This window comes from Saimiri boliviensis, chromosome 1 (assembly GCF_048565385.1).
Source record: "Saimiri boliviensis isolate mSaiBol1 chromosome 1, mSaiBol1.pri, whole genome shotgun sequence".
In the NCBI taxonomy this organism is placed as follows: Eukaryota; Metazoa; Chordata; class Mammalia; order Primates; family Cebidae; genus Saimiri; species Saimiri boliviensis.
Window position 1 is genome coordinate 123,648,374 of NC_133449.1, and position 121,896 is coordinate 123,770,269.

General features: G+C 42.5%; 1 protein-coding gene and 1 long non-coding RNA gene across 2 annotated transcripts; both read left to right on the top strand.

Annotated features, from left to right (window-relative positions):
- The first annotated feature begins 30,000 nt into the window (after window positions 1–30,000).
- Window positions 30,001–35,665, top strand: LOC141581673 (uncharacterized). The gene is made up of 3 exons (XR_012514457.1): window positions 30,001–30,158; window positions 31,018–31,171; window positions 35,517–35,665. It is a non-coding gene; the product is annotated as an uncharacterized LOC141581673 (long non-coding RNA).
- A 12,836-nt stretch (window positions 35,666–48,501) lies between these two features.
- N4BP1 (NEDD4 binding protein 1) lies at window positions 48,502–121,169 on the top strand. Its single transcript, XM_010347825.3, has 7 exons — window positions 48,502–48,948; window positions 97,672–99,362; window positions 106,384–106,514; window positions 108,113–108,209; window positions 111,872–111,979; window positions 113,766–113,873; window positions 116,888–121,169. Exons 1-7 carry the CDS (start codon window positions 48,751–48,753, stop codon window positions 117,243–117,245), a joined length of 2,691 nt encoding a protein of 896 aa, XP_010346127.2. The 5' UTR covers window positions 48,502–48,750; the 3' UTR covers window positions 117,246–121,169.
- Window positions 121,170–121,896: the final 727 nt, after the last annotated feature.

The following is a 121,896-nucleotide window of genomic DNA, read 5'->3' on the forward strand; positions in this document are numbered from 1 at the left end:
CGAGCTGGAAACCTCTGGCGCTTTTTGGCCGGGGAATCTCCTGGTCTGTGGGTGGTTAAAAACTGCGGGAGAGGCTGCAGTATCTGAACCGGAGTGCGAGAGAGGATGGAAAAGCCCCGATGGCCTCCATTGGGAAGGGAGGGGCGTCCTCTGGGGATTGTACTACCCAGGTGAGGTAGCGCCTCACCCTGCCTTGGCTTGCCCTTCCTGGGCTACACACACTGTGCCACCAGTCCCACTGAGGTGCACCTGGTACCTCGTTTAGAAATGCAGAGATAACTCACTCTCTGCGCAGTTCTCACTGGGAACTGCGCTCCAGAGCTGCTCCTATTTAACTATCTTGCTCCGCCTCCCCTCCCACCTCATTTTTTAATTTTTTGTAGAGAGGAGGTCTCATTATATTGCCCAGGCTGGTCTCGAACCTCTGGGCTCAAGCAATAATCTTTCTTTTCTTTTCTTTTCTTTTTTCTTTTCCTTTCTTTCTCTTTTCTTTCTTTCCCTCCTTCCCTCCCTCCCTTTTTTTCTTTCCTTCCTTTCTTCCTCCTTTCTATCTTTCTTTCTCTTCTTTTTTTTTTTTTTAAATATGGGGTTTCACCTAGATGGGCAGGCTGATTTTGAACTCCTGACTTCAGGTGATCCACCCACCTTAGCCACCGAAAGTGCTAGGATTACAGGCATGAGCCACCACACCCGGCCTATTTTCTTTTTTAACTGGGTCTCACTGTTGCCCAGGCTGGAATGCAGTGGTGCAATCTTGGCTCACTACAACTTCTGCCTCCCAGGCTCAGGTGATCCTTCCACCTCAGCCTGCCAAGTAGCCAGCTGGGCTAACAGGCTGGTGTCACCACACATGGCTAATTCTTCTGTGTTTTTTTGTAGAGAGAGGGTTTGGTTATGTTGCCCAGGCTGGTCTCAAACTCCTGGGCTCACGATCTGCCCACCTTGGCCTCCCAAAGTGCCAGGATTATAGGTGTGAGCTGCGTGTCTGGATATCCTTTTACTTTCAACCTGCCTGTATTGTTATACTTAGAGTGAATTTATAGCTGGGCACAGTGGCTCACAGTTGTAATCCCAGAGTTCAAGACCAGCCTGGCAACATGGTGAAACCCCATCTCTACTAAAAATACAAAAATTAGGTGGGTGTGGTGGTGCATGCCTATAATCCCAGCTACTTGGGAGGCTGAGGTAGGAGAATCGCTTGAACCCAAGAGGCGAAAGTTGCAGTGAGCTTGGATTACACCACTGCACTCTAGCCTGGGGGATAGAGTGAGACTCTGCCTCCAAAAAAAAAAAAAAAAAAAAACAAAAATAAATAAATAAATAAAGTGAATTTCTTACAGGTAAAAAATAAATAAATAAATAAGCAAAAGCATCCCAGCAGCCATACTCTGACAGCTGTGCACGATGCAATCCTTGAGGACTTGGTTTTCCTAAGTGAAATTGTGGGCAAGAGAATCCATGTGAATCTGGATGGCAGCCGGCTCATAAAGGTTCATTTGGACAAAGTACAGCAGAACAATGTGGAACACAAGGTTGAAACTTTTTCTGATGTCTATAAGAAGCTCATGGGCAAGGATGTTAATTTTGAATTACCAGAGTTCCAATTGTAAGCAAAATGACTAAATAAAATACATATTCACTGTAAAAAAAAAAAAAGATATTTTAAAAATAATATTCTAGTTTGAGGAAGTTGACACTTAGAGTATTGTCTGTTCTCTGGACAAAATATCAAGAAATTTTGTGGATCAGCTTTTATCCAAGGGAGAATGGTTAATTTTCTGTCTCCTACATAAATTAAGAAAATGTGTGAGTCCTTAAGGTTAAGCCCCAAGTTTGAACATTCATGTGATCAAACTTGACTTTCTACCATCTCCAAGAGACTTTGCATATAGATAACATGATTTCATCACATGGACAAAGCAACCATCCAATTTAGAAAGCAGAAGTGTAACAGAATGAGATTGGAGGTGTGAAGGAGTTGAAACCAGAGATATTTGCACCAAAGTTGTCCATATTTATTAGGCCTTGGCCAACTCATTGAAACATTGTCAACCTCACAAATCTAAATTGCTATGAAATACTGTCTTGAATAAATTATCCCAGTGCCCTGAAAAATAAAATAAAGACACATGCACATGTATGTTCATTGCAGCACTGTTTATAATAACAAAGACTTGGAACCAACCCAAATGCCCATCAATGATAGACTGGATAAAGAAAATGTGGCACATATACATCGTGGAATACTATGCAGCCATAAAAAAAGGATGAGTTCATGTCCTTTGCAGGGACATGGATGAAGCTGGAAACTATCATTCTCAGCAAACTGACACAGGAACAGAAAACCAAGCACCACATGTTCTCACACATAAGTGAGTGTTGAACAATGAGAACACAAGGACACAGGGAGAGGAATATCACACACCGGGGCCTGTCAGGGGGTTGGGGGAGAAGGATAGCAGGGGGTGGGAGGATTGGGGAGGGATAATATTAAGAGAAATACCTAATGCAGATGACGGGGGGATGGATGCAGCAAACCACCATGGCATGTGTATACCTATGTAACAATCCCACACGACCTACACATGTACCCCAGAACTTAAAGCATAATGGCAAAAGACAAAAAAGGATCCGGTGTCACAGAAAACCACCTCCATCTGGAAGTGTGTGAAAGAAGGCTTGGGACATTCGAGCTGGGACCTGAATGCCAAGTTTTTGTTAAAAGCTGAGAAAAGAGCCAGGCGTGGTGGCTCACACCTGTAATCCCAGCACACTGGGAGGCCGAGGTGGGTGTATCACCTGAGGTCAGAAGTTCAATACCAGTCTGGGCAACATGGTGAAATCTGGTTTCTACTAAAAATACAAAAAAATTAGCCAGGCATGGTGACACTTGCCTGTAATCCCAGCTACTCAGGAGGCTGAGACAGGAGAATTGTTTGAACCTGGGAGGTGGAGGTTGGAGGGAGCCGAGATTGTGCCACCGCACTCCAGCCTAGGCGAAAAGAGCGAGATTCCATCTCAAAAAATATATCTGTATCTATATATAGATATAGATATAGATATAGATATAAAGATTTTCCAAGCATCACTCAACAGGATCATGCTCACTCCCTCCATTTCCTTAGTAGTCATATGAACTTTAATCAAATTCTCTTTCTCTTGAAAATTCTCTTCCCCAGACTGTTCCAGCCTATTGTCTCATTTGAGGACCCAGCTGTGTGACCTAGACAAATCCCCTAATGTCCATGAGCCTCAGTTTACTCCTTGCCAAAAGCCTATTTCATGGGGTTCAGGAAGACACTTTGCACACTTCCAAGGACCTTATAATTCTGTATTGTTATTAAAGTGTTCAGCAAGTTCATACCTTAAGGAACATCAGTGATTTTCTTCGGGCCTCCATCCAAGGAAGTAGGGAAAGAGGCTTACCTTATAGCATGCACCATATAAATTAGCTGCAAAGAAAGACAAATATTTAACAAATTTAAATAATCAAATAATTTTATAAAAGATTGTAAAATCTTATAATCTGGAGTTTCATTAAAAATAGAGACACTCCTGGGACATTAGTGGCAAGGGGCAAGAGGAAAGAGGAGCTGGCATCTTGTGCTCCCCCAAAAACACAGTTGGATGCAAAGCCTCAATGTCTGAACCTGAAATTGGCATCAAGGGAGGACAGCTAGGTGGGCTGCTCTCTGAAATGGAAAAAGCATTCACTGTGGAAGAATGGGGAGTCCTCTGCCCCACTCTCCCCACTACGTAAAAAAGCAAGAATTAATTAAGATGGAAACTTCTTGGCCACAGACTATAATCACCCTAGGACACCTGGATGAGATGACCCTGCAGAGAGCCCCATGACATCATTACATCTGCAGAGCCCCATCACAGATTCCTGAGAGTCAGGGTAGTTCAATCGAGGGCATTAACTGGGGACCTTCCCAGTGGCCTGATGTAAGCCAGTCATTCAGGGGATAAACTTCTTTATCTGGGGCTCTTTACTTACCCCAGGCCCTACTGGACCAAGATTCTCTTTCAATAACCAGTTCTGTTGTTCAAGGATAAAGAGGAAATGCCCCATGGACAGAAGAAACTAAATCCCTGCAGAATTCAATTGGCTGCTGCATCCATTTAGAAGATTAAAAATATACTGAGCACATACTGTTTCCCTCTTAGGAGGAGCAAGATACTAACTAGATTACTCTAGGGATGTTCCTTAAGTCTCAGGACAAATTAAAGTCCAGACACACATTATTTGTGTGAATTGAAGAGATCTTATGTCTAGAGCCTCAAACTGGCAAACGAACCAAAAAGGGAAATTTAAAAAAGAGAAAGGAGAAAAAAAAAATGTGGAGGGGGGGGGGAAGGCAAAGCATTCAGAGCCCAAAGTGGTATCATGGCAAGACAAGGGGCCTTTTGAGTCTCTGAGACCTGAGTTTGAATTTTAGTTCTACTCCCTTGTTAGTTTTGTCATCTTATCTTTCTTTCTCTCTTTGGCTCAATCTCTTTATCGGTAATATCTAGCGATACCTACTTTTCAGTAACATTGTGAAGACTAAGATCACAGAAGAGATGATGCTATTTGTCGGTTGAGTAGGCTTTCAACAAATAGTTTCAGTTACTATCATTTCACCAGAAATGGCTCTTTATGTTCGAGTTAAAATGCATTGGATAATTGTTTTGTAATACAAGCAGCAGCAAAATTATAATCAAAAGAGCAACACAGCATGTGCCATGTAGAATTCTGTGCTACTGTTTGGTTTAGAAGTCAACATTTTCAACTTTATTTTATGCCCAATGCAGAAATGCCTCAAGTTTATTTACCAACTAGACATTAATGTGTGTTCTAAGGGAAATTACCCTCACCAGGATCTGACTCTGGCTATAAAATGTAAAATAACAAATCACTTAGTGAAAGAAAAAAAAAAATTTGCTTTTAAATAAAGATGAGGAGGATAGTGGAGTTCATAAAATAAGTCAGTCATATCTGTGCTTTGCTCTCTTCAACACATCACTAAAATCAAGGGTCCTCCTGTCTCCATTTATCTTAAACTGAACTGAGGTTCCCAGCTCGTGGAAATGAGACCACAAATGATCAATTACATCTTAGTGCACGAAGTCAAAGGGTAAATGTATTATTGCTCACCACAGGCCGACCCTAACCTCAGGATTAACGCCATAAACAAAAAAAAAAAAAAAAAAAAGGGAAAACATAGTTAAGCCTGTGAAGACACTGGCTTCAGTCTCCAAAAAATTACAAAAGGGAAATAATGACACCTACCGTTAGAAACAAGAACAGACAAGGAACTTGGAGAGGGCCGTGTGTAAGGAGGCGTGGTTTATTCTAGGAGCTGCAGGGACCCGGCTCCCACAAGTGGTGTGTTTTCCTGTTGAGACCTGACTGGGCACGAGGGCCTGGCTTCTTCTTGAGGGATCTCTGCAGGAAACAAACAATTTATAAGCTCTCCATTTAAAATATTTTTAATTTTTTAATTAAGAAGCTTGGGCTTGCTTTGGTGACTATAACTTTTTTGCATTATATTTTATGCTTGAAATGGCCACACAATTTCTGATAAAGACTTGTTAATGATGATCTCCCCAAATTCCCAGTGGTCACCACTCATGGGAAAGCTTGTATGCACAGGTAATCATGAAATATTTTTAGTATTTTAACAATTCCAAAATTGTTGAAATTATGCTTAAAAGAAATAATAGCTCTTTGGCACGTGGAAATTTCTTGTAATAAGGTAAATGTTTTTTAGATTCAATCCAACCTTTTCATATTGAGTATTTTTAAATAATAATGAAACGATAATCTGCAAAATATATGAACTGTTGGAGGTGCCATCCTGCAGCAAGCTTAGACACGGCAGAGAGAGCTCGTCAGCCACAAGCGGACAGACAGCCAGGAACTGTGATATTTCTATTTCAGCGCTTCCGCCTGGAGCTGTGCTTCACACTATCCATGCTGAACCTCCTCATCGCCACCCCACTCTTACAATGACCACCTACCTCTTCCCTGCCCAGCCTCCAAGCCCTCCATTGCCCGCCCTACCCTGATCTCATCATCCATTCCTTTCCAGGCTTCACCCTGGCCAACCGACTTGGACTTTCTCTATGGCTCTTTTGTGCCCCAGGACCTTCACACAAGCTGTCCATTCCCTCTGCTTGGGACATTCCTCCCCTGTCTTCACCTGGCTAACCCCTATTCAGGTGTGTGTTTCTCAGGATGCCTTCTCTGACCCCTTAATCACAACAAAGTCTCCCCATGCTCACAATTTTGTATTTCAGGTTCCTCATGCGTAAAAACGGAAATAAAAATAGGTTTGTTTTGAGTAATAAATGAGATATAACACATTGAAGCACCTAGAACAGTGCCTGGCTTGCAATGAGGGTTGAATAAATCATCGTTGTGTTTTCCACTTTTCTTCTGTGGCCTGTATCGCAACTATAAATAGATACCGACTGGCTTGTATTTGTTCTCCACTAGGGTGTAAACTCTGTAATCTAAAGAACATATCTTTTTCTTTTTCCACCACTATCTATCAAGGCCTGGCATAGTCCCTGGTGTCAATATATATTTAAGGGTTTTGTTGTTGTTGTTATTTTATCTGTATGTTTTCATCTTCCTTTCAATTTTTATTTCAGGTTCAAGGGGCACATGCGAAAATTTGTTGCATGGGTAAATTGCATGTCACAGGGACAGATTGGTGTACAGATTATTTCATCACCAGGGAATGAACGTAGTACCAAATAGGTAGTTTTGTTGTTGTTGTTGTTGTTGTTGTTGTTGTTTTGTTTTTGTTTTTCAGACAGTGTTTCACTCTCATCCAGGCTGGAATGCCGTGGTGCGATTTCAGTTCACTGCAACCTCCACCTCCCAGGTTCAAGAGATTCTCCTGCCTCAGCCTCCCATGTAGCTGAGATTACAGGCATGCACCACCGTGCCCGGCTAACTTTTGTATTTTAAGTAGAAACAAGGTTTCACCATGTTGGCAAGGCTGGCCTTGAACTCCTGACCTCAAGTGATCCGCTTGCCATGGCCTCCCAAAGTGCTGAGATTGCAGGCATGAGTCACCACGCATAGCCCAAATAGGTGCTTGTTAAATCCTCACCCTCCACCTTCAAATAGACTCTGGTGTCTATGTGGTTGGTCATGGAAATTCTACACAGCAGAGAAACCATATCAAGTAATTGGAGGGTGGATCTGAAAAAGCTTAAAATGCTGATGTAAAAATACATCAGCCCCACTTCCTTTTGCTGTCCCCACCTCCCTAGACCCTCCCTGCCACACTTCCTTCCCCCCCCCCGCCCCCGCTTTTATCCCTTGCTGTCCCTGAATCTGTTTCTCTGGCATTCCATGTTCTCTGCACCATTCCCATAGCAGCTGGTTCACAGTAAGTGCTCAATAAACTTTACTGAATAAATGCTGGGACAACTGAAGAGCTGGATGAACAGAGGGAGGATGGATACAAAAGAGAATGAGAGGAGGATGGGGTACACACTCCCCCACTTAGCATGAAGGAAATTTCCTCTTGTGATTTCAAAAAGCCACTCCCCCAAAATCTCTAACCTGATGCTCCCCTAACCCAGTGAAAACAGAAGTGGTCCCTCTCCTTGAAGTTAATTTAAAACCTAAACATGAATCCAGTCTGATGGGCCCTTGACACTTAAGGCTCCCATCTGGGCGGCCTCTCCATTACTCCTAATGGCCAGCTTTGAAATGGAATTACTTCATTCTTCAAAGTAAAGTGCAGGGAGTTTTTCCCTCTCTGAACAGCAAGCACATACTGCAAAGGCATTCTGCTTCTATAAATATACTTTTCTAAATGTTAAAGGGTTAGAGCAATTTCCAAAGGTCTCTGCCTTGAAGGAGCCCTCCGATGATATTTAATTGAACTACTTTCGCATTGAGAAGTGAGGAAACTAAAATGTAAGAAGTGGAAATGCTTCTTGGTTTTATGTCAAAACATAGGCTTCTAGAAAAAATAATGGGAAAAAAATTTTCTGTTATTAAACTCAGGAAATGAATATAAACAGCTCAACCAAAGAGAGCAAAGTACCGGATTTTTGTAGGACAGTTGGAGGAAAAGCCATCTTCTTTAAAACTCTCATTTTAAACCCTTCACAACTGTTGAAGGCATTTTTATTGATAAAAATCACTAAAAATCTCTCCCCTTCCTTTGGCAGTCAAAATTGAGCATTCAATATAAACATGTCTGCTGCAAGTTTAAATATTAACTTCTTTCATCACATCCCCATGGTGTTTCCAGAGCAAATCCCTTTGAACAGAAGAAACTAAATTTTGTAAAAGTTGAAAAAAGAAAGAGACAGCTCACCTGAGTGAAGCAAACTCTCTGAAACCACGCAAATGATCTACTTGCCATTTCATATTTGTGAAAACATTTGAATGGAAATTGGCATATTTCAGCCTAAGTCACATTAAGGAGCCAACAATTAAATCTTTGTTCCAGCTCAATGTATTTATAATGTTGCTATAATTCTGAATTTGATGTGATGTTCTCTGATGGGAAAAAGGACTGGGAACTGCTGAATCAGCATTCACAGAATGCCAGAAAGAGAAGGTGAATGAGTATGATTACTGCACAGTTGCAACTGCTGAGCCCTGCAGAACCCCTGTGGACACCACGTGTTTAGACTACAATGTGAATGGCGCTATGATGGCAGAGTTGCATATTTGCAACTGTTTAAAATATTTACTATCTGTCTTTTTATAGAAAAAGTTTGCTATGCCAGGTATGGTGGCTTACACTTGAAACCCAAGCACTTTGGGAGGCCAAGGCAGGAGGATCACTAGAGCCCAGGAGTTCAAGACCAGCCTGGGCAACATAGCAAGACTCTATCTCTACAAAAAATTTAAAGATTAGCTGGGCATCGTGGGGTGCACACCTGTACTCCCAGCTACTTGGGAGACTGAGCTGAGAGGATCTCCTGAGTACAGGAGGCTGAGGCTGCAGTGAGCCATGATTGCACCACAGCACTCTAGCCTGGGTGACATAGTGAGACCCTGCCTCAAACAGGAAAGAAAAAAGAAAAGAAAAGAAATGAGAGGGGAGGAGAGAAGAGAGGAGAGGAGGAGAGGGGAGGGGAGGGGAGGGGAGGGGAGGGGAGAGTAGGGGAGGGGAGAGGAGAACGGGGAGGGAGGGAAACATTTACCGACCTCTGAATTATAAGGACACTGCTCAACAGGGCAAAGCTTGAGGAGAGGGGTCATGTCTTCTCTTATCCTTTTTCCAGGACTCTGTTTCCAGATCTGTAAATTAAAGCTAAAATTGTCTACTCTTTATGTCTTAGAGTGCTATGTGGGACATATTGGTTGAAGATTTTTAATGATTTTTTGTATTTTTTCAGTAAGAAACATACTGTGTAATTGAGAAAATGGAAAATGTGTTTCCGTTCTTTCCTTGATGCTCTCTATGCTATGAACTAAGAGTAAGTAATTCACTGAACAAAACAGTTCTGCAGTGAACAGCCTGTGCATCTGTAATTTGCACACTTTGCAGCTGTACTGCTGCCTTTTGTTAGGCTACCTAGCATGAAACGATTTCTCCAATTGAGTGGAACCCAAACCACAGGGAGGCTGGACCCAAAAATCTCACGATCGTAGCCAAAGGGGATGTGTATTTCCCCTTTTCCACTCCTTGCATCGGGTCCATGCTCAAAGTAAGCCAAACCAGTGTGCCTGCCCTGAACCCTAAATCTAAAGGGAGTGACACATAAATCCAGGCACAATGGAGACTATCAAAGCCAGCAGTAGTGGAGATGACAGTCCAGCCGTGGTGACGGAGAACGGGATTGCCATTATCACTGCTTGAGGGTGCCTGGGTGTAGCTAGCAGCCCACACTCGACTCACCAAACTCATACACCTAGTGGGTGGTGGTAAAGCGGGCACTTTTTTCTAATTCACATAAGTGAATAGCGGCAGTTCTGAGCTGAGGTTCAGGTAGAAGCACCTGCAGCAGCATCTATTCCAGGGTGTCTCCCTCGCACACTGCTCTCCAACCTTCCTGCTGGTTCTGTGAACTCTCCATCACCCTTCCAGTGCATCACTTTCCTGAAGTTTGCAAGAGTCAGTTTCTGTTGTTTGCACACCTATAAGAGCCCTGACTACACACCCTTACTTGCCAGCCAATCCCACCTTGTTTGGTCACCTAAGGGCCCCTGGCAAAGGCCAGACTTAATGGGGTGTGCAGAAGTAGAAGAGAAAGAATGTGTTAAATGAGACTATTGCTCCACTACCTGGATAATAGAAATCAGTCTCCACATATTAAATTTTTTAAAGACAGGCATTAGCTACCATCTATCCCAAACCCTTCATTTGCGGATGAAACTCAGAGGAAGCAGGTGAATTGTTCAAGGTCACCCAGCTACTTAACAGCAGCTTCTGTAAGACCCGCTGTCTCAGCTTCTCAATTGCATTATTTATGTGGGCACCATGATGATGTGGCTGGAGTTAAACAAAAGAGAGTCATCAATTCAGGTCACCAAGCTGTGCCTAAATGCTCACAGGATGCTTTGCTAAAGTCAATTTTGCCCTCAAACTTTAATCCTGGCCCAGAAGCATAACCCTGATTTACAAAATCTTAAAAACAAAATTGTGAGACAGTTTGAACATAAAAAAAAAAAATTCAGATTTGCAGGATGGAGATGCCTCCTCTTGTGGTTACTGGAGTGAAGCACTGAGGCTTCTGAAGTTGGACCTGGGACGTGCGTGGGTGACAAGCCACGGTGAACCACCACTAGGAGAGCCTTACGTGTCCATCTCTCCTAGAGTGAAATGGAGATTTTGTCTTGCAAATGCTGCAGATGATGCAGAAGTGGAGCCATGCTGGAGAACAGAAGTGCCTAATCCAAGTAATGTTTTGTTTCAGTAAATCACTTAATCTTTGTTCATAGCATAGAGAGCATCACTGCAAAAATGAAAACATATTTTTCACTTTCTCAATTGTATGATATGTTTCTTGGTGAAAAAAATACAAAAAATCATTTAAAAAAATGTTCAATCAATATGTCACACACAGCACTTTAAGACATAAAGAGTAGAAAATTTTAGCTCCAATTTATAGATCTAGAAATAAAGCAATAGAAACCACAGCCCCTCTCTTCAGGCTTTGTTCCATAGACCACAATGTGCTTATAATCCAAAGGTCAGCAAACGTCTTCTATACAGAGACAGATGGTAAATATTTCAGGCAGTTGCAATTACTCAACTCTGTCTTGGTGGCAGTATGTAAACAAATAGGAGTAGAAGTGTTCCAATAAAACTTTATTGAAAAAAACAGATGGTGGACCAAATTTAGCCCATGGGCCACAGATAGCCCAGCCGTCTATAGTCGATCGGAGTGCACAGTCTTAATCCTCTAACATCCACACATTCTATCATCACAGACTCTAAACTGCGTCTTGAACACCTTTCAATTGGTAATATCATATCTCAGATCCAGAGGTGGTAATTACTGCCGTAAGAGGCAACACCTCAGTTTTTCATAAACTGTTACAGAAGAGTAAACCTTTCCAACACATCCAAGATAATCTTTACTTACAAGGAGGACAAAACCTCCCTCACTGCCCCCCTGGGTTCCACTGTGCAACACGTTTCACATTGCAATTCAGTCCTCAAAATTAATATGCAAGCTTTCATCGTCTTTGCAAGCATTTTTGCCTCAAAAGCCAAGCAGTAGTCTCACAGTGACAACATGAGAATAACTTGTCATTCTGGTAATGGTCTAACTGCATATAAGTGTCTGTCATAATGAAAATTAGTCTCTTCCGTTTCAATTTATTTTGTCAACAATCCAAATGAAGCCTGAATATATCTTTCAACACCATGGCACGCAGACCAAATACGGAAGAGAACTTTAAAATGAACCTCATCATCATATGACTAAATATTTACATTAAAAAAGATTCTCTCTTCTGGAAGACATCCCAGCTCTACTGTTCTCCCCTGCCAGTACACCTGCAGCTTTTTGTAACTAATTAAGGAACTCCAGAAAACACATTCAAAAGGGCCTCCGAAAACAGACGCACTCTCCATTAATTAAACAAGCCAGAGCAATCACCCAGGCTTGTAATTGGAAAATGTGCTTCTTTCCTGCATTTTAAGGCAATCACATTTATTTGCAAATGTTTTTGATGGTTTCTCAAAAGAGAAAGCCGGCTAGCAGCAGGCTCTGGCTCTCTCTAGCAGGCAAGGCAGATGTTTGGGAAAGGTTGGAGGTATGAGGCAGAGTCACCCAGGTTCTCTAATTAGTACCTCTCCCTCCAGAAGACTGTGCTAATGAGATAAGGAAGTTTAAGTGCTAAAAAAAGAAAGCAAGCCTGCTAAGGCTACTTAAAGGTACAAAGACGGTCCCATGCTGTATACTCTTTAGGGCTCTAATTGGGGTATGTATTGATCTAAGTATGTGCAGAGTTAGCCCCCTCTTAGCTAAACTTACACGGTCTACAGTGCCACCACTGGAAGCAGGCGGAAGGCGGAGAAGGCCATTGGTGGGAAGAGTAAGAAAACACAATAGCCTGGAGTCTGTCATATTCTCCTGTCCTCCGGTTCGAAGCAATGTTTTAGGGAAACCCCAATCTTAAGTGAAATTCTCTTATGGTAGGATTATCTAGTACATCAGCATCCTAATTAGGGATTTCAGATGCCATGCCTCCAGCGGCCACTAGTAAGGTTATTAAACAACTGCTTCTCAGCAACACACCTACGTGTCTATACCCCTGTGATGTGGAGCTAAGACTCTGCAAATGAATTCCTTCTTTGCCAAATGACTTCCCGTTAGGGGCTGCTGATGTGGAGGGCACTTGACGGAGATTGGAAAGCTGGAGGCAGGGAAAAAAACTTGCTCTTTCTGTTTTGCTGTTGGCATCCCTCCAGATGGCCCTCACTGCAGCAGCAAGACATATAACAGCACCAGCTGGCAGCATACCCTTTTCAGACTTCTCAGTCCCACTTCCACAGGGCACCTCCTCCAAGAATCTAGGTTCCAAAAACTCCATCTTCATAACTTTGTTTCTCAAGCACTGTCTTAATCTAATCAGGCTGCTGTAACACAATATCTTAGACTGGGTAATTTAGAAATAATACAAATTTATATATTACAACTCTGAAGGCTGGGAAGTCCAAGATCAAGGTGCCAGCTGATTTGCTGTCTGGTGAGGGCTAACTCTTTGCTTCCAAGATGGGTCTTGTTGCTGTATCTTCTGGAGGGGACAAACACTGTGCCTTCACATGGCAGAAGGGACAGAAAGGCAAAAAAAGGGATGAACTCTCTCCCTCAAGCCCTTTTATAAAGGCGCTAATCCCATCCATAAGGGTGAAACCCTCATGACCTAATCATCCCCTAATGGCCCCACCTCAATATCATCACCATGGGTGTTAAATTCCAACATATGAATTTTGGAAGGACACATACATTCAAACCATAGGAGGCACTAAGGGTACTGTATCTTCCTGCAGATACTGCATTTTGATATCTCTGTGGTCCCTTTTTGCTTTTAGGTCCCTTTGAAATAGATCATTTAATTTAGAGAAAACTAGTACAACCTTTTTTCCCTCACTTGACTCTGACTGGTCCAATATTTAATGTCAGGAGTGATCCCAGAAACTGATCCTCAGATGGGATTCTGGGATGGATTTTGTCATTACCTTGGCCTTGAATGCAGTGATGGAGTGTCTGAGAAATGGAATGTTAATAATAGCAACCCATAGTAGTCAGTGGCATCATAATTAATCAAATTATCACCCACAATTGATCATGATAGATTGCCTACTGAAGCAATTGCCTTTGGAACCAAGTGGCTGCTGCACTTGACTATTAAAAGTTTGACAATGACTTCAAGGACTATATAGTGGGACAGCTATATCTATTTGCAGTGAAGAGATTAAGAAAATGACAAATTCAAAGCTTACTGCTCACCTTAAGTCACGGTCAGAGAACCAGAGAGGTTTAATTATTTCTTATAACTGCAGATTCTATCTCAACAAAAATCTAATGCAAAACCTAATTGTGAGTTACTGAATCACAATTTAAAATTGAATTGTCAGATCACTAAGTCTTGTATTTTAAGACATTGATTAGGAAAACATGGGACCCTGGATATAAAATAAGGATATGTGGGCGAGGCGCAGTGGTTCATGCCTGTAATCCCAGAACTTTGGGAGACCAAAGCTGGTGGATCAGGAGGTCAGGATTTTGAGATCAGCCTGGCCAACATAGTGAAACCCCATCTCTACTAAAAATACAAAAATGAGCTGGGCACGTTGGTGGATGCCTATAATCCCAGCTACTTGGGAGGCTGGGCAGGAGAATCGCTTGAATCTGGGAAGCAGAGGTTGCAGTAAGCCAAGATCATGCCACTGCACTCCAGCCTGGGCAACAGAGAAAGACTCAGTCTCAAAAAAAAATAATAAATAAAAATTAGGATATGTGGGTGGACTCAGATGAAGCTAAAAACCCTAAACCCCTGTCTTTCTGAGTTTCTTTTTCATAGAAAGGAGAAGCACTTCCTCCTGTGTCTAGGAAACTAATCTTCCTTTGCTTGAGGATCTTGTAACATTTCACCTGGCATCATGCAAGGATGTCTATTTTCCTCAAGACCCACCCAGTATTAGCTGTCTATTGTCACACAATTAATTCCTGTAAAACTTAGTGGCCTAAAGCAACAATAAACTTTTATTATCTCTCAGTTTCTATGAGTCTGGAATTCAGGCACAGCTTAACTGAGAAATTCTGGATCGGGGTCTCTCATGAGCTTGCAGTCAGGGTGTCAGCTGGGGATAAACCAACTATCATATGTCATATATACATGAATGATCAGGGAAGAGGCACTCAGCCACCAAGTCACCCTCTATGTGCTGAGCACCATTCTGAGAGTTCAGACACAGCAGGGAGTTCAACAAATACCCTTATCTCCCGGAGATTCCACTCATAAGCGTAGTTATGTGAAGCAAACCACAAACATAAAGGGAATTCTGGAAGCCCACCATGAAATCTGCCCTACTATCCTGCAACCTCAGCACTTCAGGGAATGTATATGATTATTATTACAACATACAGGCATACCCTGGGAGATTGTGAGCTTGGTTCCAGACTGGTGCACTAAAACAAATGTCACAATAAAGTGAGTCACACAAATTTTTTTGTTTCCCAGTGCATAGAGAAGTTATTTTTACTCTACGCCATAGTTCAGTAAGAGTACAATGCCATTATGTCTTTAAAATCAAAGTATATACGTTAATTTTAAAAATATGTATGGCTAAAAAAATGCAAATGATCACGTGAGCTTTCGGTAAGTCATAATCTTTTTTTTTTTTTTTTAGATGGTGTTTTGCTCTTGTTGCCCAGGCTAGAGAGCAATGGCGTGATCTCGGCTCACTGCAATCTCCATCTTCCCTGTTCAAGCGATTCTCCTGCCTCAGCTGCCCAAGTTGCTGAGATTACAGGTGTCTGCCACCATGCCTGGCTAATTTTTTGTCTTTTTAGTAGAGACAGGTTTCACCATATTGGTCAGGCTAGTTTCGAACTCCTGACTTCAGATGATCTTTCCTTTTTCTCATCTGCCCACCTCAGTTTTCCAAAGTGCTGGGATTAGAGGTGTGAGCCACCGTGCCTGGCAAAGTCATAATCTTTTGCTGGTAGAGAGTCTTCTCTCAATATTGATGGCTGCTGATTGATCAGGGCGGTGGTTGCTGAAGGGTGGGGTGGCCATGGCAGTTTCTTAAAATAAGTCAGTGAAGTTTGCCTCATTGATTAACTCTTCCTTTCATGAAATATTTCTCTGTACTATATGCTGTTGTTCAGTAGTATTTTACCCACAGTAGAACTTCTTTAAAAGTTGTATTCACGGCCGGGCGCGGTGGCTCACGCCTGTAATCCCAGCACTTTGGGAGGCCAAGGCGGGTGGATCACGAGGTCAAGAGATCGAGACCATCCTGGTCAACATGGTGAAACCCCGTCTCTACTAAAAATACTAAAAATTAGCTGGGCATGGTGGCGTGCCTGTAATCCCAGCTACTCAGGAGGCTGAGGCAGGAGAATTGCCTGAACCCGGGAGGCGGAGGTTGCGGTGAGCCGAGATCGCGCCATTGCACTCCAGCCTGGGTAACAAGAGCGAAACTCCGTCTCAAAAAAAAAAAAAAAAAAAGTTGTATTCAGTCCTGTCAAATCCTGTCACGACATTATCAACTAAATTTATGTAATATTCTAAACACTGTTGTCATTTCAACAATGTTCACAGCATTATTACGAAGAGTAGTTTCTATTTCAAGAAATCAGTTTCTTTGCTAATCTATAAGAAGCAACTCCTCATCCATTCAAGTTTTATGATATTGGAGCAGTTCAATCACATCTTCAGGTTTCAGTTCTAATTCCAATTATCCTGCTATTTGCACCACATCTGCAATGACTTCCTGCACCAAAATCTTGAGCCCTTCAAAGTCATCCATGTAGATTGAAATCACCTTCTTCCAAACTTCTGTTAATGTTAATATGTAAATCACAAATGTTCTTAAGGACATCTAGGATGGTGAATCTTTTCCAGATTTTCAATTCACTTTGCCCAGAAAAAAGCGCAAAAAGGAATGAACAAAATCTTCAAGAAATGTGGGACTATGTGAAAAGACCTAATCTACGTCTGATAGGTGTACCTGAATGTGATGAAGAGAATGAATCCAAGCTGGAAAATACTCTTCAGGATATTATCCAGGAAAACTTCCCCAACCTAGCAAGGCAGACCAATATTCAAATCCAGGAAATACAGAGAACACCACAAAGATATTCCTCAAGAAGAGCAACCCCAAGGCACATAATCGTCAGATTCACCAGGGTTGAAATGAAAGAGAAAACGCTAAGGGCAGCCAGAGAGAAAGGTCGGGTTACCCACAAAGGGAAGCCCATTAGACTCACAGCAGATCTCTCAGCAGAAACCCTACAAGCCAGAAGAGATTGGGGGCCAATATTCAACATCCTTAAAGAAAAGAACTTTCAACCCAGAATCTCCTATCCAGCCAAACTAAGCTTCATAAGTGAAGGAAAAATAAAATCCTTTGTGAACAAGCAAGCACTCAGAGATTTCATCACCACCAAACCTGCTCTACAAGAACTCCTGAAAGAGGCTCTACACATATAAAGGAACAAGCAGTACCAGCCACTCCAAAAACACACCAAATGGTAAAAGAGCATCAACACAATCAAGAATCTGCATCAACTAACCAACAAAACAGCCAGGTAGCATCAAAATGACAGTATCAAATTCACACATAACAATACTATCCCTAAATGTCAATGGACTAAATACCCCAATCAAAAGACACAGACTGGCAAATTGGATAAAAAGCCAAAACCCATCAGTGTGCTGTATCCAGGAAACCCATCTTACATGCAAGGATACACAAAGGCTCAAAATAAAGGGATGGAGGAAGATCTACCAAGCAAATGGAGAGCAAAAAAAGGCAGGAGTTGCAATTCTCATCTCTGATAAAATAGACTCTAAAGCAACAAAGATCAAAAGAGACAAAGAAGGACATTACATAATGGTAAAAGGATCACTGCAACAAGAAGAGTTAACGATCCTAAATATATACGCACCCAATACAGGAGCACCCAGATACATAAGGCAAGTTCTTAAGGACTTACAAAGAGACTTAGACTCCCACACAATAATAGTGGGAGACTTTAACACCCCATTGTCAATATTAGACAGATCAACCAGACAGAAAATCAACAAGGATATCCAGGACCTGAATACAGACCTGGAACAAGCAAACCTAATAGACATTTACAGAACTCTCCCCCACAAATCCACAGAATATACATTCTTCTCAGCACCACATCACACCTACTCTAAAATTGACCACATAATTGGCAATAAATCACTCCTCAGCAAATGCAAAAGAACAGAAATCATAACAAACAGTCTCTCAGACCACAGTGCAATCGAGTTAGAACTCAGAATGCAGAAACTAACTCAGAACCGCACAGCTTCATGGAAACTGAACAACTTGCTCTTGAATGTTGACTGGATAAACAATGAAATGAAGGCAGAAATAAAGATGTTCTTCAAAACCAATGAGAACGAAGACACAACATACCAGAATCTCTGGGACACATTTAAAGCAGTCTCTAGAGGAAAATATATAGCAATGAGTGCCCACATGAGAAGAAAGGAGAGATCGAAAATTGACACCCTATCATCAAAATTGAAAGAGCTAGAGGAGCAAGATCAAAAAAACTCAAAACCTAGCAGAAGACAGGAAATAACTAAGATCAGAGCAGAACTGAAGGAAATAGAGACACAAAAAACTCTTCAAAAAATCAATAAATCCAGGAGCTGGTTTTTTGAAAAGATCAACAAAATAGACAGACCACTAGCCAGATTAATAAAAAAGAAAAGAGAGAATAACCAAATTGATGCAATAAAAAACGATAAAGGGGATATCATCACAGATTCCACAGAAATCCAAACCATCATCAGAGATTATTACAAACAACTCTATGCACATAAACTAGTAAACCTGGAAGAAATGGATAAATTCCTGGACACCTGCATCCTCCCAAGCCTAAACCTGGAAGAAGCCGAAACCCTGAATAGACCAATAACATGGTCTGAAGTCGAGGCTGCAATAAAGAGCCTACCACCCAAAAAAAGCCCAGGTCCAGATGGGTTCACAGCTGAATTCTACCAGACATACAAAGAGGAGCTGATACCATTCCTTCTGAAACTATTCCAGACAATCCAAAAAGAGGGAATCCTTCCCAAATCATTTTACGAGACAAACATCATCCTGATACCAAAACCCGGCAGAGACTCAACAAGAAAAGAAAATCTCAGGCCAATATCCATGATGAACATAGATGCAAAAATCTTCAGTAAAATACTGGCAAACCGATTGCAACAGCATATCAAAAAGCTCATCCACCATGATCAAGTAGGATTCATCCCGGGGATGCAAGGCTGGTTCAACATACGCAAGTCCATAAACGTAATTCACCACATAAACAGAACCAAAGACAAAAACCACATGATTATCTCAATTGATGCAGAGAAGGCTTTCGACAAAATTCAACAACCCTTTATGCTAAAAACCCTCAATAAACTAGGTATTGACGGAACGTATCTCAAAACAATAAAAGCTATTTATGACAAACCAACAGCCAATATCATACTGAATGGGCAAAAACTGGAAGCATTCCCTTTGAAATCTGGCACTAGACAAGGATGGCCTCTCTCACCACTCCTATTCAATATAGTACTGGAAGTTCTAGCCAGAGCAATCAGGCAAGAAAAAGAAATAAAGGGTATCCAAATTGGAAAGGAGGAAATCAAATTGTCTCTATTTGCAGATGACATGATTGTATATCTGGAAGACCCCATCATCTCAGCCCAAAGTCTCCTGAAACTGATAAACAACTTCAGCAAAGTCTCAGGATACAAAATCAACGTGCAAAAATCACAAGCATTCCTATACACCAGTAATAGACTTCAAGAGAGCCAAATCAAGAACGAACTGCCATTCACAATTGCTACAAAGAGAATAAAGTACCTAGGAATACAACTAACAAGGAATGTAAAGGACCTCTTCAAGGAGAACTACAAGCCATTGCTCAATGAAATAAGAGAGGATACAAACAGATGGAGAAACATTCCATGTTCATGGTTAGGAAGAATCAACATCGTGAAAATGGCCATACTGCCCAAAGTAATTTACAGATCCAACGCTATTCCCATCAAGCTACCAATGACCTTCTTCACAGAACTGGAAAAAAACACCTTAAACTTCATATGGAACCAAAAGAGAGCCCGCATAGCCAAGTCAATTCTAAGCAAAAAGAACAAAGCGGGAGGCATCACACTACCGGACTTCAAACTATACTACAAGGCTACAGTAATCAAAACAGCATGGTACTGGTACCAAAACAGAGATATAGACCAATGGAACAGAACAGAGGCCTCAGAGGAAATACAACATACCCACAACCATCTGATCTTCGACAAACCTGACAAAAACAAGCAATGGGGAAAGGACTCCCTGTTTAATAAATGGTATTGGGAAAACTGGCTAGCCATGTGCAGAAAGCAGAAACAGGACCCCTTCCAGACACCTTACACCAAAATTAACTCCAGATGGATTAAAGACTTAAACATCAGACCTAATACCATAAAAACCTTAGAAGAAAATCTAGGCAAAACCATTCAGGACATAGGTGTAGGAAAGGACTTCATGACCAAAACGCCAAAAGCAATGGCAACAAAAGCCAAAATAGACAAATGGGACCTAATCAAACTCCACAGCTTCTGCACGGCAAAAGAAACAGTCAGTAGAGTGAATCGGCAACCAACAGAATGGGAAAAAATTTTTGCAGCCTACCCATCTGACAAGGGGCTGATAGCCAGGATTTACAAATAACTAAAGCAGATATACAAGAAAAAAACAAACAAGCCCATTCAAAAATGGGCGAATGATATGAACAGATACTTTACAAAAGAAGACATACAGGAGGCCAACAAACACATGAAAAAATGCTCATCATCACTGGTCATCAGAGAAATGCAAATCAAAACCACATTGAGATACCATCTCACACCAGTAAGAATGGTGATCATTAAAAAATCGGGAAACAACAGATGCTGGAGAAGATGTGGAGAAATAGGAACACTTTTACATTGTTGGTGGGAATGTAAATTAATTCAACCATTGTGGAAGACAGTGTGGCAATTCCTCAAGGACCTAAAAATAGAAATCCCATTTGACCCAGCAATCCCATTACTGGGTATATATCCAAAGGATTATAAATCATTCTACTACAGGACACATGCACACAAATGTTCATTGCAGCACTGTTTACAACAGCAAAGACCTGGAACCAACCCAAATGCCCAACGATGATAGACTGGATAGGGAAAATGTGGTACATATATAACATGGAATATTACGCAGCCATCAAAAACGATGAGTTCACGTCCTTTGTAGGGACATGGATGAACCTGGAAACCATCATTCTCAGCAAACTGACAGAAGAGCAGAAAATCAAACACCGTATATTCTCACTCATAGGCGGGTGTTGAACAATGAGAACACATGGACACAGGGAGGGGAGCACTACACACTGGGGTCCGTTGGGGGAAAATGGGGGAGGGGCGGGGGGGTGGGGAGGTGGGAAGAGATAGTATGGGGAGAAATGACAGATACAGGTGAGGGGACGGAAGGCAGCAAACCACACTGCCATGTGTGTACCCATGCAACAGTCTTGCATGTTCATCACATGTACCCCAAAACCTAAAATGCAAATATATATATATATATATACACACTTCTGCTTTTGAATAAAAAAAAAAGAAAGAAAAGAAAGAAGTACTTCGGATGGGTTAATTTATAAAGTGGTTTAGTTGGCTCACAATTCCACATGGCTGGAGAGGCCTCAGGAAACTTACAATTATGTCAAGAGGGGAAGCAAACATGTCCTTCTTCACAGGGCAGCAGAGGAGAGAAGTACAGAGTGAAGGGGGGAAAGCCCCTTATAAAATCATCAGATCTCCTGAGAACTCACTCACTATCAGGAGAACAACATGGGGGTAACCACCCTCATGATTCAATCCTCACCAGGTGGGGATTATGGGAACCATAATTCAAGATGAGATTTGAGTGGGGGGACACAACCAAGCCATATCACCACACAATGGAGAAAGGGCAGCCTTTTCAACAAATGGTATTGGAAAGACTAGACATACATATGCAAAGGAATGAGTTTGGACCCTTACCTAAAACCACATGCAAAAATTAACTTAAAATGAATCAAAGACCTAAATGTAAACCTTAAGACTAGAAAACCAGAAGAAAACACAGAGAGAAAACTCTTTGACTGGATTTGTCAATAATTTCTTGGATGTGAGACCAAAGCACAGGCCACAAAGGAAAAAAATAGATAAACTAGACCTCATCAAAAGTAAAAACTTTTGTGTATAAAAAACACTGTCAACAGTGTGAAAACGCAACCCATAAAATGAGATAAAACATTTGCAAATTATGTATTTATCTGGGGTTAATGTCTAGAACATATAAATAACTCGGTATTATGTATATATAAATGTATATATTTTAATTTTCTACATATTATATAATGTTTTGACATCTTTAAAAATTACCTTTCTAGCTGAAGGGAGACTTTCTAACTAGTCAATTCTTGGAGATAGCAATCATCCCAGACGCACAAACTAACCATTCTAGAGCCATGCCTCCTCTGTCAGCCTTGTACATCCCAAAGGCAATATTCCTCTGACTTAATCATCCCAGGACCAGGTGCCAGACAAACATGACCACTCCTAGAATCCAAAGCCCACAGAAAGTGTTCAAATTAGCCATTCCTAAATTGTTCACACTGCCCTGCTTTGCCTTTCCCATGTGAACCCCAACAAAGGCTCTGGCCTTACGCTTTTCCCTTGGTCTGTCTTCTGCCTTCTGATCACCCTGGTATCTTTCCCATGTGGCCCTGCATGGCATACTATGCCAATCCTCCTGTCTTTAGGAGTTCTAAATACAACAATCTTTGATTTATCCTGAGCCTCTCCTGTCTTCTCTTGTGGCCCCACCGTACTGACTATATCATAAAAGAACACGAAAAAAATTCCTGTAACTCCACAACCAAAAAAAAAAAAACTTGATTAAAAAGCATGCAAAGATGCAAGCCTTCAAAGCTCAACCAGGCCTGCATGAGTATGCACAGAAAATTGCAAAGCGGTTCCACTCTTCTCACCTTGGGGTTCATTCCCATTCCCATTATGTTCCCTGTCAGCAGGAAGAAGCCAGAGGAATTCACATAGCTTCATTGCCCCAGATTAGGAGCACCAGGTGCACATTCCCCACTCTTCACCGATCCCCTGTGAGCCAAGCTTCTGCAGCACAGCACCTAGACCAGAGCCTTGGCTGACATGCACCCTTCTCTGGGGGCCAGTAGGCACTGCACCTCTCCAGCATTAGGGCTCCATCTTCATTATGCCAAGCTCACTCATATGGCTTAACACCACAACCTCAGTTGCACGGAAATTTGGCCCAAGACTGGCTGTGACTCTGGTCCTGTGCAGCAGGGAACGCCACTTCCAAACCATACTTTCAGCCAGAGGAACAGACTGCCAGTCCTGCCCAGGGCAAGCCTGCATCTGAGCCAGCCAACCTGTCACACACCCTCCCAGAAGCAGAAGAGGCCCCTAGATCTCTGAGCAGTTTACATGCCCCCAGGCCAGTGAAATGGTTATACATCCATGCTCAGGACATGAAAAACAGCTCTACAGCACCCTTAAACCCCACAGATATGCCCCTGGCCTGTCCAATGGTCCTGTGCCCTTATAATGGCCTGAGAAACAGTCCTACAGGCCACCTATGGTGGGCACACCCCCAGGCCTACCAAATAGCCAAGAACCCACAACCCAGACCTGAGAAATAGCCCCATGGACCATAACCCAGCAGACATGCCCTCAGGCCAATTAAGAAATCCCATGCGCATATCCCAAGCCTACTAAACAGCCCCATGAGCCACCCTCCACAGAAATGCTCCCAGCCAAGCGGCTGTGTGCCTATGTCCTGGACCTGAGAAATAGTCCCATGGGCCTCCCTCAGCAGACATGAACCTAGGCCAGCCAAGCAGCCATGTACCTACATTCCATCCCTGAGAAACAGCCCTACAGGCCACTCCAGCAGGCATATCCCCAGGTCGACTGAGCAACTGCATGCCTATATTCCTGGCCAGAATAACAGCCCCATGGCCCCAGTCCCAGGAAGCCAGATTCCAAGTTGGCCAGCCCACCATGTGCATGCAACCCCAACCTGAGAAACCCCTGTGAGCCCACCCCTGGAAAAGTCACACTACTATCACCACAAACTCTCAATATAGGCCACTGAGAAACTCCAAATGCCACTAGTGTGACTTACAGCTGAGGAAACTACACAAAGACTACACTACTGCATCCAACTAGAATAAAGACCAATGCACTCCACCAAACTGACACCTCAAGACCCATTTGTACAAATAAGTATTTCCCTACAAAACCTACTCCATAAAATTGGAAGAGGTGGCTTTTTTAACAGATGCATAAAAATCAACATAGGGACATGTCAAACATAAAAAAGCAAGAAAATATGGCACCTCAAAAAGAAAACAATAACTCTCCAGTAACAGAATGCAATTACAAAAAATAAAAAAATACATAAAATACCAGAAAAAGAATTCAAAATGATAATCCTAAGAAAATCCAGTGAGATACAAAAGAATACAGATAGACAATTCAATGAAATCTGAAAAACAATTCATGATTTTAATGAGAAATTCAACAGAGAGAGATACCATAAAAAATAACCAAACAAATCCCAGAGCTGAAGAATTCAATGCATGAAATAAAAAATACAATTGAGAGCTTAAACAGCACACCGGAACAAGCAGAAGGAGGAATTTATAAACTTGAAGACAGATATTTTGACATAACATAAAGAGACCAAAAAAAAAAAAAAAAAAAAAAAAAAAAAAAAAACAAAGAAACAAAAATTTTGAAGAATGAGGAAAGCCTGCAAGATTTAAAAGACATCATTAAGTGAATGCATATTAGTATTAATATTATGGACATTCCAGAAGAAAAGGGGAAAAGTGAGGAAAACATATTTAATGAAATAATAGGGCCAGGTGTGGTGGCTCACACCTGTAATCCCAACACTTTGAGAGGTCAAGGCAGGTGGATTTATTGAGACCAGGAGTTTAAAACTAGCCTGGGCAACATGACAAAATTCTGTCTCTACAAAAAATGCAAAAATTAGCCAGAAGTGGAGGCACATACCTGTAATCCCATCTACTTGGGGGGCTGAAGTGGCAGGATCATTTGAGCCCAGGAGGCAGAGGTTGCAGTAAGCCAAGATCGTGCACCTATACTCCAGCCTGGGTGACAGAGCAAGAATCCATCTAGAAAGAAAGAAGATGGGAAGCATGGAAAGATGGGGAAGGAAAAGAAGGGAAGAAGGGAAGGGAAGGGAAGGGAAGGGAAGGGGAGGGGAGGGGAGGGGAGGGGAGGGGAGGGGAAGGGAAAGGGAAAGGGAAAGGGAAAGGGAAAGGGAAAGGGAAAGGGAAAGGGAAAGGGAAAGGGAAAGGGAAAGGGAAAAGGGGAGGGAGGAAGGAAGAAAGAAAGGAAAAAAGAGAAAGAAAGAATAGGAAATAATAGTAGAAAACGTCCCAGGTCTTGGGAGGGAGATGGATATCCAGGTCCGAAAAGCTAAAAGAATCCCAAATATATTCAACTAAAACAAGCCCTTTCTGAGGCACATTATAGTCAAACTGTCAAAAAATCAAAGAAAGAATTCTAAAAGCAGCAAGAGAAAAGTCAAGTCATATATAAGGGAATCCTAATTAGACTAACAGTGTAAATTTCTCAGCTGAAACCTTACAAGCCAGGAGAAAAATGGGATGATATATTCAAAGTACTAAAGCAAAAATATCTGAAATCCAAGAACATTATACACAGTAAAGCTTTCTTTCAAAAAATAAGAAATAAAATATTTGACAGACAAGCAAAAAGTAAGGGAATTCATCACCAATAGACTGACCTTGGTGGGGGGGGGAAATGGTCTCTCCTTATAAGTTTGGGTTTTAGAAGTCAAAAGCAAAAGGAAAAAAGAAAGAAAGAAAGAAAGAAATGTTCAAGGGTATATTAAATCTGGAAGTGAAAAGATGATAACCACCAACATGAAAACATGAGACCCTATAAAACTTAATACAGAAAAGAAAAAGAGAAAAGAATCAAACCTTATCATTACAGAAAATTACCCAACCAAAAATACAAACAGTAAAAGGGGAAATAAGGAACAGAGGATATATAAAACTTCAAAAAACAATCAATAAAATTACAGGAATACGTCTTCACCTATCAATAATAATCCTACATATAAATAGATAAAATTCTCCATTTATAAGATACAGGCTGGTTGAATAGATTTAAAAATGAGACCTGGCCAGACACAGTGGCTCACATCTGTAATCCCAGCACTTTGGGAGGCAAAGGTGGGCGGATCATAAAGTCAGGAGATCAAAACCATCCTGGTTAACATGGTGAAATCCTATAGGCTGCCTCTGCATATCACCTCTCTGATCAATTTTTTTCCTCTCTATGTCCCAAGTAATACCTGCGTTTGAGGCTCTGTCATCTCCCTCTAGCTATGGCATCAGCAACCTGTCTTTCCTCTTTTTTTTTTTTTTTTTTTTTTTTTTAGGACAAAGTTTCACTCTTGCTTTTATTGCCCAAGCTGGAGTGCAGTGGTTTGATCTCAGCTCACTGCATCCTCCACCTCCCGGATTCAAGTGATTCTCCTGCCTCAGCCTCCAGAGTAGCTGGGATTACAGGCACACACCACACCAACATGCCCAGCTGATTTTTGTATTTTTAGTAAAGATAGGATTGTACCATGTTGGCCAGGCTGTTCTCGAACTACTGACCTCAAGTGATCAACCCACCTCAGCCTCCTAAAGTGCTACCTGTCTCTCTGTTCTCAATCCTTTCCCCTCCAATTCACCCTACAGACAGAGGACCTCACTGTGCTACTGTCCTGCCTAAAAGCCTTCTATGGCAGCCGGGCATGGTAGCTCACACCTGTAGTTCCTCGGGGGACTGAGGCAGGAGGATGGCTTGAACCCAGGGGTTTGAGTTCAGCCTGGGCAACACAGTGAAACCCTGTCTCAGAAAAAAACAAATTTATGAATTTCAAGTCAAGGCTAAATAGAAAAAAAAAAAAAAAAATGTTAACCAGCCTCTCTATGGCCCCCATGGCCTTTCAGGAAATCCAGACTCTCCAATGGCCCTCAGGCCACACTGTCCATGGCCCTCTGGCCCCACTTCCTGCTGTGCCTGCTCATCCTCACACCCACCCCAACATGCCTCAGGCCTGCAGAATCTCTTGCTGCTGGCCACAGAGCCCTCCTGCAGACCTTTATGTCTTCTGCTCTTTCTGCTGAAAATGATCTCCCCTGCGTCTTTTTGTTAGAGTCTTGCTATGTTGCCCAGGCTGGTCTTGAACACCTGGTTTCCAGATATCCTCCCACCTCTGCCTTCTGAGTAGCTAAGATTACAGTCATGAGCCATGCTATTCAGGTTCCCCTGCCTCTCACCAGGCTCGTTCCTGCCTTCCTTGGGGACCTCCTCCAGGAAGGCTTCCTTAGCTTCACCCCAGGCTGGGTGAGCTGCCTCATTTCTGTGTTCACGTATCAGCTTGTGCTGATCTCTGTCAGCTTTTCTGACTTTGCCATGAGATCATGTAAGCCTTGAGGACTAAAGTTTTGTCTTATTTTATAATCCCAGTGAGGCTAGGTGCAGTGGTGTGCATCAGTAAACCCAGGTTCCGCAATGAGCTATGATAGTGCCTGTGAACAGCAAATACACTCTAGGTTGGGCAACAGAGCAAGATCCCATCTCTAGAAAATAAAAACAGGCCAGGTACAATGGCTCAGGTCCGTAATCCCCTCAGGCCTCCCAGGACTTTGGGAGGCCAAGGTGGGTGGATCACCTGAGCTCAAGTCTGGCTAGCATGACAAAACCCCATCTCTACTAAAAATACATTTAGCTTGGCATATGGTGCACACCTGCAACCCCAGGTACTCAGAGTGTGAGGTTGGAGAATCGCTTGAACCCAGGAGAAAGAGGTTGCAGTGAGCTGAGATAGCGCCACTGTACTCCAGCATAGGTGACAGAGCAAGACTGCATCTCAAAAAAGTAAATAATAAATAGATAACAAAAACAAATTAAATTTATTATGTAAACTTTTAAATAATAAATTATAATCCCAGTGAGGGTACATCATGTAAATAGGAGGCATTTAGTAAATAAGAAGGGAAGGAAAGCAGGAAAAAGGGAAGGGGGAGATCAGGAAAGAAGAGAGGTCTCAAATGCTCAGCTCTCTGGGCCTGTGGTGGGGCTGCACCTCTCCACCCACCGGAGCTTGTGGATGGCCACGTAATCTGCTTCGGCCCGTGAAGTCATACTTCGGCCCGTGAAAATGACATGTGTCACTTTTAGTCCAAAGCAGACAGTCCAATCTGTGGTCTCCATCCTCCTTTCACTGCCACCTGGGTCACAGAAGCATGTGTTGAGATGGAGTCTCTGTCAGCCGAGGCCCCTGAGTGACTAAGACAAGCAGAGCCCCTGTTGGACCTGCAGTGGACACATAGCATAAGGTAAAAAAAACATTCCGTTCTTTTGAATTGCTGAGAGTTTAGGGTTTATTGTTAACCTAGCACAATCATGTCCCTTCTCTTCTTCTTCTTCTTTTTTTTTTTTTTTTTTTTTTTTTTACATAATAGAGTTTTGCTCTTCTTGCCCAGGCTAGAGTTCAGTGGCACGATCTCAGCTCACTGCAACCTCCACCTCCCAGGTTCCAGTGATTCTACTGATTCTACTGCCTCAGCCTCCTGAGTAGTTGGGTTTACAGGCGTGCACCACTACATCCAGTTAAATTTTGTATTTTTAGTATAGATGGGGTTTCACCATGTTGGCCAGGCTGGTCCGGAACTCCTGACCTCAGGTGATCTACCACCTCCGCCTCCCAAAGTGCTGGGATTACGGGCATGAGCCACCTTGCCTAGCCATCTCTTCTTTTCTTTGTTAATTTCAACTTTTGTTTTAGATGCAGAGGATATACATGCTGGTTTATTACATAGGTGTATTGCATGATGCCGAAGTTTAAGGTACGATCGATTCTGTCATCCAGGAAATAAGCATAGGACCCAATAAGTAGTTTTCTGACCCTTGCCCCTCCCTCCCTCTACCCTGTAGGAGTCCCCAGTGTCTATTGTTTCCATCTTTATGTCCTATGTACCCAATGTTTCACTCCCACCTATAAGTGAGCACAGGGGGTATTTGGTTTTCTGCTTCTATGTTAATTCAAGTACAGTTGGTTACAGGTAGTAGAGAAAAATCACGTCTTTTTACCCTTTTATGTGCTAAGAATATCAGACATTACCTTATTTTTCCCACTGCTATACAATTTTAATTCCAATTGTGTGTATTCCATGGATTCTTGCAAAGGTGCTCTAAGGCGAACAGATCAAATATTATTATCCCGTCACCTACAAACTCAGAAAAAGAACCTGAATGACTGCCTGAGACTCCCTGGGCAGGAGAAAATGAGCTAACACCAGAGCCCAGGTATTCGTCTCCCCACCCAGGGCTCACTGCTTGGCTCCAGTAAATAAAATAGCACAGGTCTAAAGAGTCTAAAATCTGGGGCTCCCCACCAGAAAGGTGTCCTTCTCTTGTTACAAAGGAAATATATCAAAAGGTTGGAATCAGGCCAAGCACAGTGGCTCACACCTGTAATCTCAGCATTTTGGGAGGCCGAGGCAGATTGATCACCTGAGGTCAGGAGTTCCAGACCAGCCTGGCCAACATGGTGAATCCCCGTCTCTACCAAAAATAAAAATATTAGCCACTTGTGGTAGTGCATGCCTGTAATCCCAGCTACTCGGGAGGCTAAGGCAGGAGAATCGCTTGAACCTGGGAGGCAGAAGTTGCAATGAGCCAAAGATCACACCACTGCAGCCAAGCCTGGGCAACAGAGCAAGATCCTGTCTAAAAAAAAAAAAACTGAATAATGGACTTTAAAGCCAGACTGCCCAAGCTGGCCCCAGCTCCAGCCAGCTCTCACTACCCAGAGATCATGAGCATAACTCCCTCTCTCAAGCTCCATTCCTCCAGGCCTGTAACACTGGGATAATAATAGTGCCTACTTCTTACTCTTGTGAGTTTTAAATAAACAAATCCATGTAGAAGACTTGGCATGGCGCCTGGCATGTGATAAAGGCTCACCGAGATTTCTCTGACTGCCCTATTATCGCAGTTCATTTAAACAGCCGCCTTTCAGGACGGTGATGCAAGGATGCTGCCACAAGGTGGCACTGTTGTCTCCAGCCACTCTTCCTGAGTCGCTAAAGCTTCATTTCTCAAAATGCCAAGCTGGGTCAGGACAGGAGAATCTAGAGAACCCAGAAAAAAAGAGTCCGAGAACTCCAGCCAAAAACGTGTCCTCCTTGTCACATCAAAAGTGCTGGAACTGCTTCGTTCATTTATCTCTGCTGTATCTTGCAGCTGGGTCCCCACGCCTCAGAAGAGGCAGAAGCAGCTGGTAAAATGGGGCTGCCCAGCCCAGCCCCACACCACGGGCATAGCTGGGCGGGGCGGGGGTGAGTGGGGGTGGGTTCTGGTGGAAGGTGATTGAATCCACTGCTGTAGAGAAGGTCTTCCCGGGCTATGGCATGCTTCCGTCTCACCTGGGCACCTTATGAAAATGCAGATTCGGATTCCGCTGGTTTGGGGCGGGGCCTGGCACTGTGCACTTCTTTTTTGGTTTTGGTTTTGTTTTTTGAGACGGAGTCTCGCTCCCACCTGGAGTGCAGTGGCACAATCTTGGCTCACTGCAACCTCTGCCTCCGGGGGCTCAAGCGATTCTTGTACCTCAGCCTCCCGAGTAGCTGGGATTACAGGCGCGTACGTTAGTAGAAACGGGTTTCACCATGTTGCCCAGGGTGGTCTCGAACTCCTGGGCTCAGGAGGTCCGCCCGCCTCGGCCTCCCAAAGTGCTGAGATCACAGGCGTGAGCCGCCCCGCCCGGCCAGCACTGTGCATTTCTTACAAGCTCTTGGATGAGGTCTGTGCTGCGGCTCCCGGCCCATACTCTGAGAACCTGGCCCATTTGTGGCAGATGGAAGCTGCGACCTCTTGGAGGTCAAGGCTGCAGTGAGCAGAGCTCCTTACTGGTTCATGCCGGTTCACCCAGCCGCACACCAGCCCTGCGAAGTCAGTGTCATTGCCCCCGTTTTATGGGAGATAAACAAAAAATTGAGTAACCGTCCCAAGGTTGTAACAGCTAATTATTAGCAGAGCCGGAACTCAAACACAAAAACGCACTTCTGCTAAACCAAATGTTATTGTTTAATGTTGAATTAAAGAAAACATGGCCCAGCTTTCCCTCCCTGACTTCCCAGGACGAAGAGAAAAGGCCACGGAGGCAGCAGAGAGCGGAAACCTCCCAGACTCACGATCTTCCCGGCAGGAGCTGCGCGACCCTGACGACTTCCTTAGCTGTGGGAAACCTGCCAAGAGCCGAGGCAAGGGTCTGAGGCTTCAGTCTGTTCTCATGTAAGTATTGAATTAGAAAAGAATTAGAGATATAGTTACATAGATATTCCTATATATAATCATAGCTATTCACATGTAATCATAAATATATACATACATACAATCATATAATCTGTAATTTTACTGATAAGTCTCAGGTCATGAAGTATGGAACTGAAGAGGCACTGGGAAAGAGGTGACCCTAAGGCAAGACACTCTAAGTCCTTTGTCACGCCCGCAGGGGGAGGGCACCAGCGCTGTGAAAGCACCCGCTGTTTAACCAGCTAGGGGAGGAGATGTCCGAACTGGCCGAGGCGTCTCCCTCAGGCGAGCTGGGGGAAAACTCCGCTCTCATGGTAAGGCCTGGCGGCTGTCAGGGAGGCCGCAGACATCCCGGGGCTTAGTTGTCTCTATGTGGTGCGGTGCTTTGGCGGTCACGGTCCATGTCTGCACTGCTTCCTCTCTTTCTTCTAAGATAAGAATTAGTCATAGTAACATACATTTTAACGTCCTTGATATTCTTGGCAAATATGAAAAACGTGCTGACGCATTAGGTTTTCTCCTCGCCTCAGCTTCTTGAAAATCCTGACCCCCCCTGTCTCCAAGACACGTGATTTACTTAACCCTATCACTGGCCACTGTTACCTCACCCTACCTACCTGCCCCTGCTTTGTACTCAATAATAAGTCAGAGCGTCCAGGCACTTGGGGCCACTGCCCGACTCCACGCTTTGGTTGGCACTGGACCCCTGGGCCCAAACTCTCTTTTCTCTATCTCTGTCTTGTGTCTTTATTTTCAGTTTCTCATCTCCACACCTGTAGAAAGGGGTATATATCCAAAGGATTATAAATCATTCTACTATAAGGACACATGCACACAAATGTTCATTGCAGCACTGTTTACAATAGCAAAGACCTGGAACCAACCCAAATGCCCATCGATGATAGACTGGATAGGGGAAATGTGGCACATATACACCATGGAATATTATGCAGCCATCAAAAACGATGAGTTCGTGTCCTTTGCAGGGACATGGATGAACCTGGAAACCATCATTCTCAGCAAACTGACACAAGAGCAGAAAATCAAACACCACATGTTCTCACTCATAGGCGGGTGTTGAACAATGAGAACACATGGACACAGGGAGGGGAGCACTACACACTGGAGTCTGTTGGGGGGAATGGGGGGAATGGGGTGGGGAGTTGGGGAGAGGGATAACCTGGGGAGAAATGGCAGATATAGGTGATGGGGAGGAAGGGAGCAAATCACACTGCCACGTGTGTAGCTATGCAACAATCTTGCATGTTCTTCACATGTACCCCAAAATCTAAAATGCAATGAAATAAATTTTTTTGTTGTTTGTTTGTTTGTTTGTTTGTTTGTTTTGTTTTGTTTTGTTTGTTTTTTTGAGACTGAGTTTCGCTCCTTACCCAGGCTGGAGTGCAATGGCATGATCTCGGCTCACCGCAACCTCCGCCTCCTGGGTTCAGGCAATTCTCCTGCCTCAGCCTCCTGAGTAGCTGGGATTACAGGCACGCGCCACCATGCCCAGCTAATTTTTTGTATTTTTAGTAGAGACGGGGTTTCACCATGTTGACCAGGATGGTCTCGATCTCTTGACCTCGTGATCCACCCGCCTTGGCCTCCCAAAGTGCTGGGATTACAGGCTTGAGCCACCACGCCCAGCCCTGAAATAAATTTTTTTAAAAAGGGGGACTCACAGGATGCTATAGGGCTGGACACTATACTCAGCCTCTCTGTGCCTCATTTCCTTCATCTCAAAATAGAGAATCATAATGACACCTACTTTGGGGAGTTATTATGTAGAAAAAGATGACAGCATGATCAATTAAGTGATTAACTGAATAAGCAGGTCTTATGGTGAGTGCTCAGTCATCGTCTGCACCAAGGGCTTTTACTCTGTAGTTGCGGTTTAAACCCTGGGTAAGCTAAGCCTGCTCATCTGGGTCATAGTTAACCACTGTGTCTCCAAGAGACTAGAAACAATCTAACTGCCCATCAGCAAACCTGGTAGAGTCTCAGCTACTCTGGATGCTGGGGTAGCAAGATCCCTTAAGCCCAGGAGTTCAAGGCTATAGTGCACTATGATTGCACCTGTGACTAGCCACTGTACTCCAGCCTGGGCAACATAGGGAGACCTCATCTCTAAGAATTAATAAAATAAATGCCCATCATTAGGGGAGTAGTGAAAGAAATTGTACAATAAACTGCTAGAGCAGCTAAAAAAAAAATAGAATGTGGGGGTTCTCAATGTTCTTACATAGAAAGATTTCCAAGATGCAACGTCCTATGAAAATAACAAGGTGCAGCCAGCATACTGGCTCACATCTATAATCCCAGCATTTTGGGAGGCTGAGGCAGGTGGATCACCTCAGGTCAGGAGTTCAAGACCAACTTGGCCAATGGCAAAACCCTGTCTCTACTAAAAATACAAAAATTAGCTGGGCATGGTGGCATGCACCTGTAACCCCAGCTACTGGGGAAGCTGAGGCAGGAGAATTGTGTGAACCCAGGAGGCAGAGGTTGCAGTGAGCCGAGATCACACCACTGTACTCCAGCCAGGCTGACAGATTGAGACTCCATTTCAAAAATAAAAATAAAACATGAAAAGATAGTCCCAACAACTAAGGAGTCTGAGGCAGGAGATTCACTGGAGCTCCGGAGTATGAGGCTGAAGTGAGCCATGATTGTGCCACTGCATGCCAGCCTGGGCAACACATTGAAACTCCAACACACATACCAAAAAAAGTAGAAAGATCCATAAAAAATTAACAGCAATGGTTACCCTTAGGGGAGTCCACTAGGAAGATGGGGGACAGAGAGAGAGAGAGAGAGAGAGCAGCGCAGGTAGGAGCAGACCCAGTCGCCCCTGGTTGCCTGGAGGTGCTCTTGCAAGCTTTTATGTTAGAGTGGAAAAAAAAGATCAGGCTTGGGGCTGTGGGTACTTACCAACTTTCTTCTGGTTCCTTCCCGTATCCATCCCATCTGCGGGATCCCTTCCACTGAATGCCTTTTTAAAAATTGTGGTATTTAAAAACACAACATAAAATTTATAACCTTTACCACTTTCAACTGCACAGTTTGGTAATGTTAAGTGTATTCACATTGTTACAAATGTATTTTAATATTTATGTAAATTTTTGAATCACATTAACTGTGTTGCCTTTTTTTTTTTTTTTTTTTTTTTTTGAGACGGAGTCTCACTCTGTCGCCAGGCTGGAGTGCAGTAGCATGATCTAGGCTCACTGCAACCTCTAACTCCTGAGTTCAAGCAATTCTCGTGCCTCAGCCTCCCGAGTAGCAGGAATTACAGGCACCTGGCCACCACACCTAGCTAATTTTGTTTGTAATTTTAGTGGAGACAGTTTTACCATGTTGGCCAGGATGGTCTCAATCTCCTGACCTCATGATCTGCCTGCCTCGGCCTACCACACATGCACAACCATCTGATCTTTGACAAACCTAATAAAAATAAGCAATAGGGAAAGGATTCCCTATTTCATAAGTGGTGCTGGGAAAACTGGCTAGCCATATGCAAAAAAACTGAAAGTGGACCCCTTCCTTACACCTTATGCAAAAATTAACTCAAGATGGATTAAATGTAAATGTAAAACCTAAAACCATAAAAACCCTAGAAGAGAACCCAGGCAATACCATTCAGGACATAGGCATAGGCAAAGACTTCATGACTAAAACACCAAAAGCAATTGCAACAAAAGCCAAAATTGACAAATGGGATCTAATTAAACTAAAGAGCGTCTGCACAACCAAAGAAACTATCATTAGGGTGAACAGGCAACCTACAGAATGGGATAAAATTTTTGCAATCTATCCATCTGACAAAGCTCTAATATCCAGACTCTACAAAGAAGTTAAACAAATTTACAAGAAGAAAACAAACAACTCCATTAAAAATTGGGCAAAGGATATGAAGAGACACTTCTCAAAAGAAGACATTTATGTGACCAACAAACAGATGGAAAAAACTTCATCATCACTGGTCATTAGAGAAGTGCAAATCAAAACCACAATGAGATACCATCTCACAACAGTTAGAATGGTGATCACTAAAAGGTCAGGAAACAACAGATGCTGGAGAAGATGTGGAGAAATAGGAAGGGTAAATTAGTTCAACCATTGTGGAAGACAGTATGATGATTCCTCAGGGATCTAGAACCAGAAATACCATTTGACTCAGCAATCCCATTACTGGGCATAAGGATTATAAATCATTCACGTAAAGATACATGCACACCTGTGTTTATTGCCACACTATTTGCATATATATGTACCATGGAATACTACGTAGTCATAGAAAATAATGAGTTCATGTCCTCTGCAGGGACATGGATGAAGCTGGAAACCATCATTCTCAGCAAACTAACCCAGGAACAGAAAACCAAACACTGCATGTTCTCACTCATAAGTGAGTTTCACCATGTTGGCCAGGATGGTCTCATAAGTGGGTGTTGAACAATGAGAACACATGGACACAGGGGCCTGTCAGAGGGTAGGGGCAGGGGAGGGGAGAGAGAGCATTAGGACAAATACCTAATGCCTACGGGGCTTAAAACCTAGATGACAGGTTGATGGGTGCAGCAAACTACCACAGCCCATGTTTACCTATGTAACAACCCTGCACTTTCTATACATGTATCCCAGAACTTAAAGTAAATTTTTAAAAAAATAAATAAATAAAATTATTATGCCCAAATACATCACTGATGTCTACTTCAGTTGAGTAAAGAGACTGGTCATACTGGGAAAGAGTTAGGAAAAAAGGGGAACATGTGCCTTGAAATCAGACTGAATTCAAATCCTGTCCCTGCCATTTGCTAGCATTGGAAAAGTCCAGTAAGTTCTCTAAGCCTTTGTCTCCCCTTTCCTTTTTTTTTTTTTCTTCAAGACAGAGTCTTGCTCTGTCCCCTAGGCTGGAGAGTGCAGTGGCTCAATCTTGGCTCACTGCAGGGTTGGCCTCCTGGGCTCCAGTGATCTTCCCACCTCAGCCTCCCGAATAGCAGGGACTACAGAGGTGCGCCACTACGCCTGGTTAGATTTTGTATTTTAGGTAAAGACAGGGTTTCGCCATATTGCCCAGGCTTCCCCGTTCTTCAAAATGTACATGAAAATGATGTTCATCAAAGCATTCCTAGGAGCATTAAATGAGAGTTCTTGTAAAGCAAGGAGCACAGAATTTAGCCCAAGAGCGCTGCGAGTTCACAGTGCTCTTACTTTTCACTGCACTCGGAAGAATGTTAGACAAAGCACGTGACTTGGAAGCCAGGGCCAGAGTGCTCAACCTACCGAGCACCAGGAACACCTGGGGTTCCTGTTAAAAATATCCATGGCAAGCGTCCCACCCGAAACCCACTGAGCCAGAATCTAATAGGGTGGATGAAACCTGAGCCACTGTATTTTAACACCCTGCCCCTTTAACTTGGGCACATCAAAGCTGAGAACAGTGAGGTGGAGATGGCTTGAGCCCTTGGGTGTCACCTCTGGGCCTCGGGAGGTGACAGACCCAGGCAACTGACATGCTGAGGTTATCGTTCTAGATATTGAGATTCTGAAATCATCACCACACAATGTTAAGAAAGAGAGCTTTGGGGAGCAATTTCCCTCTTGTGACCTGGGGGTGGAGTAGGGATGGAGGAAGTCGCCCTCCCCTCTCTGACATCTCATCACCTTCTTTCCACTTGAAGCAGCAAAAAGAGGGTGCAAAATCCCCGCTGCTTTCTACTAAGCTTCTGATGTACTCCCCCGCCTCCCCAGCTGCTGTCTCCACATTCAGGGGAGCTGCGCGGGTAGGAGCAGACCCAGTTGACCCTGGTTGCCTAGAGGTGCCCTTCCAAGTTTTCATGTCAGAGAGAGAGAAAAAAAAAAAAAAGCCAGGCGCGGTAGGGGCTGTGGGTGCTTACCAACTTTTTTTTCGGTTCCCTCCGAAATCCCTCCCATCTGTGGGAGGCTTTTTCTGCCAATCACCCACGTGCATTTGGTTTGCATCCCAATTCGGCCTTGCCACCGGCTCCCAGAGCTCTGGGTGCGGCGGGTGGCCCTGGAGTCTCCCTCCCGCTCGGGTGGAAAGAGCGGGGACGGCCTTAGAGGCTGCGCTGGCGCCGCGAGAACACCAGGTGGCGCCACGGACGCAGGGCGCCCCGAGCCGGGAGCGTTTCCTGGAGAGAGCAGGGGCCTGTGTTCACAGGAGTTCAGTAAATGTTTGATAGATGTGGCAAGTGTGTGTGACAGCTGAAACAGTTTCCCGCTGCACTCCGGTTTAAGCAGCAAAGCAGGCAGGAGGGTGAAAACGCGAGTGTCCAGAGGTGGGAGTTGAGCGATGAGAACACATGGACACAGGGAAGCGAACATCACACACGGGGTCCTGTTGAGCAGGGTGGGGGCAAGGACAAGTACCTAATGCATGCGGGGCTTAACACCTAGATGACGAGTTGATGGGTGCAGCAAACCACCATGGCACATGTATACCTATGCAGCAAACCTGCACTTTCTGCACCCAGAAATAAAAAAAATAAAAATAATAAAAAAAGCGAGTGTCTCTGCTGAAAGGGCAAACCCTCCGCCTTCCAGAAACGGGGAAGGCTGCCCCGGGGGAGCAGGGGAGGCCGCGGGGCACCGGGAGCAGAAGGGCCAGGACTTGGTCGCCAGCTCCGTGGCCTTAGACCCTACATGGGCCTCCCCAAAGACCTGGGCTGTTAGCAACCTCCACCCCAGGGACCAAGTCTTCAGTTCCTGGGCACCAAATGAGAATTTCCCATGTGGAGCCATTTACATCCATCTTCATGATTTGGGACGTACCTACACGTCACTTGAATTATGCCTCAGTTGTTTTTTTCTTCGAATCAACTCACTTTTTAAAGTTAAATATAGGCTGGGTGCAGTAATCCCAGCACTTTGGGAAGGCCAGGCTGAAGGATCTATTGAGGTCAGGAATTTGAGAATCACCTGGGACACGTAGCAAGACCCCATCTCCTTAAAAAAAAAAAAAAAAAAAAAATTCACAGCAGGAGTGGAAGTTTATTTAAAAGGCTTTAGAACAGGAAAGAAAGGAAAGTACACTTGGAAGAGACCCAAGCAGGAACCAACATCAAGCACCCCCCAATTTTTTTTAATTAGCCAGGCGTGGTGGCGCACCACTACCGTGGTCCCAACTACTCCGGAGGCTAAGGCAGGGGAATCGCTTGAGCCCAGGAGTTATTTCGAGGCTGCAGTGAGCCAAGGTCACACCACTGCACTCCATCCTGGAAGACAGAGCAAGTCCCTGTCTCGAAAATAAACAAAGAGTTATTTTTATTTAAAAATAATAATTAATAAATAAGTAAAGTTAAATATAAGGGAAACAGATTATTGCTATACTAACTGGAAGCCCAGTATTTCTCACCAAAACAGAAGATAACTATAAAAATAAATACGAAACAGTCACAATTTCTTACAAGTTTACTGCTGAAAATCGACTGGTATCTCATCAGTGCTGTGTTTTCCACACTTGAGGAAAACCAGGGATTCCATCGCAGCCTCTTCCAGGAATTCTGGATGAAATGAGGTAACAGGTGGTGAAAGGAAAGCCAAGGAACTCCCGAAAGAGAGGGGTTCAAGTTTTCACCCCACTGCCAAACAAAGGGAACCCTGACCGACATTCTGTGCCAGGCAGCTGATTCCAGGGCTTCCTATAAGGAGCACATTCTTCCGGAAACTGCGAGTTATTTTTGACCAGTACGGTGGAGGGGAAGGGTAGAGGCCTGGTTTCCTGTGAGCCTGCCCCACCCTGAGATCCGATGCCAAACTGATGGCATCGCAAGGTCAGGTGGTCCCAAGAGGTCGCCCGGCTGGCCTCCAATATCTGGTAACCGATCACCTGTCCCACATCCTTCCTGAGGGGTCTTCCTGCCTCTGCCCCAGCGCATTGCTGCTGTGGAAGCAGCTACAGGGAGACAGGAGTCAGGGCAGCTGGCCAGACAGTTGCGTGCAGGGGAGGAAGAAAGAGGAGGTGGAGCGGCCCTTCCCTAACCAAGGCCTCAGGGAGCCTGTTACTGAAGAGGTGTCTGCACCGGGTTATACTGCAGGGAAAGATAACCATGGAACTGTGGGCAAGGCACTTCCCTTCTTCCTCTTGGTTTCCTCTTCTGTAAATTAAACAGGGTGGGTCAGACAAACAGGACCCTAGAGTGAAGCGTCATCTCCACATGCCTCTTCAGCCCGAGACTTGGGGCTGTTAGAGGGAGGAAACGCCTGGCCAATCCTGTCTTTCAATGCACACCGTTGTTTTTCTTTTTTTTTTTTTTTTTTTTTTCTTTTTAAAGGCAAGGTCTTGCTCTGTCGCCCAGGATGGAGTGCAGTGGCCTGATCATGGCTCACTGCAGCCTCGAACTCCTGGGCTCAAGTGATCCTCCCACCTCAGCCTACCAAGGAACTGGGACTACAGGCATCTGCCACCATGCTCAGGTAGTTATTTTATGTTTTATAGAGGCAGGATCTTGCTATGTTGCTCTGTCTGCTATGCGTTTTGTAACAAAGTGTGCAAATGGTCTATCCTATTCTTTCAGAGAACCAAGAGCCCACAGTCAGGTAAGAGGAGCACCCTCCTCACTGTGCGGGTCCTGCAATCCTGGAATATGGAAAGGTCATGTGTGCCATCTTGTCCTACAGATCTTTACATCAACAAGACCCAATTATTGATCCTGGGCAATCCCTAAAGTAGCCTGGTATGAGTTCAGGAGTGGGAGAGTTCAAAGGGAGCCAAGTTATGCCTCTGCCCCTCTAGTTCTGCAGGGAAGTCTTTAATATTACACACCGCGCTGTGACAGTCCTGGTTCAGTCCCATCCTAGTGGTGGGGACTGCAATCAAGTTAATTAATCTCTCTAAGCCTCAGTTTCTTAATCTATAAAATGGGCATAATGCCTACTTCATAGAATTGTTTGTTGAGGCTAAATGAGACCATTCATGTAGAGTCAATCAATCAGTATTTGCTGAACATCTACTGTTCTAAGTGCTTGGTGCATAGCCTAGTTCCTTGTGCAGGATTAGGCGTGCAGAAAGTTTTGGAAAAGCAATGAATGTATGTATACATATGTGCTTATATAGAATATCTTTCACACCACAGCAACTCTATCCAATCCCTTCTCTCAAACATGAAGGGGCCGGGCTTCCTTTTGGCATGGTAGCCAGGTTCCAAGTATTCCAAGAGACAGGAAGTAGAAGATTTCATCTTCCTAAGCATTGATCTTGGAAGTCCTGGAACATCACTTCCACGAAATTCTGTTAGTCAATGAAGTCACAAGACCAGCCCAGATTCTTAACATAAAGAGAAGCGCTCACATGCAGGGAAGGAAGGAATAGCTGAGGGCCGTCTTTGGAAATCACCTAACACAGACGAGGAACAGAACAGCGACGCTTAAATCCCAGCAGTTGCTCACTGGCACTGTAATACTTATCCATTTGTTCATTCATTCATCACCTGCCTTTCCCTCTAGCATCTAAGCTCATGAGAACAAACACTGCTTTGTTTAATGTTATATTCCCAGCACTTAAAATAATGCTTGGCACTTAGTAGGCGCTCAGTAAATAATTGTCGAATGAATGAATCAGCTAAGTAATCAATCATTCAGTTGTCCTAATCAGCTACAGGAAGTTGAGTAGGCCAAGGAGGTTTCATGGAAAAAGTTAGAATTAGGCTGGGCTTTACAGACAGGGAGGTCTGGCACAAACGTGTTCTATTGATGAGCAGTGTGATAGTGGGTCAAAGCCCCAGTCCCTTTGGTGAACAAACAACAAACCATGAGTCCTTAACTCATTGTTCTTTCACACCCCATACAGGGAACTGAGAAGCCCTCATTAGATTTGATGTGTGTGTGTCCCACGGAGTATGCAGAAAGAGGATGCTGAGTTCTTTTTTTCTGAGATAGAGTCTTCCTCTATTACTCAGGCTATAGCACAGCGGTGCCATCATGGCTCACTGCAGTCTCAGCCTCCCAGGCTCAATCCATCCTCCCACCATAGCCTCCCAAGTGGCTAAGACCACCATGCCTGGCTTTTTTTTTTTTTCTTTCTTTCTTTCCTTCTTTTTTGAGACAGAGTCTTTCTCTGTTGCCCAGGCTGGAGTGAAGTGGCATGATCTTGGTTCATTGCTGCCTCCGCCTCCCAGGCTCAAGTTATTCTCCAGCCTCAGCCTCCTGAGTAGCTGGGATTACAGGTGTGCACCACCACGCTTGGCTAATTTTTGTATTTTTAGTAAAGACAGGGTTTCAACATGTTGGTCAGTCTGGTCTCAAACTCCCGACTTCAGGTGGTCCGTCCTCCTTGGCCTCCCAAAGTGCTGGGATTACAGGTATGAGCCACCGAGTCCAGCCTAATTTTTCAAAAACCTTTTGAGGGTCTTGCTATGTGGCCCAGGCTGGTCTTGAACTTCTGGGCTCAAGCAATCCACCCACCTCAGCCTCCCAACATGCTAGGATTACAGGCATGAGCCACTGCACCCTCTGAATGCTGAGTTACTAGCTCAGCCCTAAGGGCAGGACTTTCTCTGAATTCTCTCTGTAGACCAATCATTTTCAACTGGGGACAGTTTTAACATTAGACAATGTCTGGTGACGTTTCTGTCATTGTCAAACCGGAGGGTGGGGGAAGTGGTTTTTATTGGCATCTCATGAGTAGAGGGTAGGGATTCTGCTAAACATCCTACTATTCACAAGGCAGGCCCCTACAACAAAGAATTATCTCACCCAGAATGTCAGTTGTGCCACTGTTGAGAAATCCTAGCTGTAGAGGGTGATGGGAAAATGCTTTGAATTAGAAACATTTGGGAGCTGGCAGACAGCAGGCAATCTCTGTAGCAGCACTTGGCCAAGAGCTGCGTTCCCACCAAAGATGACTGCGTGTTATAAATAGCTCCTCTCGATATTGTGGCAGTTGTAGCAGTTTGAATCAATGTCAGAGAAGTTTCAATAACGTGCGTAATAAAAATCTAAAGGAAATTATAAAGGGACAGAATAAAAGACTAGAAGCAGCAGATGCATCGAGGTTTTCTGCAGTTAAGGAGAAGCCCACCCTCCACACTCGAATGGAGAGATTCTTCTTCCAAATAGCTCTCAGATTCCTCCACTCCCTCCCCCACTGGTCCAAGCCCCCATCCTCTGACACCTAGACCAATACTGCCACAGTATTCTTCCCAGTCTACTCTGTCCTCTTCCTTGCTTTTTCCCCAGCGAAGGGAGACAGATTTTACAGCATAAATTAGATGATGCATTCACTGCTTAATCTGGGAACGCCAGGGCAGTAGCTCACTCCTATAATCCCAGAACTTTGAGAGACCAAGGCAGAAGGATTGCTTGAGGCTAGGAGTCCAGACCAGCCTGGGAAACATAGTGGGACTCCATCTCATTAAAAAAAAATTTAAAAATTAGATTTGGTGATGCTTATCTGTAGTCCGAGGTACTCAGACTGAGATGCTGAGGTAGGAGGATCACTTGAGCCCAGGAGTCTGAGACTGTAGTGAGCTATGATGGTGCCACTGCACTCCAGCCTGGACAACAGAGCAAGACCCTGTCTCAAAACCAAACCAAACCTGGGAAGGTTTTTTTTCCTCATTATACTTAAGATAAAATACAAAATCTGTAACAGGCCCACTGCATATATTCTGGAAGGTCTGGGTGCATCCTGTCTCTGGGTATTTCTGGAGGGCTGCATCCTGCCCTGTCTCTCATTCCTGGAATATGTCAGGCTCAGTCCAGCCTCAGGTCACTGTCACCACAGAGCTGACAATCAGCTGGTGGAGGTAGACCTGAGTCAATCCCATCACTCAAGCACACATAAAACTGGCCCTGGTGCCTTGAGTGACAGGGCCACAGTGCCAAGAGCCTACAGCAGGAGACTTGGCTCATCAGAGTGACCAGTGAATGAATTCTTGACAAAATCACTCTTCAGTGGAGCTTTGGAGGGGCAGGAGTTAACTAAACGAAAATAGGAGGAAGTGGCCAGGTGTGACGGCTAACACCTGTAATCCCAGCACTTTGGGAGGCCGAGGCAGGTGGATCACCTTACACCCGAGGTCAGGAGTTTGAGACCAGCCTGGCCAACATGATGAAACCCCATTTTTACTAAAAATACAATAAAATCAGCTAGGAGTGGTAGTGCATGCCTGTGATCCCAGCTACGTACTCAGGAGGCTGAGGCAGGAGAATTACTTGAACCCAGGAAACAGAGGTTGCAGTGAGCCGAGATCGCGCCACTGCACTTCAGCCTGGGGGACAGAGTGAGACTCCATTTCAATAAATAAATAATTAAAAAAAGAAAACAGGAGGAAGGAACAGTGAGTGCAAATGCCCTGCCGTGGTGTGAGCTGGGCAGAGAGGAGAAGAGGTGGGGCAGGCAGATGACAGGTCTCACAAGGGCTGCCACTCAAGGCAAGGGCTTTGGATTTTATTCTGACCCTGTAGGGATGCTCTTGGCAGGTCCTAAGTAAGGGTCTGATTGATGAGATTTGCAATTTGTGAAGATCACTCTGGTTGCAGCATTGATATTTGCAAATAATTTCTTCTAATCTTGTAGCGATTGTAGCTCTTGATATTTACGGAGAGACCAAAAAGAGTATGGGGAGACCTCACAGTTGTCAGAGAGATCACGGTGGCTTGGACTGTTGACAGGGGATAAGATAAATTGAACAGTTTGCAAGTTTATTAAAACCTTGTGTGTGTAACTGAAGAATGATCATATTCCTTCTTCTTATGTGAAGGCTCTACATTTGATTGTACCAAGAACCCAGTAAGACGCACTGACCTAGACACTGCTGGCCAGGGAGCATCTTCATCTGCTGATCTGATCAGCTGGGTGCACCGAGCAAGATTCCGTGTGCAGGTCTGTCTGGGTTTGACAGCACCCCACAGCAAGGAGGGTCCAAGACTGAGGGGTTGGTCATGAGAGCACGTGATCTTCTCCTGCTTACTTTCGCATGGGCAGAAGGGGTTGGCTGCATATCCAAGCTTGCTGCTGCTGTAATCATGGCATAGTACATAAGGTCACTCAGCAGAGTCATGTAACCAGTAAAGGGTCCATCTACTCACCACTAGTAGAAAAAAGCCAGAATAACAATAGCGAGGTGTGATAAGAGATTTTATTTTCCATGCTAGCAAGGGAAAGAGGGGGTGAGATTGTTTCCAAAAATTTCCACCCTTCAATTTATGGAGTGAATGCAGGGGTTTTTTGAGAGAGAGGGGTTTGGAATGGAGAGGAATGGGGCTAGGAGGGGGTCAGTGGTGGGATTCACTCCAACAGCTTATCTTGAATTATTGTTCCTTTGGTGAAGGGGCCAGTGCCATCCTGGGCCCAACCAGGTTACAAATAAACTGCAGTCAATCTTGCAGTTAATTTCTAGTGCATGAACATGAGTAAACATGAGTGAAGGTGGCTGGGAGTAAATTTCATCCCTGACCGGGGAGAGAGTTTTGGAGGTGTACGGTCCATGTCAAGATCCAGTCCCTGGTTGGACGCAGTGGCTCACGCCTGTAATCCCAGCACTTTGAGAGGCTGAGGCAGGCAGATCACCTGAGGTCAGGAGTTCGAGACCAGCCTGGTCAACATGGCAAAACTCCATCTATACTAAAAATACAAAACTTAACTGGATGTGGTGGTGCACACTTGTAATCCCAGCTACTTGGGAGGCTGAGGTCGGAGATTGCTTGAACACAGAAGGCAGAGATTGCAGTCAGCCGAGATCACGCCACTGCACTCCAGCCTGAGAGACAGAGCGAGACTCCATCACAAATACACAAAAAAAGATCCAGCCCCTGAAGCTTCTTAGGAAATAACCAGTAAGTGAGCATGGTGTATACTTGACAAGCATCTGGGTAAATAAATGTGCATAAGGCATGGGAGCATGGAACGGGGAAGGGTAGGGAATGGAGGTTCACAGCCCATTCCGAGGCTGCATGTTAAGATGACAGGAAACACATATAGTATGCCGCTTTTCTCAAAGTTGTATCTTGAGACCGGGGAGAAAGAAGGAAAGAAAACAAGGTTTTAAAATGCAGTTTGAAGCCAAGCTGCTCAGTTATAGTCAGACTGCCTGGATTCAAACGACTATTTTCACCACTTCACTGAGAAGCTCTGTGGAATGGTCCAGAACTTCTCTGTTCTTCTGTTTCCTATTTTTTTTTTTTTTTTAAAGTAAGACACAGGATATCGCTTTTACCCAGGCTCACCTTGAACTCCTGGGCTCAAGCAATCCTCCCACCACAGCCTTCCAAGTAGCTGAGAGTACAGGCACCTGCCACCACCCTCGGCTGGTTTCCTCATCTTTGAAACAGGAAGGGAAACAATAGCACCCATTATTGGAGTTTTAGGAGACCAATAAACACTCTTTCTACCCCTTCTGAGTTCAGAACTAAGGATGAAAAGCAGGCATCAGCCAGGTAGAGATCAAAATGTCATCTTCATTGCTGACAAGAGCTAGACTGGAGAATGTGGTTGAGGTGAAAATACTTTACCCCCAGTCACTAAGACAGCAACTGCAGACAGCCCCTTGTACGAGGGCACAGGGTGATCCAACCCAGCACTGTGCCTTCTCAGAAAGTTACCAGTCAGAGAAATCCTCCTCCTGCTCTGGGGAAAAGGAGGATGAAAGCTAGACATGTTACCCCACACGTGGCCCTGCTGGGGACTGGAGTAGGAGAATCTCCTCCTATCCTTGAAAATATGAGAAGCAAGAATAAGTGATTATCTCAACACCATTTTATGGGCTCATGAAGTTGTTATGGAAATTAAGGAAAAACATAGCTGAAGTATCTAGAATGCAGACGCCATAAAGTTTCATCTCTGGCCTCAACTGTCCTGGCTGGTCAGGTCAGCCAGATAGGCAAGGCTGGTTAACCAAGGGAAGTTGTGGTTGAGAAACTGCATGAAGCAAGGGAGTTCTTGAAAGGGGATTTCTCTTTCTCCTTGTTCCTTACATGCAGGAAACCTTGAGAGTTCCCTAAAGGGAAATGCTGACCAAATACGAACTGGCAAGTCTTTTTTTTTTTTTCCCGAGATAGAGTCTCGCTCTGTCACCCAGGCTAGAGTGCAGTGGTGCCACATCGGCTCACTGCAACCTCCGCCTCCTGAGTTCAAGTGATTCTCCTGCTTCAACCTCCAGAATAGCTGGATTACAGGCATGCACCACTACACCTGGCTATTTTTTTTATATTTTTAATAGAGATGGGGTTTTGCCATGTTGGTCAAGCTGGTCTTGAGCGCCTGGGCTCAAGTGATCAAGCCACTGCACCCAGCCTGGCAAGTCTTAAAAATGGGGGAAAAACCTCCCAAAACTGTGTATCTTCGATTACACACCAACCGAGCAACTTATGAGCACAGCTTCATGGTCCAGCATTTTTTTTTTAATGGAGTTTCACTCTTGTTGCCCAAGCTGGAGTACGATGGCCTGATCGTGGCTCAACCTCCACCTCCCGGGTTCAAGCTATTCTCCTGTCTCTGTCTCCTGGGTAGCTGGGATTACAGGTGCACACCACCACACCCAGCTAATTTTTTGTATTTTTTTTTTTTTTTAAGTAGAAACGGGTTTTTATCATGTTAGCCAGGCAGGTCTTGAATTCCTAATCTCAGATGATCTGCCAGCCTTGGCCTTCCAAAGTGCTGGGATTACAGGCATGAGCCACCACGCCGGGCCGGCCCAACATTTTTTGAGGTGTGTGTATGTGCTACTTCTGTTGGTTTGGGGTGGGATTTTTTTGGAGGGAAGTGGGGAAGAGGAAGCCACTGTGGTGTGTTTTTCAAGGCAGCCTCCCTCCTCACATCTTACAATTAAGCAATTAAGAGTCACAAGCAGGGAAGTCACTGGGAACAAACAGGAACTAGCCCTGGGGAAAGCCCTGTCCAATCACTGAACAAGCAATTCGGTTTAAGGTGAGTGCAATAAGGCAGGAAATAACATGCTGTGTTGGCAACACGCCTTACTGATAGATTGCGGTTCTGCAAGCAATACATCAGCACAGCCAATCCCAGGTCATCTACCTGATGGAGCAAGGCTGGTTGTGTGGACATCAAGGGAAAAGCCCAGGAGAGCAGGAAGCTGTTGATCTGTAAGCCTAGTGGTTCTCTTCCCTGTGCTGAATCACCTCTTGGTGGAGCACTGGGAAACCACACCTGAGTTTCTAAGACATATGGAAACCCCCAGCAGTCTGGATCTCTGACAGGTTTTACCTTTGGTAAACCCTCTTACCAAGGCCATTCCCCCTTAGTATTTCCAACTACAGCAATTTTAGCTCCTACTATTTTTCCATTAAGGGGGATGTACACGGATGCTCCTGGGCCCGCAAGTTCACTGTGGTTGCATAATCCACACAAAGATTTTCCCTGAAAATTGAGCCTTAAATATATTGCTAATTTCGAAATAATAATAGCTAATGTTTAGTGAGCACTTACAGTGTTGGGTACTATATTAATATTCACAATAGGAAGTACTATTGTTATCTACATTCTATAGATGAAGAATTAAAACATAGAGAAGTCATATTCCCAGATCCCCTATGTACTACAGGTACAATATGTAGCTGAAGAAAAGAAATCCAACACTTTATCTTCCACAATCTGTTTTCATGGACTTGGAGAGTATAAAACCTGGAAAAGGCCTTAGAGATAACTGAATGTCACCTTTTATTTTACAGATCGGAAAACAGACCCGGAGGGGGTTAGGGTTTATTTGCTCCAGTCCCAGGTAAGATCATGAGTCCCCAAACTCCCACTTTTGGGGCTTCTCCCATAACATATCCCTTTTCTTCCCTCATAGAATAAATCTCTCTCCTGAATTTATCTTAATAATTTTTTTTTTTTTTTTTTTTTTTTTTTTTTTGCTTTTCAATTCTTCATAAGTATGCCCATTTTCTTCTCTTCTTGTTACCGAGAAAAAAAATTAGAAAGTGAGAAGGGCAGGTAAGAAGGTAAAAGCGGAGGGAGGGAGGGAAGAAAAAGAAAAGAAAGATCCTATCTGCCTGTCGATTAATGTGAAACTGAATAACTCAACTGCTAGAATCCTGGTTTGAGCGTCAAGATGTCTAAGGTCAAGTCCAATCCCTGCGTGACACTCTCAGTCTCATTTCCTGGCTCTAGTTTCAATTTCCCAAACTATAATCCCATACATCTGCATCCACCAGATCCGGCGACAGCGCTTTGCCTTCATCAAAGAAGTCCGCCCAGGCCTCCAGAAACCTCCCTTTACCCTCAACCAACATGGCACCTGAGGGTTACGTCAACTTTCGTCGCCCTCACCCTACCCCTTTCCCCTAGGGGGCGGCGAGCCTCAATGACGACTGCGAGCGGGGCGCATGCGCGGTGGCGGGGCCAGGTCCGCGGCGGTGGCGAAGGGGCTGAGGGGTTCGCTGCCAGTAGTTGCCAAGCTGCGGCGGTCTTGGCGGGATGGTATAGCCAGGCTTGCAGGCGGGCGGTGGGGCGCGGGCGGGGGCGAGGCGGCCGGGAAGGGCCGACGCCGCCTGAGGGGCTTGGGAGCGGCGGCAGCAAGCTGAGGGGGCGTCGCCGTCGCAGGCCCCCGGCGCCGCCGCGGCAGGCCGCGCCCGCCATGGCGGCCCGGGCGGTGCTGGACGAGTTCACGGCGCCAGCCGAGAAGGCGGAGCTGCTGGAGCAGAGCCGCGGCCGCATCGAGGGCCTGTTCGGCGTAAGCCTGGCCGTGCTCGGCGCGCTGGGGGCTGAGGAGCCGCTGCCCGCGCGCATCTGGCTGCAGCTCCGCGGGGCGCAGGAGGCGGTGCACAGCGCCAAGGTGAGTCCGGCCGCCGCCCCCGCGCGCCCGCGGCCTTCATCCGTCCGGGTCTCCTGGCGCCCGCTACTCCCCGCCCCCGCCGTCCACGCGATGCGCAGGGGTTGGGAACGCAGTCTCGCGAGCCGTGTGAGGATCCGGGCTTGATCATCGGGTCCTCAGTTTCCCCGTTTGTAAAAGTGGCGCTGACGAAAGTACCTACCTCAGAGGGCTGTCGCGAGGATGAAAGTGGGGGATGTGCATGAAGCGCGGTCACAGCGTGTGGCACTGACCGGGCGCGCTGCGCAAGTCGCCTGTTAATCTGTTCGCTGGCCCTTGATGGTGCGCGAGGCCTGGCGCTGGGCCCACCGCCTCCTGGTCCGCCACCTAAGCCCTTCTCCCCCAGCCCTGGGCCTTCGCTACTGCAGTTCTGAGCCTTTTTTGGATCTCATTTCCTCTTGAGAGTCGGAAAATAACTATTAATAGCAGTAAAACATTCGGAGAATGTTAGAAAGAAAGGATGTAGGTTGATTTACTTTTTTTTTTTGAGACGGGGTCTCACTTTGTCATCTACACTGGAGTACAGTGGGGCGATCTCAGCTCACTGCAGCCTGGACTTCCCAGGCTCAAGTGATTCTCCCATCTCAGCCTCCCGAGTATCTGGGGCCACAGGGGCATGCCACCACGCCTGTCTCGTTTTTCGGGTTTTTTTTTTTTTGTTTTTTTTGTTTTGTTTTGTTTTCGTTTTTTGGGGATTTTTTTTGTAGAGACGGAATTTCACTGTGTTGTCCAGGAAGGTTTCGAACTCCTGGACTCAAATGATCCTCCCACCTTGGTCTCCCAAAGTGCTGGGACTACACGCGTCAGCCACTGCGTCTGGCCAATATTATGTTAAAAAATAGCATTGTTCTTTGTATTGATAATACGTACAACTAACGTTTACATAACGCTTATAGCACATCAGAGGTTACTTCAGAAGGAATGTGTAGCCTTTAAAACGTCTAATAAGGTGGATTTCATTCTCCCCACCACCCCGCTGTTTTTTTTTGTTTTTTTTTTTTAATTAACAGCTGGGGAAACTGAAACTCAAAGTGGTGACTCACCTTCTGTCTAAATCAGCATTTTAAACTTACATCTCTTCAACACCTCTATTTCCCTCCCTCTCCAAACCAAAAAGCAGCAACACAGTATGTTCCTCCTCCTAGGTGACCAAGTTTCTCTAGGTTTTTCCATCTCCTAAGTAGGGCAGCAGGATTCAGAGCTGGGGAGTTTGTTTCCAGAGCCTCATTCTTGATACTTACCTCTCAAAATGAGCTCTCTCTGCGAGGTGGGCAAGAAGGGCCCTCTTTTTGCATCCTACTTGACAAACTTCAGTGCCCTTGAATCTAAGTAGTCCTATCTCCTGATGTTCTTAGATTTAACAACACCAACAACAAAAAATTGTGAGTGTTTGCTTTTCACATGCTTGAAGGAGACAGGACACTGGGCTGTGTAATTCTCCACAGCTTAACTTTAGTAGATGTTGAACCAAGTTTGCTTTCCTGTGCTTAGCTTTTTTAATCAGTTGGATTGCAGACAGCTGGTCTAACTTAGGCACATTCCCCTTCTTCCATTCTCTCCAGCTACCCAGTCTTCTGCACATCTCCGGGCTTAAAAGCTTGACGTGATTAAGTCCCACTTTTTCTTCTGAAAATCTCTTGCGAACATTCATTCCTTTCCTTTTCATTGCCTTTGCTGGCTGTTGAGGCCTTCATTCCTGTCTGTCCCCACCCTTGCTCCATTGCTTTTACTCATTACTCCCTCCCTCCCTGGTTCAACTTGTATTAGAGTAATCCTCCTGCAAAAAGTAATTCTCCTGCCCTGGAACCTACTAGAGTCCCCTGTCACCTGTCTCATTCAGCCTAAACTACTCCTTTGACTTAAAAATGATTAATCCAACCCCACTTTATCTTTCCGATGTTCTGTTTTAGCACCTCTCAGCTTAAACCTCCACTATAGTAGTCTTGCCTTTGCTGTGTGTTCTGCCTGCTCCAGGTTCTGCTTTTGCTCAAGACTCATCGAAAGCATGGAGAATGCTTCCTTTGCTCTACAGAAGACCCCTGCTGGTCCTGCCAGACCTTCCCAATGCCAGTTGTTTTGTCTGTCCTTGCCATGTAGTTTAGCCAAGCTGTTTGGGAAAGGTGTGTCTTACAGTTTCTTGCTAGTATGTGTTCCTGCTTGTTGATCTTTGTGATGTGTATTACTCATAAGTCAACCCTCCCATTTGTAAGAAATTCTTTTTTTTCTCCCTTTGAGACTCATGGGTAAGAGTCGAATGCCACAGAGTGTTTTGTTCTGAATTTGTTTTGGAGTTTGTTTTACTTTCTTGAAGGAGGAGAAAACCATTAACTTGATTTTAAAAACTAAGACAGGAAAGCAAATTTGATTCATTATCTACAATATTTTAAGTTGGGCTGTGGAAGAGAAGCAGATTTAGAGGAAGGAAGATACAGAGTAAAGAAGAGTTGTTAAACTACAGTGTCTCTGCTCAAAATAACATGAGGTGAACTGTCTTATGTCCCACTAAGTGGTTACTTGTGTTTTGCCTTTAAAATGTTAATTTTTGCAAATGCTAGAGTAGAGGAGAATGTGGAGCTTAGTTAGGTGGGCCTTCAATGACTGCAGAGAGGTGAAATGGAAGCTACTGGTGGAGAGTGATTGTGCCCGTGGAGGTTGAAAAACAGGCACTGACTCTGTACCAGTTTTGTTAAAAGGAAAATTTGTTGTAGGAAGCAGCACTTCAGCTGGCCTTTGAAGAGTCAGGAATATGCCAGGTACCTGACCTTCCAGACCGAGGTGATTGTGGAGCAGAGGCCCAGAATACACGGAGTGTCATGGTAAAAAGTGTCCAGGTGCCCTTGTGAAAGATGAAGCCTGAGTTACCAAAATGCCAGGCTAAGGTCATTGGACCTTATTTAATAGGGAGTCAGTGAGGATTTTGAGAAGCATGAAATCTTCCTGAAGCAGAAGACCAACAGTGGAAGGAACATTGTTGCAAGTTAGCCTTGGGCATGAGGGGTCAGGGATAGCAAGGTTTTCACAGAGACAGGGCAGCTGTGTGGATGTAGGGATTTAGGGGTAGGTTTTAAGCCAGGCGGTAGGAGGGATGTTTAAGTTGTTTGACCTGTTGACCAGTGGGGCCACCAGCTTGTCAACGTTTAAGGAAAACTTCTCTAGTGCCAGGGCATGTACTGTTGCCCCTTGATTTCAAGGATCCCCTGCCTCTTAGGGGAGTCAGACCTGGGGAAGAAACAGTAAAGTGTGATACGTGGAACAACTGCAATGTGTGCAAGGTGTTAACTGTAAAACAGGAAAGGTGGGGCTGCTTTGCCAGTTGGTTTCCCAGGGAGCAGGGAGCTCCTGGCAGAGGGACGAGCTTGTGCGTAATCACAGGGGCATGAAAGTGGGCAGTTGCATCACAGATTCCTCAAGTGAGGCATAAAGGGCTTGGGCCTGCTGGAGAACCTGGATTTTACCCTGTAGGTAGGCAGCGGAGTTGTGGAAGAGTTAGGAGAACATGAGAGATTTACATTTCCACAAATGTCTCAGCGTTTACACCTCTGGGCTGGGGCAGCTCAGTGTGGTGTGTTGCTGGTTTTTGATAGTATGAGTACAGAAATTGAGAATAAGGGTTCAGCAACTTTTATGCACTTTGTCATTAATATAAGGGCTAGAGAGGCTATGTCTTAAGAGTGAGAAGAAATCCTTGTAAGAGGGCATTGTCCATAGGGGGCCCAGAGGGGACTGAAGTCAGTGCTAGAAAACATCATGGAAGCAAAGGAGTGTGAGGATTGAATTTCAGAGAGGAAAGGGAGATACTAGCTAGCTGTTGCCTCATTTGCAAAGAAGGAGATTTAAGTGAAGAAGCAGAGGTGGGACCCTCACAGTCAGGTTGTGATGTAAAGGGATGAGGTTGTGGAGATTTCAGCCCTGGGGGTGAGATGAGTTTGAACTCTTCTTTTAGATCAAAGAGCCACAAACTCGGAGTGCTTCCTGGGACCAGGCAGGGAGCCTGTCTAGGGAGGTGGCGGGGTGGTTGGGAGGAGGGACTGTGGGGAACAAAGGCACTAGGCCCTGTTGGAGAGGGCAGTTTAAGTGGCCACTAATTTACATTTTAAAAACCATACGCATTGAATTATATAAGCAAAATATTTTTAAACTACGTATTCGAAGAAACAGTTATACATCCTAAACAATACATGTCAGTGGTCCTGAGCTTTGTTTTTTTGTTTTTTTGGGTGCCGGGGGAGGGGAGGGCGGGGAGGTTTATTTTGGACCTGAGCTTTGGGCTGCCTTTTTGAGGCAGGGTCCCCAGGCTGGAGTGCAGTGTTGTGATCTCGACTCACTGAAACCTCTGCCTCCCAGGCTCAAGCAATCCTGTTAGCCTTATGAGTAGCTGGGACTACAGGCATGTGCCACCGTGCCCATGGTGTATTTTTGTATTTTTGGTAGCGATGGCATCTCACCATGTTGCCCTGGCTAATCTTGAATTCCTGGGCTCAAAAGATCCTCCCACCGCAGCTTCCCAAACTACTAGATTACAGGCATGAGCCACCATGCCCAGCCCATATTTTTCTAATACTTGAAGAGGGCAGTTGAAGACCCCAGTGGCATACAGTACAGTCTCAGTAGAATGCTATTTCATCCCCAGAGAGAGAGCTCAAGAGCTCTGAAACAGTGTTAGGTACAGTGGAACTGCTGGAAGTAGACTGAAAACGAAAGAACTAAAAGGACTGGAATGAAGTAAGGGCCAGGGTAGGTTAGATAGTGTGAACTTATAGTATCACTTGAGCCAGAAACTCTCAAGTAGATAATGTTTTCCCCCAAATCAGGTTTGTGATGCCAGTACACAATGATTAGAGGTAAGGGGGTCTGAAGTGCAATAGAGAAGGCAGAATGGGACCCAGGAAATATTTCTGAAGAGGTCAGCCTTGTTCAAGCTAGGACAGGGAAACATGAAAGTAGAAAGGGCGGAATGAGCTGTGAGGATTAAGGAAGGGACAAGACCTGAGACCCTGTGCCCTCTGAAATCATGTGCACAGGGACAAGTTAAGTATTGGAGAATTCTGGAGGTTGTAATCAGAGAAATTTCAGAGCTTAGAATCTTGGATATAAAGGAATTCTGAGGATGACTCTGAGGGCCGGCCATGGGGTACCTCAGTGGTTGTGGGTGACCTGCAAGTGTTCCATTCATCTTAGAGAAGTGAGAAAATAGAGGAGATGGCAATGTGAAGTACCTGGAGCTAGTGCTATGCTGAGGTCACCAAAATCCATAGCAAGAAATTGGGTGCCAGCAGTGTCAGTGACTGTAACTGGCTAGTTAACAAATAAAAGAGAAGTAATTGAAAGTAAATGTCACAGCTACTTGTTTGGGGTCTCCATGAGTCTTTAGGGTGTGAAGCTTGCTGACCACAGCTGCCCATCAGTTGATGCTTAGCTTAAGGCAATACTTGATGGCAGTGAGTGGCCACCAAGAGGTGTAGCCAGTACCCTAAATAGCACCACCCTGGAGGACTTGAAGCAGTCCTGAGGAGGACTACTCTGTCTTAAAACATTGACGTTGCAGTACACCCAAGAAACTCAGGCCCGCTACCACCCAGTCCATTTTTAATTTGCGAGAAAGAGAGGTCTTTAAGAAGAGCTAGTAATTGACCTTTTCCCAGTTTTTACTTTTGTATTTATGGAATAAGATAATGAAAAAAAATGTAATTAAAGTAAAAATGGCCTATTGCAATGCTGACTTCAGAGGGTTCAAGTTGACCAGCTACTGTTTATTTCCTTTTCAGTTAGAAAAGCCTGGTACCTGGTTTCGTGAGAGAGAGAGAGAGAGAGAGAGAGAGAGAGAGAGAGAGAGTGAGTGTGTGTGTGTGTGTGTGTGTGTGTGTGTGTGTGTTAGGGTGTGGCTCTGTCACCTGGCTGGAGTGCAGTGTTGTGGTCTCAGCTCACTGCAGCCTTACCCTCCCAGGCTCAAGTGATTCTCCCACCTCAGCCTCCTGAGTAGCTGGGACTATAGGCACATGCCACTATGCCTGGCTCTTTTTTTTTTTTTTTTTTTTTTGATAGAGATGGGGTTTTATCATGTTGCCCAGGTAGGTTTCATTTATTCTTTTTTTTTTTTTTTTTGAGATGGAGTTTCGCTCTTGTTACCCAGGCTGGAGTGCAATGGCGCCATCTCGGCTCACCGCAACCTCCGCCTCCTGGGCTCAGGCAATTCTCCTGCCTCAGCCTCCTGAGTAGCTGGGATTACAGGCACGCACCACCATGCCCAGCTAATTTTTTGTATTTTTAGTAGAGACGGGGTTTCACCATGTTGACCAGGATGGTCTCGATCTCTTGACCTCGTGATCCACCCACCTCAGCCTCCCAAAATGCTGGGATTACAGGCTTGAGCCACCGCGCCCGGCTCATGTATTCTTGAATGATTAATTTGTTCGTGAAGGAAGTAATTTGTAGACGTAATACTGGGTAGTGACATGGAGTTTTTGTTTTGATTTTACCAAGAAGGAGGTTGGTGGCCTTTTGTACTTCCTGCAATATTTTTTACCCACTATGGTTGTGAAAATCATCTTCTTAAGAAACCGTGGTTTGTTCATTCTCTTCTTATGGCTAACATTTTGGGGTTATACCAGAATGTTGAAATAAGGGATACTGGCATTGCTTATGCTGGGGTCATAAGTGATTGCTCATGCCTGTAGTTTCCTCTTCCCTGTCCATTTCCCAGCCAGTATTGTAGGATTGTAATTAAATCAAAGACCACATCTTGTTCTGTGCTGGCTGTTTGTGAAATTGATATAACCATAGGAGGTTAGCAGTCTTGAGTTTCAAGAACAAAATTGTAGGGTGGAAATCCTTGCAATAATTAATTTAAAAACTGTTTTTAAAAAATCACTTTTTTGTTGTTGTTGTGTTTTTTTGTTGTTGTTGTTTGAGACAGGACCTTTGTTGCCCAGGCTGGAGTGCAGTGGCTTGATCTCAGCTCACTGCAACCTCCCGTCTTTTAGGTTCAAGCAGTTCTCCCACTTCAGCTTCCCGATTAGCTGGGACTTCAGGTGTGGGCCACCAACTAATTTTTGTGTTTTTTGGTAGAGATAGGGTTACGCTGTGTTGGCCAGGCTGGTCCTGACCTCAAGTGATCTGCCGGCCTTGGCCTCCCAAAGTGCACATATTACAGGTGTGAGCCACTGCACCTGGTCAAAAATCAGTTTTTCCATATAGAAACAAGGGAGGTTTTTTTTTGGCTTAAAGAAACTGAATTTAGCCTAGCATGGTGGTGTGTCCCTGTCTTCCTAGCTACTGAGGAAAGAAGCTGAGGCAGTAGGATTGCTCCCTGAATTTTTTGGTTTTGCAGCAGTAAGGTTATGTGGGGGCTTCCACCCTAAAGGGCATCCTTAAGCACAACATATACCAATTTCCTAAGAAAAACATCTTAAGCAATTCTTAAAAGACCTGGGAGGCAGGCATATTTGGTGAGTGAGTGCTGCAGTCATTTTAAAGCCAGTCCCATATGGCCTGCACATCAGTCACTTTGTCTGGGGTGTTCCACTTGGCATCTATAGAGGGAGTTGGGTAGTCCACCTTCTCAAGGGAGCCTTTTACCTAGTCCACCAGCCTGCCTGTTTGCTTGGGAATAACCACCTATGTCCGGATCATGTATAGCCATGTGATTGTTCCATTGTGAGCCATGCATTATGCATCCACCAAAACTTTGTCTTCACTTTGCAGCATTATACAGAAGCTTATACATGCAGCTGTTATAGGTTTGTTGCCTTACATACACATCAAGTCAATATGCACAGACACTGGGTTGCAGCAGGGTGGTTATTTGTAGGGCCACTACAAGAGGTTTATTTGTAGGGCCACTGAATGACAAGACATGAAGAAACCTCAAATCTGACTCCCTAAGGAGTTTGGGGATAGGGTGTTTAAAGGTTTTGAAGTTGGCCAAAGTGTAGAGATCATTCATTGGTTAGAGTGCAGGATGAAGTCATGGGACAGGTTGAAGAAGAAGCTGTATTCTCATGCTGATTCGGTTCCTCTGTTGAGGTCTTCAGACTGGTTAGCATCAGCTGTTCTGCTGGAATTTGATGTCTGAAAAACATCTTATGCAATTCTTAAAAGCCTTATGATTCTAAGGTTAGAAATTTTATCTATAGGAAAATAGGGATGCAGATTTTCAGTATCTATTGCTACATGACTTTTAGTTTCAAGAAAGTAGGTCTAAGTTTAGTTTTATTAATGCTTAAGTATAACTACCTTTCTGCCCAGAATTCTTGTTACCCTTGTGAGGATAGCTTCATATACCCTAAATTCAGAATCTTAGTAATGGCTTTTCAGGAAGTTGATACTAGTGTAACCACCCAACAAGTTTACCTTGCCCTCTGCCTAGATGGTGCCAATTTAACAAGATGAGAATTGGAATGGAGGAGTAGTTCACACAGGCTGTGTGGGAAACTGGAGTTCTATTATTACTCAAATTACTTTCCCCACATTTGGAGATGCAAGTTTTTAAAGATAATTTGGCAGGTAGTGGCTTAGGAAGTGGGGAGTGGTGATTGGTCAGGTTGGAGATGGAATCACGGAGTTGGGTGTTGGGGCAGTCGAAGTGAGATTTTCTTGCTGTCTTCTGTTCCTGGGTGGGATGGCAGATCTGGTTGAGCCAGATTATGGGTCTGGCTGGTGTCAGCTGATCCATTGAGTGCAGAGTCTGCAAAATATCTCAAGCACTGATCTTAGGTTTTAAGGTAGTGATGTTATCTCCAGGAAGAATTTGGGGAGGTTCAGACTCTTGGAGCCAGAAGCTGCATGACCCCTAAACCATCATTTCTAATTCGGTTAGTCCTGCAAAGGCAGGCTGGTCCCCAGGCAAGAACGTCTTTTTGGGAAAGCGCTATTAGCAGTTTTGTTTCAGAGTCAAACCATAAACTGAATTCCTTCCCGAGGTTAGTTTGGCTTATTCCCAGGGAAAAGTAAGGACAGCTCCAAGGTTAGAAGCAAGATGGAGTCAGGTCTGATTTTTTTCACTGTCATAATTTCCTTAGTTACAGTTTTTGCAAACCCTCCCTTTGGATTTAACAGCACCTTATTTATTTTTATTTATTTATTTAATTGCATTTTTAGTTTTGGGGTACATGTGAAAAACATGGAAGATAGGTACACAAGTGGCAGTGTGATTTGCTGCCTTCCTCCCCTTCACCTATACCTTGCATTTCTCCCCATGCTATCTCTCCCCAACTCCCCACCTCACCCCACCGTCCCTCCTCTATTTCCCCCCAACAGAACCCAGGGTGTAGTGCTCCCCTTCCTGTGTCCATGTGTTCTCATTGTTCAACACCCACCTATGAGTGACAACATGCAGTGTTTGATTTTCTGCCCTTGTGTCCGTTTGCTGAGAATGATGGTTTCCAGGTTCATCCATGTCCCTACAAAGGACACGAACTCATCGTTTTTGATGGCTGCATAATATTCCATAGTGTATGTATGCCACATTTTCCCTGTCCAGTCTATCATCGATGGGCATTTCAGGTCTTTACAGCACCTTATTTTTAGGATGTGGGCTGTGAAGTTGGGAAAGGGCTGTCAGTCACTCTGACTTCTTCCTCCTAATGGGGCATAGTGGGGGAAGGTGTCGATCCTAAGGTGAGTGGAGTGGAACTGCTTTGCGACTGAGTGTACTCATGTAGGCCAGGCTGAGGTTCCAAGGCTTCGTGACAAAAGTGTTAGTATTCTCATCTATGGTTTTAATACAGCATTTAAATAGATAGTGTACTATAGAAGTTCTAGGATAAGGAGTGCAAATTCCAGTTTTAAAAGTAAAGATTTGAAAGCATTAGTTTGGGGCCTTGTGGCCCACCAAAATCTAAATAGCAGATTAAAAAAATTAAAACTCAAAAACAATAACAGGCATACCACAGTTTTTGAAACACATTTTTTCTCCCCAGTCCTGATTTTTATTAAAAACAGATCATGATAGGACTGATTTGTTTGCAAAATAAACTTTAGTTTATTATATTTGGCCTGATTACTTACATAAAGCACAGGAAGAATAATTATTTCTCACATAGGCCTTTTAAATTGGCTCTGATGGAATTCAGTTCTGTAAGGAATCTCAGTTAAGGCTTTTTTAAAATCCAAGCCCAGCCATGGGTTTATACCATCAGATAGCTGTGAATTGGGTAAAGTCCTCTCCTCTTGAGGTCCCAAGATAACTTGGGGCTCCTGGGTGTGTCAGAAAGTGACATTCTTTACTTACCACAGGTCAGGAACCCTGTACTGGTACTGTGTAGACCAGGCATCCCCAAACTTTTTACACAGGGGGCCAGTTCACTGTCCCTCAGACCGTTAGAGGGCCACCACATACTGTGCTCCTCTCACTGACCACCAATGAAAGAGGTACCCCTTCCTGAAGTGTGGCGGGGGGCCGGATAAATGGCCTCAGGGGGCCGCATGCGGCCCACGGGCCGTAGTTTGGGGACGCCTGGTGTAGACAATGAGGTTAGTGTTCCCAACGGGCTTTTATTGGCTCTCTCTATAAGTCAGGTTTGATTGCTTAAAGGAAAGCATGCCATTCCAGTCAAAGCCTTGGTAAAATAACTAGTTTATCCCATTGTGTCCTGTTAGAAAAGAAAACATTCTTATTGCATTTATGCAAATAATTATATTGCCATAAGTTAAAAATGCTCACAAATAGTTTCTAAATTCTGGAGAAATCAGATAGAAACAAATATGCTTCACATTTCATTTACAGGAATATACTGAGTTGTTAAAAGCTTTAAATAGTGCAAAAGAAAGTTTTCTTTCTTTTTCTATTTCTTTTTAGACAGAATCTCTTCTATTACCCAGGAGTGTAGTGGCGTGTAGTGGCGTAATAGAATCTCTTCTATTACCCAGGAGTGTAGTGGCGTGATCTTGGCTCACTGCAACCTCCACCCTCTGGGTTTAAGCAATTCTCCTGCCTCAGCCTCCCTAGTAGCTGGAATTATAGGCATGTGCTACCACACCCTGCTAATTTGTGTACTTTTAGTAGAGATGGGGTTTTGCCATGTTGGCCAGGGTGGTCTTGAACTGCTGGCCACAAGTGATCCGCCCTCCTAGGCCTTCCAGAGTGCTGGGATTACAGTCATGAGCCACTGCACCTGGCCAAAAAAGTTTTCTTGGCTCTGAAAAAAACAAAAAAGATCAGCAACATTTTAAGCAAAATAAGTAAAGAAAAAGATTAGTTTTCTGTTCAGTCCATTCAGTTAGCTCCTGTTCTGCTTGATATTTATGAACATTTTAGCGATCCATGAGAGTCCTGAAAGTTTTTTTATTCTAATGTCACAATCTCCAGTGTTATTAGAAACTTGCATTCAAGACCACCTGTTGAAGTTTTAGAATTATATTTATAATTATAAATGATAAAACCAACTTCTAAAGAGGATCAAAACAAGACAATTGTCTATGGATGAAAAAACATTTTAGGGCAGCCACACTCAGACACAATTGACAAGGAAATTTGTTACCTCTATGGCACACAGAAATTTAATGTAACAATTATAATATTATTGCTCACATATAGTGAGGCATCTCAGAATTATAGGAATCACATAAAATTTTGTAACTCATACTAATAATGTATTTATATGAATAACACCCAAAGAGAATTGAACACCATTTTATATTTTAAAATGTTCCCTTTTTTAAACATTGGATATTAACCAGGCACAGTGGCTACACCTGTAATCCTAGCACTTGGGGAGGCTGAAGTGGGCAGATCACTTGAGGTCAGGCAGTTGAGACCAGCCTGGCCAACATGATGAAACCTTGTCTTTACCAAAAAAAAAAAATTAGCTGGGTGTGGTGGTATACATCTATAATCCCAACTACTTGGGAAGCTGAGGCAGGAGAATTGCTTGAACCCAGGAGGCAGAGGTTGAAGTGAGCCAAGATTGCACCACTGCACTCCAGCCTGGGCAACAGAGCAAGACCTTGTCTCAAAAAAAAAAACCCACTAGTGTAGAATCCCAGGTCACCATAAGCCATTCATTTAGCCAAAATGCTAATTCACAAATTTAAAAAAAGGAAAAACCTTTATTCTGGTAGAGAGGAGACAGCTCTCTTATCTCTGGTAGAGAGCTTTCCAAACAACAAGATCCAGTGAAGATAGCATGATGCCAACTGAATTTGTCTCTTCTTTCCACATCCCCCCCTTTTTTGTAGTTTACTTTAAAAGGCAAACAAAAACCTCTTGTTATCTTTAAATATTACATAAAAATTATTTTCAAAAGAGAAAACCAAATTTTATGTTTGCATTAGTGCATCTTTAATGCCAAAGCTAGTTTTTTTTCTTTTTTCTTTTTCTTTTTTCTTTTTTCTTTTTTTGGAGACAGAGTCTTGTTCTGTCTCCCAGGCTGGAGTGTACTGGCACGATCTTGGCTCATAGCAACCTCTGCCTCCTGGGTTCAAGCAGCTCACCTGTTTCAGTCTCTGGAGTAGCTGGGACTATAGGCATCCACCACTATACCCAGCTAATTTTTGTATTTTTGGCAGAGATGGGGTTTCACCATTTTGCTCCGACTGGGCTTGAACTCCTGACCTCATCCCACCTCAGCCTCTCAAAAGTGTTGGGATTATAGACATGAGCCACCACACCCAGCTTAAAGCTAATTTAAATAACATTTTACAAATCTATTTAGTTTTAATTAGTTTGACCATAAGGGAAGATTCTTAAAAACTTTTTATAACCCTTTGCAGTATTTTTTGTTAAAGAGCAGAACAATGTTTTGGGATCCTGTTGTGCTTTTATTCCAATGTTCAATTTATGGAAAACCAGGATAATACCCCTTTAACTCTAGCCAATGTGTTTTCACACATTAATTGTTTATAAACCTTCCACAACTCATTTAAACCTTTAGGGTTTTCCTTCTTCACTTAACACAGTCGTTGAGCCCTCTAAACTTAGGCAAGAAATTCATATTCTCATGCCTTCTAATAATCTTTTACCAAAAGTACGTTCTACTTTCCTTACACACCTTTTGTGTAGAACTGTTTCTTCAGTAGTCTCAAATACATGTTATACTGTTAACTCTTAGCAACTTTTACTTTCAGTTAAAAACCTGGTTAGTAAGCGATTTTAGTTATGTACCAGGTTTGGAGACTAGGAACAGATACCAGTTAGAAGTGCAGATAAGGTCTGACTCTTTCCATCATAGCTAGGGAACTTGGCTACCTCCACATGTCACCAGGCTTTACCTAGCTGTAAAGCAGTTAGGTTGTACAGTTGAGTCACAGTGGCAGTTTATGAAGCATTAGGAGGAGACTTAATAACCTTTAAATTATGCAACATTTCTTGCATAAATTCCCTTTCATGACTTAGACCGTCTGTGACATACTTGGACTTTCTGACTTGTCCTAAACATCCCTCTCTTTAAACAACCAGTCATTTTACTTTAGGACAAGAATTTACCATACATGATTAATTTATATAAAGTCTTTTCTTTATGGGAGCTAATTTCACATGTGCCCAGGCCTTATCTAGAATGTAATGGCTCCAAGGTAAGTATATTGAACAATTTTCAAAAGTTAAGCAGTTCATGACCTTAGAGCATTTAACAAACCTAATGATATATATATATATATATATATATATATATATATATATATATAATGTGTATATATATAATATATATATAGCTCATATATATAGCTCAATATATATAGCTTCTATATATAGCTCACCTAATTTAGATGGAATGTCTGAATTTTGAAGATATTTTTATTTACCAATACTCTTTAAAACTGTGTTTATAGGCCGGGCACGGTGGCTCAAGCTTGTAATCCCAGCACTTTGGGAGGCCGAGGCGGGTGGATCACGAGGTCGAGAGATCGAGACCATCCTGGTCAACATGGTGAAACCCCGTCTCTACTAAAAATACAAAAAATTAGTTGGGCATGGTGGCATGTGCCTGTAATCGCAGCTACTCAGGAGGCTGGGGCAGGAAAATTGCCTGAACCCAGGAGGCAGAGGTTGCGGTGAGCCGAGATGGCGCCATTGCACTCCAGCCTGGGTAACAAGAGCGAAACTCCATCTCAAAAAAAAACAAAAAACAAAAAACAAAAAAAAAAAACTGTGTTTATTACCAAAAGATTACTAAAGTTATATGAACTAAAGGGCATTAGTTTTAGTGTTTCTGACAAAATATCTGATTTAAGTGCTTATTTTTATTTCAGCTAGTTAATTATTAGAGCGTTTTTATATAAACATCACACATATGACACTTACATAGACGATCCAATAGTTGTAACATTTTTTCATATGCTAGTTTCTTAAGTTCAGTTGGATTACCGGCTTCAGGGTGGAGTCCTTCAAAAATCAGGGCTGGGAAAGCGTGTAGTTCTAGGGCCTAAAAAGCAGGCACAGCTGAAAGGCAAAAAAGAAAAAAAAACCATTCTCAAAGTTAGGGTCCCATTTTAATATTGCATCCTGGATTTTCGAAGGGAAAATGTTGTTGGAGAAGAATGCAATGCTTTTAGCATGCGTTTAATTACATGGCAACACGAACCCAGCCCATTTTGTTCTGTTGTTTTTGTTTTTTTGATATGGAATCTTGTATGTCACCCAGGCTGGAATGCAGTGACATGATTTCAGCTTATTGCAACCTCCACTTAGTAACCAGTCCATTTTGTAATTAGCCCTTCCCCATGGGAGTCTCATCTCTCAGTAGAGGGTGGGGATTTTTCCTCCCTACGCTCCAGGTGGCCAAGAGCATGCTTCTCTGATTCAAACATGCAGTGAGCCAAGTATCCCTCCATAACTGTTATTAGCCATCCCTTAAAGTATATTTTGTACCTACTTATTACATGTCAAGGCTAAAAGCTCTCCCATAATGCAGAGTAATTTCTGATACACTCAAAAGTTAAAAAAAAAAATATGTTAGGTAGCATAATATAAAGCTGAACAGAGCCTTAGATTTTAATAGTAATCTATTGGCTTTCAACTGGGGTTCCATGAGGAAAATGGGTTTTTTCCATGTTACCAGATTTCAAAATTATCAGTTTTCTCATGTGGGCATCAGAAGGGCAAAGTGGAGAAATAATTCAGTTGACTGAGAAGAAAACTTTTTCTCAAAAACAACCAATATCCGAGAAGAGAAAGAACAGGAGGCCTTTTAAAATATGTATTAGCTTGTATATCCATTTTTAATTAAGTTGATTTTAACCATAGAGCTTTAAAAAAGTTTTTTTGTTGTTAATCTCTTATTGTCAGACTCTAGCCAGGACAGTCAATATTTCTGGCTTTTGACCTTTGCCTTAGATAATCTCCCATGTGAAATTAATGAGTTTTAGCTAAGATTATAGCTTAACCATTGACGTATAATTTGTTTCAGAGAGATGGTAAGCAGTTTCTTTTTACAAGATACAGAATCTTCCCAAGGGTAGTTCAGAGAAAGAAAAATTCAAGACAGGAAATCAAAAGCTAGCCATTGGGGTGGGGGTGTGACCCTCAAAAGTAGCAAAGTTATACAAATAAACCAGAGAGAATCATTTCTGAAGCCAAGAATTGGACCCAGGCTGCCACTGTCAAAAGGCAAAAGTCTTGGCTACTGAGTTACAGCATTCAGCAGGTTCTATTGCTATTCCTGGAAGGAGCCTAGAGGAATCAATATTAAACTCGCAAAGGCGTTTAACTACTCAAGATTTTGAATCGCAAAATTCCTGTCCTCTGGATGGCAGAGATCAAGAGAAAATATCCCCACATGGTTACAAGATTAAGCTCTCAAGGACATAAAACAGAGAAAAACTTCATCCAGTTTTGGTTTCAGGATTCCCTGCCAGACTGGCTTTTGAAAAGTGGGTTTATAGCAGTCCTAAGCCCAGCATTCTGTCCTGTTAGTCCTCTCTTTGTTACGGAGTAACACAAAGACATTTTTAACACAAAGGGCACCAGATTTGCTACTGCCTAAGGATCAGTCTCACGAATCCTTTTTTTCTGTTAATCAAACCTTTCTAGAGGAGACAAACAGTGATGTTTGCCATTTGTGTACACACACACACACACAAAGAGAGAGAGAGAGAGAGAGAAACCGAGAGACCAGAACTTGACTAGTAAGAATTTTATACCCTTTTGCCAACATACCAGGTTACTTGGTTCCCTTTCTCTGCAGCTTCCAGCACAGAGTGGCTTTGATGACCTTGCTCACTGCATCATAGCTTTGGGGGCCAAGCCTGTTACAAAAAAGAAAATCATCCTTGTTTGTTTTGAGGAACGATAGGCAAAAGCTTCTCAATTTTGCAAGATGCTGCCCAATGGGCTGCATGGGGAGCTGAATTAATATTTTCCATCCCAGCTGAAGCAAAATACACATAAAAAATAGACACTAGTAACCTTGCTCAAACACCCGGTATCAACCTGGCAAGGCTCAAACTTTCTCCTGTAGGTCCCTGTTGTCTTTGATTCACTCCAGGTGGGGAGGAATGACCTCCATACCATAATTTGTTGGGTGGTCTCTAAGCAAGACTAAGAGCAAGTCACCCTGAGTCAAGCCTGTTAAGCTTTCTTCAGGCCCTCCAAATATGACAAGACAAATAAAGGTTCTCCAAGTTGCCTGCTGTGCTTCTGTCAGCAGTGTCTTCAGAGATCCCCTTCACATACAGAAACAAACACAAAGACAAGACAGACATAAGGGCTTCCAAATCAAGATCCCTAACCAAGAATTCCAGAGTGCCCCTTCCACCCTATTCTCCTATTTTCTGCCGGAGAAATCTCCCCTAAATCTTCTGGATTGAGGAGAAGTCTCCCTAACCAGACTCTTCCTACTAATTAAGGAGAGCCAACTGAAACCCCCCGGAAAGGAGCCAAACTGAGACAGACACTCCGTGGTGGAGCTGCAGACACTTAGCACACTGTGGGGGCTACAGAACCATTTGGGAGATGGAAGGAGGCTTTGGCAGTGCCTAGGATACTCACTGAACCAGATAGCCCATAATGGGGCTACAGACAGGCACCCTGTGATAGGGCTGCAGTTATGGGACCTCCTCAGGACTGTTTCTCCATTGCAATTAAATTCATGCACATTGGGTCGGCAGTGCCCTGCCAGTGGAGATGGTGTCAGAGTCAGCCCCTAGTCCAAGAGAACTAGGTAGCAAGTTGGGCTGGCCTCTGAATCCATTGCCAGAGCGTTGCTACCAAATCGCAGGCAGGTAGCCACAAGAGCAATCCCAGACAAGCCTCCAAATTTGTAACTGCTCAACAGGTTCACCTTGCCCTCTGTCTAGACAAAGCCAGTTTATCAAGACAAGGGAATTGCTGTGGAGAAAGTAATTCGCAACACAGCTGGCTGTGTGGGAGACTGGAGTTTTATTATTATTCAAATTCCTCTCCCGGAGTATTCAGGGATCAGTTTTTAAAGATAATTTGGTGAGTAGGAGCTTGGGAAGTGGGGAATGCTGATTGGTCAGGTTGATAATGGAATCATGGGGGTCGAAGTGAGGTTTTCTTGCTGTCTATTGTTCCTGGGTGGGATGGCAGAACTGGTTGAGCCAGATTATGGGTCTGGGTGGTGTCAGCTGATCCATTGAGTGCATAGTCTGCAAAATATCTCAAGCACTGATATTGGGTTTTACAGCAGTGATGCTATCTCCAGGAGCAGTTTGGGGAGGTTCAGACTCTTGGAGCCAGAAGCTGCATGACCCTTAAACTCATTTCTAATCTTATAGCTAATATGTTGGTCCTGCAGAGGCAGACTGGGTCCCCAGGCAAGAAGGGTGTCTTTTTGAGAAAGGGCTATTGCCAGTTTTGTTTCAGAGTCAAACCGTAAACTAAAGTCCTTCCCAAAGTTAGTTCAGCCTATTCCCAGGAATGAACAAGGACAGCTCAAATGTTAGAAGCAAGATGGAGTCTTTTATTATCAGACTCTAGCCAGGACATCATGGAGTCAGTTAGGTCTGATTTCTTTTACCGTTGTAATTTCCTCCGTTATAATTTTTGCAAAGGTGGTTTCACCAATCTACAAAGTGAATTCCTTTGGCAGGTTCTATATTTCTGATCTAGGGAAAAGTTACCCAGGTTGTTTTGTCATTATGACTGATGGGCTATAGATATTAAAGTTTTTCATGACTCACTGCATGAGTTTTATTAATTAGCTAGAGCAACTCAAAGAACCTGGGAAGACATTTACTGGTCAATTATAAAGGCTGTTATAAAGGCTACAGATGAAGCAATGCACAGGGCAAGGTATGAGGGAAAGGGCTTAGAGCTTCCATACCCTCTCCAGGCACAACACCCTGCAGGATAGCTACTAGCTCTCCTGAGACTCTCCAAAGCCGGGATTTTTAATGGAAGCCTCATTACATAGGCATGATTGATTAAATCATTGGCACTGATGGTCAAACTAACCTTCAGCCCCTGTCCCCTCCTGGGAGGTTTGAAGTAGGGCAGAAATCTTAACCCTCTCATTCTATTTTGGTCTCTTTGCTGACCAGCACCATTCTGAAGCTATCAATGGATGCCAGTCATAGTTCAACTCATTAGTGTGTAAAAAGAGACTATTACTTTGAAATTCTAAGAATTTTAAAAGTTGTATGCCAGGAAATATATATTTCACAGTGTCACAGTCTTATAAGGTCTTATAATTGTCTTTTATGCCAGACAGAAATTATCTGTATCTATAGTGGACAAAAATCTACAAGTTATAATTTCACAGATTCTGGACCTTATTTAATATAAATGTCAAAAAATACATTCTCCTAGGACATACATTGGCATACTTTTCTGTAAAGAGCCAAATGATAAATATTTTAGAGTTTGTGGACCACAGAGTCTCTGTTTTATATTTTTTTTTGTTTCAGTTTTTACAGTCCATTAAAAATGTAGAAAGTATTTTTACCTGAGGGGTTGTATACACAGAAGAGTCCAAGGGCTGGATTTGCACAAACCAGTCTGGTAGCCACTACCCCATGTTGCTGTCTACATTACTTTGGTGAAATTAGATATTCAGATCCTTGGTTGCATTTCAAGTGCTAGTGGTCACATGTAACTAGTGGCCACCAATTTGGATAGTACAGCTATAGGACATTTCCATCATTGCAGAAGTTCTTTTGGACAGTGCTGCCCTAAAGTATTAAATAATCCTTGATTGGCTCTGCTAGACAATAGTATGACATTGAGGCTGGACGCAGTGGCTCATGCCATAATCCCAGCACTTTGGGAGGTCAAGGCCGGTGGATCACGTGAGGTCAGGAGTTCGAGACCAGCCTGGCCAACATGGTGAAACTCTGTCTCTACTAAAAATACAAAAACTAGCCAGGCATGGTGGCAGGTGCCTATAATCCCAGCTGTCTGGGAGGCTAAGGCAGGAAAATCACTTGAACCTCAGAGGTGGAGGTTGCAGTTAGCTAAAATCATGCCAATGCACTCTAGCCTGGGCGACAAGAGTGAAACTCCATCTCTGGGGGAAAAAAAAAGTATGACATTGAAAGAACATGCCTTTTTTTAAAAAAAACCTTAGTTTCAGGGTTTTTATAATTTTTATTCATTGCTTATTATATATAATTATCTGGAGGTTATTCTTGGTATACGCGCACGCACACACACACACACACACACACACACACAGGCCTCATTGTGTTTGCAAGATGTATTAGGAACTAGTGAGGCTAGATAATTATCCTCAGGAAATTTCATAAGGAATCTTAATATTGCATTTTAAATAGCCAGGTGAGATTTTTGCTTTTTTGTTTTTGTCTATCCTTATTGGCTCTTCTAAAACTAGGAAACCAACCTCAAAAAAAAAAAAAATCGAGAAATTATCTCTACATATTTCAGCTGTAGTATCTGTAAATTTAGATCAATTCCTTTCTCTTTAAAATTCCAAAAACCTGCTAAAATTTCTGGCCTTCCAGAAAATGACTTCAATACAGAACAGAAGGCTGAGCTCCTGCACTATAGGATAGGCACCAGGCCAGTTTCCTGAGCATGAGTTCAACACATGAACTACAGTTCTTATTCTTTAATAGTGACCATTCTGTACCTTATTAAATGAAATTCTTAATCATATAATTCCAGATATGGCCTGGGTTGCACAATCAGTTTGTCTGATTCTGTTCTGGTAAAAAGGGGGCCAAATTCTTAATGATCTTATGCGAGTAGCTGCACATCACAAAAATTGAAGAGAACCAGTGTAAGTATTTTTAATTTCTGGATTTTGAGAGTCAGGGAAAACAAGATAACATTTTAAAGTTGTTTTTTTTTTTTTTTTCCATTTGTAAAAGCATAGCATGCTAAAGTGGCAGTTTTGTTAAAAATGAATGAAAAGGGGCTTCTTGTACCTGAGAGAAAATAGAACATGTAAAAAAAACTATATTTCAAATAACTACAGTTAGATTTCTTTAATTAATTCCATCAGTCATTACATTATGTTCCACTGGATCTCGGGTTGTCTGCTTCACAAAGGGTCCCAGAAATCTAAGCTGAGTCCTTTGATGTAGTCCGGCCAGTCGTTTAAGGGATGTCGCTTATACTCCAAAGTCTGTATCCATGAATCAGTTTCCTGAAGTTTCAGTAGTCAGGTGTCTAGCATAGTGCCTTCTGCAAGACTCCGTGACTGTCATCCTTTGTTGTAGACCCACTTTCTATACTGTAGTCAATAGCAGAGGTATATCACAAGGAAGAGAGGAAAGAAGAAACCACTTGTTAATAACAAGACTGGATAACCATGGTCAGTTTATACAGTAACCAACAAAATCAGGATGGAGGAGAGTTAAAATCTATTAAGGTATAGTACATAACTGTTAATTAAGATTGGAACAATGTTTATCTGAAAGCTAAGAACATATTGTGGGCATTGACAAGGCCCTAAGGTCTTCCAGTCTATCCTGTAAAGCATGTAGTCTGTTTAAAAAAAGTTAAAAGTTTTTATCTGTAAAAAAATATCCGGAGAAGACCATGCTGCCCATTTGATTTGATAGAACCTAATAATGTTGAGCTATTTAAGAAATACAGAACACCCCAAAGAAATTAGTTTTAGCATCCTTCTTGTAATAAGGTGGAAAAAAAAAACACAAATATTTGTGATTTCCCAGGGACCTTTAGGAACCTCCAGAGATAATTTAGATGTAAAAGACAGAGTTGCATGCTACTCAGCAATAGAAAAGGACAGATTGACGATACATTGCAACAATGTGGATTAATCTCAGAACTATCATGCTGCGTTGAAGAGCCTTACCAAAAGAGTATATATACCAGGCATCCCCAAACTACGGCCTGCAGGCCGCATGCAGCCCCCTGAGGCCATTTATCCGTCCCCCCGCCACACTTCAGGAAGGGGCACCTCTTTCATTGGTGGTCAGTGAGAGTAGCACAGTATGTGGTGGCCCTCCAACGGTCTGAGGGACAGTGAACTGGCCCCCTGTGTAAAAAGTTTGGGGACGCCTGATATATACTGTTGTGATTCTGCTCTTGCTACGTTCTAGACAGGGGTAAAGTAATCATAGTTATGGTGAAAAAAAAATCAGAATTAGGACAAAACAACTGGAAAAAGACATTAAACACAGACTGGGTATTAGATTAAGAAACTCTGTTTTGTTGGGTGCATTAATGACATTGTGGTTATATTAAAAAGAGCATGTGTATGTGTGTATTAAATTATATACTTGGTGGTTAGGCATGGTGGTGTGCACCGGTAGTGTCAGCTACTTGGAAGGCTGAGGTGGGAAGATGGTTTGAGGCCAGCATTTTGAGACTGCAGTGCACTGTGTTCACACCTATGAAATCACACCATCTGGACAACATAGTGAGGCCTGTCTCTAAACAAAAGTAAAAAATTATATTCTGTGTCTGTCTCACTTGGACATTAACTGCATATTCCAAAAAGTAACAGTCTATCCAAAGTCTTTTTTTTTTTTTTTTTTTTTTAATATATATAAAGATGGGATTTCACCATGATGGCCAGGCTGGTCATGAACTCCTGACCTCGGGGGATCCACCCACCTTGGCCTCCCAAAGTGCTGGGACTACAGGCTTGAGCCACCGTGCCCGGCCTTGTTGTTGTTTTTTTTAAGAGATGGTGATTTTCAGTTTCCCAAGCAGCTGTGACTACAGGCATCTATCACTACACCCAGACTGGGTTTGGTTTTTTTGTCCTTAAAAGGCTAACACGTTTAAAGTATTCGATGTTTAGTTTCATTATGTTTTAGAAATTCTAAGATTATAGAGTTAAGGAAGTGCTTGTAATTCTCTGACAACCAACTAGAATAGAGATTGTTTGAGGAATTTTATAATCTAATGTGTTAATAGCCCTGGAGATATTTCTTATTCATACCATGAAAAATAAGGCTTCTCTTATAGTCACAAATACACAGAGAACTTTCAACTTCAACAGTCTTAATCACAGATAAAAATAATTGAGAAACACATAACTGGTCTACATTTCAAAAAGGCAGCCTTTCATTGGTCCTGAGACATGATCTTGCACTAACAAAAACACAGAAATGACTAAAATCAGATTTTCTTGAAGTGTCTCATCTGACAGAAAATGGATCCCTGTTGTCTACCTGGCAGACCACCACATGGTCAGACCATAAAATCAGATTCCTAGCAGAGATCAGTTATCAGCCATGCATAGACCAGATTCATGTATACAGAGGGTACAGTTGAAACTGCCCTAGTGGTTCATAGCCACCGGTCTCTGGGCCAGTGTGGAAAGACACATGTGGCTAAGAACCATCAACCGAAAACACATTACCAGAAGAAAAGGAGACAACAGAGAAATAGCAGAAGTAAAATTATCTTGCTGCTTGGTATTCTCTTGGTACCCTGGGAGCCAAAATGGGACATGCTTGGGTTTAAGGAGCCAACAAAGTGCCCTTCTGGGGCCATTCAGTTTAGTAGCTCCAGCAGGTGAGAGTCCCTTTGGGCATCTGAGTGGGTCCTACTTTACTGCCAAAGTGTAAAAGTTTTTTTGAAGTTATGTAGGCATGGCTTTCAGACAGGTAACTCATGAATGAGAGAGTTAGCAGGAATGTAGAAGTGGGTCAAAGAGCACTTGAAGTTTTCACATTTATTTACTTTTTAAATTGACAGATAAAATTATATTTATTATGTATCCATGATGTTTTGAAGTACCTAGGTATTGTGGAATGGTTAAAGCTAGCTAATTAACATGCTTCACATAGTTGTCATTTTTGTGGTGAGAACACTTGTAATATCTATTCTGTTAGCATTTTTCATGAATACAATATATTGTCATTAACTATAGTCACCATGCTGTACAATAGTTCTCTTGAATTTATTCCTCCTAACTGTAATCTTGTGTCCTTTGACCAACATCTCCAAAATCCCTTCCCCAACTGTGCCAGCCTTGGATAACCACCATTCTATTCTGTGTGTCTAGGAGAACAACTTTTTAAGATTCCACTTACATTATTTGTCTTTCCATGCCTGGCTTACTTCACTTAACCTCATGTTTTCAGGTTTATCTATGATGTTGCAAATACCAGGATTCCTCCGCCCCCACCATGGCTGATTAGTATTCCATTGTTTCTATTTACCATATTTTGATATTTGCAAAAGGGTCCTGGAACCAATCCTCTGTGGACACAAAGGGATGACTGTATATAACATTTTCTATTTTATTAATATTATTATTTTATGTATTGATTGATTGAGATAGGGCCTCACTCTGTCACCCAGGCTGGAATCCGGTGATGTTGTCATAGTTCACTGCAGCCTCAAATTCCTGGACTCAAGCAATTCCCTCATCTCAGCTTCCTGAATAGCTGGGACCATAGTCGAGTTTACCACCATGTCCAGCTACTTTTTAAATTTTTTTAGAGATGGGGTCTCCCTGTGTTGCTCAGGCTGTTCTCAAACTCCTGAGTTGAAGTGATCTTCCCACCTTGGCCTCCCAAAGTGCTAGGATTACAGGCATGAGCCACTGCATCCAGCCAAGAATTTTTTTCATGTATTGTAGCCCCTCTTATCCACTGGGGATACATTCTACTCCCAGTAGACACCTGAAACCTTGGATGCTACTGAGTTCTATATATACAGTGTTTTTTTTCCTATACATAGATACCCATGATAAAGATTAAATTATACCTTAGGCACAATAAAGGATTAACACCACTTATTAATAATAGAAAAAATTATAACAATAAACTCTAATAAAAGTTATTTTCTTACTGAGTGGAGAGGTTTCATCTCTGCAGTTAAAGGAAGCTATTTACTGCTTCTCTTTGGCATGTCCAAATTGCCAACATTACTACTCTTATATTTTGGGGTCATTATTAAGTAAAATAAGAGCTACTTGAAGATGGCCCCTAGATACTGCTACAGTCGATCTGATAACCAAGGCAGCTGCTGTCTGTTGGGCAGGTAGTATATACAGCATGGATGCACTAGGCAGAGGAATGATTTCAATACTATATGATGGAAGATTTCACTGCACTGCTTAGAAGAGGGCACAATTTAAAATTTATGACTTGCTTATTTCTGGAGTTTTCTATTTGATATTTTCATAACATGCTTGACCAAGGGTAACTGAAGCCACGTGTAAGGAGGGACTGAGTACTGTACCTGTTGGCCGTTTTTATGTCTTCTTTTGATAAATATGTCTATTCAAATCTTTTGCTTATTTTTTAATTGTTTTCTTGCTTTAGTTGTTTTGAGTTCCTTTTATATATGTTGATATTAACCTCTTTTCGTGTGTACAGTTTGCAGATATTTTCTCATTCTGTAGGTAATCTCTGTTCATTGGTTTCTTTCTTGTGCAGAAGGTTTTATTTGATGTAATTTTGTTAGTCTGTTTTTGGTTTTGTAGCCTCTGCATTTGAAGTTATATTTTAAAAAATCATTGTTCAGACCAGTGTCATGGAGCCTTTCTTCTATATTTTCATCTAGCAGTTTCATAGTTTGGGGTCTTAACTTTTAAGTCTTTAATCCATTTTTAGTTGATTGTTGTATATGATGTGAGATAAAGAGCTAATTTCATTATTTTGCATGTGGTTATATACTTTTCCCAATATATTTATTGAAGAGATTGTCCTGGGATATCATTCCATTTATTTGTCTTCAATGTCTTGTCAGCATTTTCATTTTCAGCGTAAGATTTTTGACCTCCTTGGTTAAATTTATTCCTAAGTAGGATTAATTGTCTTCTTGATTTCTTTTTCAGGTAGTTCACTGTTACTGCAAAAACACTACTGATTTTTGTGTTGATTTTGTATTCTGCAACTTTCTGGAATTCTGGTTTTTTGGTGGACTTTCGGGGTTTTTTTACTGTAGTAAGATCACATCATCTGGGAACAGTTTAACTTTTTTCTTTCTAGTTTGGATGTCTTATATTTCTTTCTGTTGCCTAATTACTCTCAAACTTTGAATACTATGGTAAAAGAGCAAACTTCCTTGTCTTGTTCCAGATCTTACAAAATTTTTCCTTGTTGAGTATGATATGAGCCGCAGATTTGTCATAAGTGGTATTTATTGTGTTGAGGTGTTGAGATTTTTTTTTTAAATTATGAAAAGACATAGGATTTTATCCAGTGCTTTTTCAGCATCCAATGAAATGATCATATGGCTTTTGTTTTTCATTCTGTTAATCTATCCTTTTTTTCATTTGCGTTTGTTCAGCCATCCTTGCGTTCTTTGGATGAATCCTCCTACTTGATTATAGTGAATGGTCTTTTTAATGTGTTATTGAATTTCCTTTCCTATTACAGTAGTCTCTTGTCATTTTTAGGCAGTTGGTTCCAGGATCTCTCACGGATACGAAAATCTGCAGCTGCTCAAGTCCCTGAAATAAAATGGTGGTGTTTGCATATAATCTATGTACATTTTCCTACATATTTAAATCATCTCCAGATTATTTGACCTCCTTGATCTACTTATAATGCCTTATACAATGTAAATGCTATGTAAATAGTTATATTGTATTCTTTAGTGAATAATGACAGGAAAAAATCTCTATGTGTTCAGGACAAATTTAAATTTTTTCTGAGTATTTTCCATCTGTGGTTGGTTGAATCCATGGATGTGGAACCCATAGATAGAGAAGGCCAACTGTATTTTGTTTAGGGTTTTTAATGTCTGTGTTCATCAGGGATATTGGCCTGTAGTTTTCTTTTATTTTTTTATCCTTGTCTGTTTTTGGTACCAGGGTAATGCTGACCTCAAAAATGAATTTGGAAGTATTTCCTCCTCTTCAATTTTTTAGAAGAGTTTGAGAAGAATTATTATTAGTTCTTCCTTAAATGTTTGGTAGAATTAAGTAGTGAAGCAAGTCATCAGCTCCTGGGCTTTTCTTTGATAGGAAACTTATTATTACTGATTTAGTCTTGCTAATTATTGGGCTCTTCAGGTTTTCTGTTCATAATTCAATCTTGGTAGGTTGTATGTGTCAAGGAATTTATCGATTTCTTCTGAGTTATCCAATTTGTTCTTGTATGATTCATAATAGCTTTTTATGATCTTTTGTTTATCTGTAGTATCAGTTGTCTTACTACTTTTTCATTTCTTATTTTGTCTTTTTTCTTAGTCTAACTAAAGCTTTGTGAATTTTTAGAACCTTATTTTATAAAACAACTCTTCATTTTAGTTATCTTTCATATTTTTTTTTTTTTTTTTGAGACGGAGTTTCGCTCTTGTTACCCAGGCTGGAGTGCAATGGCGCGATCTCGGCTCACCACAACCTCCATCTCCTGGGTTCAGGCAATTCTCCTGCCTCAGCCTCCTGAGTAGCTGGGATTACAGTCACACGCCACCATGCCCAGCTAATTTTTAGTATTTTTAGTAGAGACGGGGTTTCACTATGTTGACCAGGATGGTCTCGATCTCTTGACCTCGTGATCCACCCGCCTCGGCCTCCCAAAGTGCTGGGATTACAGGCTTGAGCCACCGCGCCCGGCCATCTTTCATATTTAATGTATGTATTTCATTTATTTCTCTTTTAATCTTTCATTTATTTCTAATCTGATCTTAATTTCCATCTGGGTTTCGCCCTGTTGCCCAGGCTGGTCTTGAACTGGAAGTGGGGTGCTGATGTTCCCTACTATTATTGTATTATAGTCTGTCCCTTCAAATCTATTAATACTTGCTTTATGTACTTGAATGTGTGCGTATGCACACACACACACACACACACACACACACACAGTTGTTATATTGTCATGCTGAATTGACCCCTTCATTATTTTATAATGATTTTATCTCTTCTAATAGTTTTTGACTTAGAGTTTTTTTTTTTTTTATCTGATACAAGTATAGCTATGCCTGCTTTCTTTTGGTTTTCCGTTCACATAAAATACCTTTTTCTATTCTTTCACCTTCAATCTGCGTGTGACCTTACTGGTGAAGTGAGTCTCTTGCAGGCAGCATTTACTTGAATCTTATTTTCTTTTCAATCACTTCTCTGATCAATTTACATTCAAGGTTATTATTGATGGGTAAAGACTTCCTATTCCCATTTTGTTCATGGTTTTCTAGTTCTGTACTAGAATTTGTGTATTTATCAGCATTAAAAAAGATTGTTGGAATATAGTTGCTGTGTTAGATACAGATTGGCTAATACCTTACAGAGCAATGATACTGTAACCTTTTGGTTACGTTTCTAGCAGGCTGAGAAAGTTAGCATCTCTGTCTGCTGGACAAAAATCTACATTTTCGTGTGTAGCTTCATAGTCTAGACCCTAATCAGTAATGAATAATATGTTAGGCAAAGTTATATTTCCTAGAGAATTAAATAATCTTTGAGTGGGCCTAAGAGAGTGCTCCCTTATGTTTGGAAGGCCATTTTTTCCCTTTATTTAGAAGTATTTGATAATTTTCTTTAACTTTATTCAGACTACTAAAATAAAACTCCTTTTCCTGCTTTTTGGCCATCCTCTCCTTCTTAAACAGTGTTAACCAAATCATTGATAACTAGGCTGGATGTCAGCCTGTCTTCCTGAACCTCCTAATTACTGTTCTGACATATACATCTTAGACAATTATTGATTAGTTCAGGGTTTCTCAACATTGGCACTGTTGACATTTTGGGCAGATAGTTGTTGTGTGGGCTGTACTATGCATTGTAGGATGGTGAGCAGCTTTTCTGGCCTCTACCGTCTAGTTGCCAGGAGCATCCTCTTGGTTGTAACAACTAGCAGTGTCTCCTGACATTGTCAAATGCCCCCAGGAAGGGCAAAATCTCCCCTGGTCAAGAACCATAGTTAAATGTCCAAGGCCAATCCCCATTCTTAATGTAATACAATCTCTTAGAGCTATGATAAGTGCTATAGTTTAAATAATAAGATACTGTTTGGGTAGAAAGCAGAGATTAAAACACTTTGGATTTCTTGGAAGGTGCTTTTGGATTAGAGTAGAAGGAAGGAAAGTTTAAAGTAGGATACAGAAGTAAGCACCTTAAAGTCTAGACTTCAGGGACTTTGAATATTGTTCTGAGAATCTTGAACATTAGTCCTACACAGTGAGGAGCTTCAGAACGTTTTTGAGCAAGGAGTGAAACTGATATGTTTTTAGAAATAACTTTGGTACTGTAACAAAGGAGTGGAATGTGATAAGACTGACAATAGGAAGAAGAGTTTAAAATTAGTTGCCTTGTTCAGAAGACTCTAAGTACCTGTGTCACTGGAAGGGAACTTGGGCCAAGGATGCAGTGGAAGAAAGCTGTGAGCTCTGATTCAGACCTGTTAAGTTTGAGGCACATGTGAGATAACCAGGTGGAAGTGCTCAGGGTATAGTCTTGCAGCCTAAAAAAATAACAGTTGCTACTTCGTTGAGAAAACACCAAATGGCGCATAATGCCAGTGTAGCTGGGCCCAATGAGGAGGTGGGTGGGGGGTACAGGAGGGTGACTCAGAGGGCCTGGGGACCCTGGGATGACGAACTGCAGAGGCTTCAGCAGTGACATCTGGAGCCAGGGCCCCAACCAAGGAGTAGATGTCTATTACCAAGCGGGGCCACCTGGTTAAGAACATGAAGATCGAGTCCCTGGAGGAAATCTCTCTTCTCCCTGCCCATCAAGGAGTCGGAGATCATTGACTTTTTCCTGGGAGCTCTCTCAAGGATGAGGTTTTGGAGATTATGCCAGTGCAGAAGCAGACCTGCATCAGCCAGCACACCAGGGTCAAGACATATGTTGCCATCAGGGACTATGACAACCACATCAGTCTGGGTGTTAATTGTTCCAAGGAGATGACATCTGAGGGGCCATCATCCAGGCCAAGCTCTCCATTGTTTCCATGTGCAGAGAGGTTACTAGGGGAACTAGATCGGCAAGCCACACATTATCCCTTGCAAGGTGACTGGCTGCTGCAGCTCTGTGCTGGTGCACCTCATCCCTGCGCCCAGGGGCACTGGCATCATCTCGGCCGCAGTGCCCAAGAAGCTGCTGCTGATGGCCAGTATTGATGATTGCTGCACCTTAGCCAGGAGCTACACTGCCACCCTGGGCTACTTTGCCAAGGCCACTTTTGATGCCATCTCTAAGACCTATAGCTGCCTGTCCTCCAACCTCTGAAAGAAGACTGTATTCATCAAATCTCCCTATCAGGAATTCACTGACCACCTCACCAAAACCCACATCATAGTTTCCATGCAAAGGACCCAGGCTACAGCTGTAGCTGCAACATAGAGGTTTTATACAAGAAAAATAAAGTGAATTATGCCTGTTAAGAAATATTAAAGGTTAGAGGTGGAAATTTGGAGTTATCACGAGAAAGTAAAAGTTAGAATTACAACTTAAGAGTATGAGAGTATAGCTGAGGGAGAGGACCAAGAGAGAATTTGGGGAAATTTAAGTAGCAGTAGAGAAAGAAAGCAAAAAAATTGGGGGGACTAGTCAAAAGTAGGATGTATTCTCAGAAGTGTAGAGAGGAAAGAACTTGTCATGGGGAAGCTGGTCAATGGTGTCTTGCTACATGTAGCCCAAGCAGAATGAATACAAAGGAGGAGACTTTGGACTAGGCATTAGTTGTCATTGTTGGCATTCAAGAAAGTGGTTTTGGTTTGAATGGGTGCAGAATCCAGAAGGCAAGGGATTGACAGTGAAATGGGGCTTAGGCTACTTTTTTAAGAAAGTGTAAAGCCAGGCATAGTGTCTTATACCTGTAATCATAGCACTTCGAAGGCTGAGGCAGGAGGATTGCTCGAGGCCAGGAGTTTGCAGCTGCAGTAAGCTATGATCACACCTCTGTACTCTAACCTGGGCAGTAGAGCAAAACCCTATCTTTAAAATAAAAGCATGAAGACGAGAGGACAGAAATGGAGTAGTCCCATGCATCAGCAGTGAATTTGAAGTAAATGTTCTGTAGGAATGTGGGAAACCCAAGCATGTTTGTAGGCAGAGGGGCAGCGGTGCATAAACAGAGAAGTGATGAAGCCTGAGATAAGGCAGAATGCAAAGACATAACTTTGAAAAAGCAGGAGGGAGAAGGAAGTCATGAAAGGTAGAATTTTTGGATGAAATGGAGGGGATTCACGTATACTGACTTCTGGGCTCTGATCAAATACACATTTTACTAAGAATGAGAAGAATGACAATAGATATGAGATTTGGGGACTTGAGGTTCTTGGAATATGAGTGAAGATGAGGAGAGCTGAAAGTTTTTGAAGCTGTCAAGTTATGGAGATTTACAGATGTAATAGGAATGGAGTCTAGTGTAGACACAATGTGAAACACCTAGTCCTGTCCCTAGTCCACTTTCCTATGGACTTGCCTGCATGGTGACTCTGAGTATACTCCTAGAGACAGGACCCTTCCAGGAATATACTTCATAGCCATGTTAGAGATGAGGTTAAAGAAAAAGATGGAACAGACAGCAAATGTTGAAAGTATGGGGAAAAGATGGCTAATAAAGGCATTATTTATTTGGTAGCAGTCTTACTAATATAGATGGCTAAATAGAGACCTAAAATGGACCTGTTACAGATTTATAGATTAACAGTTTGTATTTTTCTGAGGCATATGTGGTGTCTCTAATTCATGTATATGCTATTTCAGATTAATGCCTGAAAGTCATATTCTCCCTTTCTCTTGGAATATAGAACACCTCTTATGCAGGAATCTCCTAAATACAAAACAAAACAAAATAGCATCCTAAAGTGTGCATCTAGCATTGAGAAGTACTGGTCTGAGCCATTTTAGAAATTTCTCTTTAATATATTAAGAGCTTCCTTGCCTGCATAGTTTCTCTTTCCCCAGTGACTTGTGGTTGACTTGAATGTCTTATATTGTGCCATGGTGGAGTGATGCCCCTCACAGCTGGCAAGTATGTCATATCTACCCCCATGGTAGCTAGTCATGGGCTGCTGTGGTTTTTAACCATTGCGTCTGTCTTGAATTTGTTTTCGCTGGTTGTCCATTGTCATTTGCTCCTCTATGCTCTTCAGGTAGCACTTGATGCTTTTCCTTCTACACTTACAGTTAGCTACTTCTGAGAATATGCAGCCTGGGTGAAGCTAGCAGAGCCCCTTTAGTGTATGCACGCACTAAGAAGTAGAAGATACTGAGTAGTGGTGTGAAGAAACCTTTCCCTAGGTCAAACCTGCACACTCTTGAGCAGCTGCTTTGGTCATTTCTGGTTTTCTGTGTTTTGAATGGCAGAAGTTGCAAGGAACTCTCTCTCTGGATTTGTGAAATGTTATGATAGGGTTGAGAAAAACTGAATTTATGAAAGATAGAATAATACAAATTTCATGTACCATATGAAAGAAAGTTACTTTACATCATGCCCTTCCCCCATTTTTATTAAAAGCCTGAGTAAAGTAGAACAGAGTAAGAATATTGTAGGATGGAGGACATAACTTTTAACTAACATTAAAAGTGTTCAGATACCAAGTACAACCAATTCAAATGATGAGTATTTGGACTGCGTTATCTTTCTTACCAGTGTAAGTAGTGGCCAAACATCTCAAATGTAATGATGCTGTATACTTTATTGTTCCCTTCTGAACTTGAATATAATAGTCAGTTGTTGCTACTGAGTACTTCAGAAGAATAAATTGTTAATGAAATCTGAATCTTACCGGATAATTGCTTTTGGAGGACCAAAAAAAATAAAGTGGGTTTGTGGATGTGAAGCAGTCATGAGCATTTTGCACAGCTCTTTCCCAAATTAGGGAGTAAATCTTGTGATACTAGTTTGAGTTATATGAGGAATACTGTCAGACAGCCCTGTCTGTGCTGAGTATTTCTTTGCCAGTCTTGCCAGTGCTTACACACTTTTCCAGCTCAGGAGACCCAAGAGCTCTTCTCCAGCCCTCTATGATGTTCTCAGAGGATCTGATTCATATAATTTTGTAATCCAAACAATATCTGAATATATTCCCCTAGATATCACTTTCTGTGAAAGGATTGTTGTATATGCTATGAGAAGTCAGTGGATTTGTTTCTAAGTAATACCTCAGATTGAGAATTTTATAGTACAAAATTGCCTAAGTTCAAATATATAAGATTGACTTTAGTTGATTAAAATGTTGAGACTTTTGCGATTGCCGTTTTAAAAAATGACAAAAAATTAAGGTTGTCCAACTGGTCTTATCTGTCTCAACATCCAGTTTAATTTTACATTTTATTTTGGTTGTATAGTTTGAAGAACATTTGAAGTCATACAGTTAGGTACAGATTTAACATTTTCAAACAGCGTTTCTTACATAATAATTAAACTAATCCAGAAAACTAACAGAGAAGTAATAGAAAATGTTTCTTTTGTGGATAAATTACTCATAATATTTCTTAACTGTTGACATTCCTTATCTCAAATGTCAGACAAGAAACAAGCAAAACTTACAGTTAGAGCCAAAACTATCAGTGACACATCATAGCATGCTATGCCTCTACTTGAAAATTTTTTGATTAAAATTAGAAGGTGGGAAGTGTACTAAAATAATATATACACATGGTTTTAAAACAGAAAATCAATTAGTACTAAAAGATTTGTGTGAACAGCAGCAGTTCCTTGCTTCCAACCCTCTCCAACTTCCTAGAGGTAACTTTTTACTGTTTTTAGCTGTTTGTTCTAATGGTTACCTAAATAATTATAAATAATATGCAGTTGACCCATGAACAACATAGAGTTTGAACTGCACTGGTCTGCTTATATTCAGTGTGAAGGTAAGGATGAAAGCCTTCACGAAGATCCACTTTTACTAATGAATAATAAACACATTTTCTCTTCCTTATGATTTTCTTAATGACATTTTCTTTCTTCTAGCTTACTTTATTATGAATACAGTATATAATACATTGAACATATAAAATTATGTTAATTGACTGTTTTCATTATCAGTAAGGCCTCTAGTCAACAGTAAGCTATTTGTAGTTTGGGGGAGTCAAAAAGTTATAGATGAATTTTCTATTGTGTTGGGGGGTGTCAGTACCCCTTACCTGTGTTGTTCAGGGGTCAGCTGTACTGCCGTTTCTTTTCTTTTCTTTTTTTTTTAAGAACAGAGTCTTACTCTATCACCCGAGGCTGGAGTGCAGTGGCATGATCTCAGCTCACTGCAACCTCCACCTCTTAGGTTCAAGTGATTCTTCTGCCTCAGCCTCCTGAGTAGCGGGGACTACAGATGCGCGTCACCATACCTGACTAATTTTTGTATTTTTAATAGAAATGGGGTTTCAACATGTTGGCCAGACTAGTCTTGAACTCCTAACCTCAAATGATCCACCTGCCTAGGCCTCCCACTGTGCCTGGCTCATACTGCTCTTTCTTATCAATTGTAGGCATTAATCGCTTTCTTTAAGATAAATGAGACAAAAAAACTATCCGACTTTTTCTAATATAGTTACGTTTTTTAGTTACCCACTACAGAACCAAGTACCATACTACGTTTATGGGGGTTTTCTTGGTACAACTTTTAATTTTTTTCCTGGATTTTTTTTTTTTAAGACAGTGTTTTGCTCTGTTGCCCAGGCTAGAGTACAGTGGCACCATCTCAGCTCACTGCAGCCTCCGCCTGGGCTCAGGCAGTCCTTCCACCTCAGCTTCCTGAGTAGCTGCTACTACAGGCACGCACCACCATGCTCAGCTAATTTATTAACTTTTTGTAGAGTCTAAAAGTTGATTTTTTTGTATTGCCTCCAGGCTGGCCTCAAACTGCTGAGCTCAAGCAATTCTCCTACCCCAGCCTCCCAAAGTGCTGGGATTACAGACATGAGCCACCACGCCCAAGCCTTTCCTAAAATTTGTATCTGCCCTGTTTTCATTCACTTGTGAAATGTATTATATATATACCATTAATTTTTTATAAGTATTTATTTCTATCTCTATTTAGCATCCTTTTGGGGAGAACACCCCTAAAACCTTCTTCCCTCCTCTAATCAGCTGGTTCTTCAGCTTGTCTGCTGCATAACTATGATGTTTGGACTTCTATTTGCTACTCTTGGGTTGTATAACTAATTATTTCATCTCCCTTATTTTTGGTGAATGTCACTGTCAGATAGGTTTCCTAAGAAAAGAATCCATAGGAGTAATTTTTTGGGTCTTTATGTTGTATTTGATATGTAATGTGATAAATATAGAACTATAGATTGAAAATCATCTTACCTTAGAATTTTGGATACATTAGTGCCTGCCGATCCCCCACCCCCATCATCCAGAACTGCTTTTGAGAATTTGTGACATTCTTACTGTCATTTTTTGTATGTCTTGTTCCCACCCTGCTCCCAGGATTTTTCTTGTGGGACTTTTGAAAGTAATCATGCCTAGGTGTTTTGTGTTACCTTTCAAGATGTTTCTCTCCTTTAGTTCCAAGAAAGTTGTAATTGTTTCACTAATTATGCTTGGCTTCTTATGTTTTGTATTTATTTATTTATTTATTTATTTAGAGACAGGGTCTCACCCTGTCACCCTGGCTGGGGTGCAGTGGTGTAAACATGGCTCACTACAGCCTCAACTTCCCAGGCTCAAGTCATCCACTCACCTCAGTCTCCTGGCTGACTGGGACTCCAGGCACATGTCACCATGCCTGGCTAATTTTTGTGTTTTTTTGTGAGATGTGGTTTTCCATGTTTCCCAGGCCAGTCTCGAGCTCCTGGGCTCAAGTGACCCACCCACCTCAGCCTCCAAAAGTGCTGGGATTAGAGGCTCGTGACCTCACCCAGCCACCTTGTGTATTTTAGTTGCAGGAAATGCTGTTATGTTATTTCTGTGTTTATTGCTATTCTCTCTTTTTGAAATGCTAGTTATTTGGATTTTGGATATCCTAGGTGGACCTTTAAGGTCTCTTTTCTTATTTTCCCCATTTCTTTGTTTTCATGGTACTTTTAAAAAGATTACTTCCCTTTTGTCTTTCAGTTTTTCTATTGACTCTTGTTTTGGCCATCATTCTTAATTTGCCTGCATTTCTATTCTGATTCCTTTTTCTCTTCTTTTTCTTCCTTCCTTTCCCTTCTTTTAGCATCCTGATTCCTGTTGTGTGGGTTCAGTATCATTTTGTATCTGTTGAAACCACTAATTAAAATTTTGTGTAGGTTTTCTTTTGTGCCCTGCATTACCTAGTTTCCTGCAGTTCTCTGTGTGATCTGTTTAATTGGCTTCCAGCTTTTGTATTCAGGCCTTTCTTCTAGTGTGGGTGCTTTTGTTGTTTGATGCTAACTCTGAAATGGAGGCTCTGTATCTGGGCAGAATCTGTCAACAGGTGGGCTTTACCTTGGGTCAGATAGAGCAATAGCCCCTTTTGAGAGAGTAATTGTTTCAAGGATCTTTGATGTAGAGAATAAATCTCTCCTCTCCAGCTTGGCTAGTTGTTGCTGGTGGCCCACTCAGGAGATGTGATCAACTTTTCCTTATCCAAGTGGCTGCACAGTAATCTCAATAGTATTTGTCCCATGTGAATTCATCTATTCATTTATATACATTTTGGGTGGGCAGCGTCACTTACATTAACAGGCAAGACGCTTCCAGTTCTGGGTAAGATAGAGTAATCAGGTCAGGCACAGTGGCTCATGCCTGTAATCTGGCACTTTGGCAGGCTGAGGCAGAAGGATCTCTTGAAACCAGGAGTTCGAGACCAGCCTGGCCAACATGGTGAAACCCTGTCTCTACTAAAAATACAAAAATTAGTCAGGTGAGGTGGCACACACATAATCCTAGCTACTCGGGAGGCCAACACAGGAGAATCGCTTGAACCCAGTGCCACTGCACTCCAGACTGGGCAACAGAGCAAGACTCTGTCTAAAACACACACACACACACACACACACACACACACACACACACACACACGTTAGCAAGATTGCTGAATATTAAATCAATTAAAAAAAGAGTAAGCACGCTACACCCTGTCCTACTGAATACAGCTGTAAAAACCAGACAGAATGCATACAGCAACTATTTAACGACACTGAAAAATAAATAGTAGCAGGCAAATTTAGAACAAAGACCAGAATTTAAGGTACCACCAGCTGGGCACAGTGGCTCATGCCTGTAATCCCAGCACTTTGGGAGGCCAAAGCAGGCAGGTCACCTAAGCTCAGGAGTTCTAGACCACCCTGGGAAACAAGGTGAAACCCCATCTCTACTAAAATACAAAAAATTTGCCGGGCATGGCGGTACGTGCTTGTAGTCCCAGCGACTCAGGAGGCTGTGGCAAAAGAATTGCTTGATCCCCTTAGGCAGACTTTGCAGTGAGCAAAGATTGTGCCACTGCACTCCAGGTTGGGCTACAGAGTGTGACTCCATCTCAAAGAAAAAGCACCACCAAACCAGTAGTGAGTTTACCATTCGTTCCCCTCGTTAATCCTCCAGCATGAACCTAACACAGCTCCACCTGGAAGTAGAAATGGGCACTAGGAAAAACCTTCTGGTTTCGGCCTGAGGGACAGAAAAGGGAGCATCTAAAATTTAGAGTGAAACCTCCTCCTTTTTTTTTTTCTTCTTTATTCTATGGAATCTAGCCACAAATAATCATGTATTGGTAGTGGCAGTCGAAGCGTGCAGGAACCAAAATTCCAACATAGGAGGACCTTTCTCTCTAATTGGGGTTGTGGGCTCCATTGATTTTTCTCTCTGTGTGTCCTGGCTGGATCCAAGCACAGTTGCAGACGTACAGGGCAGAGTGGGTTAATCAAAAGCCTCAACTTTCTGGGTGGGGGACCAAAGGAGGAACCCTAGGAAACCAGAAAGTACCAGGAAGGTAGCAGAAAGGGAAGAGTTCAGGAAAGTGAGCCATGAAGTTGTTTATGATCCTTTTGGCTCATCCCCAAGCTACATGTGCATGGATCTGTTCCTAATCAGCATTAAGAAAGGCTTTTGAGAACTGAATTAACAAAAAGACCACTATCCAAGTCCTAGAATTGGCTACACAGTGGCATACGTGTGGAATGGATACATAGCATTGCAGGCCAGCAAGGTGGCTCATGCCTGTAATCCCAGCAGTTTGGAAGGCCAAGGCAGGTGGATTGCTTGAGCCCAGTAGTGAGTTCAAGGCCAGTCTGGGCAACATGGAGAAACCCTATCTCTACAGAATTTACAAAAATTAGCTGGGCATGGTGGCATGTGCGTGTGGTCTCAGCTACTCAAGAGGCTGAAGTGTATCACTTGAACCCAGGAGGTTGAGGCTGCAGTGAGCTATGATGGCACCTCTGCACTCCAGCCTACGTGGCAGAGCAAGACCCTGTGTCAAAAATTAAAATGAAAAAATAGCATTGTAGTGCTTTGAAAACTGAACTGATATTGGAACCACAGCTCAGAAGACAAGTTGCAGCTTGCAGCCTGAATCTAGTTATGTCAACTATCTGTGAAAACAAAAGTTTCAATATCTGTAAGATTTAAACAAGATTGAAGGCTTCATAATTCTTCATTGTTCAAAATGGATATAATACTAAATTGGCATATAAAGGGATAGGGAAATCTCAATTCTTATAGGAAAAGACAGCAATGCTGAGATGACACAGATGTTGCACATATTTGACAAAATACTAAAATATTCAACCAGGAACTGAAAATAGTCTACAGGCAATCCCAAATACTCTTAAAACCAGTAGAAAAAGAAAGTTTCAGCAAAGAAATAGAAGATAGAGGAACCAAATGGCAGAAGTATGTGGTGCTGAAAAAGTATATGAAGAAATAATTGCTGGAGACATTTCAGGTTTGGCAAAAGATATGAACATGATGATTCAAGAAGTTCACAGAACACAAGCAGAATAAACCCAAAGATTTCCATACCCAGACACATTGAAAGCACACTGCTGAAAACCAAAGACTTAAAAAAAAAAATCATGAAAGCATCCAAGGAAAAACACACTCCATGTGGGGGAACAACAATTCAAATGACTATGACTTACTGGAAACTGCACAGCCCAGAAGAAAGTAGCACAATATTTTTTAAGTGATGAAAGAGAAGAAATGTTAACCCATTTTCTTCTATTCTCAGTTTGCTGGTAAAAAAGAAATGTTAACCCAGAATTCTCTATCCAGGGAAATTATCCTTCAAGAATTAAAGTGAAATAAAGCATTCTCAGTTGAAGAAAAACTAAAGGGAAACTATTGCCCATAGTCTACTCCAGACAGTCTATTCCTTAGGTATTCTCCTAAGGAAAGTTCTTCAAATATAAATGGTAAATATCTGAGTAAATGTAATAGGTTACTTTCTCCTCTTGATTTCTTTAAAATGAGTTTCGTACAATGAAAGCAAAACTTACAATGTTGTCCAGTGGGGTTTCAAATGCATGTAAATAAAATGTATGATTTCACTATAACGTAACTTGGGAGAGAGGAAAGGAACCAGGAATAAAGAAGCCTGTATGTTGGTGTTCTAAAATTTGTACCTATGGGATTTGAATTTATGGCGGTGACAACACAGGCCAATGTCGTTGAGAGAATTTACGACTTATATTTGCTGAGAGAAGGGGACATGCCATGCCATGCAGGACCACAGGAAAAGCATCAGGTTTTGGTCACAAGGCAGAGGCAGGCCAGAGGAAAACCTAAGCCAGAGACTTTTTGGGTCTTCTGTGGGAAAGGGAAGGCAGGGCGAGGTAAATAGTTAGATTAGATCGTTTGAATAATTTTCACAGGGTTTATAGGGACTGTCCTTGGTTGTCTGGTTCCTGGCCTTAAGGTGATTTAGCGCAGGGGAAATATTGGCTTGGTATGTAAAAGTTAAAGAGAGGGGAGAGAGCATGGCACTGGGTCAGGCAGTCTGCACCTAAAAGACATCCTCCAGACAAGCTGGGGACCACCCCTAGGAATTAGCTGGCTCTGGAAGGGGCAGCCTGTCTCATTGCCTGAAAGGTCCCCCAACATGTCAAAGCATCATATGATACAGAAAATAAGAAACATGATTAATATAAGTGGTATAGTTTTATGAAATGATAGAATATTGATGATAAGTAGACTGAAAATTAAGAGTATTATAATCAGTAACATCACCACTTAAAAACTATATGAAGAGATAAAAATGCAGTAGTGGCTGGGCATGGTAGCTCTTCCCTGTAATCCCAGCACTTTGGGAGGCCCAGGCAGGTGGATCACGTAAGCCCAGGAGTTAGAGGCCAGCCTGGCAAACATGGCAAAACCCTGTCTTTGCTAAAAATAGAAAAAATTAGCCAGGTGTGGTGGTGTACCTGTAATCCCAGGTACTTGGGAGCCTGAGCTATGAGAGTCACTGCCTCAGAGATAGAAGTGATGGAGGTTGAGAGATGTAGGTTGCAGTGAGCCAAGATCGTGCCACTGCACACAAGCCTGGACGACAGAGCAAGACTCTGTCTCACAAAGAAAAAAAAAAATGCGGTAGGTAAATTATTATACTAAGTGTTTGTGTAATGCCAAAGAAGACAAGCTAGAACAGGAGTCAAATATAGGAAGAAAGTAGAAAAAAGTAAAATGGTAGACAGATTTGCCAACAGTCACATTAAATGTAAATCGACACTCCAGTTAAGAGATAGGTACTATCAGAATAGATTTAAAACATATGATCAATCTGTGGTGTCTTCAAGAAACTGAATTGAAATATTACAGGTAAGTGAAAACTAAAAGGAGGAAGAAAGACATGTGCCATGCAAACGTTATTCAGAAGAAAGCTGGAGTGACAATATTACTGTCATCAGAGCAAAGAAAATTACCAGAGATTAAGAGAAACTACGTAATGATAAGAGAGTCAGTTCAAGAAGACATTATGTAACAGTGCTAAATGTTTATATTCCTAACAATAGAGCTGTAAAATATGTGTACCAAAAATTGGCAGAACTGAAAGGAGAACTTGATAAATCCACAATTATAGTTGGAGACTTCAACAGCTTTCTCTCAACAATTGATGGAATCATTAAGTAGAAAATAAATGAGGATTTAGGAGAACTCAGCACCACCATCAACCAGCCAGGTTCTAGTACACATCTATAAAACATCCCACTTAACAGCAGAATACACATTCTTTATGAGCACCTGTAGAACTCTCAAGATAGACCTTATGCTAGGCTATAAAACAATTCTTAATAAATTTAAAATAAAGTCATATAGTGTTTGACCACAAAGGAATTAAACTAAAAATTAATAACAGAAGGATAGCAAGAAAATCTTCAAAAATTTTAAATAGCACTTCTAAATTGATGAGTCAAAAGGGAAATTTTTAAAAATATATTGAACTAAATGAAAATGCAGCATATCAAAGTTTCAGGATGCCACTAAAGTGGTGTTGAAAGGGATATTTCTGCCACTTAAATGCTAAAATGTCTAAAAAAGAATTAACATCAATTTTGCACAGTCTCTTCCAAGAACTACAAGAGGAGAGAACACTTTTAACTCATGTATAGCCTATATTACCCTGATGCCTACCAGACAAGAACAGTACCAAAAAGGAAAACTGTAGACCAAAGTCCCTTATGAAAATAGATGCAAAAGATGTATAGATTCTTAATTAAATGTTTACAAATGTAATGTATCAATATGTAAAAGAATTATACACCATAATCAAGTAGGGGTTATTCCAGGGATACAAGCTGGTTCAGTATTCAGAAGTCAATGTAACCAACCATATTAATAGGCTGAGGAAGAAAAATAATCACAGGATTGTATCAATTGATGCAGTAAAGCATTTGTTAATTTCAACACCCATTCATATTAATGATCCTAGAGAACTAGGTAACTTCTTCAATGTGATAAAGAACATTGGTAAAAATTTTCCAGGTTACATCATTCTTAATCGTGAAAAAGACTGAATGCTTTTACCAGCAGTTCATTAACAAGGCAAGTGTATCCACTCTCACCACTGCTCCTCAACATAGTGCTGTACTTTCTAGCTACTGCAGGAAGGCAAGAAAATAAATGGCATATAAATCAGAAAAGAAATATTTGGAGATGACATAATTGTCTGTAGGAATTCCCCAGGAAACTACATATACACACAGATCCTTGAACTTTTAATAGGAATAAGTGAGTTCAGGAAGATTGCAAGATACATGATTAACATACAGCAATCAATTATATTTTTATATACTAACAGTGGACACATAGAAACCAAAATTTAAAATAAAACACTGTGTGCAGTCACTCAGAAAAATAAAATTCCTACAACATGAAATCTAGCAAAACATACAGGATTTATATTCTCAAAACTCAAAAGGCTAATAAAAAAGCAAATTAGATGTAAATAAATGAAGAGAAATACGAGATTCGTGGATGAGGAAATTCAGCAGATGTCAGTTATCCTCAGATTCATGTCACTTGCTGACATGTAATTGTCAGCACAATTGCTGATAAAATTCCAGCAAGATATTTTGTAGACACAGACAAAATTATTCTAAAATGTGTACAGGAAAACAAAGGAACTAGAATAATTATTTTAAATTAATTAATTTGTATATATGTTACTGTACTTTAGGTTCTGGGGTACATGTGAAGAACATGCAGGATTGTTGCATAGGTACATACATGGCAATGTGGTTTGCTGCCTCCATCCCCATCACCTATATCTGGCATTTCTCCCCATGTTATCACTCCCCAACTCCCTGCCCCCCGCTGTCCCTCCCCTAGTTCCCCCAACAGATCCCAGTGTGTGATGCTCCCCTCCCTGTGTCCATGTGTTCTCATTGTTCAACACCCGCCTATGAGTGAGAACATGTGGTGTTGGATTTACTGTTCTTGTGTCAGTTTGCTGAGAATGATGGTTTCCAGATTCATCCATGTCCCTACAAAGGACACAAACTCATCATTTTTCATGGCTGCCTAGTATTCCATGGTGTATATGTGCCACATTTTCTTTGTCCATTCTGTCATTGATGGGCATTTGGATTGATTCCAGGTCTTCGCTATTGTAAACAGTGCCACAGTCAACATACATGTGCACGTATCTTTATAATAGAACAATTTGTAATCCTTTGGATATGTACCCAGTAATAGAATTTCTATTTCTAGGTCCTTGAGGAATTGCCACACTGTCTTCCACAATGGTTGAACTAATTTACACTCCCACCAACAGTGTAAAAGTGTTCCTGTTTCTCCACATCCTCTCCAGCATATGTTGTCTCCAGATTTTTTAATGATTGCCATTTTAACTGGAGTGAGATGGTATCTCAGTGTGGTTTTGATTTGCATTTCTCTAATGACCAGAGACGATGAGCATTTTTTCATGTATTTGTTGGCTCATATATGTCTTTTGAAAAGTGTTTGTTCATGTCCTTTGCCCACTTTTGAATGGATTTGTTATTTTCTTGTAAACCTGTTTTAATTCTTTGTAGATTCTGGATATTAGCCTTTTGTCAGATGGGTAGATTGCAAAAAGATTTTTTCCATTCTGTTGGTTGCCATTTCACTCTGATTGTCTCTTGCTGTGCAGAAGCTCTGGAGTTTAATTAGATTCCATTTGTCTATTATGGCTTTTGTTGCCATTGTTTTGGTGTTTTAGTCATGAAGTCCTTGCCTATGCCTATGTCTTGAATGGTTTTGCCTAGTCTTCTAGGATTTTTACGGTTTTAGGTCTTTTATTAAGTCTTTAATCCACCTGGAGTTAATTTTAGTGTAAGGTGTCAGGAAGGGGTCCAGTTTCTGCTTTCTGCACATTGCTATCCAGTTTTCCCAACACCATTTACTAAACAGGGAATCTTTTCCCCATTGCTTCTTTTTATCAGGTTTGTCAAAGATCAGATGGTTGTAGATGTGTGACATTGCCTCCAAGGTCACTATTCTGTTCCATTGGTCTATATCTCTGTTTTGGTACCAGTACCATGCTGTTTTGATTACTGTAGCCTTGTAGTGTAGTTTAAAGTCAGGTAGCTTGATGCCTCCAGCTTTGAGGAACTAGAATAATTAAAGCAATTGAAAAAATTATAAAGAGGTAGCAAATCATTACATTACCCAATTTTAAGACATTATACGCTTACAGTAATCAAAACAGTGTGGTCTTGATGAAGGGATAGATACATAGATTGGATCAGAATAGAGAACTCACAAGTAGTCCTACACAAGTATGGCCAAGTGATTTTTTGACAAAGGTGCAATTCAGTGGTAAAGAATAGCCTTTTCAAGAATTGGTGCTACAGCAATATTGTACCTATAGGCAAAAACATGAACCTCAAGCTAAACCTCACCTTATTTTAAAATGTACTAAAAATGGATCATAGGTTTAATGTGTAACTTAGAAGATAACATTGGAGAAGTCTTCAGTACTTCAGGCTTGGTGAAGAATAAATCATTAAACCGAACTTCCTTAAAATTAAAAACTTGCTGTCACAAAACACCCTGTTGAGAGGATGGGAAAACAAACTACACACTAGGAGAAAATGTCTACAAGCCACATATTTGACAAAAGACTCTTAGAATATATAAAGAGCTCTCAAAACTCAACAGTAAAAAAAAAAAAAAAAAATGCAATTAGAAAATGGACAGGACAGGAGAGACTAGGAAGGATAGGGAGAGATTTGTTAGAAGATACAAAATTACAGCTCCCTGGGGAGAATAAATCTATAATGATATGGTATTCCATATCATTATAGAATCACTATAGTTAACCATAATACATAGTTTCAAATAGTTAGAAGGATATAGAGTGCTCCCAATACAGTGAAATGCTAAATGTTTGGGATGGATATGCTGATTACTCTGTTCTGATCACTATGTATTATATGTATCAAGACCTCCCTATGTAACCCATGAATATATACAATCAGCCAGGCACAGTGGTTAATCCCTGTAATCCCAGCACTTTGGGAGGCTGAGGCAGGTGGATCACCTGAGGTCAGGGGCTCAAGACCAGCTTGGCCAACATGGTGAAGTGCCATCTCTAATAAAAATACAAAATTAGCCATGTTGTGGTGGCACATGCCTGTAATCCCATCTACTTGGGAGGCTGAGGGAGCAGAATTGCTTGAACCCAGGAGGCAGAGGTTGCAGTGAGCTGAGATCACGCCTTTCTACTCCAGCCTGGGTGACAAGGGTGAAACTCTTGTCTCTAAAAATACACACACACACACACATATTTGTATATAGAAAAATATGTACACACACAATCATTATTTGTCAACTTAAAAAATGGTTTTAGAGATAGAGTCTTGCTCTTTTGCCCAGGCTAGAATGCAGTGACATGATCTTGGCTTACTGCAGCGTCAACGTCCTGGGCTGAAGCTATCCTCCTATCTCTGCCTCCCAAGTAGCTGGGACTACAGGCACACAACACCACTCCTGGCATATTTTTTGTAGAAATGGGGTTTCACTGTGTTACCCAGGCTAAATTAAAAGAAAAAATTTTTGGCTGGGCACGATGGCTCAGGCCTGTAATCCCAGCACTTTGGGAGGCCGAGGCGGGTGGATCACGAGGTCAAGAGATCGAGACCATCCCGGTCAACATGGTGAAACCCCGTCTCTACTAAAAATACAAAAAATTAGCTGGGCATGGTGGCGCGTGCCTGTAATCCCAGCTACTCAGGAGGCTGAGGCAGGAGAATTGCCTGAACCCAGGAGGCGGAGGTTGCGGTGAGCCGAGATCGCACCATTGCACTCCAGCCTGGGTAACAAGAGCGAAACTGTCCCCCCCTCCAAAAAAAAAAAAGAAAAAAATTTTTTTTGTGACAGAGTCTTGCTCTGTTGCCAGGCCAGAGTGCCGTGGCACGATCTCGGCTCACTGCAACCTCCACTTCCCAGGTTCAAGTGATTGTCCTGCCTCAGCCTCCCGAGTAGCTGGGAGTACAGGCACGCACCGTCATACCCAGCTAGTTTTTATATTTTTAGTAGAGATGGGGTTTCACCATATTGGCCAGGATGGTCTCGATCTCCTGACCTCCTGATCTGCCCACCTTGGCCTCCCAAAGTGTGGGGATTACAGGTGTAAGCCACTGCACTGGCCTAAAAGAAAACTTTTTAAAGGAAGAAAGTGGACAAAAGGAATAAGTATTTTAACAAAGAGAGTATGTAAATGGTAAGTAGTACATGGAAAGATGTTTAATGCCACTATATTAGGGAGATGTAAACTAAGACCAAATACCACATTCCTATTTGAGCAAGTAAAATAAAAAATAGTGACTATCAAATTCTGGCAATGTTGTGGAGAAACTGGATCTCTCAAACATGGTTGGGGAAATGTAAAATGGTATAGCCATTCTGAAAAATAGTTTGGCGGTCCATTTTAAAACTAAACACACACTTAACATACGTCCCAGCAACAGTTGCCCTCCTGAGCATTTATGCCAGAGAAATGAAACTTGAGTTCACATAAAAACTAGCACATGATTGTTCATAGCAGCTTTTTTTGTAATAGTTCCAAATAGGAGCAACCAAAATGTAGGGAGATGAATAAAAACCTGGTTCATCCATCCCATGGAATACGACTGAATAGTAACAAGGAATGAACTCTTGATATGTGCAACAGCTTGTATGGAGTTCAGCATCAGCGTGTTGAGTGGAAAAAAAAGCGAACCCAAAAGTCATGTATAATTCCATTTATATAGCATTCTTGAAGTCGCAAAATTATAGAAATGGAAAAAGATTGTGGGGGGTTATGGATAGAAGGTAGGAGTAGGTGGGCATGACTATAAAGGGTTAATGAGGGAAATCTTTGTGGTGATGGGATAGTTCTGTATCTTGACTGAAGTGGTAGTTGCAAGAAGCTGTACATATGATAAAGTGAGTGCACATATGATAGAACTATATGGACAGAAATGTGTCTCCTGACTGAAATTGTACTGTAATTACGTAAGATACAATGTTTAGAGGAAACTGAAGCATACACAGGACTTTATGTAGTACCTTTGCAACTTCTTGAGAACCTGTAATTATTTCAAAATAAATTTTAAAACTTTAAAGCGACAACCTAAATACAGCATAATTTCAAACAAGTGAGAGCTAAATGTTGCTTGCCTCTTTGGAGATTCAGGGATGCTGACATCAGTATTTAACACTTTTGCACATTCAGGAAAAGGGGATAAGTTACAGTACTTTGTGTTTAACTCAGTTGACATGTTCACAAAAAAATAGGCTGCTGTATTAAAAAGACAGAGCTTGGCCAGGTACAGTGGCTCATACCTGAAACCCCAGCATTTCAGAGGCCAACACAGGCAGATTGCTTGAGCTCATCAGGGATTTGAGATCAGCCTGGGCCACATGATGAAACCTCATGTGTACAAAATACACAAAAATTAGCCACGTGTGGTGGTGCATACCTGTAGTCCCAGCAACTTAAGAGGCTGAGATGGGAGGATCGCTTGAGCCCAGGAGGTAGAAGTTGGCAATGAGCCGAGATCACATCACTGCACTTGAGCCTGGGCTACAGAGCAAGACCCTGTGTCTGAAAAAATAAGACAGAACTCTACCTAGCACCAGTTACCTCCATGCCTCACCACCAAAATCATAAATACTAAGGTGCTTTTAGAAGGAGGTAAGGGAGCTCATATATCTGGTGTTCTATCTACTTACAAAAATGTTGTATGTTGCTATTCATTCGGGGTGGCTGGCAAAATATTAATAATTTTTAGTAAAAGTTATAGATTAGTCTTAAACCTTTTGGAAGGCCAAAAAGGTTTTACTGGGGCAGGCCAAAGGCGGCCCACGGCTCCATTAAGTTAGGGAGAAAATTGGGATGAGGCTTTTCCCAGTTTTAGTCTATTTACCCCACATCCCTTTGTCTCTCCCCTGTTTACTCATGCTAACTTTGTGCTGGATGGCTCTCTCAGTGAGAGGTCAAAGAGGAATTACCTGTTAATAGTGTTTACTCTGGGCTGGAAACCTAAAGCTTTTATCATTCGTGTAACCATTCTCTGTTAATTATCCACAAGTGTGTTAACTTAGAACCTCTTGTAAAATCTTGAGGGAATACATGTGTGATGGACAGAGAGGGTCTAGGTCGATTTGTTGCATTTTGTTCTCTGAAGCAAACTATGGCCATCCCTAGCTCACTTGAAACACTGTAATGATGTGAGAGTGCATTCATTCATCCACCATTAAGTCAGGGTCTGCAAGTCAGACTTCTGCAGAGGTGACCCACGTCTCAGTTGTAGTTCTAAATCATTGATGCAGCAAGGAATGTTTATACACGTTTGAATATTCTCACTAAAGTTGTGTGACGACCATCATAGCAAGAATATGGTAAGTACAGGCTTTTACTTACCTTTTCTTGACTGATGCTGCGCAGGTTTAACTTTTTGGTAACACCATTCTAATTTTAGTTTAAAGTATGGATCATAGATCTCCATCCAGGCGTATTACCTACAAATGTCTCTCCAGAAAGTTTTCACTGATTATTTAAGTAACAGCATTGTTACTATTTAGTAAGCACTTACTATGTGCAAGGCACTGTTGTCAAAACTTGAACTTCCATTATCTTTTTTAATTCCCTCGAAACCACTGAGATTTCATTCCTTTTATAGTTGAAGAAACTGGGCTCAGAGGGATTAGGTAACTTGAGCAAGATAGTATCAGTCATATGGCTGGAATTTTAGACCAAGACAGTGACCCCAGAGCCGAAGTTATTAACAGATATGTTCCTGTGTGTGTGTTTGCTTGCCTGCTTGATTCATACTTCTGACTCCAGTAGCAACTAATTGCTAAGGGAACTCAGTTCCCTTTCTTGCCTCATTTCAACCTCCTTCAATACCAACATCTGAGAACAGCAGTATTGTCCAGCATTCACTTGTTCTACTAGATCTGCATTTAATTTAACAGTCTGGTTTTCTGTAGGAAACAGACATAAACTCATACAGGATATAGATTGTTTCAACCACTGTAAAATATTTTTTGTTTGCTTCTTAATAAACTTGCTTTTGCTTTGCAAAATAAAAACCAAAAAAAATTAATGTTATTCTTTATACCTTCAGGAAATCTGGAAACCAAGGGTAACAGTAGTAAAAGTCAAGATTTGTTCTCTAGTGAATCACTTGATTTGATAATCTTATTTCTTGATTGTGTCATGGAAATAATTACTGGTAGCAAGCAAAGATATCTTTTCACTAGAGATGTAAATCCAGCCTTGGGATTATCCACTGTGTAATTCAGCAAATCCCTATGATCACATTGCATAAAATTTAAATTTGGGTGCGAATTCATCTAAAGATGATTTAAGCAAGGTATATCTTTTATTTTCTTTTATATAAAGGTATATCTTTTATATCTTTTTAATTTCAATTCATCTAAAGATGATTTAAGCAAGGTATATCTTATTTTCAATGTTTTATTTAAAACATAACATTTTGTTCAAAATTACAAATATGTTTGTGATTTTTATAAAATCAACCTGACACTTGTAGTTACATGTGCAATTTATTATGTGCTATAAGGAACTTTTGTAAATTGACTTAATTTCTTATTTTCTCTTTGCAGGAATATATTAAAGGAATCTGTGAACCTGAACTAGAAGAAAGAGAATGTTACCCCAAGGCCATGCACTGCATTTTTGTTGGGGCAGAGAGCCTGTTTCTGAAAAGCTTGATTCAGGATACTTGTGCCGACCTCTGCATTCTGGACATTGGCCTTCTTGGCATCAGAGGAAGTGCGGAGGCCGTGGTCATGGCTAGGAGTCACATTCAACAGTTTGTAAAGCTCTTTGAAAATAAGGAGAACCTACCCAGTAGTCAGAAAGAATCAGAGGTAAAAAGAGAATTCAAACAATTTGTTGAAGCCCATGCAGACAATTACACAATGGATTTGCTGATTTTGCCCACTTCCTTGAAAAAAGAACTTTTGACACTCACACAAGGTGAGGAGAATCTCTTTGAAACAGGGGATGATGATGTTATTGAAATTAAAGATTCTCAACAAACAGAGTTTACACAGAATGCTGCTACAGGGCTGAATATTTCCAGAGATGAAACTGTTTTGCAGGAAGAGGCAAGAAATAAAGCTGGGACTCCTGTTTCTGAGCTTACACGACAAATGGACACAGTCCTTTCTAGCTCACCAGATGTGCTTTCTGACCCAATAAATGGTCTAAGCCCAGAGGAAGAGGCACTTTCCCATGAGAGAATGTGTCAGAAAAGGAGATCTTCTGATTCCGAAGAACGGCATACCAAGAAGCAGTTTTCTTCGGAAAATGTTCAGGAGGGGGAGATTTCACATGATGCTAAGTCATTGGCTGAAAATGTAATAGTTGACCTGTCTGATTCTTCTACCGATTCTGAAAATTTAAGTCCAGATACAAAAGACACTACTGAGGAAATGGAATACAACATCCTCGTAAACTTTTTTAAAACCATGGGCTATTCCCAAGAAATTGTTGAAAAGGTCATTAAGGAGTATGGACCATCTACTGAACCATTATTGCTCTTAGAGGAAATTGAAAAAGAAAATAAAAGATTCCAAGAAGACAGAGAATTTTCAGCTGGTATTGTGTATCCAGAGACCAACAAAACCAAAAATAAAGGTGTTTATAGCAGCACAAATGAGCTTACAACTGATTCCACTCCAAAGAAAACACAGACTCACACACAGCAAAATATGGCAGAAAAATTTCCTCAGTTACCATTCAAAGGGGAAGCTAAACCATGTACCTCAAATTGCAGAATTAATACTTTCAGAACAGTGCCCATAGAACAGAAACATGAAGTCTGGGGTTCAAACCAGAACTATGTTTGTAACATAGACCCTGAAACTGATGGCCTTTCACCTTCTGTTGCCTCTTCAAGTCCCAAAGAAGTCAATTTTGTGTCAAGGGGACCTTCAAGTCACCAGCCCAGAGTTCCTGTTTTTCCTGAAAATGGTTTACACCAGCAGCCAGAACCCTTGCTTCCAAATAATATGAAATCTGCCTGTGAAAAACGTTTAGGATGTTGTAGTTCTCCTCATTCTAAGCCAAATTGTTCAGCCCTTTCTTCACCAATGCCACTGCCCCAGCTGTTACCTTCAGTTACTGATGCAAGGTTGGCAGGACCTTCTGATCATATTGATTCCTCAGTTACTGGGGTCCAAAGGTTTCGAGATACTCTAAAAGTACCCTACAAGCTGGAATTAAAAAATGAACCAGGGAGAATGAATTTGAAACACATTGTTATAGATGGGAGCAATGTTGCAATTACGTAAGTCCATTTTCTACAGATTATTTTATTTTAAATAGGGCTCTAAATGGTGTCTCTGAATCACATGTATATAGGAACTGTACATACATGTATATTGTTGATCTGTAGCCTTAGAGTTGAATGGTGGAGGGGAATGAGAACCAACTGGTTGGAAAGGTTTTGTCCGTTCATCTTCTGGATTTACTTCACCCTGCTGAACTTAATTTCTAAGGCCAAGAGAGGATAGAAAATTATCTTTTCACATTCCATTGTTAGTGATATGTAGTATAGTGACTTTTAAGTCATTAAATTCTTAATATTGTGAGTACCATTATGTTCTAAAGAAGAGAACAGAGTTTAAAGCAAAAGGATTTTTTTTGATCTTATGGTGGAATATGCCAGATCTCTAGCCAAGAGTGTGCAGTTATAATAGGTGTGAGGTACTTCTATGGATAGAGCAATTTCCCTTCAAAGGAAGTTAGTCTGAGCTTCATTGTGGCCCTCTGCTCTTACTAAAAGTTTATTTGTTTTTAGTAAAAGACATCATTTAATGAACCTGTCACTTCTAGTTAGCCTGTCTTGTAACTCCTTTTAGTTTAAAATCCTCTGATTTGAAACCTATAGGCTTGAGTTTCTTTTCCCAGGGGCAGTTTAAGATTGTGGCTAAGAAGAGTGTGAGGGTCAAGAGTCTCCCTACACTTTGGACCAGCTGTTTGATTTGGGGCAGGTCACTTAACTGTTTTGAGTTTCAGTAGCTGCAGTCTGTTGCCTTTTGATCTGTCCTTAGGAACATCTTTACCATATCATTTCAACAACTATGTTAAGTCTGCCTTCAGTTTTCAAAACCAGTCCCCCATTGTTAAAAGAAAACCTTCAGGCAAATGAAATTTAGCAGTTGATGTGCACAAACAATAATTTATGAATCTGGCAGCGTCCTAAACCAGGAGAGGTTCAAGAGATCTTCACCCAGGAATAAGGGCAGGCATCATTTATAGGCAGAAAAAGGAAGTGCCCTCCAGAAACAGCTTGATTGACTAGGGGTTGTCATTTGCCTTATCCAGGCATACTGTTATGAGGCATTTGCCTCATATGGATATAGTCTGAACAATTGGCAGCCTGTGATTGGTTGAAGCTTGGCTGCTGTGTTTGGCTGAGATTCAGCCATATTTTTTACAAGAATACTCTCAGGTTGCAATTTGTTCACATAATAAGGTTGCAGGTCTCTATGGATGGAGGCAACTTTAGGCCAGATTTAATCTAACACCAGTGATTTTGAAGAAATACTCAAGGTCTTGGCATTTCAAGAAGCCGCAATTCAAGAAACAGGCCATCTGGACATGGAATGAGGGAGAAGTTGCCAAATCTCAACAATGCTTTTCTGAATTGCCGAATGTTAGTGTAACTTATTTTTTAGGAGTTCTGAAAGATCAGGTAATGCCCTGAGTTTTTAAGAATACCTATTAGGATTGAAAACTGGATTGAAAAATTAGTGTTATTTTTGAAATACATGTTTATTATATATTTATAATTTTTGTTTTGTAAATTGTTTTATTAGGATTCTCAAATACACAAGATAATGACTTCCCACCTTCAACAAATACCACCTCATGAGCAGTTTTATTTCATCCTGGCCCTCACCTCTGCCTTCCACACCTAATTTGAAGGAAATCTCAGATATATATTCTTAAATATTTTAGTATGTATTTTTTAAAATATAAAGATTCTTTTGCTTTTTATTTGAATGAATTATTGGTGCTGCGTTTTGCTGTTAAAAAGAAAATGCCATCATTTCAGATGTTAAAGTTTGAAGACAGGTAGCAAAAATATGCAATATGCTTATCTTCATTTCCAAATAATACTGTTTATTGTCATTTCACTTTGGTTTTTTTGGCAGCCCTATTAGGGGAAACCCAGCAAATGACCTGCAGCTGCATAGCGATATCTAAGCAAAAATGTCAAACAACTTCAGTCACCCACACCCCAATCCCGGAACAAGTTATTCATTGTTAGGATTTCTTGAGCCAACTGGTGACACAAAATTTAGGTCACAATTGTGAGCAGTACTCATCCTCTTTCACTTTTCTACACTTGGAAAGATTTTCCAAATTGCTGTTCAAAGAATAGGAAATGCAAGTTACATAGAATGAACAATGATTATGATGATTTTTAAAAACCTTTTGGGGTAGTTAACAGGGATATTTCTCGGCAGGGTCACTGTTGGAATTTAGAGTGGTGCTATCTATCCGTGACAGGATGTTTTGCAAATCTAGTCCATCCCACTTTGCTTATAATATCCTTCCCCAGTCATTGTGACACCCTAAACACACTCCCACATATTTCCTAATGCCTTGAGTACAGTATCATCTCATCTCTTTTGAAAACCACTAATTAGTACACTAAGGGAAAGCTGCAAGCTGACTTTCATTATTATTATTATTATTTTTTTGAAAACATTGTTTTGGGAGGATTTGCATTTTCTTTGGATTCACAGATGTCCTTGTTTAATGGCAATACTTTTACAAAAGAATGTGTTACTTTAAGAAGACAGACTTGTACTTAGTTTGATGTAAATTGATCTGAAAATGTCAGTAATTAAGATGTACCCTTATTCTAGGAAGATACTGCATCATGGGTATTGAGTTTTATTTTGGAGATAGATGTAAGTGGTGGTTGCATGGCATTGTGAATGTAGTAAATGCCATTGAATTGATTATTTTAGTGATGTGAATTTTACCTCAGTAATTTTTTTGGAAATTGGGAAAAAAATCGACCCTTATTCTAAATTAGTTGCTTCAGTGTTAAGCGTAAATTAACTTTGACCAGATTCCATGAAGAAACTGATTTGTGTCTCTTCTTTCTGTTCAATGAACTACCTCTAATACCCATGGTCCCTGATATGTAGTAGGAGCTCAGTAAAAACTTATTGATGAATTAAAAGCAAATTAGAATTTTTATTCTTTTTTTAAGAGGTAAAGTCTCACTATTTTGCCCAGGCTCAGACAATCCTTCCTAGTAGCTGAAGCTATAGTCACGCCTTACCACACCCAGTTTAGGATTTTTTAGTGACATTTTACCACGCATTTGTAACTTCATGGTTACTATTCCAGTGGCCAGTTTAGATTTTTAACTGAAGCCATATATTTAGTGCAACAGATTTTGGGGATAAAGCCAAAATACCCATTATTATGTGTCAGGCACTGTATTTTTAAAATGAAACAACCTTCACACCAATTGTGAGGCAAAAGTTATAATTTATACAACATGAAATATCTTTAAAAATCTTCTCCAGGGTTACAGAGATAGAGATTTGGGCCCATAATGTCTTTTCCCAGAGCTGCCATATACCCTGTCTCCTCCAACAGAAGTTAAAGTTGGAATTTTCAGGCCAAGTTATCATTGGATCCTTAAGTCTTGGGTTACATAGCACTGCTGACTGAAGCTCACCGATTTGGCCCAAGTAGTTGGGGAAGTAGTTAAAAGGAAACGTGAGTCCTTAAGCAACAGGATCTGCTGGTGTGAGCCCCACCCTAAAGCAGCCTAGGCCCACCCTTCCATGTGTTTTTGCAAAAGCCTTTGTTCATTTGCCTATCCAGTATGAGGTCCACAGCCCCTTCCACCTGTGAAAAATTTCACAGTACCCTGTTTAATGCTGCCAGTTTTGTATATCTTGTTTTTTCCCCCTCATAACCATGAATGAGTCAAATGATGAGTAAGTGGAAATTGTTTGCAGTGTATGATATGGCTAGACAGCATAGTAGTGGCCGAGAAACATTTGGGCACTGTCAGCCTGAATCTTCAGCATGAGAGCCCCTGACTTATATGGGGTGATAATTTTCCATGTAGATGAGATTTGCCCCTTCCCTTGCCAGAATTACGTATTTTGACCATTTTCTCATGTTAGTCTTTTCCATATTAGGTTTCCATAAAAAGAAATTCCTTTTTCCTGGGTAACTCAGAAAGGGCTTTCCACTGTTCCCCACATTTCCCTGTCTGGTGCTATGGCTGCCATAAGTTTTTATCTACTATGTGTCACCCATCTGTCCTCCACTTGGGACACTTTCTTTTAGTTGCCAGTATTCTATAATATGGCAAACAACTAGATGATATAAGTTTTAACCAATTTTATGGAAGCAGGCACTTAAATCTCTTGAGGTCCTGCACACCTGGCCTCCCAGACTTAATAACTGTTCATTCTGCATTTGAATCTGGGAGCCCCAGAGCTTTGGCCTTCCCGTAAGTAGCAAGGTGTTATCATATATATTCTTTGTCTCTGGGTCAAAATAGACCTTTGGTCTGGGTTTACCTGTCAGCATGCTACTCTGGTTCAGTTGTAGAGAGGCTGGGAGACAGTGATTATTAGTAAGCACATGTCTGCCTGGTCAAGATATAGGACCTGAAGTAAGAAGAAGAGTCTTTAGTGGGCCCTCTGTATTATTCTGAGGACAATATTTTGACTCCACTTAAATTTTTGCTGTTGTAGTTTTATTTTTTGGGTAAATCTGTATGTTCTCCACCAGAATTTTGAACCATTGTTTTAATTTCACTCCTGAGATTTTTTAAGAGTGTCAAAAGTGATATGATCTTATTACTGAGAATAATACTCTGGAATTTAGTTGAGAGCTGATGTTTCTAGAAACTCCCTTTATTCCCCATCTAGACTTGTAAGGAGTCTAGGGCAGCAGAATTCATCAGTCTGCATTTCCACCCTTGTTATGTGGTGACCCAGTGGAATTGAACTGGGTACTCTTCCTCTGTCCAGTTCCTGCTCTTGCCATCACCAGAAGCTGTTGAGGAAAAGAGGGAGAGTAGGTAGCATACATTTGTATCCGTCAAATAACCAAGGAGCCACCTTCAAAACTTTTTCAGTGCAGTTCTCTCAAGGGTTATCCTTTCGAGGACTAAATATACATATTTCTTGGTTTTTCTAAGAACCAGCAGGTTATTCTATTGTGGATTTTCAAATTAAGGCTGTGGTTGACATTAACTCTAGGCATGTTCCTGATGTTAAGCAATTAGAGTGATGGGTGATTTATTATTTTTGAAAGTTTTTAAAAAAGCTCCCTTTAAAAAATCACCCCCCCCCCAGTCTTTTTTCTAGTTGCAAATGTCTCTTTGCTACTTTCTTGCCATATTTGAATGCTTTTAGATAAAACACTCCTGAATTATCAAGATTGGGTTTGTTTATTTACATACATTTTTAGGGGTAAGGGCCTCTGAAATATCTTGGTTATGGTTCACTAGAAAAAAAAAATAGCCTTTAAAAACAGGAATTTGTAAGTAGCTCTTCTGAATGTCACAGAGCATTAGATGTTCATAAAGTGTCCAGCCTGTTCCTGCTCTCAAGGAATGCAGATGCCGGTGGAATGACAATCCCGCTGTGGGGTCGTGGAAAAGGCACTGGCAGACGTGAGGGAGCGAGTCTGATCCAGCTCATCCCCCTGCCTGTGCCACCTAGGCAGGCTGCTCTATCCCTAGTGATTCCTTTTTCTCTCTAACCCAGGCATCTAAATGCCATTCTATCTCTGTGATTCTGGTCCACCATATAGGATTGGAACTCGGAAGAGGAAGGAGTCTGAGAGAGGCCCTGTGTCTAGAAATAGCTTCACAGACGAAGAGGGGTCAGAATTCAGTCCTGAGGGCATTTGAAAAAGGTGCAAGAGCATCACACATATGGAAAGCAACACAAGAAAAGGCTCGAGACCAGGAGGGGTGAGATGGCAAGACCTGGCCAAAATCAAGAGTGTTGTCACATAGTAGTGGAAGGGTCACTTGGCCAGATCCTGTCAGACGAGGAAGGGTCCTGGAAGCCAGGCAGGATTAGGCTAGAAGGACAGTGCCTTTGAAGGCCCTGAGCAGAATCAAAGGCCTCAGCTGCATTTAAAGGTTAGTATCACTGGGGTTTGCAGGGTAGGTTGGAATTAGGAGAACCTGGGTTTAACTTGGGACACATATGCCCATAATGGCAGGACTTTCAGGTGAAGTATTTCTACAAAGCAGTTTTGATGTGCGGAGAGGAGACAGGACTGAAGATGCAGGGGGTACTGCTATTGGAATCTTTAAGTGACCATTGAAGCAGTGAACTTAAATTATGCTAATCACATAAATTATATCATCACTATTTGAAATTTTAGTCTTTTTTTTCTTTCTAATACCCATGAGTAGATAAATTACCACCTGCAGAATTTTAAACTTTTAACATGTTTTATCTCCACTTTTAATTAACTGTTGGAGAGTAAAGTTTAAGTACTTTCTTGCTTTCCAGTGAAATGTGTTATGGATGGAGGAGTGGGCATTTTTTTAATCCTCTATACCAAGGATTGTAAACTGTGGGCCAAATCAGGTCCACCACCTGTTACTGTAAATGTGGAACACAGCCACACACATTCACTTAAACAGTTGTCTGTGGCTGCTTTCACACCATAGTGGCAGAGTTGGGTGATATGACAGAGACTGTGTGGCTCTTAACAGTAAAAGTGTGCTGACCTGTGTTCTATACTGTTCCTTGGGCTTTTTAAAAAAAAAAAAAAAACACACAAAAAAAAAACTTTTTTCCCTGCTTTCTGCTTTCTTAAAATAGCCTTTCACAGCCCCCATTTAGTTTCATTTGAGTCTTGCCCTCAGCTTGTTTCTCGTAAGCTATAAACTGGATAAATATTGCCATTCCCAGAACAGAGTGGAGCCTTCTGGGGGCAGGACACAGCAGCATCTTTGGAGGTTGCAGGGGTGATGACCGTGTCACATCTTTGTCCCTTTCTTCCGTCACGGGAACAGGTATATGGAGCTCACTGCCTTCTATCAGAACAGCATACCCAGTTAGATTAACAAAATGCAAGAAAAGTCCTAAGATACTATTAAGTGTTCTGTCCCCTACAATGGATTCCGTCCTAACTTTAAACTATGCAGCTAAATCCCCAAAAATATAAGAATATTGAAGGAAACATTGCTTATTGTTTGTTGTATGTGTAGGTTACCTTTTCATGGTGAAACTTAATATGCTTTAAACAGAAATAACATTTTACTTAATTTCCTTTCTTATTTCTAGCCATGGTCTAAAAAAGTTCTTTTCTTGTCGTGGAATTGCAATTGCGGTTGAATATTTTTGGAAGCTTGGCAACAGAAACATCACTGTTTTTGTCCCTCAGTGGAGAACAAGGCGTGATCCTAATGTCACAGGTGAGGCAAACTGATTTTTTCAGATTTCTATTGAAATGTTTAATGAGTCAGCTTACAATTTTACAACACATGCTATTTAGAATAGAGCTGTGTGCCACGGGCAGCAGCTTTAAAAATGAAATTGTAAATCAACTGCACCTAGCAAAACATCAACTGAAGAGTGCCACAGCATCAGAAATACTAGGAGGTAGGGCGGAAAGTTAGCATAGTTGTTTATATGGGAACTTATGTTAAGCTTACTATAAATCATTTCTGTTAACCATAAAGTACTTCTGGCTGACCTGCAGGCCACACACAAAAGATTTAAACTTACTATGAATCATGAAATGTTCAGAGAAACTTCAGGTTGTTTGTGTCATAGGTCATGATAGGAAGGTAGGTGAAAGGGCTATGCCAGGCAACTTAACACATCAGAATGCCTGGAAAAATAAAGTCAGTTGTGGGGAGGGAGGGTGAGTACAGGACTTGCCCTGCACATTAAACAGGAAGTGAAATTTAGTCACTAGTGGGGCAGAAATGGCCAAACCACACAGTCCCCAAGTATTCCCAACTTCCCCCATTTTGAAGAGCATGTTCATCTTAGCAGAGGGTACATGAGGCATGTGACACATCCATTCATTTTGTTATTTTTGCAATTGGATCCCTGAAGGAGTCTTTTAATCATTACACATGCTCTACATTGCTTAAGTCAATGATGAGTACTATTGTAGGGGATTCAGACATGGGAATCTTAGGCCCTGAGGTTTTAGCTGCTTTTGCCCATTACTGGTTTTCTAAAATGTGGCTTTGGCCCTCCATTCTCCATTGTCACCACCCACCCCCATGAAAACCAGCAAATATTTGCATGAGCACCTAAGAGAAGTTGGATAGGAGACCAGTAGGAGGAGGCTTCAACAGATTCTTGGCATAGGGACCTTTTTTGGGATTGGGTTAGAACCATTTATCCCTCCTATCCCTAGATCTGCCCTAGTCCCACCCTTACCTTCTCTCAGGGTCTCTTGTCATCCCTCTCTTTGCCCTCTATTTCTTGTAGTGTAGCTCTGGAAGAGTTCTTGACAGTAGGCTTCATTAAACACCCAGGCTGGAGTGCAGCACGCAATCTCAGCTCACTGCAATCTCCGCCTCCCAGGTTCAGGCGATTCTCCTGCCTCAGCCTCCTGAGTAGCTGGGATTACAGGCACGCACCACCACACCCAGCTTTTTTGTGTATTTTTAGTAGAGACAGGATTTCACCATGTTAGCCAGGCGTGTCTCAGACTCCTGACCTCAAGTGATCCACCTGCCTTGGCCTCCAAAGTGCTGGGATTACAGGCATGAGCCACCATACCTGGCCTACTCCTCTTAAGAAGCAAATGAGTTTAATCTTTTTATATTTTAAAAAATAACTAAACTTAGTTCATATGCTGTTTTTGCCTTACTATGGGTCTGGCTTGATTGGTTTGTTTTTTCCCTTCCCAGTGAGTTAGTAAAATTGAGTCAATAGAAAAAAAGGTTTTCTACAGCTCTCCAAGTGAAACATTTGAGTGTACTTTCATTTATTGATACATTTGGGAAAATAGCCCTTTTCTGAATGTGTATTCAACTTATTTCATGAACAGAACAGCACTTCTTAACCCAGCTCCAGGAGCTCGGAATATTATCTTTAACTCCTTCCCGGATGGTCTTTGGAGAAAGAATTGCTTCTCATGATGACAGGTATGAAAGGCCATTCTCCTTCCTAAGGTGGGAGTAGGGTGTTGAGGAGCCAGCCACCTGCTCTCCTGACAGGTCCACACACTCAGAGGACCTGTTGGGTGTGGGGATTTTAATATTTATGGTCATTAAGGTGATATGCTCAATGATACTTGCTACATGATTTTAGAAACATCATAAAAAAAACCGTTTGTGTTTAGTAAGACATGGCTGAAAACCTGTAAGTAAAAGCAGATATTGTAATCTTTTTTTTTTAATTGCATTTTAGATTTTGGGGTACATTTGAAGAACATGCAAGATAGTTGCATAGGTACACACATGGCAGTGTGATTTGCTGCCTTCCTCTCCTTCACCTATTTCTGGCATTTCTCCCCATGCTATCTCTCCCCAACTCCCCACCCCCAACTGTCCCTCCCCTATTTCCCCCCAACAGACCCCAGGGTGTAGTGCTCCCCTCCCTGTGTCCATGTGTTCTCATTGTTCAACACCCGCCTGTGAGTGAGAACATGCGGTGTTTGATTTTCTGCTCTGTGTCAGTTTGCTAAGAATGATGGTTTCCAGGTTCATCCATGTCCCTGCAAAGGACACGAACTCATCGTTTTTGATGGCTGCATAATATTCCATGGTGTACATGTGCCACATTTTCCCTGTCAAGATATTGTAATCTTTTGTTGGTACATGCTAAAAATAATGTTTGTCTTAGTGTGGCAGGCTTGAAAATGGTTTTCAATTATCTCCTCCCAGTTTACTTTTGGTCAGTGATTTAACCTATTATTGTAATACCTGGGTCCTCAACGTTCCTTCTACTTAATAGAAGTATCTCAGCTGACCCTACTGTGATAGGAGTAAGCTACGTTTTTTTTTTCTTTCTTTCTTTTTTTGAGATGGAGTCTGACTCTGTTGCCCAGGCTGGAGTGCAGTGGCACGATCTTGGCTCACTGCAACCTCTGCCTTGCAGGTTCAAGCAGTTCTCCTGCCTCAGCCTCCTGAGTAGCTGGGACTACAGACACATGCAACCATGCCCAGCTAATTTTTGTATTTTTAGCGGAGACAGGGTTTTGCCATGTTGACCAGGCTGGTCTTCAACTCCTGACCTCAGGTGATCTGCCCACATCAGCCTCCCAAAGTGCTGGGATTACAGGAGTGAGCCACCATGCCCAGCCTTTTTAAGCTGCATTTCTTAGCTTGGCATATGACTCAGGAAGCAGGTACTAGTGCATCTGGGTCATCAAGATTTAATCTGTACCTTTTAAATGTTTTGTTTTGTTTTGTTTGTGAAATGGAGTTTTTCTCTGTCACCTGGGCTGGAGCGCAATGGCACAATCTTGGCTCGTTGCAACCTCCGCCTCCCAGGTTCAACCCATTCTCCTGCCTTAGCATCCCAAGTAGCGGGGATTATAGGCATGGACCACCACGCCTGGCTAATTGTTGTAGTTTTAGTAGAGATAGGGTTTCATTATGTTTGTCAGTCTGGTCTCAAACTCCTGACATCAGGTGATCTACCCATGTGGACCTCTCAAAGTGCTGGGGTTACAGGGATGAGCCACTACACTTGGCCCTTTTTAAGTTTTTTCTAAAAACTTTTTATTGTATTGAGCACTAACCAAATCTAATACACAGAGCTAGGTTCTGGGGACATGCATGATTCAGATGCACCTCCTGCCCTAAGGAATTTTGAGAAGACATATGCATAAGCAACAGAAGGGAGTTTTGCTGTAGTTGAATAAGAGAAGGTTCTAAACTTAACCAATGGAAATGGGACCTGTTTTTAAAATCATCCTCGTGATATGAAATTAGTAGCAAGTAGTATTTGGGAACCTGGTGGTAGCTTTTTATTCTTCTCTCTCCTGCATTTGCCCTGTTTATTTTCATCTGGCTTATAGCACTGACCACCCCTCCCTGGTGTTTTTGCCTGTGTTCCACCAAAACACTACCCCATTGAAGATTGTGTTTAGCTTGTGACCCAAGCTAGTGAATGATAGTCGAATGGGTAAGAGGTGAAAAGAGGGCCTGGGTAGGGGGTTGGGGGGCTTGGGACTACAGCAGACATATATTCATTCACCAAAAGGGCCTTCTCATTGACAGTCCCTTACCCTGCATCAGGCTGGTATGTAAGACCAGATCTGATGGGTGAGAATCAGGTAGCATGGAAGAGCTGAAAGAGGATAGAATATGTGGGTGCCTGGGGGATGGGTGAGAGGTACTGGAAGGCAGCATGGAAGGACACTTCCTGCTCAGCCCTTTGACACGGACAGGGACCCTGCAGGGCTCAGGTCCTCTGACATAGCAGCTTCATTCTCACACCAGCAGGATTGGAACCCATGCACAAGTATGCAGACTAAGCTCTTCCTTGGTTGATACAACTCTTAGGGTTTTTAGAGGACATGCATATATGTTCTCATTCATAGTACATGCACTCAGAAGCCTTACTACCTATTTTTATTAGTAGTTCTGGGCAAACATTACCACTTAGAACTCACACCAGTTAAAAATCATTTGTAAAATGTTACTTAATAAAGCCAAAGAACTAAATCATAATTACCTTCCAAGGTTTTCTGAGATCTCTTAAACTAATAAGGTTTGTTTTTTTAATCCCCATTAAGTATTCATCACTGCTAGTAAAAGCAGTTGTTTGTACCTTTAATTCCAGTGATTCCCTTAATTTATTTTTTATTATCTTTGTCTACATTGCCTTAGACAAATGCAGTCACCCTGACTTAAGGAATAAAATTCACATTATCTTCACAGATCACTTGGTAAGAGAGTCTGAGCATGAATAATCTCCAGTGAAATGAAAGTCTTCTTTTACTGTTTCATCCTTCCCCTTTTTCATCACCGTGTAGCCTGTCATATCTTCCATTTGAGTGAATCTATAACTTAGCCTAAACAAAATGGCAATTCTAGATACCTCTTTTTAAATCAGAGCAGTGTGAACCTATGAATCTTTTTTGGGGAACAGTCTTGTTCTGTCACCCAGGCTGGAGTGCAGTGACACAATCTTGGCTCACTGCAGCCTCCAACTGCCTGGGCTCAGCTCATGCTCACCTCAGCCTCCTGAGTAGCTGGGACTACAGGGCACACCCGGCTAATTTTTTGTATTTTTTGTAGAGACGGGGTTTCACCACGGTTGCCCAGATTGGTCTCGAACTCCTAGGCTTGAGTGATCTGCCCACCTTGGCTTCCCAAAGTGTTGGGATTACAGGCGTGGGCCACCACACTTGGCTTGAACCTATGAATTTTTAAAAAGAAAAAAGAACTGGAAGGCAGACTGTACTAAGCAGCTAATCTTAGAACCAAAATACTGTTGTTTTGTAACTTAAATCTGAATAATGATTTTTCAGGCTTGTCAGGTCTCATTCTCTACTCTGGTCCTCATGCATTCTTATTAACATTGTTTACTGATAATATAACTTTTGAATAAATTATAGTTGAGATCATTTTTTTAAAATCTAATTATTTTACAATCAAGCTAATATTTTTAGAGACATTCACCGTTCTGATTGATCTTCAGTTGATAGGGGCTGAACTTTTCTGTGGCCTAGCCTTGGTTAAATTCTTCAATGGTTTTCCTATGAAGAGGAAATTTTCTCTTGTTTTCTTATAACATGGCTTCTGTGAGCCAAGGATGCCTGTTGCTCATTTTAAACTCTCTTATATCACCATAGGTTTCTACTACACTTAGCGGACAAAACTGGTGGCATAATTGTAACAAATGATAATTTCAGAGAATTTGTGAATGAGTCAGTCTCTTGGAGAGAAATTATTACAAAAAGGTAATATTTTCTTCTGTTTCTTTGGTCGGAAAAGTTTTGTTTTTAATTGCTTATTTCTGTATGCATTTTGTTTTGTTTTCTATATTCCTTGGCCCCACAGAAGGCAATATAGGGGACCAAAGTATCATAAGACTGCTGTACTCCCAGTTCCTAGGTGGCTGGCCCCTCCAGGTAAGTGGGGGCCCAGTACAGAGCAGAAAGCCAGCTGGCAGTGATGAGCGTGGGCATGCTCTATTCCCACCATGGCCTTCTAGGACATCAGAATTTTCTTGCATGAAGTAGGAGCTACAGTTAAGTGTGATAGAGCACCACCGGCCTCCCTATTTTACTCAGCTGTGAAGTGAAAGGGTGAACTTAATGGCAGCTGGGATTCCAGCTCTGAAATGATGTGATTATAGAAAGAGGAAAGGACAGAAAGCAATGTATCCTGACTGGGTTTTCATTTCTTGGTGGTCAGGAGAGAATACTTCTGCTTTTTAATATCTGATACTTTTCTTGAGGTTTTTACAGTCATAGTTTAGTCATCTATATTGAAAATATCTTTAGATATCCAGAATAAAACAAAATTATGGTCAAGAGTTTAGCATTCACTGCTGTTTTTCCTTTGTAATAATACTGTGAATGTGTCCACTGCTGAAAAATGCCCTAAGATCAGCAGGCACTGGCTTCTAGGACTTTTTGTTAACAAGTATCACCTGACCAGTTATTTAAAACAGAAAGCAAGAGTCTATGATAATGCCAGGGATAAGTCATGTAGTCCAGAAATCTTAAAACATAAAGTAAATATACCTCACACAATGTATAACTAATATGTAGTGTAACTAGCAATATAGCTAGTATTAACTAGATATTTATCTCTGTTAGGGTTCCACATTTGCACCTTGCCTGGTATTTATATTTTCCTAAATTATTAGAAGATTTTTTTTTAAAGATTCTGTGTTACAAATGTCTAGGTGAGAGTGAATTACTGTATGCATTTTGACACCTTATCCTGTTAAAAAGCTGTTGTTGATAGCTCAACCAAGAATTGGTCTTTGACCTTCTGGGCACAGTTAATGAGCTGTTAATCTTGTAGGGCATGTTTCTGTTGGACCTCTGCCCTGGGCTCATTGTCAGTAGTTATTGGACACTCATCCATGTATGCATGGAGGGTTTAAGTGCAGTTAAGACAGGTGCTCTCCAGCCAAGCTATTGCTTTCAGCATTCACAAAAACAAGGCAGAAAGTCCTTGTTTGGAAAGGAAACAAGAAAGCACAGGCGTTTGGACTTTAAAAATTATTTTATTTTCTGTTTTCTCCTGATAGGATAAATAGTGCTCTAAATACCTAAGATTGCTTTTATTCATATTTTGTTTTCCTTTTTAAAAACATTATTTTCAGTGGGTTTGCTTATGGACACATTTATTACCAGTTTTATTAAAAAATTAAACCTTTGTTCAGCATTTGTGTTCTAAGCTGACAGTCTTTAAATCTTATTTGTCAGAATTATATTAAAGTTACAGTAGAAGAAGCTGCCTCCTAAACTCAGTAAAAAGCTGGAAGTCTTGATGAGAAATTTAAGGGCTGGCTGATAAAATGTTCTAACTCTATTCTATTTGTGTCCAAAACAGAAAAATTAAAAGGGTTTGACTTGGGTGTTTTTCCCACTTTTAGGCATTTGAGCAGTCTTAAGATTTGTAGGCTGACCTGACCGTTGCTTTGGCATCAGGTTGCTGCTTTGGGGTCCTTACGCAGGCCCTCGGCAGTGAGGACCCTGTTTCTCAGCCTTGTGGTGTTCTGTGTTGCAGGCTGCTGCAGTATACATTTGTGGGGGACATATTTATGGTTCCTGATGATCCTCTGGGAAGAAGTGGACCTCGATTAGAGAATTTTCTTCAGAAGGAAGTCTGTCTTAGGTATTTCCTTTTTCAGATTGTCTTGTATTTAAAAATCTATTTCAATTCTTTGTGCTTTAATGCAGGTGCTATCTTTATAGACTAAAAATGGCCTTTAAAAAAGATTTTTTTTTTTTTGAGACAGGGTCTTGCTCTGTCACCCAGGCTGGAGTGCAGTGTCTTGATTTCAGCTCACTGCAACCTTTGCCCACCCTCCTTCCCCCCATCTCCAGCTCAAGTGATCCTCCCACCTTAAGCCTCCCGAGTAGCTGGGACCACAGGCTCGTACTACTACGCTCAGCTGTTTCTTTGTATTTTTAGTAGAGACAGGATCTCACCATGTTTTCCAGGCTGGTCTGAAACTCCTGAGCTCAAGCAATATGCCTTCCTCAGCCTCCCAAAGTGTTGGGATTAAAAGTGTGAGCCACCGTGCCTGGCCAAATTTTTTTTTTAAGCCTTAAATTTAGTGCTGAGTTCATATATTTGGAAGCTAATGTAGCAAGCATCCCAGTGGATGTTTGTTTTTTGTGGGTTTTTTTTTTTTTTTTTTTTTTTGAGACAGAGGTTCGCTCTTGTTGCCCAAGCTGGAGTGCAATGGTGCACGATCTCAGCTCACTGCAACCTCCACCTCCCAGGTTCAAGAAATTCTCCTGCCTCAGCCTCCCAAGCAGCTGGGATTACAGGTGCACGCTACGAGACTTGGATAATTTTTTGTATCTCTAGCAGAAACAGGGTTTGACCATGTTAGCCAGTCTGGTCTTGAAGTCCTGACCTCAGGTGATCCACCTGCCTCAGCCTCCCAAAGTGCCGTGATTACAGATGTGAGCCACCGTGCCCAGCCTTTTTGTGGATTTAAAAAGACGAAGCCAGGGCCAGGTGCAGTGGCTCACACTCACACCTGTAATCCCGCACTTTGCAAGGCTGAGGCAGGTGGATCACTTAAGGTCAGAAGTTCAAGAACAAGGCCGGGTGTGGTGGCTCATACCTGTAATCCAAGCACTTTGGAGGCCAAGGTGGGTGGATCACCTGAAGTCGGGAGTTCAAGAAGTTCAAGACCATCCTGGCCAACATGGTGAAACCCTGGCTCTACTAAAAATACAAAAATTAGCCAGGTTGGTGGTGCACACCTGTGATCCCAGCATTTTGCAAGGCCAAGACAGGTGGATCACTTGAGATCAGGAGTTTGAGACCATCCTGGCCAACATGGTAAAAACCCTGGCTCTCTTAAAAATATAAAAATTAGCCAGTTGTGGTAGCACATGCCTGTAATCCCAGCTACTTGGGAAGCTGAGGCAGGGGAATTACTTGAACCCAGGAGGCAGAGGCTGCAGTGAGCCAAGATTGCACCACTGCACTCCAGCCTGGGCAACAGAGTAAGATTCTGTCTCAAAAAAAGACAAAGCTGGTTTTCAAGCTGGTGGTCACTTACTAGCCTAGTGAATACCACTTAGGTTCATCATGTGTGTGTGAAAGCTTTCCCTCTGAACTATCAGTGCCTGGTGTGCTCATTTTGTATGCATGAACATCTTTATATTCATTTTCTAAAGTCATTTGCTTTGAACGTGTTATGCTTATATTAATTTACTTACTGCTCAGGAATCACTGCCTCGGGGAACCGACCATTACTTTCTACCTTCACTGAATGGAAAAGCCAGTATTCTGTGTTTATCTGAAAATGATTTGGTAGTTTAGGTTTTCTTTGTTGTAGTTTCTTAGGTAACAAACGTAAAACATTCCTGCAAACCTAACAGGCAGGTCATATGACCCCATGACTGATGTTTATTCTTTTTTTTAAACTAAAACAGGCTGAACTTCTGTGAATTCCCAGCTGATATTTTCATGGGAGTAGGATGGGGGTCTAAGCTGAGAGGAAGACACACAGCTCTCCCGGTGTTTTTAGGCACTCACACTTTCCAGCTGATCTTTTCCATTTGGAATGGGTTCCCGTTGGGAATTATGGTTTGGATTCAGTGGCAGGTGGTCATGGGGGTTTTTTCACATGGTGGTATCTTCTACCTAGGAGACCACTACAATTTCAACTCCCTGGTCTTCTGAATCATATTTCTTTTGAGCCTTTGGGTTTTATGACACAGATGAGGACTTAATTCCCAAACACCATGCTTCTGTAACCACATGAAGAGAATGGCAGCCATTTTCCACACCTGCTGCACATCAGACCATCTTGGTTTCCTTCCCCACATCTGAACTTGGAAATCCTCTGCTGGGCTTCAGGCCTGAGCCCCATGTGTGAACATCAATCAGGTCCTTAGGTTAGTTACCAGAAGGAGAGTTTTCTGCTTCTACCTACTCCTTGAGCAGCCTGGCATGGGGTCAGTCCTGCCTGCCCTTTCCCTCTCACCTCGTGGCTCTTTGTAGAGCTGTTTACGAATCGGTTAAGAAGTTGGGAATCACTTCCATCACAAAGGGGCTGTTGAAGTTAGTTGAGCTTTTGAAGATGGGGAGACTTCAGCTAGCCTCATTTCTCAACTGCAGGTCGAGTCCAGTGGGAGGCTTTTGAATGATACAGATGCCCTCCATGCACACACATACTTGCACACACCCACGTGCATACAAGTGTGGACATCCACCCACACCTCATCCAGACTGAGTCAGTGGGGACTGCCACTCTACCCAAAAGGAGTCCTTTCTCATTTCTGTCAACCAGGGTCCTGCACAAAATCAAAATCTTCAGAAGAGTAAGACCCTGTTAAATCTTTTGAAAGCTCTCAAGGCCACCCTGGTTAGAGCCAAATAGCTGGATGGGGTCAGTTCTCACAGCAGCAGATCTGGGAGGGTGGTGCTCCCTCATGGAGTGTGCTCACTCTCTGTCATGCCTGGAGATCGCATCAGTGGAATCCCTGCAGGCTCCTCTGTGGGCAGCTGGTATCACCACCTCCACCTCAGTCTTTCATCCTGCCCTTGGAAGCCAGGGAGTAGCATCCTAAGCCTCAAGGCCTGCCACAGATACTTAAAGTATGTCCATGATTTCTTACTTACCTATAACCCAGCTCACCAGGACTCGCTTCCATTCACAGAGATATGCAGCCCCTACTCAATGCCTTGCCAAATGTGGGCATGTTTGACCCCAGCTTCAGAGTCCCTGGCACCCAGGCAGCCAGCACCAGCCACCAGCCTGCGACCCGGATTCAGGGAGCACCTTCAAGCCACTGGCTCCCTCAGCAGCCCCACTTCCCACTGCTGCCGACCCTCCCCAATCTCCAGCAGAACCTGCCCATGCCAGCTCAGAGATCTTCTGCGGAAACCAATGAGCTGAGGGAAGCCCTTCTGAAGATCTTCCCTGACTCGGAGCAAAGACTGAAAATAGACCAGATCTTGGTGGCCCACCCATATATGAAAGATCTAAACGCGCTCTCTGCCATGGTATTGGATTGAAGATTGTGCTGAGAAGCTTGCGCTCAGGGCTGGCTGATCAAACTCAAGCTCACACCTGTACCTGTTGGGAACGAACATAATGTGAAGAAACTTTATTTCCCAGTGTAAAGGCAGTTGTATAGAAAAAAAAGTTTTGTGTATAAATCTGGGTTTTCAAAACCAGCTTTTTTCTATATATAAATTATGCTGCTATTACAGATTTAACATTTTCTGTTAAAGGAAAGTCTACATTTTCTGCCTGTTCAGAACTGTTTAATAGCAGTTACTCTTGAGTGTATTTACCTTTTTATGTTTTTTAAACTATTTTCCTTAAAGCCGAAAATATTGACAAATGGATATGGTTAGCCTTTATAAATAAATTTAAAAAAAAAAAAAAAAGTTGCTTTCTTAAAGAAAGCAAGACCTCTTAAAGTATATTTTCTTGAGATGAATATGTCCCGTCACTACCATGAAGTGTGCTCCCCCTTCCAGCCTCCTCTGCCCTCACCCCCAGAGTTAGAGTGGGTAGGAGTTGGTTTGTTCTGCAGGGTCTTTGGTTGGAGCATTGTGAAAGTGGACCCACGGTGCCACTAGATGGCACTTGGTGCCTAGCTGTGGTGAATGACCAGAGCAAAGTTAGACTCACAGAATACCAAGGCTAGAAGACAATGTGGAGCCCATGGAGTCCCACCCTTCTTCCCCTTCCACCCTGCGCTAGAGGGGACGGCCCAGTGTGCTCGCCGTCCCCGCATGCCCATAGCCACAGTTGAGGAGTGGCCGGGCAGGCAGCAGGCTCCCAGGCCAGGGCTCGACACACTTACAGGCTAGTGCCTCCACACACCTGTAGCTCTGGAAGTCACGTCTTAGCTTCTGAACACTAAAGGAAGTTGAATGAGGAGCCCTGTCACTGTGGCCATCTTGTGTCCGCAACTGCAGGAGATGCCCCAATGTGGAGTTTGTACAGCTTTGCCAAAAAACGGTTTTCTATTCTCAAAAATGACCCAAGCCAATAAATAGCATTAGTAGCTTCTGTGGGGGGTCCCAGAGACCCTGTAATTCATTTTCCCTGTTTTTGTCTCTCTAGTGTCCTCAACAGCCTTTCCTGTGAGTCTTTCTCAGAATTGATATCTTAATATTGTCTGTTTTCAGTGTTACCCAAATCCAGTGTCAGTGAAGTTCTTTTCCTGGACAATCTTAACATCTTTACTCTTATTGTCTGAACTTTCAAAGGGCTTTGTATTTTATACCTGCGTCCCCAGGCTGCTCACAGTCGGCTTCCTGCCTGCCTATGGATCGTGTCTCTCTCCTGGCCCTGAGGAGCGGAGGCTGAGGAGTCAGTGCTGGCTTGTTCACAGTGAGGGGACTGGGCGGCATCCCGGAGTGCTCCTGCCAGGCCTGTGTGTTGATTTTGTTTGATCGCTGCATCCTTCGAGGAATGAATCCAGAGCCTTCCAGGAAGTCAGGCTTGTACTTCAATCATGTTCCTCTCAGATGCCTCTATGACGCCTCCTGATGTGGAACTGGTTTTCTGTTGTTTGGGCCGGTGGCCAAGTCACCCAGCTATGGAAGCAGGGGTAAAAGATGAAGCCAGCCAGGAGGAAGACTTCAGTCACACCTCCCATGCCTCAGCTTTGTGCCTGTTTTCAAAAGCACAGCTGAGGTGTGCAGGCTGGGGCTGTCTTGCAGCAACTCTGGCCTTCTTTCTCACGGTTCGTTTCAGCAGCCTGGCTGACCCAACTGTTTCTCCTCTGCTTCAGAGAAGAAACCCAGGAGATGCCCTGACTGCCAGGCTGTCTCCACCATGCTGGCTGGTGCTGGCTAGGCAGAGGGGGTCACCACTTCTCCCAGCTCTAGAAGCTACTTGACCCTTGACGTTTGGCTTCTCTTAAGTCTGTGTTCTGACTATTGCTTTGGAGCGATCGGCCTGTCCCCTTTCCCTTTCTTGGCTATGGGAAGGAAGGATAAGAAAAGAGCTCATTACTTCCCTTCATTAGTTACAATATGAGACGGAATTATTCCTTCCAAAACCCCTCAGGGTTAGTTAAATTTAATATTTAAAAACCCAAATTATCAAACCATTAAAAAACACTCATGACTGGTTCTCAGCCTCCTCCAGTACTAGCCTCAGTGTGGCTGCTGCATACATGTCTGTAGCCTGTCTACCTCCTGCAGCGGGGCCGTCGGCTGCTTCCCTGTCCACTGCTCAGGCTCTCCTGCTTTGGGGCATCCACAGAAAGTAGTTGGCAAGGCAAAGATGTCACCCTGATTCAACAGTCGGGATATCTGATGCTCAGAGAGGTTGTCCTAGGGGGCCGGTGATTTCCGGGCCTACATTCTTCCCTAAGCTCCAGGCCACTGTCTCTCGTCTGACTTTCCACAAGCAGTCTGAGCGGAAAAGTCACTTCTCCTGCAGTCAGGAGAAAGTAGGTGGCTGGGACTCAGGCCTGGGTGGCTTTCGAAAGCAGTGAGGGGACAGCTGGCCTCATGCCCATGCAGGCTTGTTGTGACACGGTGAGATGTGAGGGAAGACTCAGATCTACACACACAAACCCTCTTCTCCCCGCCATCCCCCAGCGTTGCCACACATCTCACATGTTTTAGATTGAAACAGCCTAATTCCCGGAAGAATCCTCTCCATTCATTGCTAGTGCTTCCCCTTATCTCTCACTCTCCACTTCTCAGTTTGCAAACGTGGCTTTCGACCACCAAGTGAAAGCAGACTGAGAGCGGCCCCTGGGGACAGCCCGGTGCCTGGCTGCAAGGCCTCGCTGGAGCTGTCTTGGTATATTTCACAGCCCCAGCACGTGCTGCTGTTCACTGGACTGTCCCTGCTTCCCACCACTTCTCTCACTCCCAGACCTCTCTTACTCTTTTTGTCTCTTTTTGCCTAAAGGCCAGTCTTTAACACCCTGTTCTTCCCCAGCAGGTTTGCAGACTTTGCCCCACCTGTGGGGCTCCTGGTGGAGAGGCCAGCTGGTGTTTAGAATGCAGGTTACCCGGCATGACCCGGCAAATGCTTGCCCAGTAGTTATGGAGGAAGGCCCAGGAATCTGCAATTGAGCATGTTCCCTGGGCAGTTCCCATGCAGATGATCCCTGGACCACATGTTAAGAAACTGTACTCATCCTTAAGGCCACACTGTCCCTCTCCCCACTGTCCCCTCTCTTCAGTGACCTCTGGCCCTGCCCTTCAGGACTGTACTTCCCACTCCACCAGGAAGCCCCATGGCATCCTCAGGCTCCCTAGAACCACAGCCTGCACAGGGACCCTCCCTCCTTCCACACCCACCCTCCATGAGGTTCCCTGCTCTGCCCTCATGCTTTGCTGGCCCCTGCTCTCAGACACCCAGGGGCGGTGAGCCCTGACTCGCCAGCCCCTTGTAGCGCTGCCCTCTACCGTCCAGACACTGCAGTGCAGCCAGATTTACCTTCCAGAAAAACACTTCTAGTCACCCCTCCTGCAAAGTGATCTGCAATGACTGACCAGAGCACCAAGTTCATAGCCCCTGAGCTTAATGTCCATGGCTGTCCATCTCCCGGCCATATTTGACTGTCCACTTATCCCCACCCAAAGGCTCCCTGTGGCTACATGTTTCCCATGACCTGTAGGCTGTGCAGTTGGACTTATCTCCACTAGAGATGCCCTTCTCCCAAATGACTTCCCTCCCGAAAGGCCCGGCCTGAGTCCTCCTCATCCCCTTGTCCAGTGCTTCTGCCAGAAGCAGCCCCATGGTGTTCTGTGACTGCACAGCACTTTGTGTCTTGCTTTGGGCACTCGCCGCTCTGGCTGGTGCCACCGCCGCTGATCGTGTACTGTGTCTTGCTGCCCTTTCTAGACTGTGAGCTCCTCGCGGGCAAGGACCGCCTGTGTTCTCTGTATTTCCCACGGCGCCTAGCACAGAGCCTTGCACTTGATAGGTGCTCAATAAATGTCTGCCTAAGTGAACTGGAGGACGGTGCCTTCTTGACTGCGGCATCTGGCAGCAGGACCAGTAAGAGGCCAGGAATGCACCACCCTGCAGTGTGGGAAAGTGAGCTGGTGCTCTGCTGGGGTCACTCCACTCCCTTCTCCCTCCTCTGCCAACCTCCAGCACACGGCATCCTGGGCACACGGGTTCAGGGAGGGGCGCCTGGTGTGGGCTGCGTACCAGGTATGCTCAGGCTTCCTGGCCAGGGCAGACACCTGGCCCAAGCTAACAGTCCCAGTCACTCCTGGGGAATTCCTCTATGGTAGTGGGAATTGTGGGATGCCAGGCCCAGATCTCTCAGAAGCCATTTTCTGCCCTGGGGGAAGCCGGCCTGTGGCAGGAAAGAAGCGGAGATGTGAGAGAGTTTCCTGGCAGCATGAGCTCTGGGTTCCTGTTATCAGGAAAGCCCTTCCTCGGATGTTGCCACACCCCAGTATTCTAACACACTTCCCTTTTTGCTTAAGCTGGTCATTCCAGTTGGATTTACATCCCTTGAAATCGAGCGTCTTGAGTAACATGTGTTACTGTCTTTAGCAAGGATTTGCAGATGGAGTAGGAAAGACCCCACAGACATGCGCAAATGGGGCTTCAGGAGTGTCCACCCCAGTCAGAACATGCTGGGAGAGGCCGACGAGCATACTCCACCACTGGAGTTGAGTAACTTGAAACTCAGGCCTGGGGCCCCTCAGCAGAGAACTCAGCCTG

What these genes read in the sequence shown, in the direction of transcription:
- N4BP1 (XM_010347825.3), top strand. Translation starts at nt 48,751, where the DNA reads ATGGCGGCCCGGGCGGTGCTGGACGAGTTCACGGCGCCAGCCGAGAAG. An exon ending in ATTGCTTCTCATGATGACAG is followed by an intron (nt 108,210 to 111,871) that starts GTATGAAAGGCC and finishes ATATCACCATAG; the next exon opens with GTTTCTACTACACTTAGCGG. An exon ending in AGAGAAATTATTACAAAAAG is followed by an intron (nt 111,980 to 113,765) that starts GTAATATTTTCT and finishes TCTGTGTTGCAG; the next exon opens with GCTGCTGCAGTATACATTTG.